General features: G+C 42.6%; 1 protein-coding gene across 1 annotated transcript; it reads left to right on the top strand.

Annotated features, from left to right (window-relative positions):
* The first annotated feature begins 42,798 nt into the window (after positions 1-42,798).
* Dh31 (diuretic hormone class 2) lies at positions 42,799-115,453 on the top strand. Its single transcript, XM_071588272.1, has 4 exons — positions 42,799-43,056; positions 111,752-111,837; positions 114,021-114,137; positions 115,238-115,453. The coding sequence occupies exons 2-4, from the start codon at positions 111,755-111,757 to the stop codon at positions 115,383-115,385; spliced, it is 348 nt and encodes a 115-aa protein (XP_071444373.1). The 5' UTR covers positions 42,799-43,056; positions 111,752-111,754; the 3' UTR covers positions 115,386-115,453.
* The last annotated feature ends 28,726 nt before the right edge of the window (positions 115,454-144,179 follow it).

Raw genomic sequence — 144,179 nt, 5'->3', positions numbered from 1 at the left:
ATTCAGTCCAAATAAGTTGAGATATTAGCTAATTAAAAAGTACATAATTGAGAAATAAAAAAGTATTTAATTATTGAATATCATTGCAGTGTTTATAACAAATTAAGGTCACGTGAAGCGCAGGTATCACTGTCAACTTGATGCCTGTGATTTGAGACAACTTCGAACTCTTTCGGGCGTCTCTTTGTTAAGAATAACTTAAGTAGGGGGAAGGGAGATCAGAGGTCCATTCCTTCCCGTGCCACCGCACTTGAAATTCGGTCAATCAATGCACAAATTATAGACACGAAAGCAACATTTTGTTTTTCCAGTGTTTAACGCATTCCCGGGCACCGTTTCGTTGGGCGAATGGCGAATGCAAGTCGGATTTGGCAATCCAAAAGCAATCGAAGTGGTCTGAAAAGCTTGCACAGTCACAAACGCCTGAATCGAATCGAACGCTGGAGAAGGTGAGACGGAGGGCCCCAATGGGAGGAAGGGAAGGAAACAACTGAAGACACTCTCCATGCGAGTTGCGTGGATGTTTTGTTTGCTCTCGCAATCCAATTCGCGTTCCCATTTTCCGTGCTCCGTTTCACCCCCGCCCCCTCTCCCCCACCAACCCCGTTAATCCATCTACGCGGAAAATTCCCCTCTCCTTCCCATTCTTACGCGCCGTGACAAAGGATCCTCTCGGTCCCAAAACCGAAGTAGTTACTGCTTTTATTTTTTTGTCCAGCAAGCACATTGAAGCCATCTGAAGAAAGTGAGCTAAATTTAAGATTTTTACAAATTGTCGTGGACGCCAAATTGTAACGTTATGTCTCGCTTATTCAATGCATTGCACTTAGAAAAAAAATAAATCCCAACTGTCACGAAACATAAATGTAGAATAATTATTGAGAAATGACAAGTATTACCAACGGTTAGACTTTGAGCTCCAAACAGAACAAATGACAGCATTTTCTTTCCGCACCGCCACTCGACTGAGCGCCTCGTATCTATTGATCGTTGCGGCATATTTTTTTGTCTCCGCGCTCCCTCCGTCTCTGATCGTCGAAGCCGCGCAGAATCTCTTTTGTTCCTACGTAATAAAGATTCGATTCTAATTAATAATGTCATCTCTCCGCTTGATATTTCATGAGGCAATGACAATAATACTATTCATTAAGAGTCGTTAATACTATCCGATGTACGAGGGTAATTTGTTAAGTTAGGTGCGTTTAGTCATAAAAATACATTCGTTAGAAAATGTTTTTATTGAAGTTTTTAGTTTCTTATAAACCTACTTCACTTTTCAACATCATGCCGTAACACACTTCTTAACACTTTTCATAACGCTGCACCATCTTCTTCAATTCCTCAGGATAGAAGTTCGTCGCCTGGATATTGAACCAGTTGACAACGGCGGTCTTGGGTTCCTTGTCGTCTTCAAAACACAGTCCTCTGAACCAATGTTTCAAAAGCTCCTTTTTTCTAATATAACATGTAAAACTCAACTTAAAGATGAGTTGTTTCCCATTATTTCCATACATTAAAATTAGAAGGCATTAGAACTAGACTGTCACAAAGAAAATAATTCAGTATTTTAATCGATAATTTTTTATTAAGGGCATTCTGTTCGTTACATCTAAAGTTAAGTCTCCATACTATTTTGAATAAAGTACGCTTATATGTATACTATATTTTGAAATTATAAATATAATTAGGTTTTTAAAAGCTCACTTTACAAGTGAGATAATTAACACTTGTTTGGTGTCATACGTTTTTGTATGTACGGGGAATTAATCCCAAAAATGAAGTATAAGAACAAAAACAATTGGGATTGGTGGAAAATTGCAGAAAAATAATGTTCGATTTTGCTAATCGCTGGTGATGAAACATAATTCACTGCATTTCATATTTAAAAATATGATCATAATCTCATTTCAATGAGAGGAGCTTCACGATCGTGACTAGATGTCACTCGGCATTGACTTTCACCACCCAGAACTGACCTCGCGTCAGGAGAATCATTCGAAAGCTGAAGAATTCGGATACTCAGCACATTAAATGGAAACTGTAAAACTAAATCCCGCACAGAGATTCGTTCCTAACAAGTGAGCGAGCTACTAAGGCACAGGTGAGAACGTGGGAAGGAATAGGGGTATAATAGCCGTAAGGCTCTCTTTTTCAAAGGGAGTCCACACGAAGAAAGCAAAGGTAAACAAAGGCCGCCCCAGTGTTCCCTTCCTTTTCGCAACTTAAACAAAGGAAGTCTTCGAATGCGAAGGGGGCACTTTTTTCCACTCTCGGTACGAAGCAGGTGCAATCTCGTCAGGCGAGTGAGATGGACGACCTTAGACGGACGACTCTCTCTGCCCTATTGGATCGATGGCCAAGCTGACAATATCGAGGGATTCCGGAAAAGCAAATAGCAATTAAGTGGAACTTTCCTCTAAACCTAACTTAAAAACTCAAAATCAGTATTAAGAGATAATAATAAAAGTTAATACTAGATAATAATAAAAGAGGACTCATATTTTTGGAACGATAGAGGTACATTCGGGCAAAAAGTGGTTTTCAAAGAACTAAACCTATAAAAACGTTTTTCTCGCTCGCTCTTTTTAGAATGAGAAAATTTTGTTCTGTTTATGTATATGTGTTGTGTGTGGGCAACCCTGGTTAGTTTTGGCATCGAACAACTTTTTCAGTGCCGGGACGATTACCTAACGGCGTATAGTTGCGGGAAACACTAAATCTGCGAATCCAGTTTTATTGCAGTTCTAAACAATGAAGTTTCGCGGTTGAGATGTCAAGTGTTTGAAGGAAGGTGGGTGTGGATTTTATGGCCTTCTGGGTTAATCGTTCCTACCGAATGAAGTTCGTTATTGGTGCAACTGGGGCGATGGACTCATTTCTTCGTAGGAATTCCAGCAAGTGGAAGAAAAGACGCAGCACCGTTCTTAACCAATGTCGTGAGACTTTTGGCAAGAGACTACCTCTTTATAGACAATGATTCTTCAATGTAATCATCGTTTGGTGAGCTGCATTCGTCAGACGAAATGACTTCATCTCCGTCAGTTGTCGGTGATTGAATAAAGAAAGGCATCGATAGTATTTTTCCCAGCAACATACCTAAGCAATCCGTGGGAGTGAATGAGTTCCTATGTGCTAGTATTTCTTCGAAAAAAAATATTCTAATGCCGAATGAAGTGGTCCAAGGCCCGCGGTCCAGGACCCCTGAATTGTCATTAATCGAAAACTTCTACGATTTTTCAAATTTCCAGCTTTCTAAAATCTGGTGCGATTCAATCTATTTACGTTGTTATATTACGTAAATCTTTTCCATAATACAATCGTTGCCCAGGCAACGATTGTATTATGGAAATTATTATCCAGCGGGATCATCCGCTGTTCATGAACGTAGTCGAAAGATAAATTTTCTTTATTTTCCTTTAAGGGTTGAAATACCCAATGGATAATCTCTGTATCATACTTGAGGGCACCAGACAACATGAATATGAATCTATGACGAAGGGAGAACAAGATGGCCCAGGCCAAAAAATGGGAAAGAATGGGAACATTATTATTAAGCACGTGCTCCCCCTATTATTAAGCACGTGCTCTTTGTTAATGAGTTCGCATATTTATCGATGAAACCTTTAATTTTAAGATGATCCTTGTAAGTAGTTAGTATTATAAATATTAGTATTAAGTATTTTAATATTCTTTTAGCATTAATACAGGGTGCGGCAACATAACTTCATTTTTTCAAAGGCAAAAAGCTTTCAAAAAGGAAGTTATGTTACCGCACCCTGTAATATTAATAATTAATTAGTATTAATAGTAAGCTCCTCCTTGGCTTTGTCAACTTTTGGAAATTACGTAAGCAATATGTTGAAATCGAGTTAGGATGAATTCACAGCAAAAATAAATCTTGACAGAAGAGTATAATTTTCGTATTTTAACTTTTATATTTTCTATTCAGTAAAAATAAACGCTATACTTTTAGACTAAAAATGATTCCACATAAAATGCAAATTTAGATCCGAGTAAGCTTTCTGCCAACAGCCTTTCTTATGGGCACTGCATTGGGCAGCAGAATATGAGTTTGCCATTGAAGAAGAAGTAAGTAAAAATTTAAAACATTTTCCATTAAAGCGGGCGACGAAATATATGAAAGGAACATAATTCAAATTTTCTAGACTACTTCATTGCATTACTTCAAATTTTCGTGAATTTATGGAAATAATTCGGAAATTTTGGGTTGTTTAATTTTTAGATACATAATCTCTGAAACAAACTCCTTCCCTCTCCGCCCTCCCTGCAAAATCCTGGGGATTTTATCATTATTTTCAACGGCAACACTATGTTCACCAATCATGCCTTCGCATATTATGCTCTTTCCAAACTCAACCTCCAAATCCAATATCCCACGTCACATCCTCGATTCACAAATCGCAGATCAAATTTTAAGAAATCAATTCTGGATGACGGAAATGTATCGTAATATTACCATAGAAAAAAGTAAGTATCTGGCCGAAGAATAAACGACGAAGAAAATACCTACACGGTGAAAATAAAAAAATATGGCGATACCTAAAAATTTGAGAAACTTCATGAAAGCTTTGCAAAATCTATGACAATAATTGTGCATCGGTAAACTTCCCCATCGGTAAGCTACGGCGATACTCCGCGATTTCGCGAGGTTGAGTGACCAAATAAGTAATAAAAATCATCCTCCCTGGGGTACCCTTCTTCCACATGACCAACCCTCCGGCTGAGTAGCCAACATCAGCGAATACGTGTCGGTTGCCAAGGACATGTCGGATGCCTGGAAGGAATAAACATCCCCGCCCCAAAGTTATTTTTGTTGAATACACCCGATCTGTCATCGCGATCGCTTCAATGCGGTGCAAAGATTTGCGTCAGCCGCCCTCTTTCGGGTTCTCTGCCCATTTGGATTCGCTCGGGTGGGATTTGCACACGCGCACATAACCGATTCCTCTCTGACGCCGAGGGAGAGAAAAATGACGAACGCCTCCCGGATCCCTCTTCCCGATCCCCCCGGGCTTCTCAAAATTCGCACCAGAGGTCAGAGCGGGACGATACGGGGGGCGCCTCTGATCCCCTTATTGAGTGGCTCGGCGCCCGGGGGAGGGGTGACAGGGGGGTGGAGAGGTTCTTGGACCAGGGAAAATCTCTTCCAGTATACGGAGAACTGTGTGCGTATGGCGAGACAGCGGTAATACACGCAGTCCTACGTGCATTCGACCGGAAATCTCAAAGTACGTATCTTGGTGATGGAATTGAGCCTCGGTCCAAGCACCAAAATCACCAGGTTATCGTAAAAAATACCACCGAAAACGAGCTAAAGAGCAAGACAGGGAGTTCTAATTCGTTTGAGGATTGGATTAATTACAAAGAGGATTTTTCATTGGCAAAAGGGGTTTCGCGAGGAGGTCACACGCAAAACGCAGTGCTAAGACCCAATTGGGTTCTAACCTGCCGCCCACCCAGCCTGCGGTGTGGGCCCACGAACAAAGAGTAAGCCTGGCACTGGGACCACACGCGATCTTCCTATTTGTGCAAGTGGGCACAGATATAAATATCTAATATCTAAGGTCAAAGAAATTTTTTTGCACTTGTGATCGGCTCGATTCCGCCTTCCTTAATTCTCATGTGTTCGTCTTTTATACGTGTTCCTATCCCTTTTTCTTATATATATATATATATATATATATACATATATATATATATATATATATATATATATATATATATATATTTCCATTTGAATGAATATATGGCGAGTTTTCGTGTTTGAATGCGTGTGTGTGCATATATATTATATATATGTATGCATATATTATATATATGTATATATATTACATATATGTGTGTATATATGTATTTATATATATATACATATATATATATATATATATATATATATATATATATATATATATATATATATATACACAGGGAAAGGAACTGGCTCCCCTACCCTGATGTGTGAATTTCACACGCTGTTGGGCTCAGCACTGGGTGAGCTCTACCATCATCACCAAACCGACCTTCGGGTTGATTACTTTGTTTATGGTTTATGGTTATACATAAAGAAAAAATAAATATGCATAAAAATGAATTTAAAAAAATATAACCTCAACCAACCATTACCTGCCAACGATTGCAGCATGCAACTCATAACTTGTTACACTCCTCACCTAATTACCACACTCATCTCACAACCTTGCTTCGAGAGGGAATGAATCCTGGCGGAAGGAAAATATTCAGGCGTACTACAGCCGTCTTGGTCTAGGCTTGGGAAATTGAATGGGTTTCCCTCTCCACTCCTCCTTCAATCCCCAAACTCCCCATTCCACCTCACTTCCCTTATCTGCATGACCCTAAACCCCTAACGACTCTTACAAACCCCTAACCAAAACTACACTAGGATGGGATCGAGTTATCCGAGAACTCGAATCACACCGGGCTCAGGACTTCGAAGGAGGGTAGGATTGGGAGGCCGGACGTCCCACGCAGTCCTCACTGCTTCCCAGACGTGAACCCGGAGGCCAGAGGGACACAAAAACCTGCGCGTTGATTTTTTGTCGCCTTCTAAAGAGGGACAAGCATGTGTGCTTCGGCTGGCCATATGGCGGATATTGTACATAACTCATTCTTATTTGTCGATTACACGCTGGGTGAGCACAAACATTTCGTCCATTTATGTAATGAAAAATAATCATTCCCATGGCGACCTCCCATCTCCCCGCCGGTCGGCCGGGAGGAGGGAGGTCGGATGGCGGCCGACCACGCGTCGCCGCCAGACCCGTCACCCCTCGACCATCATCGGAGATTCAACCAATCAAAGTTGTGCCGGGGAAATGAACCAATCAACGAGCCCATAAACGCGGGATGATGTATTTTTCAAGCAAACACCTCCTCGGAGATATCTCTGAATACCTCGCTGGCGAACAACCTCCTTCTTTCCCGTCATTTCTGAGGGGGATTTCACGACACGTACGGATGTACTCGAGGGAGTTACATTAATCTATTTCAGCCGTGGCGTGGCTGTGTGATTTCAATCACCAAAATGGGAATTATCGTGAACTGAGGTCAGCAGCACGCCGACCGACCGACTCGTCGATCGATGGAATGGTGCCGGGGCTGAACACCATCGTACGCAAGCCGCGTGGTTTCACCAACTAAACTAACATGCATAATTCTTCGTACTCCTCCGGGTTTGGCATCTCCGGCGTTATTTTCAAGGTGACAACAGTTTCGCTCACCTCTTGTAGCGTCTTCTGGTCGCAGCGATTTGGAGAAGTATTAATCGAGCGACGAGGCGTCTCGGATGACCAAATAAACATTTAACACTTTAATGAAAATGAAGATGTCAACCGGGTCTAGTCTTCATATACTACTTCGATGTGGGTCGCGGTGGTCCAGGGGGTAGAGTGTTAGACTGCTGACCGGAGGGTCCCAGGTACGATTCCCGAGTGAGGCACTCTGCAGCTCCACCCAAGCTAATGTGATTTTTCGGGTACCATATCTCCCTGGGAAACCATAACCGGCACAGGGAAAGGAACTGGCCCCCCTACCCTGATGTGTGAATTTCACACGCCGTATAGGACTTAGTACTGGGTGAACTCTGGGCACTGGGTACCATCACCTACCAAACCGACCTTCGGATTGATTACTGTGTTTATGGTTTTTTTATATTCCCAAAGCCTTCGTCAGGAGAGGGAATATTCCCATATTCCCGAAGCTAAAAATAGCATTTCTACGTATTTACTGGTGCGCACGCTGGGATTCATTTTAAACGACGCACGTGGGCGCCTCGGGTTCCAGAATAACCGATTTGTCGACTCATGAGCATCTTGCGAATTGAGCCGAGAATATTGACACACTCACTGCCGAAATCTTTCGCGACGCTGACTCGGCAGTTGAGGCCGCCTAGCGCCCCCACGGTTTGAGAGCCGATGCGGCGCACACAATGCAAGCAGGTCAGGTCGGAGAGGGAAGGAGAAGAATTGGTGTGAACGGGAACCTTCTGTCACCTGTCCTCGGATAAACATCGTTATCGCGTTAACGTCTCAGCAATTCCACTTCCTTCCGCCGCGATGATGCTCCCGTGGAGACGGAATTCTTTCTCGCACACGCAGTCCCAGGGGGTCGAAGGGACCACGTTTATCCCCCCAAAGGGGTGAAGGGGCGATGACTCCCACGCGACGAAACGCCCTCGCACGTGGATCTGGGGGTGGGGGGTACGTTTGTGCTGCGTGCATACATTGATAAGTATCGACCAATAACGGCCGCCAGCTCATTTTTTTATCGCCTCTGCGGGAAAGGATTAATCACTCCTTCACGACGGTCGTTGAGTGGACGAGGAGGACTTTAGGGGGGTCGTTTATCCCAAGAAGAGGAGGGGGTGATGGGAGGGTGACGGAATGGAAGTGGAGTCGGCCTGTTTGATCGTCAATGGCGCCTTCGTCCGCCAAGAGCTTTGCCCCCCCCCCCACCCCTCCCGCTTGTGGTGTTGGAAGGGAGGGCTTATATCCAAAGGACGGTCAATGAAAGTCCCCGAATTCGGCACTCCCCATGCTTATACGTGGTCTGTACAATAAATGTGCGAACTGGTGCAATCATGACGCGGACTATAGCCCCGCCCTCTAGCGGCACTAGTTGCCTGAGCCCCAATGAGCCATCTGTCCTTGGCGGATCGTCGAGCTGTGCGTATGGTGCCAGTTATGTCTGTTTCTGTTGTCCTTGTTTTTACTGTTTGTCGAAAATGGAAATTGACGAAATCACGGAGCAATGAATTAACATAAAGTTTTTTGGTGAAGTGCGGAAAAGGTTATCAAGAAATTACTGAAATGTTGACTGCAGCTGTTTGCGGTGATAATGCACTGAAGAAAACATCCGTTTTCAAGTCGATTAAGCATTTGAAAGATGGCTGACAAGATGCAACGGATGGTGCAGGGCGAGGACGATCTTCAACCTCCTGTTTTGACCAAAACATTGATCGTGTGCGGTCCCTTGTCCTTGCCAATCGTCGAAAAACTATCCAAATGATATCTGATGAATTAAATTTAGGAAAATAAATAGTGCACACTATTTTAACCGAACACGATGGATGGATCCTTCACCATGACAATACATCTGCACATTCAGCATTGATTGTTCACCAGTTTCCGGTTAGAAATGCAATCACCATTCTTGATCATCCTCATTATTCGCCAGATATCGCCCCCTGAGGGTTTTTTCTATTGCCAAAATGCAAATACTATATTTGATGTGGGGACATCACTGGGAAGTTGTGGAAGACACAACAAAGCAAGAAACGACGAGAAAACTAAAAAGCCTAACTGCCGGGGAGGACTTCTTAAGGGCGCTTTAAACAGTGGAAAAAAGAAGATGGAATACCTGCATAGCAAACGAATGGAGAGTACTTTGAAGGGGACTAATTTGATGTAGACTAAATTTTTCAAAATTTTTAATGGCCTCAGCTTGCGTATTCATTGGCCAGGGTATTAGAGTAGGGTAGAAGTAGTCCTGGCCGAGCCTAATAGATATAGGCACGCGTCTATGATGTAGAGAGATAACATATCCAAGTAATTTGTAGACCATCGGGAGCAAGCAAAGCCACGTGACACGCATCAACCGAATGCGTCTGGCAGGACAGATGAAATAATCAACCACACTGTCATTTTCAATTTAGATCTATTTGACTGAATCGTGAGCCCTTACGGTAAATACTACGACTGGGGTACAATGTGAGAGCGGAATGACCAATACATCAGAGAAGACGGTGATTTGGCGATGATTAAGAGAAATAAATGCGGAAAGCTACGGAACTCATCATGAAGGTTTTGGACCACTTCGTTTCTCGAGTTTTTTCGGAGGTAGATTCGTAAAACGTTGTTATGATAAACTGGGTAACGTAACCAAAATATTAGAGGAGCTAGGCTGGGAATCACTCTACGGAGCGAAGGTTAAATTACTGGTTGAAGCTCTTGCATAAATTGGAAGGAGGTCTCTTTTAGCAGTGATATTGATAATGTATTATTGCCCCTGTCGTACTACGGTAGGAGAGATCATGCTCATAAAATTAGAGAGATTAAGGGTAGAACGGATAGATTTGAGATGTAATTTTTTCCACGAACGATAGAGGATCATTATAACTTTTCATCGACCGCGGTAGGGACATATTCGGGTCAAAATTAGTCTGGTGTGTATTCACCCCCTGTCACACACCCAGGCGGTGGCTTGCAGGGTATATATATTTATATATATATACATATATATAAATACATAAATAAATAAGTCTTTAAGGCAAGAGGTTGAGCGTAGATCATGGAGGCTTTCGAGGCGCGTACAGAGAAGAATAGAGGAAATAAAATGGACGGCAAGGGAAACAGATATCTGTAAATGGTTCATGGAATGGAGAGTGTTTCTGGGGGATATTAAAATAATGAAGAAAATGGACAAGGGGACGCTGGAGAGATTGGGAGATTATGGGATTTTGGAGGGGTAAAAGCGGGGAGGATGCTGGGATAGCAATGCAGACGGAGAAAGAGAGCAAATATTTTGAGAGGATGGCGGAAAGCATACAGGGCTAAAGGACGAGTTATTGTTATGTTGTAATGTATGTGGTTTCTCTTCTTTTACACCTACGTAGCCAATGTACGGGTCCAAACCTGCGCAGTTTTCATTGCAAAAATCATTGAATTAAAGTTCGACAATCCAAACTTGATAAAAATGACTCGACGGAAAACGACTCAAGTCGAATGAAAAGTTCATCGCCAACGCAGATGCCTATTTGGAGGAATTTCCAAAAGCCTACTCTTTCGACGGTATAAAAAGTTGTAGATACATTGAGGAAATTGTATCAAGCTAAAAGGAGATAATGTTAAAAAATAAAAATATTACTCAAGATTATTGACTTTTCTATTTTCCACCATTAACGCACTGAACGACTCATGTTTGTGCGTGTGTATATGTACATATATGAATAGCATATAATAATAATGTACACACACACACACACACACACACATATATATATATATATATATATATATATATATATATATATATATATATATATTTATACACACAAGGTTTGTATGAAAAGTATCAATAAAAATATTTCCTGATATGTTTGTGAATGCTGAATCCAGACCGTCGGTTAAGTGTGCACATGATCGCTGATCGTACATTGGCAGGTCGCAATAGATGACAATAGATCGCAATAAGATGACAATGTACACCATTATCACTAAAAATTTGGCGATACGAAAGATCTGCGCTAAACTTGTCCTCCCGAAGGTCTTTGGACGGATGACCAATAGAGCCAAGTCGAGTGCTGTTTTCTTGCAATGACCTTCTACAACGCCATCGCGACGATTTCCCAACCCCCCTAAAGTTTTGACTTGGCACCAGCGGGCTATTTTCTCTTCCCAAAAGTGAAATTCTGCCTCAAAGGACACCACCTTAAGTGCCGTCAAAGAAGCTTGCACGTGTACCCTTAAGGATGACCTCCCGGAATCCACCTAACACGGAGCCTTCGAGTCATGGACAAACCGCTATGTCAAATGTGTGTCCACGCTCTCAAAGGATACACTATGAAGAATTTTCAGGCATCGTAACAATATCTGAAATAAATCTATATTTCTGAAACCTTTTCCCATAATTTTTATAAAAACCATGTATATATAAACGCAGTAATCAACCCGAAGGTCGGTTTTGTAGGTGATGGTAGAGTTCACCCAGTACTAAGCCCTATACGACGTGTGAAATTCACACATCAGGGTAGGGGGGACCAGGGAATAAAAATTTCATCTATATAGCGGACCCAGAAAAGAGGTTGGAGGGGTTATTGTGAAAGGAAAGTCTCTTCAAGGTGGCCAATGAAGAGATTTGCGTATAATGGCGCCATCATCGTACCCATCGCTGTACCTTTGGTCTGTAAATAAAAACAATTTTGGAACGAGAATGCGTTTTTGTCAGGATGAAAGTGACAAGATAAAGGAGAAATTCGGTGGAGGTTCGCTGGGGAGTGGGGGGGCGTAAAGAAAGATAATGCCCGAGGGAGGATAACCCTTCTGCATGGGGAATAGAGGTATTGAGAGAAATAACGTCAATGGTGGTCAAAAGTAGGTTTATTTATTTTTTTATTTATATATTAATTAATAAATATCCTGCAAGTCACAGCCAGGGTGTGCGGCAGGGAGTGAATACACACCAGACTAATTAAAACCCGAATATGACCCTACCGCGGTCGAACAATGTTATCATGATTCCCTATCGTTCGTGGAAAAATAACACCTTAAATCTATCTGTTCTACACTTGATCTTTTTAATTTTACTAGCGTGATCTCTCCTAGCGTAGTGCGATAGGAGTGATAATACTTTTCAACATCACTGCTATAGAGACCTCCTTCCAGTTAATGCAAGAGCTTCCATGTATAATTTAACCTTCACTCCGTGAGCCCCAGCCTAGCTGCTCAAATATTTTGGATACGCTACTAAGTTTATCATGACAACGTTTTACAAATCTAGCTCCTCTAAGCGATACAATTTGGCAATCTATCCAACGTCGTGAGGGTCTCATATACTTGAAGTATATACTAAATGAGGCCACACCAACGACAGATAACATACAGATATCATTATCTTTTGATAGCAGGAATCTCACGGGCCATGTAGGGCTCGGAGCAAAGTGAGTGATTCCGCCGAACTCACAAGCCGAACTTCCGGGGTGGTTGGTGGCCTTAAACCCGCAATATGCTTCGCTGCGAGTGGCACGCCCTTCTGCGATGCTAGTCTAGGGCTGGTGGGGAAGGGCGCCCGCGTGTCTGCCGTCACGCTTGCCGGCGAGCGCGCTGGGAAGACCCGAAGAGGCGGCGGCAGTGACGCGCGACAATCGCCTCCGCCGAAAATCTCGTCGGTCGAACTCCGCTCCGCGCCACCGACCACCTGTTGGGTGCCCCTCACCCCGTCCTCAAGGGACCGTGACCTTCTTTCCGCCTGCACAAAGGAAAAACGTCACTTTTATGCCTGATTCACGATTGGCAGCGTCACCTCGAAACGTCCACTGTAGCTTAGATTCACGTTCACGCCTATGGCTCACGATTGATTCGTCGACCGGAACGTGATTCGGAAATCATTGTCCTCCTTTTCCTCAAATATTTGGCATCTTGTACGGGTCAGCGCCTCCCCACGATAGTGGCGCCCCTACAGATAAGTCTGTGTGCTGAACGCGTGGTTGAAGTCTCCCTCGACTCATATTTATTTTTTTTAAAAGTAAGTTAGCATGTAGCTACACATTTAAAATTTTTTTAGTTCTATTTTCGATGGAAAAAATATAATAGGAATTTAATCAATTTATATGTGTGCTTGCTATAACTTTTTGGAAAAAGAGCAATTCCCACCTGAACGCCTACTACATTGGGAACACCGCAATGGAATGTGTAGACTCAATTAAATACTTAGGCGTTACTCTCACTCACGATATCTCCTGTGTGAAACACATACGGGGAATATGAGGACAAGCTAAAACATATTAGGATTTAATAGAAGAGTACTGGGTAAATGCGATGAAAAGGTCATAGAGAAATGTTATCTTTCGCTAGTTAGGACTCATTTTGGAATATGTTACGAGTATAAATGGGATCCTCTCAAGGCTGGATTGATTGCCGAATTGGATCGCTTAGAGGAGCTTGGATGAATTGGATTTGTAAAACTTTGTTGCGATAAACTTAGTAGCGTATCCAAAATATTAAGCTGCTAGGCTGGGAATCACTCACGGAGTGAAGGTTAAATTACAGATTGAATCTCTTGCATAAATTGAATGGAGGTCTATTTAGCAGTGATGTTGAAAATCAAATATTAGCCCCATCGTACCATGGTAGGAGAGATCATGTCAATAAAATTAGAGAGATAGAGTGAAGAACAGATAGATTAAAGATGTCATTTTTTCCATGACCGATAGTGGATCATAATAACCTTTTTCGACCGCGGCAGGGCCATTTTCACGTTAAATTAGTCTCGTATGTATTCACCCCCTGCCACACACCCTAGCGGTGGCTTTCTGGGTATATATAAATAAAAAACATCAAAAATAAATAAAAGAATGCCTTGTTGCCGAAAAGCAATAAATTGGTCACAGTCATTGGCTATGCTTGCTCATTACGTCTGCTTCGTAAGTGGGAAAGCAGATGGAGTAAATCAGTAGGATAAACATCCTTTTTCGCAAAGACAGTAGTTCGCCTTTAAACCTAGGATAGTTTGGAAATCTAAGGTATGAAGATATATAAGAGATGTGTGGCATAGATATACAATGGGTCAACAATGGGTTTGTGCTGAAACTTTCTAAAAGTCTAAGTCTCGCTTGTTCTCTTCCTATTTCATGTGGCTCCCAGACTAATTCACCTGAGAGACCTGTTACACTTATGTTCTTATTATAACAATTTTTAAAGTATCTGGCGGATTTTCTCTGGACTTTATCTAATTCTTTTTTCCAAATTTTCTCCCAAGGATCCCAAATCGTTCTCTTTCATATGACACAGCTATAAGATGGTCTATAATTTTAAAAGAGGGGAGGCAATCAAGGTGGTGTACTGGGTCTTGATTTGAACAAACTTTGCCCCTTCGGATAAGAAGAATTTGTAAATAAAACATTTATATCCGAATTCTGATTTCATCGAGTAAGTGGCCATTTCAATACTCTTAATGGCCAAGGGCAAAGGTTAAATGGGAAGACCCGGAGCAGGGCAATAATTGCCTTGTTTTGCTCTTCGTTTTGAGTCATAGTTTGACAGCAACCTCCCAATGCGAAGACTCCTCAATGATTACAATTGGACAAAAGAATATTTAATTCAATCAAATTCGATGATGGGTGCTCGTATTAATTCCTCAGAAGTCAACTCCTGCGTGAGGAGTAACTCTTGGGTCCCAAGGAGTCGCTGGAACTCAGAGCTGTGCAGAGCGTGACCAACTGAATGATGGCACTGGGATCACTGGCACAGCCGTGCATCCAAAGCTCTTCTTTCATTCCTCACACCAAAAAGCCATGATCCTTAAATATAGATAGGGAAGACATTCAATCCAATTTATAGCTCTCAAGGAGAAAAAGTGATTTGGGCCACAAGTTAGTCGCAATAAAAAGGTTAATGCGATATACTAAGAGGATATGGCGAGGGCGCTATTAAAACTGATGGGGCCACTACCTCGAAGCGATGATCGAGGAGGCCTTTAAGAATCAATCGCCAGTTAAATGTTAAGGCCAATCAGGATAGGGGAGGGGCAAAGGATGCCGGAAAAGCTTGTATATTTTCACTTTTCGTCTTCGTAATGTTTGAATGAACCATGCCCTCCGAATTGCGATGGGGCAATTAGAAGTAGTTGGGGGAGGGGGGGCAAGGAAGGAGGATGAGCTCAACTTCCGAGGAAGAAAGACAAAAGGAGCTTCGAAGATGACTTGAAAGAGAGACTTTGAAGCCTTGAGAACGCCGGAATACCAGAACACGTATAAGGAGGAAAGAAAAGAAGAGGGAGAAATTATTCTACCAAAAAGGATAGCGAAAAAGATAATATATTGCATATAAAAGGACATGTTTAAATCATTACACGATCAAATATAGCATAAAGGTAAACGACGAAGAATAAATGCATACTTCCATACGTTCTCTATTGTAACTAGAATGTTACAACTCAATCCGTTTGTTTAGCAATCTATGTGAAATTAAAGCCTCTTTGATATTACCACAGGTTGATTCCAACTGCTCGTGGCGTGTCAGGCTCAAACTAATGAAACTTCATCGTGAAAATTCGAAAAACCATTGTAGGATTCACAAAAACTACATTATGGCACTGGCAGTTTCGTTGGGTTGCTGACATATTCAGGGTTCAGAAGTTTTCCTCAAATATTCCATTTTCTGACCGCAATAAGTTGTACCACTTGCGCAGAACAAAAGTCAGGGGATCATAGAAAATACACAGAAAACCTCTCGGTGTCTAGCCATACTGATTGTGGGGTTTAGAAGACACCAATTTGTTACTGTAGTTATGTAGAGACTTGCCATAGCGAGTGCTAGACGAGCCAAGAGTGTGTGTGTGTGGGGGGGGGAGAGGTGGCGATTTAGCAAGAGAGAATGGTGGCCGTGACCAGAGGTAATATCACCGTGCCCTTGACCGCGGCGCATGAATAGATTATTCCCCACACCACACGCGAAAAGCAACACGTGGAAGAATAGATGGCCAAGCAATCGGCATTGGGGAGTTCGGGTGATTGAGTGCCGCGGATAGAAGGGGATTCGAAAGAGGATCCCAGCTGCCTTTTCCTCACATCCATTCTCAGCTCTCAAAAAAAGGCAGGAGAGGGTGAATGACGAGAGATATTCCAAGAGCGTCGGAAATATTTGCATAAAAAAGAATAAAGATAAGAAGTAAGCACCAATAGAGAAAATAACATTCACACTCCTTTATACTACATAATCAATTCTTAAGATAATATCATACTTTTACGTTAAATCTCAAAGAAGAGAAGAGAGAGGATGCTCATTGATGCCATCATAAAGAGGAGGGAGGACTGAGTTGGACATGCACTGAGGAGGCATCTGCTAGATGAGGGATGTCTTGGAAGGAATGGAAGAGAAGGAGGTGGAGAGGACATGCGTTCGTGGACACTGGGAAGGGGAGCTGCTGCCTGGATATTGGAAAGAAAGACATGGAATTGGGAAATGTGGCACACCAGTTAGGTCGTGCTCGGCAGAATACTTCTGATAATGATTTTGCTGTCAGGTATACTTTACTAGAATGGAGCATGGAAAATACTTTATTCTTTACCTCTACAATTGATAATTTCAAAGGGTTCGCCAAATTGTAAAGGGTTACTTTATCGTACTCGTAGAAATATCGATTTTTTAAATTTCTCTCCAAATTATAATTTAATTTGATATTATTTTTAAATTAGCATGAATTTAACGAGAGAGAATTTGTATGCATTAATAACATAAAAATATGGTTTTTTCTGATTCAAAATTTTGATTAAAATTATCATGGAAGAATATGCATTTAAACATATATATTTATTTATGTACACACATATACATGTAAGAAAGAGTACATACATTTCATATGATTGAGTACGTATATTTATGGATGCACTTATAGATATTAAGATAGGGATAGGAATACAAAATACATATAGAGAAATAGATGTAAGGAAAAGGGATAGGAACACATACAAAAGACGAACTCAGGAGAGGTGAGGAAGGCGGAATCGAGCATGCAAACCTATACCCACAGAGGCGTATATGTTCATGCATAAACCATTTTAACTTACACGCATGCTAGTACAAGTTACTATTAACCAACAAACACATGCTCGAAATCTTCTTTAATGGACGTCAAATGTCGAGTTTTTGCATTCGGAGAGGATTTTAAACATTATTTTCCTTTCCTCTTACGGCAACTTGCTTTCCGTCCATTAACCCTTTTCAGCAAAATGAATATCTCCCTTTTATAAGTTGTTTTACGTTCATTATACTTAACTCAGCGAATGCCGACATGATCTCGCGTATGCCTCCATCTTCCTTTCTACGAGGGTCATCCGGAAAGTAGTACCCGTTCGTGCCGCATGAAGTGCTGACGACGCGAGTAGCCGCTGGACGAGGTCAGATAGCTTCAGTGGCTTGTCTGCCTTCTCTGAGCCAAGTTGCGTGACGCTAGCATTGCCTGTGTTGTTTCTGTGATTGTTTACAATGTTTAAAAAAATTGAGAACGCCGCCAGTTGTGAAGTGAGGGCAGTGATTAAATTCCTCAATGCAAGAAACGTTCGCTTATGTGATATTCATCGCCAATTAAAGGAGGTGTATGGAGACAATGTAATGGACGAGTCGTCTGTTCGGCGGTGGTGTCGCAACTTCAACATGGGGAGGGGGAACACACACGACGATGAGCGTTCGGGGAGACCGTCTGTCATTACAGACCAACTGGTGAGCTCAGTTGACGAATTCGTGAGGAACGATCGGCGCGTCACAATTGATGACATCTGTGAGCATTTTCCCAATGTTTCTCGAACAATTGTTCATGAAATTGTTAAACACCATCTGCATTATGCAAAAATTTGTGCAAGATGGGTCCCTCGCGTATCTCAATGAGCTGGCGGCGAAGGACTATGCAGCAGGAATACAGAAACTTGTCACACGTTATGACAAATGCCTTAATTTGCTTGGAGATTATGTTGAGAAGTAGTTTAAAGTATCCTCTTTCAAATAAAATTTTTTATGTTTGTTAATATTTACTTTTGTGTCTTTATTTCACGAACGGGTACTACTTTCCGGATGACCCTCGTATTTTGGAAATGATCTATTCCAAGTTCGCAAAAATCATAGAAGACACACAGGGTTCGTCCGGAAAATAAGTGTACTGATTTTTTCCCGCCGCTCCAGGCGCGCCCAGCACCGCTCTGACGGGCTGCGATTGGAGGGGGGTATGTTGGCAAGCGACGCTGAAAAAGGCAGTCGGCTCTGAGCTGTGGTGTAGTGAGGAGCTCTGTTAACGTGAACCTCCACGCTCGACCAACGTCACGGAACGCGATGCCGAAGTTTTTGGAGCAGCGTTATTCCATCAAATTTGCGGTAAAGCTTGGGAAATCGTCTACCGAAACTGTCGGTATGATTAACCAGGCTTACGGGGAGTCAGCCATGTCCAGAAACATGATCTTTCGGTGGCACAAGATGTTCGTGGAGGGCAGAGAAGAGGTCGACGACGAGTCTTCGAGAGGTTCCCGATGATGCCTTCGCGGGAGCGTTCCAGGAATGGGAACGCCGCTGGAACAAGTGTATCGACTCACAAGGGTCCTATTTTGGGGAGTATTATCTTAAGATATGTAAAAGTGTAATACATTTTTTTTCCTGAGCTCAGTACACTTATTTTCCGGACGAACCCTGTATACCTGTATGTATATGACTTCAATTCTAGACTTCCCACCTATTCCTCGTCCCCCACTGAGGCAACCGTTCCCGTAGCCGCAACGAGTATGTCAAATTCTCTCCAGTGAAATATGTGACTCTTAGTTTATGATTTTATATTAATATTATAATAAATTTTTTTCCAGAGCTCAGTACACTTATTTTCCGGACGAACCCTGTAAGTGGGCACAGACTTTACTCAATTATTTATTAAAACTTCTTTTAATGCAGCGAGATTGAGACTACATAGTTCCTTCTTCCACCTAACCCCTAACACAATATTGAAGATCATAATGAAGACCATCCCATGCCTTAGGTGGAGGAAAACCCACCTTGGCGGGAATGGATCCCGCGACCCCTCAGTTGGCAGGCAAGAAGACTACGGAGATGCTAAAAGAAAGAACGATAAATGTGTAGTTATCCAAAAGCAACATACGCTCAGGCACACGGTCTTCGCAGTCAATATGCCATGGGTGCCCTAACAATACCACAACCAGCCATTTTCACACTCGAGTGAAGGAGGTGGATCTACTTTGTTGCGTCACATCACACCGATCTTTCGTATCCTTAAGGGTAGGCTCTTAACTGGGCGCGCTTGCATTGAGGAATGCATATTAACCAGGATGGCTTTGAATTACAAGACATTCACGAGCGAAAGTTGTACACTATTAGTCCGAAGTTTACGTTTTCAAAATTTGCAATCCGGTGACGCATATCGTAATTTACGAGCATAAGCATAAAAAAAATATCTCTCCGTAAATATATATTTAGTTTGTATAGCCTCTTAAATTTAAGATTCAGTTTTCTAGCCTTTGTAACAAATGCTTGGATACGGACTAAATTCAAATTGCAAACTCTGGAAAGAGTGACGGGGCATTTCGAGTTTGTTAAAATATATTTCTGATTTAATCCTTTAGCATCCTGTCACGCACGAAAACCATTTGAATCAGCAGCCAGAGCGTTAGTGTGTTGGACGGGGCTAAAAAGAATGGGAGTGGAAGGTGGGATTCGAGTAATGCAAGGTTTTTTGGCAAAAGGAAGACTTGTTTGTCCCAGACATAACTCGTCAATGTTTGGAGATTAAGAAGAAATGAATGATATTCGCGGTCATTGTACGTACCGGGCATACACTGATACCTAGATTTCCACGGTTCACGCCTCCTTCATGCCGTCTACGCCCTCTAGGTGTGATTGGTGCCATCAATTTTTGCAAGGTCAATAGCGAAAATGTGAAAGTGAGACTATAAAGACTACTGTCCATTGCACGATACGTAGGTTTCAAGGAAACTTGGTGAAACAAGGTATGGAGGACCAAAGCATGCAGACAAGATGGGCACGCTTTTGAACAAAATCACAGTAAGTTATAATGGACCTGTATTTGGGTGTTTTGAGTGTACCATATATCGACAACAAATCATCATCTTTGTTCATTGGGAAATGGCATCCCAGAAAAAGAGACATTTTTGCAACCACTACGTATTTAATAATAAAATTCAATGTGAGACAATTTTAATAATTAGCCATGATTTTGTCTCGCGGGGGGATGTGAAATTGCTACTCTTAAGACAAATAATAAATGTAAACTGAATTCGCCAAATGGCTCCTGAATCTTAAATATTGACGATAATTTTGCGATCGCGTCCATCTTCGAGCGACTGCAGATCTGCACAAGCAAAGAAGCGACGGGCTTTCATTTATTTTTCGATACACACTTCAGGAATTGTACATTCTGATTAGCATTCCCAAAAATTAGAGTTATTGACCATGTTTTTAATGGAAGCGTATCCTTGTTTCAATCAATATCAATATTATTATCTGGTTTTCTTTCTAGTTAGATTTTAAATCGGAGACGCAATGAACCACAGGATTATCCGAGATGCTAAATATTTTGGTTGATTCCTCTCGACAATTTCAGTGTCTGTTTCAAGCTTTGAGCATTTTTGGATCCGCCAAATCTTCTTGAGAAAATCGTAGCCGACGGTACGCACGCAAGGAATAAGGAACTGCACGCACCCCCTTAAGCTATGCCATGATGGTGCGTGAGTTGCACGCGATGATTAGAGCTTAGCTCAAGTTGAACTGACCTATCAAACCTCGTACCTATGGGTTGATTATTGTGGTCTGGTGGAGGTCCATGACAATGATACTTGGTTCACTACTCACAATGAGGCAAGGTAGTGTAGCGGTCAAACGATGGCCAGAGCGCTCGGCGAACCATATGAGGACGATAGCCCAAACAGCCCATATTGAACCCAGCGACCAACCTTTCTTCGAAATTCCGGGTCTAATCTCTTTTTTAATTGCAACAAGGCTGAGAAATATAAAATTTAGAAGTAATTGGTGATTTGACGAATCAATTTCAGAAATTCTATCAGATTCGCGTCCAAACTTATGAAAATAAACCGTATGCCATGTGTGCGCGTCAAGTGATATTGATTATGTTTAGCAGTAAAATGTATTGGTATTAAAAGGTGCCTTGAAAAATCTGATTCTGGTTTTTTTTTGATCTGTGAAATTGTAGAATTTGTTTGATCATTTCACGCTGCCATCTTGAAAATAGAGAATATTTGACAAACGAATCCACGTAGTTTGAAACATTCAAATTTTCTGAGATGAAATAAGTGTCCAAGTCCATCTCCATCCAGGTCAGAAGGTAAATGAGATAGGAAATAGAGGGTAGAAATTATTAAGACTAACGTTCCACAATATTGACGAACGTACTTAGCGATACAAAATAATTTGAAAGGGATCGAGATGGTGCGGGGGCTAACGTACTGGCTTCCCACCCTGAGGGCGCGGGTTCAAATCCCGGCGGTGTTGAATATTTTTCAGAGGTATCTCGATCCCTACTTGAGGGGCTTTGTGGAGGGCACTTTGAGTGAGTACGCCGTCCGTCGGATGGGACGTTAAGCCGCGGACCCCTTGGCGCCTTTCGTAAAGAGTAGGCTAATGCCGACGCCGGGTTTCTCTCCACCCTTCATCCTTTCCTGTCCTTACCCTATGGCGCAAATGACCTTAGCTGTCGGTCGCCTCCCCTCAAAACTACTACTACTGCGAATAGAAAATTCTAATTCGAATGAAGCGCTACTTTGGCCGGAGTTATCCCCAAAATACTTGGTGTAATGCATGCAACAGCATGAGCTCTATCGATGGGATACCATAGCAGTCAAAGTAAAGGGGATTTCTGTGTAGGAAAACTTGATGGCGGAATTTTAAATGTAATGGTTGGAGAACAGCCTGATGGTTATAGAACTACAACCTAACTGCGATTCCGGGCTTACCTGATATTTGCAACCCCCTTCGACGTTCCCATAGAATTGGTGGAGAGAGCCAAATTTCATCATCTTCTGATATGTTTGTCTTATCCTGTCCATCCTCTCTTATCCATGTTGACCCTTTACATGGAGAAATAGATTGGCAAATAGTATTTTTTACTTTTTTTTTGGATTCCTGGGGAATAGGTGGGGTATTGGTAGGAATTGTCTTTGCTCATCGATGAGAATAAATTAGGAATTGAAAACTTGTCCCTGATGGCCGGACCCATGTGGCGTCCTCCTTATTTAAGAGGAATAAACAATGGAAAATGTCACGCGTAAGAGCGACTGAAACATTCTGTGTATTACATATAAGCAAATAGAAAGGTTTGCAAACAAATAAAGAGAAATTCAATTATAATTCCCTAATTGAGTTTTTTCCAACATATAGTTTCAAATCATAGAATCATCAATAGGTTATAAAGGATAAAGATTAATATTTAAGAACATAATGGACCGTATTTGAGTAATAACACCTGAAACTTTTGGAGGAATACCTGAAGAGAGGCCCGGAGGTGGAGCTAAGAAACATGCAGAAAAGGTTTTGTTTGTTTAGCTCTGATAATGCACAATTTGCATTTGCTGTTATGTAAGCCGCATTTCTTATTGATAAATGTATCTATTTAGTCATAAGAACTGATCCAACTTTATTACCAATGTGACATCGTAGAGCTTGCATTCCCTAATGGAGTTATGTATTATGCTGTCGAGAGAATTAAAGTGAAATATTATCTAATTAATTACTTACTTAAATGGAATTTCTTATACCGTTTTGTTATAGCAGGCATCAAAGAGGAGAAAAAGGAGTTGTTCTCATAGTAAGAGGGCAATAAATGCGCCTAGAAAAGAATTCCCAGGTGTCATTTAAGATCCACTTCTATCATTGGACCCGTAATCTTCAAGAAACCCAAAACGGAGGCATTTGGCACACACTTCTGTGCTGCAATACCTATCAATTGAAAACGTTTATGGGTGCTAGCAAAATGAGATGACTCTTAGGAGCCGAGAAATCATAATTTAAGGAAGAAGTAAAATTGAAAAAAAATCAAACGGCGTTTTTTTTCACTGCATGTACTTCTTCCTTTCAATTCCCTTATTACAGGGTGCATTCCGAAAATAATGCAATTAAATTTTCCCAGCCGCTCTTATCAGTTGAAGTTGGATCAAACTATTTAAAACAGGCGGAGGGGACACTAAGCTATCTCACAAAACCGGTATCAGTGCTCTTTAAGCTGTGAACGTGGCAAGACGTCAATTATCGTAAACCTCTGCGAGCCGACCGTGTCACGAAAAAAATGGAATCGACGATCGAGCGGATATTTCAAGTGAACTTTTGAAACGTATTGAAAATAAACCTAAATATCTGGACAACGTTATCACTGGTGATGAAACCTGGGTTTTTGAATACGACCAAGAAAAAAAACGCCAAAACTATGAGTGGCAAAGCCCAAAAAGGCAAGAATGAGCAAATCAAAAATGAGAGCGGAGCTCATTGTCTTCTTCGACAGTAAAGGAGTGGTCCATAAGGAGTTTATTCCTCCAGCATAGACAGTTAAAGCTGTATTCTACGTGGATGTGCTGGAAAGACTCCGAAAAATGGTCATCAGGACGAGAAAGACATCTCAACTACCTGGCAACTCCATCACGACAACCCGCCTTACCACAACGCGCTACGAGTCCGCGAGTTCCTGGCCAAACACAAGGTGCCAACGCTGCCCCACCTCCCCTGAAGTCCTGATGTCACCCCAGCAAACTTCTTTTGTTCCTTTGGATTAAGGCAGCCCTGAAAGGAATCAATTTTGTGTTCATAGAAGAGATCCCATCAGCCGTGACGAAGACCTTGCGAGAGGTCCCCGAAGACGCTTTCCAGGGCGCGCACCGGTCATGGCAGAGTCGGTGGAAAAAATGCGCAGAGGCCCAAGGAGAGTAATTTGAAGAATTTTAAGTGTTTGTGCAAATCTATTCAGTGAAGTAAAAAATAATTGAATTAATTTGGGAACGCACTTTATAGATTTATTTTATTCATTTCAGCAATGAATCATCATGTTCATTTAAATTTACCACTATTTCCACGCTTTTGGAGCCCCATCAGCCAAGGTCACACCATGTCCCAGTTTCTTGCTTACCACACGGCAAGCAGAAGTTACCGGGGAGCGAATGGTGCTCGCCACGTGTGTAGTATTATCCCAATGAACTTAAGACTCTCGAGCATTCGTCAAGTTTTTGCAGACCGTGCGCCTCGGCACGAGATTAGATTAAACCTCTGCACTTCCGAGATATTTTTGTTTGTCTCTGCAAGGTAATACACACTTGTGAGTGTGGTTAAGACGGCAAGACGGCTGTGTATTCGTTCACCGCCTATTCGCAAGACCTTTTGACGGAGCTTCGAGAGGACAGCTTTCATCGGGAGACTAATATTCCATTCACTCAAAGTCTCCTCAAATTCCAAACTTTGGCCTGGGATGAAGGCTAGGGACGAGGGGAGGGGTGGGGGCGCCACCCACCCTCTCTTACTCCCGCTTTCTCCAACTTTCCGTCGCCTCTTCACTCCTGCCTCTGCTTTCGCATTCTCTCCATCAATCCCGTTCGACACTCTCGAAAACTTTGATTGGCAGAACGAAAGAGAAATGCGTACGTAAGCAAACACAGAAACACGTGCTATCACGTGATAATTACATTTCCATATATTTTGACGGAGGGCGGCGGCGGAGAAAAGTTCGAGGCTTCCAGCACGCAAACATTCCGCTCGTTGATGATAAAGAATAATATTCCATTTCTCTCTCCACGGGTTATCTAAAAGGTCGTGGTTATTATACTAATGTGGATTGTTATAATTAACCTGAGAGACTTCGTTTTCAAATGAGGATTGAGCTCATCATTGAAAAACTTTTTTGTCCTTTTGTTAGATGCCGAATTCAATCTGACGAAAAGAAACCTAAAAAAACCTCAGATTAGATTAGGGTACTTCAAAATATGGAGGGGTGGAAAATTTAGACAATTGGCTTAAGTCAGTGGCTTAACTCACCAACTTGAAAGGATTGGATGAGTTTGTGGATTTAGAAAGCTAATTAGCAACTTTGAGTGAAATTATGTTAATTCCTTATTCTCACAACTGTACTATGTTACATACCTATATTATACACTCAGCGTAGGATAGTGGATGCAATATATGTATGTATATATACGAGGGTGGTCTGAAAAGTTTCCGACCTCAAATATTTCCGAAAATTTCAGGAGGTTCCTGTTGGCGTTTTTAAAAGCTATAGGCATCAAGTAAACAGGCATAACCTCAAAATGGCCGAGATGTTACTTACAAGGGTGGAGTAAAACCGAAAAGCCGCTATTATCGAAATTGTTCGCGTTGGGCGTTCGCCCAGTGAAATAGTTCGATTCTTCTGGTACCTCAGATCAATTGTTAACGAATTATGGCGAAGTATAATGCTTGGGAGAAGTCTGGGGAAGGAGGAATCATGAATGAATAGGACCATACATAGAGGACGAACACAGGAGAAGTGGGGAAGGCGATATCAGGCAAATCACGACCGTAAAAATATTTCCTTAACCGCGTGTATATAAATATAAATATATATATATATATATATATATATATATATATATATATATATATATATATATATATATATATATATATATATATATATATAATTTGAACGAAGGAGTGAGATGCCGCTTTCCTACAAAAATACAGAGAAACACATACCAATGATACTCACATGTATTCCAAATTTTCGGTGTCCAAATCACTTTCCTCTGGTGAAAGAAGAAACACCTCCTTCTTTCCTCAGAGGGATTGTTCACTTACCCCAGAAGCAAATAATAGCAAACCCAAGAAACGAGCTGACATGGGATGGAAAATATTTGACAGACGTCGGGTACATAATGGCGAAAGGTAATAAAGAAGCTTCCATGAAATTGAATCAACTGGTATCTCAAAGAAGAGGCGCAAGAAAGCCATTTTAGAGCGAACGGCCTTGCTGGCCAGAGACGTGGATCAATCGGAAAGCAGAATGCCCGCCAGAAAAGCTGTGGGAGCCAAATGAGGAGTGCTTTACGGAAAGGAGGATTTGGATGGATTCTGCACATCGTGAGACTCAAGTGGTTTGTAATTTTGATCGTCGAAAATATCTGTTAATAGTAAATTATGAGTTTCGTAAAATATTAAAAGAATAAAAGTGTGAGGCTGTCAAAGAACTTCATGCTTTCATTATTCTTTCGTTGTTCTGACATGAATACATTGAGGCTTGACACGAATAACTTGAGGCTTCACTTGATATAAATAAATATCAAAATGTTAGATAATGACGGATAGAGAAAGCGTTGCAGAAGATAAATCGTAAATTTCATAAGGTACTTGGAGCCAATGAATTCGCTTTATAACTAAGGCACGCAAACTAAAATTGATTTTAGTCATTCAATGCCAAATATTTTGATACATGAAGGGTATTAGTAAGTGGCTGAAGTGTATTACCAATAGTGCTACAATTGGGTTCATTTTCTCATTGAGGAAGATCTTACGTCAGGTAATAATTAATCAAGCGGATTTTTTATGAATATACTCGTATTTGTAAACGTGGAGGAAATTTTCATTAATAACGAGAGATAAGAAATAACATTAGTTTTTTTAGGACTAATTTGGAAATTATGAATAATAAGTACCCAACATTTAAGCTAATTCAAATGTTGAAAGTCTGTTAGGCTAATAGCAGTCAGTGGCTGACGTGTCTTTCACCGAAAAAACCACTCCCACTTACTATGACCCAATCAACTCCAGGACAGAATTATATTTCAAAATTTGAAAAAATGAAATTTATTATTTAAAAGTTGAAAAATACATGTATTTTACTCTGAATTACAATTTAACATGATGATACCAATTTAATGCAGCGTAAATAAGAATAAAGTCTCATAAAAATAATATTTCAGCTCTTATGCCTTAAATTTCTACAATGAATGGTATTTTTCTGAATGCCATAATGGTATGCTACCACTATTTTCTTGTTATGTATTCATATATGCATTTTATGGCTCTTAATAGAAGAAAGAAATTGCAATTGCAATGCAACCCTCAAACAGAAGTAAACTCATTTTTAACGACAGTTAAAAAATGACTCATTTCTGAACTGTTTGAGTAATTATAAAGTTGATAACCAATATAATTTTATTTTACGTCAGAGTGTAATAATTGACTGCCTCGCGCCATTGTGGGAAAATTTCGTCAACATCCACTCACAACCAGTGTTGAGTTTGAGTCACGTACTTTTCCGGTAATTTTAATTTTATGATGTAAATCCTTAATATTCCATCAGGGGTATTAAAACACTTTGCACGCTCAAAAATATAAATATTTGCCCAAATTCCACTTTTATCAGCTATCGCATTGCTTAGAGGAAGGCATAAGATACCAATGGCTGCTTAGTTCAATAAAATGTGAGAATATTTCTTAGGAAAAATTTTTAAAATAGGAACATAAGAATTCCCATTCCTATTGGGAAAACATAAAAGTCAGTATTCATTAAAAAAGAAGACTAGGTGCTTGTAATGTTTCCTTACCATTTTTATGATATCATTGGTTCATCTCTTTCATACATGCATTATGTTTTAATTAACTTTCTACTATAAACCTCAAATGCCCTCACCTAAATATAGCATAGCATTTAACTTCATAAAGTTACCCTTGTTCTTTTGATTCCCGTGTCTTATGAGCTTACATTTCATTCCAAGAATATTTAAACAGTGTATCCGAAAGGTGGCACAATTTAATTCATTTGCCAGACGAGTTGGAAAAGCGAATTCAACGGTCGCAGCAGTCCTTCTAGGAGACACCTGGCCTCTGGCCCCATTAAGTATCTATTAATTTGAAAAAAAATCCAAAATCAGTCAAGTTATACTATGAATTGGATTACAAACAAACCAAATGTAATAAAAAATCAAATGAATAATTAATGAAATACCAAGCCTGTCGACTGTCCAACTCCCACGGGATGCAATCGTCTTTTGTCTTTATCGTCGCTGCCGCAAACCGGATGCATGAAAACGTCGCCTCAGCCGCGTTCAAGTTCATCCTAAATCGCTCGAATCGAGGGAGTAGGCCAAAGGGTGAAGGGTGTCCAAACTCGTTAGGCAGTAAGAGGGCTCAAAGCTAGGCAACTAGTATATCGACCCATGGATTTAGGATATAAAGAGTGTTACATACTTTCGGAAATTACCCTAAAAAATATTCACATCAATGTGATAAGTAAATTAACTGTGTCACGTGGGAGAAATTAACTGTGGGCACGTGAATACAGAAAGTGGTCAAGCTAGTGATGAGTTACATGGGGATACTTGGCCGTAAGAATACTTCCTAGAACTCGGAAAGTAATTGCAAAAGGTATTGATCCGAATGCCATACAATGTTGATTTGATAATGTTATGCTCGCCAAAAAAAGAATAAACCCACTGGAAGAGTTCAGTAAATAAATGTGTGTTCACTTACGCCAGGCAACTTATGAAAAACAAATTCCAAAGAAACTGCGGGAGATGCCGCAACAGTAACTTTTAACGGAGTCATCCGCTAATGTGCATTTCAATGCAACAATTTCAGAGCGTAAAAATCATTCGCCTTGACTGGGACTCGAACCCAGATCCTTCAATATCCGGTCGAGTGCTTTAGCCACTTAAGCTACCGAGGCGTCCTCTTAAACTCTGAAATTTTGGGGCTTTTAAAGGAACTAGATGTTATGACGAAATACCGTACATACAATGTCACATGCATTCGTAGTCGTGCGCGAGGCGCCACTGTCCACGAGTAGTGTCCACGGTAGTTCCTTTAAAAGCCCCAAAATTTCAGAGTTTAAGAGGACGCCTCGGTAGCTTAAGTGGCTTAAGCCCTCGACCGGATATTGAGGGATCTGGGTTCGAGTCCCAGTCAAGGCGAATGATTTTTACGCTCTGAAATTGTTGCATTGTTATGAAAAACACTTTCAGTGTGTTGCTTCGTTTCTTAGCGTCGTTTCGTGGGCTCAGAGGCTTTTTTTAATCTGCCGTTCGATCACTCGTATCCACGCTGCTCGTTTGATTAATCCTTTTCCCGACTACACGCCACTTGAGACATTCCTGCATTATTAAATAACTCACGCGCCGTTTTATCATATGTATGCCCGCGTCCTCTAAGAGGTTATATCGGTTACCGTTCTTCATTCATCTCCCGCATGAAAATGTGCAACGTGCTGGAAAACGAGGACAGGAGCCGCCAAAATGGCGTCTACCAACAGCATCCGGAGTCGTTAAAGCCACCGGAAGGTGCATTAATGAATAATTCCGCGCCCCAGCGCGGTCCGACGGGAGTTAGGTCCGCGGCAGTTCGTTAGGTGGCAGTGAGTTCCTTTCTCCCACAGCCTCCTCTCGATCCTGGAGTGGTGGGCCTCCCTCCTTCCGCCCCCCACCCACTAATGTGGGCCGCCGTAGCAGCGGAGGGCCGCCAAGCGCGCCTTCGTCCGTCTACACCCGTTTACGAATGCGAAAGCACATCAACCAGGAAACAAACACAAGTGGGAAATTCACTTTTCTCCCTCCCACCCTTCGTTTCCGGTTGAAATTCGTATTACTGCACCTCTTCCTTGTAAGCTCTGGTCAACAAGAAGACGGCGAGCATACGAAGTCGGCTTATCCACTTTTCCAGCATTCAATGATAGTCATGGTTTTAACCATTATAGAAATGTGTCAGAAAAATTGCCAGAAGTCCTTGGTAAAAAATGAAGCGAGGAGAACCTAATCGTAATCCCCGATGAGAGGGAAGTGACTGGAGAGGGAGAGGGGGGGGGGGGTCCGTGGAATCGAAAGCCGTGCGTACTTCCGCGATGATGGCTAAAGGCGGATTTCCCCACCAAAGTACCGGTGTCTATGCCTGATACAGTACCGCAAATGACATTAGGGGAGGCATTAAAAAGGTGAAATGAATTAAATTATACCACCTTTCGGATACACAGTTTAAATCCAAATATACACGTCCAAATATAAAAAAACTACACAGAACACAAAGTCTATCTTAAAATAATTAATGACATGAATCAATGACCGAAAAACTACCAAAGAGTAAAATACTCGCACAAGCATATGATATAAGATAAAAAGACTAAAACTATTTACATTTAAAACTATCTGGACTAATAAATTAAACTAAAATTTAAAACAGAAGTAATTTATAAGGAGTACACATAATTCGATAAAAGAAAATAAATATGCAAATAGTCCCAAAAAATTGCCCATGTTAAAGAAATTTAAATCCAAACTACCAAATGAATTGCAGAGTGAACTCAAAATTTTGCAAACACAATATTTAGCAGAAGATTCTTCAATGTTAACTATCACAATATTTATATTCGTGCGTCATCCGTTAATTCATTATTATTAGCTAGATACGAGTGGAAGCGTACTACTACCGCGTAGGCCGTACACACTCAAGTTTTTTTATCAAAAGGTACCTTAAATTTAGATACCTAAACGCATGCACCCTAATTTCTAACCAGCTTAGATGCAGCTTTAATATACCTATTAACTCCCGTCTAAGTTATGGCCGCGTGCCCACGACCACAAGGAAGGCAAACACTTCCCGCTCCGGGGAGGGTGGCGAGACCTTCTTCTGCTTCTGGTGAGGCAAGAACGCGCGCCAATCAACGCACGGACCTCCAGAACATCTACTCGCTAAAAGAACGAAAATTAAAATCGTTTGAACTTAAAGCTGTAATACTATACGTTGATACACGGCCATATTATTTCTCCTGATTCCCTCGGTAAGTGTAACTTCAAATACGACATTTGTCCAGAAGGTGACCTCCGTTATGCTATAAAAATAGACTGGAGCAGATATAGAAAGTTTATATCTTTCATCTCAAAACTTCATGTTTCTGCTATCCTATTGATATTTTCCAACGGTTTTAATAATCCATGTCATATCTCTGAACTAATTTACAAATACATTCAGCATTAACTTCTGCCGCCTGAGAGATCGCAGCCGACCTATGATGACGGCATCTTGGGAGTTCCTCTTCCAGACGAGCACAAAAAATGTGCTGTAGCCTAACTTTTCAGTCGTGTTTCCATGCAACAGAGTCACAGAAATCTGTGGAAAACTTCCTAAAGATTCCATATGTCGTAATATACCGATTTTCGCGAACTTTTCGTCAATTTACAGGTGCAGTTCATTGTTCACCACATTTCATCATTTGTTGATTTCTGCCATTATCGTAGACATTTACGTTCGCTCTTAAACGAACGGCAACACTGACCCACAACACTGTCCTAATCATCACAACAATCGTACAGAGCACAAATTTCCCGATGATGAATGTCGGCAGCGTTGAAATTTTTATATCAGTAAAAATCCTATCATTAAACGGACTTAACATTTAGCGGAAATTTCAATTGTATTGTTCAGTTTCACTAGCTATAGTAAACAATAGACAAGCGGCACGACGTTTCAGCCACCGTAGCTTGTTGTGTACTCACCTACTGTGTGCGTGCGTCAATACAGCGACCATTCCGCTCCCTCCACTAATTCTCACGCTGACAGCAAGAAAACGGAGTTTACTTTACGTACAGCCTTCGTAACTCTAGCACTCCTTGTATTACAATGGATTTTTAAAGGCAAACCGGCTCCGCAGAAGGCGAAGACGGTCAAGTCGGCCGGTAAGGTTAAGCCCAGGGTCTTTTGGGATGCTCGCGGAATCATCTGCATTGATTACTTGAAAAAGGGAACAACGATAACAGGAGAGTCATTATTGAAACGGCTGAGCAAAGAAATCAAGGAAAAGCGCCCTCATCACATCATCCACCGTATTCAGCACATTTGGCCCCCAGCGACTATTTCTTATTTCCAGAATTGAAGAAATGGCTTGGCGGCAGAAGGTTTACGTCCGACGAGGAAGTAATCGATCAAACATATGCCTATTTTGCGGAGCTTCCAAAATCCTACTTATTTGATGGGTCAAAAAAATTGGTAAAAGGCTTAGACAAATGTATGGAGTTGAAAAAAAAGTTACCCACAAAATTGGTTTTTTCTACTTTTTTCTAAGGACTTATTGTAGTACCTTCATATAATTACTTTCTCCGACAAATATATCCTCCCGCTCCCTGCTTTTACTGTCCAAAGTATGTGGTTCCGTGGCTTTCTCATTCTAAACACCTAATTATCTGGTCACCACAAAAAACTTCATAGCAAAAACTGTAGTCAAGAAGAAATTGGCAATCTGAAAAAAATATCTGGTCGCCGATAAAAATTCACGTAAGCGTGACAAGCCAGTAATATGGGGGCACAAATGCAAATATTACAGTCGCACTCAACCCTGGAGAAAATTCATTTCACTCAAAATGGTTTACAGGAGTACATCACATGGATATCATGACATTAATGTTAACCGGGGAACCATTTTTACTATAAGACGCATTATTCGAGGTAATTATTTCTAAGAGAAACTGACCTCCTTGCTTGATTAAAAGATTTAAAGTTTCAATCTACTCATTAATAATTTTGTAAATTATGACAAGATCTAGTTTGTATAAAAGTCACCTTCATTCTACTTTCTTACAATATTAAATATTTTCTGAAACACTGGAATAAGTAGGGAACGAGGCTGGGGAACTCAGGGGATGCCTAGAAATTGAAAATAACAGCGACAAGAGTTTAATATTACAACATTTACGCCCAACAAAGAGTCAGACTTGTGCTGAAGGTGACGTAAATATTTTTATTAGTCTCCTCACGGATGTATTGATTCTGACTGAAAAATTATTATTCTGCTTAATTGGTTACGTTTTATCTTAAATTTCAGTCTAAATGGAAATTTTACTGACAATGTGGATTAAATAAATATTTTAAGACCCTCATGCTGTCCTCAAGCTAAAAGAAAAATGAAGACTTCGGGAAAATCGATCGGAATATAGAGTGGAGGGATGGGTTCGATGGTAGTTGATTCGACAACGAACACTTCCGAAGGGTATTTGTGTGGAATGGGGGAAGAAAGAGGAACAAAGGATAGAGTTGAAGAAGCACGAAAGAAGTGAGGAGAGCCAAGATGTTCAAAGAATATAGATTCTTAGAGGGAATGGCAAATGATTCAAGGGAGGCATCGAAACACCCCGATGGGGATGGGAATGGCTCGGGTTGTGACCCCTCTTCTTCCAGGCTTCCAATCCAGCAGACAGATTACGAAATGAGGGCCGGTCCAGGCAACGCGCCTAGGACAAAGGTCAAGGCGAGGATCTTGCGATATCCCCATGGGACATTATTTTGCAAAATGGCTTCTGTCCGAGTGTGCACTCCGAGCGCCATGCGATCGGGTCACTCTCAAGGCCTTGAAAGAGCTCTGTGATTTGCACATAATTTATTTTTGTTGACTCACTCAACAACATTGAATGTCCATAGCATAATTCACATATCATTCAATCTTGATCCACAAGTAACACTCATCACGCTAATTTTTTAGAAATAAGTTTGGGTAAGATTTTGAGAAGTAAAAATAAAAAAAATTCCGTCATCGTAAAATTTGGATGCAATTGAAGTGTGCATTAACTCTTGAAATACTCTCACATATGTCGCATGTAGTTGTAATCCACATGCCGGATATTAAAGGAACAATAGCGGAAGAAACAATACAGTTGCATCTGCCTTTGAGCAAAAACATTTCATGTGCTTTCCTGAAAAGTGCGAATCGTTCCACCAAGCGAACTGAAGATTACTCGAAAGGAGATTGTTTGATTTTTTTCCAGGCTATCGGCATTGCAAAACTAATATCCGAGGTTTTCTCACTTTACATTATTTTCACATTTTTACCGCTCGAAATTAAAATAAATTTACTATACCACAGCATTCTATTCGATATTGATGCAGTAGCATATTATCACTAATTATAATAATATGGGTACGGGGTTGGTAGGGTGACTACTGGCTTCCCACCGAGAGGGTCCGAGTTCGAATCTTGGACGCGGCAGATATTTATCTGTGGTTTCCCGATCCCTACTTGCTTGGTGCTTTATAAAGGACGCTTTGAGTGTGTACGCCGCCCATCGGATGGGACGTTCAGCAGTGGACCCCTTGGCGCCTTTCCTTAAGAGTAGGCTAACGCCAATGCCGGGTTTTTCTCCACCCTTTATCCTTTCCTATCCATCCCTAATGGCGCAAATGACCTCAGCTTCCGGCCGCATCTCCTAAAAACTACAATCACTACTATTTATAATAATATTTTTACTTTAGTGATGACCTTTCCGGTGAGCAAATGTTAATCCCTGCCACAACAATAAGTCACTCTGATTGTCAAAAAGAGTAATCAAGAGATTGCGGAACGAAAGCTTATTTAACATGTCGGACCAAATGGGACTCGCAACCCTTTGTTGAATGAACTTTTACGACCCACCAGGCACCCAAAGGTTATTCCTTGAAATATGATACTGCAAAGGGAGCACTTGGTGACACAAAACCCAGTAGATATCAGTAGTGATTGTGCCTTCCTTGATAGCTTGATTAGTAGAGCCTATTTGTGACATATCTAAATAAACATTTCCAATACCAATTAATAATCACAACGATAGCACTTCAAAGGGGAAGAATGCTTTATCAATGTTGTATGACACATTCTCTCCTAAAAATGGAAGCATTTTAAAAATGCAGAATAGAGACGATGAGAGGCGTTATGTCAAGGCGGTTGACTAAACAGCAGAAATTATTCGAAAACAATTGTGATTTCCAACGGAATTAACTTCAACTAAATGGCGCGCATTTTTCACTCCAATATTATGCCGAAGGAATTGTCGAAGAATGGTGCAGTGACTGCTGACCGTTAAGAGGATCTTTGAGGTGGCTGATCTCTTGAGTCGTATCCCGTTCCCTACTTGAGGTTCTTCGTGGATAGCTCCTTAAGTTATTACGTCGTCCGTCGGATTGGACGTAAAACTGTGTGATCCCTTGGTGCCTTTCATCATTAAGAGTTGGTTAATTCCGGCGCCGGGTTCCTCTTCAAATTTATTCCTCCATTTCCGAACGTTATATTTCTGAAAAAACTAACCACCAATACACCATGTCACAAAATACCTCAACTCTCGGTCGCCCCCCCTAATCAATAAAAGTCAAATAATACATGTGTCAAATCAGAAACCAATCGACGTTTCCCTCTATTACTGTCACACATCGACTTAAACTTTCTATATATTTCTTTTTTATTACTTTTAAAGTATATTTGGTAACAATTATTTGCAATGAATTTCCCGAAGTAAAATTATTCACATTGTCGATGTATTTTTAACATTTTTTATATTTTCTAAACTCAGTGTTTTTAATGCACTGCTGAATTTGCTGTTTTTTTAACAGTAAAAAGGTATAAATTAAAAGTAAATTTATTTTGGAAGAATCTAAAAATTCAAAGAGTTGCATTTTCGGAAGATTTTAGCGGTTACACGGCTACAACCCATGGGCAACCCATTCGCAACCTAAATGCTGGCTCAGTATACAATCATGTAACATATAATACCGTAAAAATACTGAAGATGTGAACAGTAACGAAGCTGGACTCTAAATAATGATATTTTGTGGATACGGAGGGCATCCAGGCGAGATACAATTTATTTTGGAATGCGCGTGAAATGTTCCAGGAATTTATTTCACTTAAACCTACATTATCTTCAAGTAATAACGTAATGTAAATAACACCAAATCTAATACTAATCAAATAAGTCTAATAAACGTTAGAAGTATCGAAAAAATGCTTAAAACTGGAGCGAGTTTTCTTTCCTGAGAGAATTCTATAATTTTGGGATTTTATCACAAATCAATTAAGAGCCGATTGGAGGTAAATAACGAAGATGTAAATTATGAATTCTATATTGCCTAAAACGTATTAAGGTCTAATCGTCTCTCTAATGTACTAAGGTCATTCATCGTATTGTAATATTTCTTCTCTTACACACAGCATTTACGATGGGGTGGATATTCCCAATGAATTAGTTGCACACGAACATTAGGTATCAGGAGTATTAAAAATTTTAACTTCAATAGTTCAAATGCAAGTTTGTATTTTAAATACCGACAACCCTTCGTAAATATATCATCAACCCTTTTTGAATAAAATGACGAAGCGTAGAGAAGATTTAAGATGGAAAGAGATCCATATAATATAGATAAGAGAAAGAGCAAAACCAAGCTTTTAGGGAAAAAATGACCGCATTTTAAAATAAAAATAAGAACGCAAAAAACAAATAAGAAAAAATGCTCTTTTCTAAACAGAACTATTGTTGAATGGATCCAGCTGCCTGGAAGTTTGTTTGAGCCCTTTCCATCCAATTTTAGGAACTTTAAGAATAAGTGGAAAGCAGCCACTGGGTGATAAAATTCATTGATCAGTGATTATTATACTATTACACTATTTTACTTATTAATAAATTGTTTGTATATGATGGTCGCGGAGTGGTAAGTTGTATTGCAAAAGTGAATGATGAGTGATAACGGTTCGTCATTTTGGACGTCATATGAAATTGAAGAGTACGTGATTATGGACGGAGTGCGGCGATGGACGGAGCGTTGTATGTAATCGTATGGTGTGAACCTAACCCCATTGTGTGATGGTAAAGGTGCGGTTGGTAATCTTTAAGTGTCATTGTACATATATAAGAGCATCTTGTATCATAGTTCTTCTTGTGCATGTATGTATGTACGTGCATTGTTAGGGTGACCAGACTTGAGCGTTCCCAACAGGACAATTGCCTAATTGAAACAAGATTTATATAATAATAAATGAATACATTTCACGACCATGGTTTCGATGCTACGCATCATCATCTCCTGATCGTGAAATATTAAAATATTTTGGTTGCTATGTTGTTTCTTTTTACCCTCATAATGAAGGAATTCCACAAAGGTTAAACCTCAAACTGTTATATTTATTACGCTATGATTTTTTGGCCAAAATCAACAGGTGATGTCCCTTACAATATGGTCGCGCTCTAAAGTCCGAAGTCATATTCCAGCTCTGCGCATGCCATTTTGTATTTAACGTAATTGATAGTTGGTAGTAAAGACAATGGAGGAAGAAAGTCTCGGGCTCAGGGGTGCATTTATGAATCTGAGATGAGAAAGTGGTACGCATGAGTAAGTAGCAGTGTGCATTGAGGAGGAAATTAGTGGAGTAGAGAAAAATTCGATTGGTCACACATCTCCGTGGTGCTCATCGCTCGCATCGATTGCGGTGCAGCTGGAGCGAGCGGCGTTGTCGCCGCAAATGAGCGCGTGGGCGCGCACCGCCATCACCAGCACCACCCCCTCGCGCGTCATCGCCGCCGTCCTCCGGGGACCAGCCGCCCACCCACCGCTGCCCCCGGGGGTGGCGGTAATGAGGAATGGAAGGGGGCGGGGCATACAACTTCCACCACGAAAGAACATTTTCCATTGGGCATGAGACCCGACCAATGGGAGCGGGGACCGTGACGCGGATGACGCACCCTTCACTTGTCTCTCTCGCGCGCGCGCATGGCGACCCCCGGCACGGCGATGACGAAAGAGGACGCCTCCCCCCCCCCCCCATCCTCCCCCGAACACCCCATGCCGCCGCCAGTGAGGCCTCTTCGGTGAGACATTCAGGAGGGGTTTGGGGGAGAGCTAATTCCTAATTGGGAGGAGTGCTCTGGTGCTTTATCGGTGCACGATGATGATACCAAACCTCTTGGCTTGATCAAAGGAAGAGGCAAAACTGAAAGAGATCAGCCAATCAGAATGTGTACAATTATTAAATAAATTTTCAAAGCTGCATACTAGATCTAAATACTTTCAATGGCGGCGCAGAGAAATTGGGAAAACAATGTGGTATTACAGGGTTGAGAGTTTATCCTATGAATTCGATTTTTTTCAATTTCCCAATGATGTACTCGTAATTCTTAATCTTCTCCTGTATTTTAAAAAAGACTAAAATGTAAATATATTTTTAATACATGATTTTGGGTAGTTACATGATTTGCTGACTATTATTTTATCATACTCTATTTTTATACATAATATGATATTATATATATATCATATATATATATATATATATATATATATATATATATATATATTTATGTATTGAAATTAATTGAACGCGATACTCAAAAATTCATTGAGACATGAAACATATTTTGGGTTGTTAAAAGTTTCTCAGAAAAAAATACTAAACCATTTTGATTTTATCTTTACTAATCATATGTTTATAATTGGATATGTTAATTTATGTTCCAGAATTTTAAATTTAATAAAAAATTAATTTTTAGATAAGATTAAAATGTTCATTATAAAAAAATAATTCATTGCTTTGAACAGACTTTAATGCTTTTTAGACTGGCAAAAAAGTTAGGAAAGTATTTATGGAAGATAAAAAGTTTTGGCAGCGGAAAGTGTCAAAATTTGAGAAATTACTATCAGTTGCGGGAAATAGATCACTATTACTCTAAATGTGACTAATGAAGTCGAAGTAAAATAACAGAAATCGGAGAGATTTGAAATCAAAGAAATATATAAAAGATATTTGATAATTAAGCATAGTAATTTAAATTATTAATTCGTCGAAGTGGTTTTAACAGTCATAAATTGCCCAAGTTGTGAAATAAAATGGAAATATTGTTCCGTTTTAAAATGACGCTTCAAGTAACGACCGCTGTTCTTTGAATGCTCCTACTTCGTAAATCAAGTTTCGGTCGTTAAAATACTAGCAACTCTATGACCTTCCCCATCATTCTCCATTCATAGCAGTTCCAAATAATTATTCGTGGTCAAAGTCGCCTTACTTTCTCTCATTTCTCTGCAATGGGAGTAAATTAATGGTTAAATGGCTATTCTTTTTTGATATTTTTCTCAACTTGGTCTAGTTATTCTCCTGATGGTGCAACATTTTAGCTTTTTCTCCTTTTTGCAGGATTTTCGAGAGTCTCTTCAAGCTGATTTTCGCCTTTTAAATGCGGTTGGTCAATTTTTTTCATGGGTGACTGCAGCTATTAAATTTTCGCAGGTATAGTACCTGTCATGCCATCTACAAACGTAGTATGATAATCCCTTCCACTCCGCGTCGTCGGTATAGCGAGGGGGTCACAAAGACTTGCTTGCGCGAGTCATAATTTTCACCAGTATCTTGGAATTTGGTTTCACCCAGCATTATGCATTGGGCATTCAACAGGTTGCCTCCAACTCCCCCATCTGTCGTCCGAATGATTAAACAATCCGTATTCTGGATGCATATGCGTCAGTCACATTTTTGTCCCACGCTGTTATCGATATTTCAAATCCTTACATTCTTTTCTAAGTCCTTCGGCAGCTTCCGCTATCTTTACTATCTTTGATCGATCCAATGAGACTTCAAACCCTTTCACATAAGCTCTCCTAAGAATACATGGTTTTTTGTAAAAAGTATCGGGAAAATTTTCGGAAAAGTATGTTTACAGGGTCCGCACAATAAATATCGGGACTGGTTCCAGAAATCAAATTTTATTGCTGTCATCATTACAATTACTAAATAATCTTCAAAATACATTCCCCCTGCATCGATGCACTTAGTTCGACGCGTCTGCCACCCGTCAAAAGCCCGCTGCGAGTCGGTTTCCGGAATACTGTTGAGAGCCTTTGTCGTCGCCGCTTGAACCGGCTCGATGGAGTCGAACTGATATCCTTTGAGTTAGCATTTGAGGTAATAACGTTTTCGAGAAAATCTTCTTCTTCCTAGACGCAGTCCAAACTTTCTTGCGAAATTTCCACCCGCGACAGTTTCTGTTCCTCGCTCAAGATTTTCGGCACCAGCTTCGCGCACACTCTCCTCATCACAAGATCTTCTGTTGCAATGGTGTGGACGATTGCGACTGAAAGGCCGGTCTCCTCACTGATAAAGGTGAGGGTTAAACGCCTGTCAGAGTCCAAAACATTTTCCACTTTGGCCACCTGAGCATCGGTTCGAGCGATCGTCGGGCGTCCGACGCGGTGCTCGTCTTCGACGAGTTCCCGGCCTAGCTTAAACATTTTGTGCTACTCAAAAACTCTTGTATTTCAATGTATTTGCCCTGTATTTCAGATATTGCTGCAATGAGCCTCAAAATCTTTCGAAGTATATCCCTTAAGCGTGGACACACTTTTGCTAGGGGCTTTTACTTGATTTGAAAGCTCCCTGGTGGGCGGATTCCAGAAGGTCTTCAAGGGCACGCGTAAAAGCTTTGACTGCACTTTGTGGTATCAACCGTGGTTGTGTCATTTGTGGGAGGATTTCCCTTTTGGGAATAGAAAATAGTCTGCTAGTTCCAATTTGGGACTGCAACGAGATGGTTGGGGAATCGTCGCGATAACGTCTTTGAAGGTCTTTGCAAGCAGACCCTCGACTCCGTCCGTTTAGACCTCTGAGGCGCGATTAGTCCATATCTTTAGTATCGCCAAATTTTCAATGATGTAAATAGCGTGTGCAGTGTCATCTCATCAATGTCAATACGATATCTGCGATAATGCGCAGACCTAACCGTCGGTACGAATGCAGCACTTCACACACATGCCAGGAAAAATTGTTACCGATGCTTTTTATACAAACCTTGTATTTTCTAATTAGTTTTCCCTTCTGTGTCCGAACTGCTTTTCTTCATCTCCTTGACTGCGCTGACGGATTTCCCTATCGATTTGTCATCGGCCTCCTCACCCTTCCTTATCAACCTCTCGCTCTTGTCTCCATTGCGTCTTACTTGAGGGAGGAGCCCGGAGACAACGGAGACTTTGAGGGAGACGGGAACGTGGTGTACTTGCCCTCGACCACTTCCGCCAACAGTGCTGACTCCAAAACCCACATCCTGCAATCTCGTTCATAATTGCGGCAGTTGATATTGGACCCACTTTCTTGCCCAGCATACTTTACGCTGAAGTCTGTTACCGATTACCAGACGTGCAACTCAGTTTGATTCGAGGAGCTATTGTCCCCTTTGAGGAATATAAGGAAACAGTATTTCGAGCGCGGAAACATTCAAAGTTTGCATAAAAAGCATTGGTAAAAAGTTTTCCTGATGTTTACGGTTAAGTCTGTCCATGATCGCAGATCGTCTTTGCACTGATAAGATGACAGTGCACATACCATTTTTAGAGGAAATATGGCGATGCGAAATATCCGCGTTCCACTGACCAGGGAGCCTTCGAATCGTGGAAAGGCTGCTGGCAAAAATGTGTCGGCGCTCAAGGAATGTACTTTGAAGAATTCTGAGGCATTTGAGGAGCAAATTCTGAAACAAATCTACAGGGTTCGTCCGGAAAATAAGTGTACTGAGCTCAGGAAAAAAAATTTATTACACTTTTACATATCTTAAGCTAATATTCCTCAAAATAGGACCCTTGTGAGTCGATACACTTGTTCCAGCGGCGTTCCCATTCCTGGAACGCTCCCGCGAAGGCATCATCGGGAACCTCTCGAAGACTCGTCGTCGACCTCTTCTCTGCCCTCCACGAACATCTTGTGCCACCGAAAGATCATGTTTCTGGACATGGCTGACTCCCCGTAAGCCTGGTTAATCATACCGACAGTTTCGGTAGACGATTTCCCAAGCTTTACCGCACATTTGATGGAATAACGCTGCTTCGGCATCGCGTTCCGTGACGTGGGTCGAGTGTGGAGGTTCACGTTAACAGAGCTCCTCACTACACCACAGCTCAGAGCCGACTGCCTTTTTCAGCGTCGCTTGCCAACATACCCCCCTCCAATCGCAGCCCGTCAGAGCGGTGCTGGGCGCGCCTGGAGCGGCGCGCCCAGCCCAGGAGTCAGTACACTTATTTTCCGGACGATCCCTGTATTTCCCCGAAACTTTTCCCGATACTTTTTATATGAAGCATGAATTGGACACCAGCTGGCGATGGAATTCATCGACATCTGGTGGCTGCAGGCCCGCGCCGAAACCCCTGCTCCCCACGGGGTCCCATCGTCCTACAATTGATACGCGACGTCGGGATGCGAGCAAGTTTGAAGCCTGCTCATTCGTGCCCTGACCTACATTCGTGCACCAACCTTTCACAAAATAATGCAGAGGTTTTAATGTTCAATTTCAGTGCTCTGTAGACTGCAGGTCGAAGCTAGGAGCGGTGTGGGTGGGGGCTGGTGGAGCTGCCGTCCTCCGCCCACCGCTCGTCACACCTACCCCAGCCGCCCCCCGCGTGGCGCCCAATGTAACCAGAGGACTTCGTTCTGATCATCCCCCTCCCAATCACACACCTCCCCACCAACTCCCAAGGGGTCCCGCCCTCCCCCTAGGGACCATCACCCTTACACCCACCCCCTACCGCCCACGGCCGCACCGGGAGAAGCGTGGAAGGGGGCGCTGCGCCCCACAGCACCTCCTGGCCGCACGCACCCACTCCGCGACTCCCGCCGCCGCACGCCCCCCTCTCCTCACGGCACGCACACGCCCAACCAACGCCTCCGTCAACCCCCCCACCCACCCCACCCCTCCCCGGCAGCGGCGGCGCTATAAAAGGAGGCGCCGTGGCCCGGCGTCCCGTCACACTGCAACAGGTCGCCGCCTCATCTCCAGCTCCCCTCTCTCTCTCTCTCCTCTCGCCGGCGAGCACTCCCTCCGAGCGGAGGACAAGAGGAAGCGGCAACGCGTCACTCGACAGACCAGCACCCCAAGCCTCCCTCTCTCTCCATCCTCCCCAGCCGCCTCCGCCGCCCTCTCCCGTCTCTCTGCCACCTCCACACCGCCTGACCGCCCCCTTCCAATTGGCCGACCGACACCCAGGAGACGGCAACCGCACACCACCACTCCTATTCACTGTGAGTACTCCTTCCTTACATCTAATTCACATTTGCTCTCTTTTCCTCTTTATATTTATTGTGTCCGAGCCATGATAGAGCAATTGCATATGTACATGTATATCGAGAGCGCGGTAAATCGACGAATAGCGGGCCGGGTCAGAGGCGTGAATGAAAGCGAATGCGATGCCCAAAAGCTCACGACTTATTTCCTTTTCATTTGGATTCGACTCGCAGGCTCCTTCCATCTCGAAGGCTCTTCTCGCGTCAGAGCACGAGGTACGACCTCGCTTCAATTTGCGTCGCTTCGGCGTTCGATTCATTCTGAGATAAAAGGAGCCGTCGAGTGTGAAACCTCAAAAAGGTCGCAAAAACAAGAGGAGAAACAGTTTTCCTTGCCTATCAGCGAATGACTTTGATAGAGAGTAACGGCCGCGGGACATCTTACGCTTCTTTGAATATGTCAAGGAGAAATAGCTTTCATCGTAATCAGCGTAGAAGCGGTAACATACAACTAAGATGTAATAAAAAGATAAATGGCCTGTTTTATCTGGAAAAGTAAAGTTATGGGAGTTAACCTTAACGCTAGGTAATTTGCAGTAAAATTCAAACTGCGAAAAATATTATTTTAGGGTCAGATTAGGCAAAGCAATTCTAATATTAAGGGATACGTTGACTCTTTAAGAGAAGGCGATCGAAATGTTAGCCGCTTTGCGATTCCGGAAAAACAGTTAAAGTTTTTCTCGTCAACACCTGTGTTTATTATTAAAGTACTAATTGAAGTAAACTAAAACAACCTACCACTGTGGAATCATCTGGCAAAACACACGGATGGTCAGCTAGATTTATTAATGGACTTATAATATTATTCAATTGAAATTGGAGGAAATCGAGGCAAAATTATTAGCGCCCTTGAGGAAGGCTGAGGAGTTTTTGTACTCTTGGAACTGAATTTAGACCGTGCGAATCTTTTAACCGAGGGGTAAATATTTGTAAAACATGGTCCCAGGGAAGAATTTAACCATTTTTTATGTCCTGATTGCTGGGAGCGGTGACTCAGAGCGAGAACAGCGTGAGCGTAGTTTTGAACTTGATCGTAATCTCGGGGCACTTCCGTCTTCAAAAGCCCCGCATACCACGGAAGAGAGAGACAATCAATGAGAAATACTTGGAGCCTGGGATAATCTGCAACAATTTAAGACGGTGCTATAAGTATGTGAGCAAGCCATCTGAGGAAACGGTTAAATGGTAGAAAACGGCTAAACCTGGAAACTTAAGAATATACAGAAAAAATAGACCAAAATTGAGATGGGCTTATCTGTACGCGTTATTATTTTGTTAACAAATTATTTAGATTCAGATGCATGCTAAGAAATCAAGAAAGAAGTAATTTTCTACCAAATGTATTTATTTTCTAGAAAGAGAAATGCAAGGGATAGCTTTCATGCGTCTGCGTTCGTACAATCACAGTAAATTCAGTCTAAAAGTCTGAGGGAAACGAATTTCGACGGTAAAATCAACCATTGGCTTGACGTTTGAAAGTAAAATGTACTCTTGTGTTTGTGGGGAAATTTTGCAAATTTTTATGTAAGTTTTTGCTATCCTTTAGAAGGGATTCAATACGAAGGAATACTCATTTTGCTTCAAATTTATCCTGTTTTGTGTTAAAGAATTAGTTCATAATTTAAAGGCCTTTGGGTGAGCGTATGTACGAGAGAGTGGCTCCATCAGCGGTTTCAGGAGTAGTATTAAATGTATGCATCCAATGGCAGTGCGGTCAACTGCTGCAGATCCAGGAAAAAAGAGCGGAGGTCGAATAAAGGAATCAGAATCAGTTGCCCTCACTGATGCTGGTTTTCGGATGTTCTGGTGTGTCCATGGAATTTGGTCTGGTGGAAACTAGATTGAAGAGAAGGTGGATGAACAATTACGATGTTAGAAACGAAAAAAGATTGAGAAATAACTGCTTACTCATGTTAACTTTCACATCTCTATCGCCTTTCAAGGTTCGCGAGCGTTAATTGTGTCCTCCTCTACGTCCTATCAAACTCTATGTTTTATGATTTGGATTTATGATTTCACAATGTCTATCCACGGACGGTTTCGTATCTGTTTGCCGCGAGTGGCCCATCCGCCAATTTTGAAGTTCCTGGCGTTAAAGTCTCCACCTCAGCAATTGTGATTCAGGGCAGCAAACGGCCTTCTATGGAAACTCCTATAAATAGGAGAGTAGAGTTTAGAGGAAAAAATATGTGCCGTTTGATACACGCTATTATTTGTGTGTTATAAAGCCATTCGTATTGGTTATTTAAACAAGAGCAAATAACATTGACGCAAAATACTTGAAGTTGTACATGTATATCATCCGATTAAATTACAAAACACGATAGACACTCGGAGATTCACATAGGTACGACTAATTTCAAATGGAATGAGTGCGATTTAATTACTTGAAATAAATGGCGATATACATGGAATCCCGTAATGTGACTTAAAATGCGTTCAGTTTGAGGCTTGGTATCTAAATGCTGTGTGCACCGCGAAACGCACAGCTCTTCGTTATCACGGTGCATTCGGCGGCGCATTTGTTTCTTGAGCTCTGAAGGAGGGAAAATTTCTCAATTTGGTGTGAAATATCCTATTTAAGGAAGGCATTTTGCAAGTGGTTTGCTCCAGAACCCGATTTTTCTCCGACTTTACTGCCTTTTAGACTATCACAGTTAACAAGGATGTGGCAGGAGTTATTCTATTTCACAAATCCCGAGGATCTTATACAAATATTCAGAAAATACTGCGAAAGAAAACAGAATTTGAGAATGACAGCGTCCGTATAAACACTTAATTTCTACTCGGGATGATGGAAATTCAATATTTCTGCAATCAGATATTAGAACCCCAGGAAGAAGGAAGGAAGGAAATCGATAAAATTTCGCGTGAAAATAGGATAAAAGAGTTGGTTATGGGTAGCTTTAAATCGATTACTTGCGCAAAAATAAAGCTAAAATTTGACGACAGATTCGAGCACATTGTAATAATTTTACCAGCACGTAAAAATGACACATTTCACTGCGGGGGTAGCTAAGAATGTAAAGGATAATTATCTTAAATTGAAAATTGTATTAAAAAATCATCGGTGATATTTCGTGTTATGAATTAGACTAATAGTTTTAAGCTATTAGGCTTTCGTTTTCAATCAGTGTACAATTACGAAGCCTTTGAATCAATCATGATGGACTGAGCCGTTAAAAGAATATGAAGGAGCGTGTATTTGCCTAGGTGTCAAAAAGAAACTTCGTGGTTTGTGTAAAAAGTATTGTGGTAAGTTCCGCAAAAAATAGATTCATTCCATACATACATTGTAATAATGCGTCATAATTCTACATCCCTTGAGCGTGGAGACACTTTTGCCCTTGCGCCTTTTCCACGACTCGAAGGTTCCCTGGTAGGCAGATTCCGGAAGGTCCTTAAGGGTACGCGTGCAAGCTTCTTTGACGTCACTTAGGGCCCCATGGTGTTGGTGTCTTTTGAGGGAGGATTTCATTTCTGGGAATAGGAAATAGACTACTGGTGCTAAGTGCAGAAGTTCTTCGTAAGCAGACACTTGAATCTGCTCTTGGTCGTCCGTCCAAAGACCTTCGAGAAGAGTTAAGCGCAGATATTTCGCATTTCCAATTTTTCAGTGATACTGAAGGGTATTGCTATCTTATCAATGCCAATATGATATCTAAGATCTAACGCATACTTAATTACATTCTATGCAGAATTCAGCTCCTCACGCACGTGTCAGGGAAAAACTCTTACCGATAATGTTCATATAAATCTTGTAAGCGTACTCATATTTCAACTAAGCCATCGTGCCACAAAACGATCACACTACGAAGCACAAAAAGTAACAAGAAATAAGAATCAGAAATTGATAAGAAAGAAATGAATTTATTGAAATTATATACGCGTAACTTTCTCTGGAAAACTTAAGACAATCTCTTGCGTATCTACGATTCTCAAATGGGAATATGACACTACAAATGAATTCGACAAATCTGTTTTACAATATTTTTTTAGCGAAAGTGAAATCCAGAATTCTTTCAACTGGTTAACGAGCGAGAGCACGTCAAATGGGTACTCAAAAAGTTCATTATATGAGAAAAATATTCTCCATAATTAAAAATATCCCATTCTCTTATGAATGCCAAATCACGAAAAGCATTTATCAGTATATCAAAGCAGGAAGCAGGTTTCACGGCATTTCACGTTTAGTAAGCCGCGAATGATCACGCAGTCCGTCAGGAATAATCTCGCTCCTCTTCGTGCAATACCAGAGGTTGAAATTAATTTGAATGTCGGCATTTTCGGCGTGATTTTTCATGTTTGTCCGTCTGGTGATTTACCACCAGGAATACCAGGGAGCACTCGAAATCATTGAAGTCGATGCGGAAGCAGTTACAATGTACTGTAAGAGGGGCATTGCATTCTCGCGGTGCATCCTGGAACTAAATCATCCGTGGTGAGTGGATCAGAAGTATGGTTGGTGGGGGGGGGGGGTTTCCTCCCTCTCGGTGCAAAGTATCGGGTCAATCGATTCCCCTGACCCCTGGAGAGCGGTGATTAGGAAAAGTGTGTCTTTTTCCCCCGCTCCAAGTCCGTCTCCCGCGCGCACAGCCTCAGGACAGCCTCTCGGTCAAAAGTCAAAATATTATCGCACGGCAACAAAAATCTCATCATTTTGATTTACAAACAATTTATGATTAAGTTTTAGCCCAATTTATATGCTTAACATTTTATCACCCAAAATCCAAGACTTTAAATAAACCAGAACTTAGTAGGAAATCACAAAAAGCAGGTGTAAAAGAGATTTAAACTTGCTCTATCCTTGAACAAATACGTGGACACCTCACGGTATGGTACAAGATTGGCCAACTACCTTTCATTGAATTTCTTAGTATTGGTCCACTACCCTTCGTTTTACTGTATTCAACCAAAAAATAAAGTTAACTCAGATGGGAGAAATTAAAGCTCACCTCAGACCAAGACTTGAAATGCACGCATTTGGGGGTAAGGTTCCTGAGACACTTGTAATTTCCTGCAACGTTCTCCTACTACCGGATTGATTTTGGATAGGATCGTCAAAGGGTCTGGGGCCCAGGAGGTAAATATTATAACATATTTAATAAGTCGTCCGGCCAATGTCGCGAGTGGGAAACCTCAGCCACGAGTTCACAAAACGCATATAAACTCGACGCGTTCCTGATAGTAACCACGAGATCTTCATCACACATTCATTTTCTCATGATTAAATCTGATGGCCACTTTTATCTTGAAAACGTTTACAGTATAACAAAAAGCTATTCAGAAAATCAAATACCACTTTATCTCACTCGGCTATTTTTATGTAAATAAAGAATTTTACGAGAGAGAAATTCGTCTATTCACACGTTTTTTCTCTTTAATTTATGTTTTTAACTTTTCTTTCCTCTTTAATTTAACGAGTAGCAACAAAGCTAGACAAAAAAATTACTCCTTTTACTCAGAATTAAATTATTTTGTTGTTTATTCAATTTTACTCTGAAATACGTATCATTTTTTCTGTATCGATGTAAACTGTTAAATGTAATGAAGACTTTAAGACAATGCGGAATGTGCTCGTGTGTTCGATTTCGAGTCAAATTGAATACGCGGAAATAGTCAAATATCCCAAACCTGACCTCCGAGATGGAGATTGCAGCTGACTCTAGCCTATGAGTAGTAGTGCGGGAACGTTTTGTCAAAGGCAAGAGCAAGAAATGTACAAATATTCCAAAAGCATATGATGAATTCGAGACCGCTAGGGAAGATGAGGGGTACCGAGCGATTAATTCTTACACTCTCCGTTGATAAGAAGCGGCGCTCAATCAAATGAAGCAGATGGATTTCATTCATTTGACGGGGAAATAAAAACGCAAAAGAAACAATGTGGCCGGTCCACGGCGATTTTCGGACTCCCTGCCTCTCTTCTGACGTCACGAGTGAGAGGGGCGACCGATGGGGGGGAGGGGGGGTTTCCCGATGATCATGAGAGGGAACGAGATTTCTTAGATCCGCTGATCTGTCAGACATGACCTCAGCGCTGCGTTGCGAATAGCGAATGACTCCCTTCCGCGAAATTTATAGGAAAAAAATTGAAATTTACAGCAAATGAAAATTCAGACCTATAGGGGTTGAAGATTATTGAAAATGTTAGTGATGTGTTGCATGCCGGGTACCAACATCTAGCAGGCAAATGGCAGTGTGGTATGCGGTACGAGAAGGGCCTCTTAAAGTAAAAGGCAGAATAAAAGGTTTTAGGGAATTTGAGGTGAAAAAAGACTGAATTTCCAAAAAAAAATATGTCACATGGATTCAAAGATCAAATTGGAGGGAATTTTGGGTTCTGATGGTTTTTCAGATTCCGCTGATATTTCACCCCTTCGAGCGATAGCACAAGGTACAGTCGCATGATGCTCTGCTACATTTGTGGCAACGAACAGTTGTCCTGACGATTAATGGGGTGAAATTCATCTTCGACAACACGAGATATATGAACAAGATGAGAAAGCAGAAAGTCATAATAAGATCTGGTGCTTTCACGGCGTATTTGCTTGATGAAGTTATCTCGGGTCTTCCACCGGGTCAGGGGTTCCATGCTGGCCGAAGTTTCGATGCCCGACTCATGCATTGTCCACAGGGTAGATGAGGGATCTACCCTGAGGACGATGCACGAATCGAGAATCGAAACGTCGGCCAATATGGAACCCCTGACCCGGTGGAAGACCCGAGAAAACTTCATCAAGCAGAAAGTCATAGTTTGTTATAAAGGCACAGCAAGGGAGAATTCAGGGCACCGGTGAAAGAAGAGTGCATTTACTCAAGAGTATTACAAAGTATATTTAGTATGCTCCTTCTGCCTCTTCATCTGCCAATAGAAGGACAAGAAATATATGGGAAGAATGAGAGCTTCAATCCAAGCTAAGTGGTTGCAATAAACCTACAGGTATCTTCACTATATCCTTGATGTGGGGCTATCCTACTTTCATGATATTCTCCTTTGTAAATTCAGGCATTAAGAAAACCAAAATTATTTTCTAGGCTTGGAAACTGACCCGAAAAGATTGAAAATATAAAGATTTCTTTCGATGGAAACTTTTAGAGACCACTGGCACCCTTCAACTGAACGAAGTTCATTGAGAAGTTTATTATGTCCTCTATTTCATTATCTATTTCTTACCTTCTCTGCAAATTTAGTTTATATTAGTTATAGCGTCTCATGCGTACTGCTTTTGGTAGGTAGTTCCGCGGAGAAAATTTAATAACCTCCAACTTCAATTGCTTCCCATTGATAGTTCTATAGTTAGATGACCCACTTCACCGGGCCAGTTCATGAACCCATGAACTTATCCCGAAACAAATTGGTGATGGCGGAAACGATCCGATATTAATGTTTACTTCGCGATCGACGTTTCAGCTTGGGGATCTCTCGACGCAAGGACATATATGAAACTGAAGACACGTGGGCGCTCATGCATTCAGACAAGGAGGAGATGGGACCCAGGGGAGGGAGGGGGAGGAGATAAACCACGGGGTTGTGATCAAATCATTAATTAACGCGATGAAATTATTAATCACAGCTCTGAGTATGAAATGTATCTCTCTCTGGGTGCTGGGTCCGGAAACAAGACATAAAGAGATGAAACTCGAGCGTCTTATGCGCCACAGCGGGGATCTTTCGTGACTCTTTACGTGGAGTTCGAAGAAACTAGCTCGTAAGTAGTTTAGTCTAGTAAGTGACTTTGGGCACTCGAAACTGCTCCCAATCTGTATTAATGACCATCGCTCCGTCTCACGGGACTGCGTAGCGGAAAGGCCAGGCGGAGTGAATCACGGCGCGATCCGACCGTCGCCTTTGAAACTTCCAAGGCGCCCGGACTTCATTCCGCCCACGCCTTTCATCCCAAATGCGCCGACGTAAAGCGTCAAAACTTGATGCTCCGCCTGGTGGGACATCAGCCCAAAAGGTTTGCGGGCGCCAATATCACGGACTTTGTGAATGCATATTTGCTGGCGAGTCGATCCGGACTCCATTTCATCATCCCAACACGCCTGAGGATTCTGCGGCCGAAAGAGCAATACGCACGCCTCTCGTGGCAGACGAATGAACGACCGTACTTCGATGAGTCCTTTAAATTTTCAATTCAAGTCCACATACGCGAGTGACCGATTGACATGTGGCTTCAAACTCGAGTAAGAGAGCTGGAGGTCTGTGTTTAATGAATCGACACAAGCTAAGGTCTCTGATATTTCGAAAAAATAATTCGCCGCGCTTTCCGTGAAATGTCGATTATAAAGAAGGCAATAAGATCATTAAAACGGTGACCAACATTGCATGTGTGCTATTACAGCCTCCAGTTACGTCCTCTCTCTCGTTTAAGCTCTTTGGGAAAGTAAATAATTCTATCGGAGAATTATTAAACACATAAGATCATAGGTTGAATATTAAAAAGCTAACTTCGTGCAGTGTAAGCATTAAATCTATATAGGTTTTAATTTTCACTTCAGCTCTTCTAGCTACACTCTGGTTTCAGAAAAAAAAGACAACTATGCCTATAGTAAAAAGATATTATACATATCCGGATTCGGAAATGTTGTAACGCAGAATGACCACCGTTAACTAAATATAGTATGCGATTTAGTAATTAGAAGGCGTAGTTTAAATGTTGGAAGGGCGAAAGAAATATTTGCCGAAGAGCAAATTTATTTGCGTCACTATAGTAACATGAACACCCGACACACAGTACAGTGGTGTTATGGAATGGATTCAACTGAAAATACAGCAGACCTGCAAGGGTGCTACGAATTACCCTTCCTTAACTTTAGAAAAAGGGGAAGTTCAAAGTATAAAAATATTCAAGAGGCTAGGACGCATCGATTATTCATTTACGTATTAATTGGCACCTTGAAAGATAGTGAAAAAATTTCCAGATTCTCACAGCTACTCTCCTATTCATTACATACTTACTTTCAAATGTTTCATACATATCCATTTATCTATATGGTTTCCGCCATAAAAAAACACTTTTAGCTGTCGAATACGAAGATATTCGGATGTCTAAGAACCGGAGGAGAAGGCCCAAATTGAAAAGAAAAGTTAAAACTACGTTTTAGTCGTATGCACTGCCCAGTAATCCACGCATTAACTTTTATTCTCCTCTGATACGAAATGAAAGGCGTAAATTCTACTTCTGATTCCACAGGTTGAAGGTCAATCTCTTTGAATTAAAACGATTGGAGGCTCTTCTGCTACAAAATGAGGACATGTGCATATAAATGTTCTCTAAGGAACAGACACAAGACGCTGACGTCTCCAATCGTCGTCGCCAGATCGGGTCATCAATCCGCTCAAATTGGTTTGAGCACCAACAAGCAGCCCTCCAATCCATATCATGTCTCTCCATTATTCCTTCCCAGTTACTCACGCTCCCATTTTCCATCATTTATTGCCGTGGTTCATCCTTGGACTTTCTCCTTATCTCTCCCTTTCTTTCTAATTCCTCCCATTATTACTTTCAACAAAACTAACGAGCCTCGTGATACGCGTTCGATTAGTTTCTCACCTCTCCTCGTGCGTCTTCCCAGAGTGTACTCCTTCTTCCAAGGACTCCTTCACTTGCATTTTTACTGTGTACGTTTGTTTAATTTTTATAATTATATTGTAGCACCGCGTGTCCATAGACTCCAATATTATTCACTAAACTCCTATCGGCAAATGCCCCAAAGCAGTAAAAAGGTAGACTCCACTTGAAAGTTGTAATAAATAGCTCGGAAGTCTACCGCCTAATGTCTATGGAGGCACTAATAACTATTTATGGGGGTTTATGCCGATTAAGAGTCTACTTCGCGATTCCCTTCCTTTTTCGACGGTTAGAAGGATGTTTTGATTTTCTTAAGATACCAAAGACACATCAGGGAAGTGCCATAATATTATTTACCGACAAAAATAATTGCTGACATAACCTTAAACTATAAATTTGAAAGTGCCATGTTCTACACGAAGCGTCACCGGGAAAGGAGTAATTCAATAAACTATATAATTAATCAAAATTTACATTTAAATTAATGTACAAACGCATTGCAATTTTGCATATCCATTAAATCCAACAATAAGTACAACACACACCACATCCACAGATTTCCCCATCGAACTGAGCCAAATCGTTCTCACCAAAAATGCTTTCCAATTCAACGACAAAATATATATACAAATAAAAGGCACTGCAATGGGCACGCGTATGGCTCCTGCATACGCCAATCTTTTTATGGGTAAACTAGAACATGACTTTCTGCAACGAAAAACCCTCAAACCACTCTTCTGGGCCCGCCATATCGATGATATTTTCCTCCTTTGGCCCCACGGACGCGAAACTTTATCCTCTTTTATTTCCTCTCTCAACTCCTCCTCCTCAGTATCTTTCACTTCTTCTATATCAGACTCGAATATCGCTTTCCTAGATATCGACATTCACCTCCAAAACAATACGTTTTACACCTCAGTCCACATTAAACCAACTAATAAGCAACAGTATCTTCATTTCGACAGCTGCAATCCACCTCACACAAAGCGCTCCATCACATTCTCACTCTCAGTCCGTGGCTTCCGTCTCTACAACAACACCCCCTCCCAACAGATATACTTGGACCAGATACATGACTCTCTCAGAAAATGTGGATACCCTGAAAAACTACTTAACAGTAAAATCCTCGAACCGTGAACCCAATACTCTACCCTCCCCAAACCAAACCGCCCAAAAGGCCCCAATCTTATCACCACTTTCTTACCCGGAACACACACAATTAAACATTTAATTCGTGACCTCTTCCCAATTATTAACAACACTCAGTCCACATCACTTTTATTCCCACATTGTCCCTCTATTTCCTTTAAACGCCCGTCGAACTTGCGAGACATCTTCAAGTCCACAAAACCAACTGCGAGCACCCCCGTCTCTCCCCCACCCCTATCCGCACCATGCAACCGCCCACGCTGCAAATGCTGTCACCTTCTAAGACCCTCCCCCTCACTCAGTACCAACTCCCAAGCGGTCGCAACCTGTACCTCAAAAATATTATATATCGCCTTTCCTGTAACTTCTGCCCTGCCTTCTACGTAGACGAATGCACGACCAGACTTTCCCTCCGCATGAATAACCACCGATATTCCACCAAATCTCCCACCTTCCTTAATTATCCCATCCCTAATCATACTGCTTCCCACAATCAATCTTTTGATGACTGCTTCTACGTTTCGGTGATTGAAATCCTTCCCAAATCTGCCAGTATAATAGAGGTGAGAACCTGCGAGATGGCGCATATTTGGGTGGCCCAGTCATTTAAACCGCCCGGGCTGAACCAAGCCCACTGAATGCATCATATGGCTGCCTACATATCCCCTCCCACGCCCTTGTTCATTTCCTATTGGTCCCTTACCTCTCCTTCCCCCACCTCTCCCCCGCACATGTCCTCTCCGCTCTTCCCAGAGAACGCCATTCTGAAGACGACGGCCGAGCCGTCGTAACGTCAAAACAACATACTATATTACGAGTGTCTTTTCTTTTTGTCTCTATGTCTAAAAATCTACATCTGTGTTAAAAAAAAAATTATATATATATATATATGTGTGTTTTATCTATATATGCGTGCGTGCGTGTGCGTGTGGGGGGTCGCGGTAGTCCAGGGGTAGAGCGTTGGACTGCTGACCGGAGGGTCCCGGGTTCGATTACCGGGCAAGGCACTTGCAGCTTCACCCAAGCTATGTGATTTTTCTGGTACCAGATCTTCCTGGGAAACCATAACCGGCACAGAGAAAGGAACTGGCCCCCCCTTCCCTGATGTGTGAATTTCACACGCCGTATAGGGCTTAATACTGGGTGAACTCTACTACTCCCCTATCAAACCGACTTTGGGGTTGATTACTGTGTTTATGATTTTTATGGTTTATATATATATATATATATATATATATATATATATATATATATATATATATATATATATATATATACACAAATATTTAAAAAACAGATTTAGATTTTTAGAATATAGAAACACAAAGAAAGGACACTCACAATTTGTTATTTGACGTTTCGACAGCACGGCTGTCGTCTTCAGAATCAGATTCTGAAGAATTGTTTCTATATTCTAAAAATCTAAATCTGTTTTTTAAATATTCGTGCGTCGCCGAAGAGCGTTCCATTTCGAAGATACTATATATATATATATATATATATATATATATATATATATATATATATGTATATATATGTGTGTGTGTGTGTGTGTGTTTATGGCATAAAGGAGGTCAAAGGGCCATATTACAATACGAATTACTCTAATGAGTGAACTGATTGAAGAAAAAAATGCGAACATAAAGCTGGGTCGGCATATAAGTTTTCTAATTGAATAAAAATATAACTGTGACCAGAGTAGATTGTAGGTTGAGTTTCATTCAATGCGACGAAGTGAATTTCTCGTGGGATTCGGTGAACTCTATGGCCTCTCAAACGCTCAAAATCCCCTCCCCTCCCACTCGCACAATGATTGCACGTAAGACCCTAGAAGCCCGCCTCGCATTCAATTTTTAATTAAACCCCAATATCAAGAGAGAGAGAGAGAGATTCCCGGTGGCTTCCGATAGTTCCGCTGGCGTCGGTAGTGTCTTCTCCTGTGCGGTCCCTAATTGCCTTCTTAAATGCAAATTGCCGGCCCTCAAGTGAGGGGTTGTGCCCGTTACCCTTGCCCCCTCCTACCCTACGGAGACGCGAGGGTCGCGGAGGGGGGGAGAAGGAGCGCCAGTAACGAGGAAATAATCCGGCCGCCCGCGCTTCGACGAGGGCGCACGGTGGTGACCTCTGCGGGGGCACACGGGAAACGTAAACCACGCACCTCCATTCCCGACGGCAATCCCTGCCATCGGCTGATGTCGAACCCTCTCCTTCCCCCTGCCATCCCTCCCTCCCGGTGGTCCCTCCCCTCCCCCACGACAGAAGACCTCAAAAAATGTCCCTTAAAAAATAAAAAAAATCTTTCCTCCCGTCGCCCTTCCACGGATCTCTCCACTCTATCGGCCTATTAGTTTACCCGACATCGTGTTACGCTGACCCCCAACCCCACCCTTCAGGCACTTCTAATCCTCTTCTTTCTACCTTCCTCCGAGCCTTGAGAAAGAGAAATCACGCCTAAGGCGCGCACCACGCCCGTCGGCTACCCTCCTTACGCCCGCTTCTCTCTCTCTCCGGTGGCGCCCCGGGGATTCTGGTTCCCGGGGTGCAGAACTTAGCCCGCGTTTATAAGCGTTCCCTTGATCAGATCCACTCGAGAGTTGTCTCCGAGGGCGGAGCACTAAGGAGGCATTAACGAAGATCATAACGGGCACGTTATGCTCGGCGCACGTAAATTCTCTCTCCCCATCCCACGACACGGATCCGACAAATCCGTCGCGTATTGCGCGCGCCGTACTTATTTACCCAATCTATCCGAATCGCTGTTTTATGGCACGTGCACGTGGGTCGCAATTTCATTAAAACAAATCACGTAGTCAAGTCGTTTCGCCGCTTTCGGGGGCCGCGCAAGAAAAAGTGGAAGGGGGAGAGGCGGAGGGAAAAGGTATCGAGGAGATTATCAGTTTATTTTTTTTTTAAAAAGAACACGTCGTATGTCATTATCCTTCCCGCGCCATCATCTCGCATAGCCACTGCCCCCCCCCCCTTTGCAGACGAGAAGGGGGACGCTACCCCCCCCCTTGACTTAAAAGACACCCCCCCACTGGATTAGACGCGGTCGTTCCACCCCCCTTTCGAACAAATCCAAATCCAATCGAGACCCTTATGCACACCCACGTCTGGTCTGCTCTCACTCTCCCTGGTTGGGTGGGGGAACCGACCACTCTTTACCAGAACCACCCAGTTTCTCCGCCAATCCTTCAACGCACGCACGCACACGCTCGCTCGACGGGTCACGGTGCAAGGAGACTCCAATAGGCACCCGCCAGAGCCCAATCCGCAGATTGATTGCATGGGATCACCTCTCCACGTCCGCACGGCTACACAGTTCTTCTCTTCGACCACCCCGTCAACGTCTTGCTCTCCACATCCGACCCTCAACTCCCGATTATTATTCCCAAGGCTCTTCCCGTGCCCACTCGCCCTCCCGCCCCGGAGAGGCGGCCCGCGGTGCGCCCCGCGTCACGCCGCCTCCTTTGTGTCCTTGTCACCCTTCTTCCTATCACCACTCGCCTTTGGACGTCTTCCTCAGTTCTCCCTCTCCTCAGCCGATCTAACAATGTCCACCGCAGGGAAGATTTCTACAGCCACCTTACACGAGGTTTGCACACAAAGTGTAGGCAACAAATTTTTCCTGATGTTTTCGCCTTCCTTCCTTTTCAAGTTCTGTCCCCTGTCGCATGGAAAGGCATCGGGAAATTCAAATCGACAAAATGGGGATGCCCCAGCATCGTCGGGATTGTATCTCGTACAAACCAACTGTTTGACCGGAAAAGAGATGAGAGAGCGTCGCACTAACGGTACGAGCATCATCGCGGATGGAGACTCGATTAAGGCACGGTGAATCTAATCATCAACATATGACGCGCAATGATACACACATGATTTGCATAAAAAGTATCGGGAAACGTTTCGGAATAATATATATATATATATATACTTCAGCTATTGCCATAATGCCTCAAAATTCTTCAAAGTAGTACACCCCTTGAGCGTCGACACACTTTAGCCCTTGCGGCTTGTCCACAACTCGAAGGTTCCCTAGTTGGCGGATTTTGGAACGCCCTTAAAGCGTGCGAACTTCTTTGACGTCACTTAGGGTCCCATTGTGTTGCCCTATTATGGAGGATTTCACTTTTGCGAATAGTAAATAGCCTGCTGGTGCCAAGTCGGGACTGTAAGGGGGTTGGGGAATCGTCACGATACCGTCTTCGAAGGTCTTTGCAATCAGACTCTGCTCTTGGTCGTCCGTCAAGACCTTCTAGACGAGTTTAGCGCAAATTTTTCGCATCGCCAAAAATTTCAGCGATGTAAATGGTGTTCACGCCATCATCTCATCAATTCAAATACACGAACTGCAATCGTGCGCACACTTAACAACCGACGGTCTGAATCCAGCACTTCGCGCAGACTCCAGGAAAAAATTGTTACCGATACTTGCTATACAAACCTCTCTAACACTAACTCCATGCCACTTGCCTTCGGGCCATTTACGGGGCCATGCGTTGAAATATGGGTCCATTTTGGCACCTCGAAAAACAAGTAAATACTAGGGTTTATGTCGAAAATTATCACGGATTAATTGTCACCGATGCCGATGACGTCACGTATTAATTTCATCTTCTCTTTTAAGAATTCCAAGCGAGGAAACTAGCGCCCGCCACGTCACTGTGGGTCAAGGTCGATTAAGTTCACTCATCCCCCTCTCCATGCTACGGACGTAATTACACCGCACAAGCTCCAACATCCCTCCCGCGCGCCTCTGAGGTGGCTCGCAGGTCCATGCGGATGTAAAATCGTGCCCGGAGATGTAAAAATAGATCGACGAAGGTTTGGATGGCAATCTGACCCGAAGTACGGCACTAAATTGTGTGCCACCTTCCCTCGCACACTTCACCCCCCCCCTCCCGGCTACTCACGGCCTTTGTTTCCGCCCACAACAATTCAAGATCCCCGGAGGGGCGGGGGTGGTGGGGGGAGGCTAAATGTCCGCTCGGAGGGATTCACAATGCAGACCACGGGGGCGCAGGGTGGAATGGGGATCCGATGGGGCGTCGCTGTCGGCGGGGGCGAGGCGCGGGCACGCGGACAAAGGACCGGGGGCGGCACACGGCGGCCCTGCCTTCGCACGAGTATCCATGTAGTCCGACGGTCGTTTCGGCGGCGGGACAATGGCAGGGCCGCAAAGGAGGGTCGCCGCCGCGTATTTCCACGGCGCCGCCGTTCGAGGAAATTAAAGCAAAGTCGATCCACGGCGTTCGATCCGATGATCAAAGACGACGGCATTTCCAAAATGTGAACACGGTCAAAAAAAATAATTCGGTGGCGCTGCTATCCTACGTAAATCACGGCGATGCACTGGAACTATGAGGGCACCTCGAATTAAAAACTCTATATACATATATATACACAACCATATGGTTATATATATTCTCAGGGTAAATTACATATCCTCGATAGCTCAAGTGGTTAAGAGCATCCGCCCGGCAAGTGGAAAGATCCGGTGTTCGAGTCCCGGTTGAGGAAATATTTTTACTCTTGTGATCCGTTCGATTCCGCCTTCCCCACCTCTATTGTGTTCGTCCTTTATATGTGTTCCTATCCCTTTTCCTTATATCTGTTTCTGTATATATGAGTATTTATTCGCCGTTTGGCGGGATTTCGTGTTTGAATGTGTATATATATATATATATATATACATACACCCCGGACTACAACCTTGACGTGGTGGAAGGGCTTGTGCGTTCCGGTGACCCCTAGAGCTGTGCTGGCGGGAGTATTAATAATTGCTCCTGGTAGGGACACCCATGCAAGATAGGTCGAAGGTTAGGAGTCAGATAAAAGGAAGTCCAAGCAGCGTCTATTCCTCTGTGAGGCGGCTGCAATGGCGTCTGACCCCAGTGGGGCGGCCAGTAAGTGATGGTGTCACGTTAAAAACACTATTGAGGAAGGCAACGGGAAACCACCTCAATTATCATTCCCTAGAAAAATATGATGGACAATAGAGATATTTTGAGTCCTGGCAACCACGGGGCTCGGCCCAATCGGCCGTGTGTCGTGCCCGGCAGCGGGGGAGGCAAGGCTTCCGCGGTCGTCATCCCACGAAACCCTTGCAAGGGAAAACCAGCAGCAGCAGGACAGAAGACGCAGGAGAAGAAGACCAAATTAGTTAGAATAGGAACGTGGAATGTTAGGGCAATGATGAGGACAGGGAAACTGAAGAATATTAAGCGAGAGATGGAAAGGGGAAGTATAGATATTCCAGGTCAATGCGAGGTGAGATGGAAGGATAGCGGGGATTACTGGAGTGATAATTTTAGAATAATATGCAGCGGCGGGGACGAGAGCCAACGAGGGGCTGCCATAGTATTAAATACAGAGGTAGGAAGAAGCGTACTCAACATAGAACAGGAAACGGATAGAATATTACTAGTAGAGATAAAAGCAGAACCGATGAACTTGGTTATTATTCAGGTATACATGCCACCGAGCAACCAAAAGGAAGAAGAGGTCGAGAGGATATACGATCAGTTAGAGGACATAATCGGGTGTGTTCCTGCAGGGAAACATTTGATAGTGATGGGGGATTGGAATGCGACGGTAGGCGAAGGAAGAGATGGTGATGAGGTGGGGGACTACGGTTTAGGCACGAGGAATGACCGCGGGGAGAAAGCAGTTGAGTTCTACCGGAGAAGGGGCTAATTATCACCAACACTTGGTTTAGACACCACAAAAGACGCAGGTATACATGGAAAATGCCAGGTGACTCAGAAAGGTATCAGCTAGATTATATCCTGGTTATACGCAGTTTAAGAACATTGTGATAAATTCGTACAGCTTCCCGGGAGCGGATGCGGACTCTGACCACAATTTAGTTGTTATGAAATGTAGCGTCCGTTTCAAAAAGATAAGGCAGGGGCGGCGAGTTAGAAAATGGAATGTAGAAGCATTAAATGGCTTGAAAAGGAAGGAATACAAACAGGCGGTAGAGGAAATCATGGAGGATGGTAAAGAGCTAAGTACTATCGAAGAAAAATGGGAATGTATCAAGAAAGGGTTGTCTAAAGCCGCAAGAGACACTATTGGAACCGTTAACGCGAAAAGGACTGGGAAACCATGGATCACGGATGAGTTGATTATAAAGATGGATGAGAGGAGAAACTGGAAGAATGTAAATACAGAGATAGGCAAAATGAAGTAGCAAGAGTTTAAATAAATTGAGTCGGGCAACAAATAAAGCAAAAGAAGCATGGTGGAAGACGCAGTGTGAGGATGTGGAAAGTTTGCAGAGGAAGGGTGAAATTGGTGCGCTGTACAGCAAAGTTAAATCTTTATCGGGAAGTAAGAAAGGAAGATCTATGGTAACAGTTAGAGATATGGCGGGTATGATAATAGCTGGCGCAGTAAAGATTCAAGAGAGATGGAAGGAACATATAGAAAGGGCATTAAGGGAGTTGAAACTAAATAAGGCCGTGGTGGTGGATAACATTCCTGCGGAACTACTGAAATTTTGAGGAAAATGTGGGAGGAAGGGGCTATATGGGCTGAGTCGTAGTATTTATGAGGAGGGAATCTGGCCAGAAGACTTTGTGAGATCAGCTTTAGTTCCTATTCCGAAAAAGGTAAAGTCTACATCATGTGAGGACTACAGGACAATAAGTTTGATATCCCACGCAGCTAAAGTTGTTCTAAGGATCATAAACAAAAGGATAGAGAGTAAGGCAAATGATTACTTAGGGGATGACCAGTTTGGGTACAGGAAGGGGACAGGTACGCGTGATGCCATTGCAGTAATGATATTATTAATCGAGAGGAATATAGAATACAACCAGGAGGTATTTGCCTGTTTCGTAGATTTTGAAAAAGCGTTTGATAGAGTGAATTGGGAAAAACTAATGAGTATATTGCAAAAAATAGGAATAGATTTGAGGGATGGGAGGCTAAACCGTAACCTGTACATGTCTCAGACTGCTCAGGTGCGAGTGGGGAACGGGGAGTCTGGATGTGTTAAGAAGAGGTGTTAGGCAGGGTTGCCCATTATCTCCGTGGCTGTTCAAACTGTATGTAAGAGAAATGATTAAAGAGGCATGGGAAGAACTGGAGGTAGGAATGAAAGTGGGCGGGGAATTCGTGAAATCAGTTAGGCTCGCTGATGACCAAGCTTTGGTTTGTCAGTCAGCTAAGGGGCTGCAAGCATTGCTGAGTGAATTGGTAATTCAGCGCGACAGGTATAAGATGAGAATCAATATTAATAAAACAAAGGTTATGCGATTTTCTAGAAAGAAAAAGGCTAAGCTAAACGTTAAAATAGGAGGGCAAAAACTAGAGCTGGTAGAACAGTTTACGTATCTTGGAAGTGTTTTGGACCAACACGGTCGAAGTAGTAGGGACGTAAGGAGAAGAATTGCGCTAGGCAAAGAGGCTTTCACAAGGAGGAGGGAGTTGATGACGGGGACGTTGAGTAAGGATATTAAGAAAAGACTCGTAAAAACCCTGATATGGAGCGTAGCTATCTATGTACGGTGCGGAAACGTGGTCGTTGAAGCAGGAGGATAGACGTAAACTGGAGGCTTTTGAAATGTGGGTGCGGAGAAGAATGGAGAAGGTGAAATGGATCGAGAAGAAAACAAATTAGGAAGTACTTGGTATGGTGGTTGAAGAGAGGGGTTTGTTGGGAGAAATTCTATGGAGGTAGGAAAATTGGATGAAGGGGGTATTGACCGGCAGTGGGATGTTGAAGACTGTGATAGAGGGGAGAATGTTTGGCAAACGAGGAAAGGGAAGGAGCAGGATAGGGATGTTGGACGGGATGAAGGTAGGAAGAAAGTACTCAGAGATGAAGAGGGACCTGATGTAGATGTTTCGCTAGGAGTCACAAAATATTTCATTTAGTAGCTGTGTCCATGTAAAACCTACCTTAACCGGTAGATTACCTAATAATAATAATAATAATAATAATGATATATATATGTATATATATATATATATGTGTGTGTGTGTGTGTGTGAGGTCGAACCTCTTTTTGAATTCCTCATCACAATTTATTACTCACACGACTTTGGTTTCGGCACATGTCACCTTCACGTGAAACGAACAATGCATATAACTTTTGCCCAAAGATAATAATATGCTGAGTTTAGGCGGGGAAAGCATTAAATATACGTAGAAATGTGAATAACTCGGAGAATGGAGGGAGAATTACAATGAGAAAAAGATGAGATGAGTATATGGATCGATGAGATGATCTTGGCCCAATAAGCTCACCTTTAATGGCCACAATAACGATGCGATTTTATGTGACGGCGATTTGCCCGAAAGCTTTGCATTCAGGCAAATGCGTGACCTCTAAAAAGACATGATTGGCCAAGTGGTTGGAATAAGTGGAGGGAAAAAATCAGAGAAAGACACTGGGAGCTTGAAGATCAGAAGAATTGTCCCTTGGAAGGCGAGGGAATCCATAACTATACAATCGGATGGAAAAGGTCTGAGACGCCATCAGGAAAAGAAGGTCTAATGTTTTCCACAAATATGCCGGAAGAGCACGCGGAGAAAAATACAATGTTGAAATAATTGAGGAAACCAAGCCACGCTATTTTGAAGGGGATGAATGCTACAAGGAGTTTGCAAGGAGTGCAGGGAAGCAGAGGTGTGCGGCTGGGAATGATGCAAATTCAGAATTGAGGCTCATCAAAGGTCACCGAGATCGGGCGTAATCCACAAGCCAGGGGCAGGGGAGGGCACAGAGGGCGATAGAGTGAAGGAATTCCGGTGGAAGATCAAGGTTGGAAAATGCAGATTCGAATTAAAGAGGTCCGAATTCGGGCGGAACGAAAGAAATGTACCGACAGAGGATGTGTGAATAATAAATTATGAACCAAATGTGACGACGAGTTTGATTTGTTCCTTTCACTCAGTTATTAGCAGTTTCGCTAGCTGGGCCCTCAGGGCAGCTTCGAGACCTCAACGGCATGCCGTCTTTTCGCAATCAACTTCCCTCTCCATGAAGTCCATATGAAAAGTTGAAAACGATTCCGCGAATCACTTCCACACGAGTATTTATATTATAAGGATTATTACTGGAATGAATATAATTAACAAATTGAGTAGTTTTAGGCGTGGTGTTGTGGAATTTGAACATGATAAAGAACCGATAGTAACAATTTACCTCTAGATCAATCTATTTTCTAGCGGAAAATTGTCACAATCTGTTCTTTATTAATATAATTAGAATCGACACTTTAAACATAAAACCTACCCTTGCTGATTATTGAAATGGAAAATCACGGATTTTAACTTCACTAAAAAAATTGCATCGACATGGCATATTAACTATAATTAACTCCTACGCAAATCATTGGGAAATTTTCGTTACCAGAGAATGTTTTTTGATTACTAGAAAAAACGATGTTGTACACGAAAACTCTCCACGTCGTTCTCTTATCGGGAATCGCACAAATTTTCCTTTCAAGCACTTCCCGTGGGCTACCCCTATTCTCTCCTATGTCCTCGGCGTTTCTCTGGCCTCGCGTACCCTTTGATCCCCTGGGGCATGCCTACGTTGTCCCCCGATACAGCCCCAGAGACTCTTTGTTTTGCATCTTCAACCACTGCTCTCCCCCGGACTGCTAAAAGCAAGTTTCAACTTCATCCGACAATTTGCGGAGCAGTGCACTTTAATGTGGTGACATTTTTGCTGCTTTGGATAGCCATTCCTTTTGGGATTAACTGCTAAGGCCACCCACAAACTTAATATCGTGCGATTTAAAATCTCCTCGTTTATCTAATCATCTTCCACGATATAATCCACCACTATTGGCGTAAAAAATATTTAACGTCGAAAGAAATGCACTTGCCACAGGAGATTCATGGATACCGGTTATACGTCGTCTCATTCGTTATTAATTTGCTCAAAAACATTTCTTTCTACTTTTCTTCAGAGTAAAACTGTGGCTGCTACGGTCGCAAAAGTGAAGAATGACAGGCGAAAGAAAACGAAGACATGGTCACGTTCTGGGTCTTTCCACGTCCGAAGTAATGAACTTACATCTTTCCTGGTCCAAATACTCTTCGAGAGAGCAACAGCAGACTGCAAATTGCGTTTAAAATTAATTTTATCTAAACCATTAATTTTTAAATAGCCAGAAAGCAATATTTAAGTTTCCGGCGTTGAGAAAAAAGTATTACTCTCGAAAATTGGTAAGCATATGTCATTGGAAAATCATAATAGTCTTTCCTTGCCTTGAAATGAGTCCCATTTTCCCTTCCCGACTTGAAATAAACCAAAAAGAAGGAAACTACCCTTCTGCGCGGCAATGCACATGGATCCCTTTGTCATCGTTACTCGTCGGGCGCACTTCCAGCCCCAAAGCCAACCTCGGACGAAATCGGACGAAATCAAAAGAGTTGAACTATGAATGTGTCTCGCCCCGCCTTCCTTAACAGTCGAGCTGAGCAGCACACGGATGCCGAAGCTTCAAGTGTGGACTAGGCAGATGCTCCTCGAAGGAAACTTCAATTTAACGCCCTGTAAGCAGAGAAAACCGGACGGAGGAGACGTAATTAACGGCGGGTTGTGCCTTCGGTAATCTCACGGGAACGACACCCGAAAAAGCGCTGTGTTCAAATCAATGTAAAAATGTCTCCGTCAGCGAAGCAGGGTGAGCTATAAAGAGAGTTTCAGTTCTTGAATTATGAATAAACATCGATTCCTCCATGATGCATTCGGCCCGCCGCCGGCGCCCCCTCAAGAGGAAGAGAAGTGTGGTGGGAGGGGGCGACTCTGCAAACCCCTGGGATTCCCCCGCGAAGAACATCATAGGTATCCCTCTTTGAGAGAACGCACTCCGCCATCGTATTTTAGCTCACTTGTATGAGAGGGGCGTCCGTGCCCACGCCACCGTCCCCTTTCCACTCCTCCCCCGCCATTCCACAACCCCGTTCCCTTCAACCCCCCTCCTATACTTTTCGTCGTGTCTCGGCCGCTTTATTCTTCTCCGGCACGTACACTTAAAGCCACCTGCTCGAATTCAAACATTTTCTTTTTATGCATTACCCATAATTCGACGTTAAATAAAGGTCCCTCATTCAGAAAAGTATCTCCTTCCATCCACTACCGGCAGCGTGATGCCTCGAGGAACAATGGAAATTGAAGGCCAAAGTCTTAAAGGGGAAGTTTAAAAGCCAAGTTTACTTTCTTTTGGCAGGAAAATATTTTATTTTAAATTACAGTAGTTGCCTGGAAAGTTTTCTCGACTTCTGCGATCTTCGTCTGCAACATTAAACGGCTCCAAATTATTGTTTGAAGGAAGAATATACGCCCGAAGGAAACTTGGTATACAGGGTTCGTCCGGAAAATAAGTGTACTGACTCCTGGGCTGGGCGCGCCGCTCCAGGCGCGCCCAGCACCGCTCTGACGGGCTGCGATTGGAGGGGGGTATGTTGGCAAGCGACGCTGAAAAAGGCAGTCGGCTCTGAGCTGTGGTGTAGTGAGGAGCTCTGTTAACGCGAACCTCCACGCTCGACCCACGTCACGGAACGCGATGCCGAAGTTTTTGGAGCAGCGTTATTCCATCAAATTTGCGGTAAAGCTTGGGAAATCGTCTACCGAAACTGTCGGTATGATTAACCAGGCTTACGGGGAGTCAGCCATGTCCAGAAACATGATCTTTCGGTGGCACAAGATGTTCGTGGAGGGCAGAGAAGAGGTCGACGACGAGTCTTCGAGAGGTTCCCGATGATGCCTTCGCGGGAGCGTTCCAGGAATGGGAACGCCGCTGGAACAAGTGTATCGACTCACAAGGGTCCTATTTTGGGGAGTATTATCTTAAGATATGTAAAAGTGTAATACATTTTTTTTCCTGAGCTCAGTACACTTATTTTCCGGACGAACCCTGTATACCTGTATGTATATGACTTCAATTCTAGACTTCCCACCTATTCCTCGTCCCCCACTGAGGCAACCGTTCCCGTAGCCGCAACGAGTATGTCAAATTCTCTCCAGTGAAACATGTGACTCTTAGTTTATGATTTTATATTAATATTTCCATTAATATCATAGTGGTTTTCCATAGGAAATCCCAGCGGCAATTCTTAAGAGGCTTACCGGGATCCCAGGGGCCAACCAGGGCCGAGCGGCAAGCCGACAAGACAAGATGCTCCGCTTATAATTATCACGTGAATTTTTAAAATGAATTTTCGTTTGCATTGCTAAGAAAATAAAAATAAATTAGGTCTAAATAAAAAATGAAAATGAATATATTAATGACTAATGGCAATATTATGAACCGACAACATCTTGGATTTCCATCGTGGTGGAAAGCATTCAGCCTTCCTCGCCGTATCCGTGGGAATCAAGAGTGTTCTTTTCGCCCGCGAGCGGCATGTCCAAATCGTCGCCGGCATACGCAGTTCCTCCTCCATGGACAATGGAGGCTGTTCGCCAGGATCTCTTCGTTTTCCATCGATACCTTTAGCAGAAATTTGAAGCAATGATTCATGACGTGCGTCGTAGCCGACGTAGAAATCGCCGTCGGTTCCTCAGGCTGGATCCGCCGCACAAACAAGGACCTTCCACATGCCGCTCATGTCGAGGACACACTGAAATTATTTCGATCTACTCTTCAAATTGAAACCTGAAAGAAATCGTATCACGCATTTCCCCTTTGCGTGTCTGGTGGCCCTTAAGTGTGATGCTAAACGTAAAAAGCAGGGGGTCATGTCGTTCGTTATACCCCGCCCAAAAGATTCAGAAAGTGATGAAGCCTGGGAATATTTCAGCTCAGCGCCATTATTCCGGTGAGTGCCCGCCACGGCTTCCGAGGGGCGCCGCTGGACCCCTGCGAGGGTGTCCAGCGACGGGGGGGGGGTTCGGAGGGTGAGAGATCGGAGGGGAGGGAGCAGATTGAAACAAAGGAAGCGAGGAGGAGAGGGTGCAGGGTGGGGGATGCTCCTCCCTCCCCCACCTATGCCCTCCCCTCTCGCTGTGGAGGGGGGCGGGTCGAGCGGGGGGGGGGAGGTTGGCATTCGGACGCGCGACCTCGTTAAGGGAAACACGGGCCCGCGTCCCTCCGCGAGGGGGAGGCGGAAGGGTAGCGGGGGTTAAGGAGGCCATAAAATCGGAGGACGGCGAAGGGGGAGGGAGGGCGAGAAGTTTCCTGCGGGTGTTGGAGAGTGGGCGGGGGGACGACGACGAAATGACACGACACAGCCCTCCCGATAGGCCCTCCTCTTGTTCATGGGCACGTGCCAGAGATTTCAAGGCTATTGAGGCTTCCTGATTCGTAATTAATCGGCAAGAGTTCGTTTGCCGAGGAATGCGTCTTACTCCCGAATCCGTGGCTGCTCCTCGATTGCCTGAGCGAGGGAAGTGAAGCAAGGGCTGGTCGCTGGTCGATCCGGAGGTGTCCTCGAGGGCGGACGGCTCCGCGGGAAGGCCGCCTCAGTGCCGAGACATCGATTGCTGGAGGGCATTGCATGGACATATGAGGGGTAATCTACGAAGGACCCATGGCCCCAAAGACAAACTCGGTTCCTCATTTTTCTCGGCACACCTACCTGCAATTCGCCGGAAGGGCACGTAGCAACCAATTTGGGGCTATGAAGACATCTTGGGTGAAGTTTGCGATGATTCTCAGACGTCAGGTAACGAAAATTTCGCTTATTAACTGAGACGGAGAGGTGAAAACGCGCTTCATCGCTAGACCACAGCGCCCTCTGCGTCGTCACCACACTATCATTGTTCTTAAAGAACGTTTCTACGACAATGCCCCGATGCTCGCCAGACCACTGCATGGTCATTCCTAAAAATGGCGTTGTTTCTCCCTGGTAACGCCACTACTCCCCACCGCTAATTTACCTACGCGCTCTTCAATGATTTTCTTTTTAAATTAGGGAGTCCATTCTGCTTCACCCAGGTCATATATATATATGTATGTATATATATATATATATATATATATATATATATATATATATATATATATATATATATATATATATATATATATATATGTATATATATACTCATTTACATATAAATAGATATAAGGAAAAGGGATAGGAACATATACAAAGGACGAACACAGGAGAGGTGGGGAAGGCAGTAGTAGTAGTAGTTTTGAGGGGAGGCGACCGACAGCTAAGGTCATTTGCGCCATAGGGGATGGATAGGAAAGGATGAAGGGTGGAGAGAAACCCGGCGTCGGCATTAGCCTACTCTTTACGAAAGGCGCCAAGGGGTCCACAGTTTAACGTCCCATCCGACCGACGGCGTACTCACTCAAAGTGCCCTCCACAAAGCACCTCAAGTAGGGATCGAGATACCTCTGAAAAATATTCAACACCGCCGGGATTTGAACCCGCGCCCTCAGGGTGGGAAGCCAGTACGTTAGCCCCCGCACCATCTCGATCCCCTTGGGGAAGGCGGAATCAGGCAAATCACAAGGGTAATATATACTGTATATAAACACACACGCACATATAATTTAATCAAGGTAATTATGATATGATAATGCTCTGGGTAATATACCGCTTATGGTTCCGTTATCACTACAAATGATTATTTTTAATTCTTCCAAGGGCGACTGTGATACTTTTCACTTCCAATACCAGCACGTATTTCCAAATTCGTCGTTCCACCTTTATTTGACTTTTCATTCTTTATTCAGAAGCTTTTATTTTCTTTGTTTTCCTCCGCTCTCTGCCTACCCCATCGATGTCATCATTTTGATCATCTGCTCCCCGAAAGCGCGTGTCCCCTCACGGCGTGCGCTGCTTCACGAATCTATTGCCCTCCTCTACTTCCTATACGCACTTCTCCCCTCCGAACTTCGATCGTGCATTAGACTTTCATTAGCCGCCCCTAGCAGCAGCTTATGAGTTTCCTCTATGCTCTTTTAGTCTCTTTTTTACTCCAGTAATAACCATATTTATGCTCCTACGTGCAAATTTTTTTCTTCAAAAGTATCCCAGATGTAAGCTCACTCGACCCGTAGGAAACAAATTACTAACATAAAGGCTAGCGCAATAAATTCACCTTTGGACACGTGTTGAATGCGATAAAAGATGGGGAAGCCGTGAACCAGCTTGCAGTGCTTTAGGACCTATGCGGGCCTAACAAATGCTTCTCCTTACATGTAACAGGGGAAATCTTATCGGTGAAGTTTGCATAACTTTCGCGAATAAAAACCATACGTCAAAGAAGCCCTCATTCTGTGAAGGCGAAAGAGATGAAAGTGCTGTTCATTTTAGAAATTTTCTCGATTTAGGTCACTGCAATTCGATTGAAAATATAGTTGTGGTCACAAAAGACATTACCAAAGTTGTGCTTGATCACGATTTAATACCTGGCGACAACAAAATCCTTAATTATTTTCCGTAAAACATTTGCTTGCGGCAAAAGAGCTAAATAAACACGTTTTGGCATTAGTTCAATAGTTTCAGCCTCAACTTTGTGGAAGTTCATTTTAATAAATGAAAAAGAAACACTTTGTTCCAATCCACCACTTTATTACAGGTACGACTAGTTTCGACGCTACGGCGTCATCCTCAGGTACGATTATATATATATATATATATATATATATATATATATATATATATATATATATATATATATATATAAAACTTAAGTGAAACTCTCACGGATGTGAATAATAATGTACATGAAGTTTGCACAAGTGGACAAAGACAAAAACACACAAAAAAGAACAGAAACTCACTATTTTTCGAATTTTCGGTGGAACAAGCCACCTTTCTCAAAGAAGAGAAGGAAGGAGTTCCTTCCTTATATATAATTACATGTATTTTCCTCATTCAGGGGAAATATGTGGTACCCAAATATTGAGAAAGCAAAGTTGTGTCCTTATTGTTTTCGTTCTGTGATATTGTCTGTATATATTTTTATATTCTAATTATATACATATGTACCCCCGCCCCCCCACACACACACATATATCGATGATGTAGAAGCACTCACGCTTGCAATACAACACTTGACCGGCAAAGTAGAACACACAAATAAACATATAAAACACGGAGAAGGACACTAGGATTTAATACAGTTTGAGCTTTAGGCCTTCTTCACGTCAGACTGGAAGGTTACGGGTGGAGGAAATGCGAGGGCTGTGGCGGGGACAAGCGCGGGGCGTACTGGGAAGGGGGGGAGGAAAGTGGTATGATTTAGCCGTGGCGGTTCGGATCGGGAAAAGGAAAATGAAACAATCTGAATGCCCATACGTATGTACGGATTCGCGAGTTCTCACCCCTCTTATTGGTGGCTGAGTCTGGTAGGGATTCTAGGATGGCGAGGGAGAAACCTTGGCCGAAGGAAAGGTTGTGGAAATTTGCGTGTGAAGGGATGGGAAGAGAAGAAAAGGATGCAGAATATCGGTGAATGTTTATGCGGATGGACAAGGGGGTAATGCATTTGCCAATGTGGAGTGATGAGCAATGAATGCATGTCAAAGGATAGATTGCGTTTTTGGAGAGGAAATTAGGGTGGGAGCGAGGTGGGGAGAGGATGAGGGGAGCAGAACTGATGAGGGGGCATGTTTCGAATTGGGGGCGGTTGCAAGTTGGGGAAAGATGAGGACATTTGTTGAGGGGGGACACCAAAGGGTTGGTCGATCTCAGAATTTTTCTGAGATTAGTGGGTGAGTACTTTTAGTTTATGTTAGGAAGTCTGATACAGGTATTGAGTCAGTGGAATCTAGGGAAATAGATGGTGAATAGGCTGAGACCAGCATAAGATATAGGGTTGTTTTCCTGTGGTGTGTAAGGTCGCGTGGTACAGTGGGTTTTTTGTATGAGCTTTTCTGGGTAACTGCGTTTGTAAAGTGCACTATGGAGATTGTAAAGGTTGAGGGAGGTTGTGAAATCCGATGTCGGCGGATTGAGAGAGAATTGAAATTCGAGACTTTGGTAGGGGTTGACTGGCAGCTGTTAATATGTAAAGTCTTGCTGGAGTTATGCACATTTTCTGTGCACAGCTGAGGGGAATTGGTGGCCGCAGAGTGAAATGTTAGTGCCAGGAAAGGTGATGGTGGAGTCAGTGATAGGAAGTGAATTGGACAACAAAATAAGTCTTAAGGGTGGATGAGAATGCCAACTACAGTATATGGCGGAGCCAGAGAAGAGGTTGGAGAGTTTGTTGCGAAAGAAAGGTATCTTTAAGGTGACCTACGAAGAGAGTGGCGTATTATCTACATCTACATCAATACCCTGCGAGCCACCAAAAAGGTGTGTGGCAGGGGGTGCAGCACCAGGAGGATCGGGTAAGGGATGAGGGGGTTAGGGTTTTTCAAATGGAAGGGGAAAGGTGGGGGGAACCTGCAAAAAAATTTATAAATATACTAGTGTAACCATGCGCAGTCGCTACCTTGTAGGTTAATACTTATTATGTCGGGCTGACTCATGGGAGATTTCGATTACAAGCATTCTGGTCTCTTATTGTTATTGGAAAAAATGGCCATTTGAACCTGTCAGTCTTGCAGTCTATCTCTCTAACCTTATATTCGCGATCCCTACGCCCATAATACATTGGCATTCCAATTATGTTCTTGATGTCATCGGAAAAGGACCCATCTTGAAATGTTTTTAATAAGTTTAATCTATATTGTAAACGCTACTGTGTACGGGAATCCCAGCCTAAATTTTGTAGCAAAGTAGTTACGCTACCGCGTTGGTCATAACAATTTTTGACAAATCTAGCCCCCTTCCGCTGAACTCGATCCAATTCCGAAATCAAATTTATCTCTTGAGGATCCCATTTATAGGCAGGCATCCCAGGCAGGTGGGGCCTGACTAGGGCAAGAAAACATCGTTCCTTCACTTTTTCGTCACAGTTACCCAGCACTCCTCTTTTTACAAATACCAATTTTTTATTAGCACGACCGCATATTTCTCGTTTGTGCTTTCCTCAGGACAGATCGTGAGTAATTGTTACACCCAAGTATTTAAAGGAATCTACTAATTATAATGCTACCCTCGTCCCCTTCGCCTTTAGTTATTAGGTTAAAAACTTCTTCGGAAAGAAATTGTATTTTTTGGATGACAAAAGTGGCTAGGTCGAGGGAAAATTCGGTCGAAGGACGCTGGGGTGAGGGGCGCAGATAGAGATAGTGCTGGAGGGAGGATAAACCTTCCTCATGGGGAATAGAGGTGCAGAGGGAAGTCTGGACAATAAGTAAGGTGGAGGTAGTGGGGGGGAGGAATAGAGACAATTTAAACGGTAGAAAAACAACTCCATATCTGACGCCGGACTCAGCCTTCTCAGGGAACTCTTCCCTATTTCGAACGAAAATGATGCAACCACCTCTCTCCTGCCTTCAATACGTAGGTGTAAACTTCCTCGGTATAGGGCTTTGATTTCTGGCGACCCAAAACTGGGCGCGACGGTGTTCGCGAAGGAAATAGTGGCCGCCCCCGCCTTTTTGCTCCTGTTCCGTGACGCCGAGGACACTGGTGGTCGCAGGGGAAGAGCCATCGCCCCTTTGTCCTCTGGGGAGGTCCCTCGCGGGGAGGGGGGTCCACGCGGCACCACCGTAGAGGGGGGTTGGGGGCGCCTACGCCACGAGCCCTTGAGGCACCGGGAGGGGGGAAGAGGGGACGTTAACAACCAATCAATTGCCGCGAGGAATATGAGGGGGGAAGGGGCGCGGCGTGGGCGGTCGGTGGTGCCGGAATGATCCCGATTGTGGCGGCGATCGCGTCCCCCGCCCCTCCGGAAGATTGTGGGGGTGGGATGAGGGGACAAACAAGAGAGCGATGGAAAGGTGGGGGGGGATCACCCTCCTCCTCTTTACGCGTTCCACCCGCCCCTTTTCTTCGCCTCTCTCCCCGGAGGGAAGACGATGCGGATGGGTGCGAGGATCAGGGGTTCTCGTGCGTGCGTGCGGGGTGAGTCCGGGGGTGGCCCCTGATCTCGTAAAAAGTGTCTGTTAGCGGCGGGAGGGGCCGGTCGAGGGCGCCAAGTGGGCAGTTAAGAGTGGAGGACGACGTGGAGAGGCGCCACGGGGGGATGACGGGGGGTGGAAGCCTCATGAAAATCACATGATCCCTCCGCCCACGGTCGACCCCTTGGCCATTCGGGGGGAGAGAACCCTTCGCGTTATGGACATATCAATATCAATTATATCAATAATGTTTCTCGTCCTTGGAGAATTTTGATCACTCTCTTGCGATGGGTTCATTTTTGGCGCCATTTATTGCCACATTAAATACGCTCCTCCTTAATTCGGGCAATCTATCTTCTTTGATTTGCTGTACGACCAATCTTTCCGGTAGGGAGAAAATTCACAACCCTCACGATTCCAACCAACAAATTGATTCCACATTAATTCTACGGATAGTTAAAGGAAAGAGTATTATGAGCCATACGATGTGGGTTATAATTTAGACATAAATATATTGGATGCGTAAATAGCATTTCGTCAATCATCGATCAATTGGAAGAGATTAGTGTTTCTTTACTTCTCTTTCGATATTGGGAATATGACCATTATTTTCCGATGCAGAGTGGGTTAGTTGGGCGGTGGCATATTACGCAGAGAACTTTAACGGGTATAGCTACACTAGTCTCTTCTGCAATTTCTTCCCATCTCCGATTTTCGCCACATATCCAGAGTGTGTGCTCTATCCGCTCCTATGGAAATGACGCCTTTTCCCGGGCAAACAGCAATGAGATGGGAGTCATGTGATACATACACATAGGCAATAAAACGCGGCTCCAAAGCCCACAATCAGGCCATAGCGTGGGCCATGTGTGCTCATTCTTTTTCTTGGACACCCTTAGTGTAGCATACTATTTTTAGCCTGAATTTAAGACATTTTTATCATAAAATATGCACTAGGTACCGCCAAATGAAAATGTGAACTGGTTTCAATCAAACAGTTAAATGAGTTGGTTTGACGCATGCAACAGTCCGTGCTATGAGAAGCGTGGCGAAGAATCAAATTTAGTTTGGTCTCTTACTCACAGCAACTTCTACGCGATTCAGTGACTAATGCCAATTTTTCCAGTCTCCACTTGCCCGTGCCTTGGACATCCAGAGGACATTCCTACATTGAGCCTTCTCACGATTTTTGACGCAGGAGACTCTAGTGTGTGTGGAACTTAAGAGGCCTGGGATATCACGAGGGAAATTTCGACGAAGGAAGGGCCGCCGCTCGAAGGAAGAGTCATCTTAAGATAAACGAAATGTGTGCAATTAAGAGAATAAGAGTGAATTCCAGCGCAGCAATTTCAAATTGTAAAAAAACAATCACCTTTACCGGGATACGAACTCGGATCCCTATACTTTCGATCGATTCCTTTAGCCAATTAAGCTATCGTAGCGCCCTCTTAAACTCTGAAGTTTTGGGGGCATTTAAAGGAACAAGATGTTGTGACGAAATGCGGTACATACAATGTCACAGGCATTCGTAGTCGTGTGTGGGATGCGCGCCACAGTCCACGAGGTCAAAGAGCCAACTTTTCAACACTTAGGCTGATGCTTTGACCTTAGAAAAATTCCAAAGAAACTGCGGGAGATGCCGTGACAGAAGCATTTAACGGAACCATTTATATGAGAAATATATTAAGGCCCTGTCAAGAAGAAGGATTTTTACACTCTGAAAACGTTGCATTGCAATGCGCATTTAGTGGATGGCTGCGTTAAAAGTTACTGTCGCCGCATCTCACGCGGTCTCTTGCAAGAGTGAACTCCTTAAGCACGGCGAGGACACACAGGTGTCCGTGCCACAACTAATTTCCTTGGGCAGTGAACGTCCGCCACATTGCCATCAAATAAGATTTCATTGAATTCGACCAATGATGTGACAGTAATTATTGCTTGCTAATTATTTGAGTTTCAATTCTTTCTTGCACGCGCCAGGGGAAGGGGGGGGGGTGGTTTGTTTCTGGCGCGCGCACTTGGGCCGTCGAAAGGAGTAGTGTGACCCAAACCGGTCATGCTGGAATCATCATCCAAGGGTTTTTGGCTCTACAATGTCCGACTTCAACACGGCGACGATGAAAATTTCACAGCTCAGTTTCCAATAAAGTGATACAGGTTACTGATTTAACTGCATTGCTTTCTGACTAATTTCAACCTTTAAAGCTCTTTGCACTGGCACAATGGCCATCTCTATTCGTTCACTACATGCGAAGGATTGATGGCGGCGAAATTTTTCTAATGCAATGATTAAACACGTCAAAAAATTGCGTATTCTTACGAATACTACACGGGACGCTATAATGCAAATAGCCTTTTCCCCAAGGTATAGCTGAACAAGGCTAAAGTATTGATATACTTATAGAATAGTAATAATGGCTGCAAAAGTGGTCCGAAGACTGAGGTAATATAGCAAAGAAAATTTCACGAAAGGAAATACCCTCCAGGATAGCAGAATCGGACGGGATTGAAGGTCTTGAAGATGCGATGATTTATCGCTTCTTCAGAAGATTATAATTTGGTATGGAACCCAAAGAAGATTAATGGTATTGGAAATGCTTGCCTGGTTCTTTAGATTATGATGAAATTAAAAATGAACAAAAAGAAATGATATCTCATTTGAACAATTTCGGTCAACGCCAGGTTGCTAATTCTCAAACATCTAGTTTCAAAACGGAAATGAAGAAGAGAGATTCTATAATTATCCACTTAAATGACTGGCTATATGGTTATTCCATTAGTTGACATCTTTCATAGATTGCCACTCCATGGCTAGACATACCCATACATACGTGTACACATCTAGTTTGTATCTTAATCTATATTGTAGTTAATTAAGTTTAGCTAACAATGAAGAGAATTGCAAATCAAGCTTATGAACTGGGCGAAAGTCACTGCTGAGTTTTTTTAAATTAAAATTGTATCTTTGAAGCTGGAAATATGAACTTTCACCAATGGAAAATCGACAAGCCAAGCAAATACATTTACCTAGGATGCAAAAGAAGCTCCAGCTTCTTCGATATTAAGGATTCAAAGTATACGCACACTAACAATTGGTCAACGTACGTTCAAGGCGCGCGACGCGGTGCCTCGTTGGGAACTGCCGCACGGGCGCTCCGCATTTCGCGATATTTAAGCAGTTTTTCCAATGGAAATTCAGCCACAGGGCCCTTAAAGGGACGATATCAAATATCATAAAAGTGAAATAACCTTTTCAACGTGGGGATTTCGGAAAATTACATTGCTATTTTGACTATCTAAAACGTCGTGAAAAGGGCCAGGGAATTTTCGCCAGATATAGTCTAGGAATCTCCACGGCATGTGTTAAATGTTGCAGCATTCATGCCCCCCGTGAGTGTGTAAGTTGAAGTCTAATAGGGGAGAGAAGCTGAGGGCAAAGTGAAGGAGTGCAAAGGTCCCCGCGGGAGAACGGCGGCCTCTATTAACTGCATCGCTAACCTTCAACCTTTCCCCATCCAGAATGGACATTGTCACCAGACTTTATATAAACACGGTGTTATGGGGTTCTCTGCAGCGGTGACGGTGGGGCGTTAGCCCGCCGCGGGGCCCTCGCGCCATGAGGGCCCCGCGGCAGGCTAACACCCCACCGCCAAACCTCCGGCTCCTCTTTCCTCCCTCCCACACTCCTCTGGCTGCACACTCATTTGCCACTCATACTTGTGATTTTTTTATTTGCCTTCCGTTACGCTTTCGGAAATTTTAAAATTAACACCTCTCTCACTTCAGAGCAAACAAAGACAGAGTTTTCAAACAAAGAAAGACTTCGTCGCAGTGTCGATGCAGAGCACAATTCTCCCGTGTCGTCAGTTTGGAAAACATTAAATCGTCACTCTAGCTGGGCGGAAGGTCTTGTAAATATAAGGACCCCTAATTTAAAAAAAATCGAAACCCCAATGATTTACAAGATTAGAAATCTTTTACACCGTTTAATGATAATTAACCGTTTTCGTCCAAGTGCTTTTCATTACGAAGGAATAATTTAACGATGTGTGATTGGGAATCAACCAGGACGAAAAGGTAGGAGTGCCAGTAGATAGAAGGAAAAATTATGGGTGAGTATAGGGAGACGACAATGTTAGAAGACAAATGGGAACAGGGCAAGAACGGGATACCGAAAGCCTCAATGGAAAAGTTACTGAGTTAACCAGAAAATAATCGAAAAATATGGAACGAATATACAAATAATATATATGTTGAAGATATTAGTCGAACACATTAAGACACAAAGAATGTATCACGTAAATGAGGATAGCTTAGGACCAGACATACTTAATTGCGAGATAGAAATGAAACTAACAGAGATTGAAATCAGATAAGGCTGTTGGGATAGATAACAGCCCTGCAGAATTACTTAAAGGTTTAGAAATACGTTGGAGGAAGAGATTTTATGGGTTAACTCGTTGCTTTTACGATGGAGGAATTTGACCGAAAGAGTTCGTCACTTTCCGTCCAAAAAAAGGGAAGGGGTAATGTGAGGACAATAGAAAAATAAGTTTGATTTAATCTGTGAAAAAAGTGATACTAATATATAAAAACCAGTTAGGTTTGCAGTTGATAAATTGCCAGTCAGTCAAGATTTTAAAAGTCATTGCTAAATCCATTAGAAAATCAATTTGATAGGTATGGGATGCGAATCAATGTAAGCAAAATAAATTTAGTAGCATACGGTTTTTGATAAAGAAGAAAGCCAAGTCAAAGTTAAAATAGGAAGGCAAGAACTGGAGCGGGTGGAACAATTTGCATATTTTGAAGGTTTTTTGACCAATATAACCAGAGTATCACAGATATAAGAAGGAGAATTGCGTTTTGCAAAGAAGCTCGCACAAGGAGGGAATTGATGGCAGGTTGGCTGGCTAGGGACGTTAGAAAAAGGTTCGTTTAAGTTTTGAAATGGCGCGTGGTTTTATACGGCGCGGAAAAATAGCCATCGATAAATAGAATACGACAGGCACAGATTGGGGACTTATGAAATTTGGGTGTGGAGAAGGAGGGTGACGGTAAAATAAACGGACAGGAAAAAAAACGAGGAAGTGCTAGGGATTGTGGCGGAGGTGAGGGGGTTTTTGGGAGAACTCTGAAAGAGGCGGGCAAAAATGAATTCAGGGCATTTTGATTGATAATGAAATGCTGACAACCGTGGTAGAGGGGAGGACATTAGGCAAACTAGGAAGGGGCAGGAATAGGACAGGGGTGTTGTATGGAAGGAAGTATATGAAATTGAAAAAGGGTCAATTGCAGTGAGGGGTGTCCGGTCTTGTCTTATCTATTATCTGTACTATTTAATATCTATGTTCCATTTCTTGTGAATGCCACGCCCACATGAGTTGAGGGTTATGTCTCAATGGTTTGCGAAAAAAACGTACAGTTCGGAGCCTGAGTTTTTTAAGTAGCGGAAGAGGTTCGAACCCCTCCCCCTCCAATGGAACGTCCTCTCTGCTCGTTTCCCGTAAGATCCTAAGCGCTCGTTTCCATCTCCGTCTCAAAATTGTGGAGAAATCTTTGGAATAAGAATCAATAACAGCTTTGTTACCCCGTGTTCACCTCAATGAAATCCACTCCTGTGATCCCGTCGCAAAAATTCCTGGAGACCGCTTTTGTCGGAGCCACACTCGGCCGGAGGCATTCCGCGGGAGAATCTGCATCGCTCCGGCCTTGACCCTTGAGGAGAGTGGGGCGGGCGAGCGGCCGGGGGGCACACAAGGGGGAGGGGATCACCCCGGAGGAGGGGTGATGGGCCGTCCGGGGGATCTGAGAACCCTCTTAACGGAGGGCGGACGGAGTCCCAGGCTGCCATGTTGACGTGAATAAAATATGACGATGACGTGCTTCAGAGTGAATAAAGATGTAGTAATTCAGGTGTTTTTCCCTTCAACCCGATGTCTTAGCTGCAACTGATGACAGTCAAATTTGCTTTAGCGCACTCAGTTAGGCCTGGTAGCAATAGCACGCCTTATATTAATAAGTAAGAGTTACGAATACGTTGAAGTCAACAAGCATTATCGAGCAATCATCAATAAATTAGACAAAGTGAGTTAACAGCGAGAGGATGACAACACTTAAAAGTGAACAGAAGTAGAAAAATATAAAAAAGGCATCGACCAACCTGTTCTTCAAGAGTCCATGTCCCACAACTTGTAAGTTTGTATGCTTTCAACCTGAATGCACGACTCATGATGAATAGACTGCAGAAAGCAATCATGGAAATAAAACTATGCTCCTCAAAAACCTCCATTTGAAAGCATTGCACTTGATCTTATTTGCATCTCACATTTAGTTCGAAGAATCGAAACACAAATCCGGTGCGGAAAGAAAAAAAATGCAGATTTGTTTAATTCCACTTAATGTTTTAATCTTACGACCAGCATTTAAAGCAAAGTGCCAGTGCCATTGAATGTATTGAAACCCTGGTCTTAAGATTTAAAACATTAAGTGGAATTTAACAAATCTGCATTTTTTTCTTTCCGCAATGGATAAGTTTCACAAAGTCAAGCCGGAAACTGCGAATTTCATTCCTCAATCCAATCGATGAAGAGTGGAGAAGAGCGCACAATTCCTTCGGACACGAGCGGAGGTTCGAAGCGCTCTCGTTCGCACGCTTCATCTCCGCGTCCTCGTTCGGGCGTGACCGTTGCCCTCGCCTCAGGACTCGCGATGGACGTCCCTCCCGGGGATCGATCGCTCGCTCGCGGGAGAGCATTGAGGTGAGGGACACATTGAGGGAAAATTGGGGGGAAGGTTTAATAAGGGGGGCTTACCTTTCCGGGAGATTCCTGCGCCTTTGCAGGTGCGTTGAATGAGACAATAAAAGCTCTCGTACTAGTCACTATTATTTGAAAGTGGGGATGTTTGAAAGTGTGTGTATAGAAAATGCCGTTCCTGAAACACAACATCTTGTTTATTTGGAATGCTATATTTATTGACATTGTTGCCATGGATGTAAGTGAGAGCATTTGTGACCGAGTAAAATTAATGGTTTAAACAATGGAAAAACAGCTTTAATTCTACAATTTAAATAAAGAAACCGAATTTTTGGGTAGTTTTTGAAATTTTATTTCACATTCGTCACATTTAAATATGTGCGTAAAGAAAAGGTCATTCATGAAACACACCATTTTGTTTATTCATAATTTATATTTGTTGACATTGTTTCCATGGATATATGACTGGAAAATATGCAACTGAGTACAATAATGGTTTCATTAATGAAAAAATAACTTTAATTTCACAATTCAAAACTGCAAACCGAATATTTGGGCAGATTATATAAGTTTCGGGGCCCTTTGCATTCCGTGGATATTGCTCCTCACTTAATGTAGCTCTGGTGTCCGAAAAACCCTATCCCGGGGCAAGTCGAACAGGAGGTTCCACTTTTAGAAACTTAATTGGTATGCATTGATAAATATCTATGTATGCCTACCACCAAATGACGACAATGGACGGCGGTTTGCATGACCCGCGGCACCCCTCGTGTATTCCGATCGCTGTTCAAAGCCAATAAGATAACCCCATCTCTTCATCAGCTGAAGTTATACGCTGACGACACCTTATCTCTTACTTTTCTTTCGCTCAATTTCACGTGCAAGGTTTGCATAAAAAGCATCGGGAAAATTTTCGGAAAAATAGATTTATTTCAGATTTTGCTCGTTAAATGCCTCAAAATTCTTCAAAGTACATCCCTTTAGCGTCGGCACATTTCTGCCCTTGCGGCTTTTCCACGGCTCGAAGGTAGCGTCCATTGCCTAGGTGTCAAAAGGAAACATCATGGTTTGTATAAAAAGTATTGTGATAAGTTCCGCAAAAAATAGATTCATTCCATACATTGTAATAATGAGTCATAATTCTACATCCCTTGAGCGTGGAGACACTTTTGCCCTTGCGCCTTTCCCACGACTCGAAGGTTCCCTGGTAGGCGGATTCCGGAAGGTCCTTAAGGGTACGCGTGCAAGCTTCTTTGACGTCACTTAGGTCCCCGTGGTGATGGTGTCCTTTGAGGGAGGATTTCATTTTTGGGAATGGGAATAATAGTCTCCTGGTGCCAACTCGGGAGTGTAAGGGGGTTGGGGAATCGTCGCGATGCATTTGCAGAAGGTCTTCGCAAGCAGACACACGACACTGTTCTCTTGTTCGTCCGTCCAAAAACCTTCGGGAGGACGAGTTTAGCGCAGATCTTTCTAGTGCCAGTGAAAATGGTGTGTGCACTGCCATCTCATTGCCAATATACGATCTGCGTTCATGCGCACACTTAACCGACGGTCTGAATTCAGTACTTAACGCAAACATGACAGGAAAAATTGTTAGCGATAGTATTTTGTACAAACGTTTTATATAGGAAACTTGCCTTAACATGTGACGGTAGCCCCGAGACCCTTGATTATTTTACTTCATTTATCGCGTACGCAAACACGAATTACAATAAGGTTATGTAAAAAATACGCCAACTTGCAAATCGATCGGTAAAGAAATGGCGAATGATGACCGGTTTGACCTGTCTCCAGCTTTATTTTGACTTCTCTAAGAAATGCTTCGGGCTTGACGAATTCCGAAAGGTTCCAAACATTCCGCAAAAACATTCTACAGCTGTTCTTTATTGAATAAATGAAATGACTCCAATAGACGTTAACAGTTTACCTTTCAAAACAAAGCACAAATGAAGTTATTTGGCTAACGCCACAAGTCAAAGGACGAGGTAAGGGTAAAAAATGAAAGGGATGATTAGAGATGATAATTTTTTACCCTTTACATCGTCCTCTGACTACTGGCGTTAGCCAACTAACATCATTTGTGCTTTGTTATGAAAGGTAAACTGTTAACGTCTATTGGAGTCATTTCATTTATTCCATATATTGCTAGCCGTAAGATGTCAATTCAATCAATATATCTGTTCTTAAGCCTTCGAGTCTCCTCTTTCAGAATCCCTCTCCCATCATTTTTGCACTGACTCCTCAACATGATATCAACGGTGCGTCAAGTGTGAACTTTCTCAATTTTAATGCATGTCCTCTTTCGGGTCATTCGCTGTGCCCACCAATAGATGCTGCCCCCTTGCATCAACAGCAGCGGTGAGCAGATTGCGGGATGGTAGGCGGTACAAGCGGCAGCACACAACACTATCCCCTGTTTGCTCAAGTGCTCCAGCCGGAATAAATTACTTCCCAGCCCCTCCCATCCTCTCTTTAAGACGCCCGAGGAATCAAATCGATGACTTCTATTCCCTCCATTCGGAAATCAAACTAACTTCCATCTCACTCCTGACTCCTCGACGCGTTCCCCTTCACTCCCTCTCTCTCCCTGAATACATGCGTAAGATTGGATCGGGAGATAACGTTCACCACGAATAGTACTCCCACTCGCCACTCGTAAATGCCGATTAAATTGTTTCACATTCTCCTCTCCGCCCTCACCCCCTAATTCTTCTGACCCGTGATGGGATTTCGATCCAAGAACCCGTGGAGAGGATTGTCCCACTCAAAGAATTGTCTCTTGGTTTATGTTTTTTTATTTTTTTAAATCATGTCGGCTCAACATTTGATTGAGCCAACTCGTTCAATTGCCAAGGGAGTTGTTTTAAAGTGTTTCGTGCCAACTCAATCTCCTCCATTGCCGCGTTCTCTCCACTTCGGGGGTGGATCTCACCAACGTAAAGGATACTACCTGGCTAAGCACCGGCTCACAAATCCGTTATTGCAATTGCCGAAATTCATGAATTAAAGTTTGAATTGCTACCGCATACACCCTATTCGCCAGATTTAGCCCCCTCGGATTATTTTCCGTTCGCAAACTTGAAAAAATGTCTCTCGGATGGTCAAAGATTATCCAACCATGAAGAAGCGATGTCGGCAGTCAATGGCTATTTTGAGGAACAAGGGAGTTCTTATTATAAAAAAGGATATCGAAACTATCGAACACCGCTGGGAAAAGTGTATTCAGCTGAAAGGAGATCATGTTGAAAAATAAATAAATTTTTTTCCCAAGTTTTGTGCTTTCTTTGTTGGGTCGAGTACTTCTGGGATTTCCCTCATCTCTATGTCGTATTAAATTATAAATCCCTTTTTTCAGCTTAGGCTTATCTATACTAGATCTTTACGGAAGTAACACAAAACTATTTCGAGCGTTAAAAACTGGCTATAATTTCGCAAGCTCCTCAGCAAATGGGAAATCCTTTATTTCGTGCATTTTTAACGGAGGCCCACCCCTCCCCCCCTCTCTATGGGGTGCGTCCGGCCGGGGAAGCGGAAGAGGACGGAGGGCACCGAGGGGAAGTTATTTGATACCTTACTGTAGGAACAACGGAAAAAGAAGGAGGGATTGGTGGTTTGCTGGCCTTAAATAATATCTAAACACGGGAACTCCACCAGAGACATTGAATAAATACCCCCGGTGGCGGCGGGGTAACATCCTCGTTTGCCATTCCAAAGGTCGCGGGTTGGATTCCCGACTGGCTGGGTTTTCTTACACAGGGCTTGGGGTTTTGTAAATGTTATCATTGATAAAACGAGGTCTGTCCAATAAATACGCGAACTGAGGCCATAAAAAATTTATTTTGCAAAATTTAGTCTACATCGATCCTCTCCCCTTCAAAGTATTCTCCATTCGTTGCTGTGCACTTATCCCATCTTCTTTTCCACTGTTTGAAGCACCCTTGGAAGTCCTCCCCGGCAGTTAGGCTTTTTAGTTTTCTCGTGGTTTCTTGCTTTATTGTGTCCACATCCTTTAACAGTTTTCCGACGATCGATAGGGACAAGGGACCGCACACGATCAATGTTGTCGTCAATGCAGGTGGTTGAAGGTTATCCCGGCCTTGGCGTCTTGTCGGCCATCTTTAAAACGCTTAATGCACTTGTAAAAGGATGTTTTCTTCAGAGCATTATCACCGTAAAAAGCTGTCGACATTTCAGTTATTTCTTGATAACTTTCACCGCACTTCACCGAAATACTTTATATTTATTCGTTGATTAGTTGATTTCTTCAATTTCCATTTTCGACAAACAGTAAAAACAAGGACAACAGAAACTAACATAACTGGCACCATACGCACAGCTCGACGATCCGCCAAGCACAGAATCATTCATTGGGTCTAAGGCAACTAGCGCCGCCAGTGGGTGGGGCTATGGTCCGAGTCATGGCCGCCAGATTGCACCAGTTCGGTTATTTATTGGATAGACCACGCACAGGGACTTCACTACAATGACCAAAGGCATGGCATGTACGCGCCAGAAACCTTGAACAAATTAATTCCAATTAAGGATAAAAATAAAAGTTGAATGATTAGGATGAAATTAGAGATTATCAGCGCCTATGTGACGCATGCCTGTCGTTGCAGCGTACACTGATGCAGGGAGACTGGGCCAAAGTTTCAAATGCTGGAAGATTTATAGGAAGTAGGGTGCAGCAAATTAATCATCAAATTATTTTTTGGCAGTAAATATGTAGTTGCTAAATGATAAATAACGTAACTGAGCTCGCCCAAGCACACATCAGCATAAAATGACTCATTACGTTGCCTTATTTCATAATTTAGGAAAGTTCGAGGCAGAGAGCAAAAATATGCACGTTACATCGTATGTAGTCTTGACTCCACTAATTGTGACACTGACGAGTGAAGGAGATGAAGCGGTGGAAATGTTTCTCCCAGCCCTCCGAGGAGAGCAAACAGTGGTCAGCCAGCTTTGGCGTGACCAATGCGACGCCCCGTGTATTGTGGCTGCTTGTTTCTTAGCTGAGCCTTCGTGGAAACCTGCCAAAATGCCTGCCACTAAATTTCCGGATTGTCGACCACAAAGCATTAAATACGACCTGGAACTCTGGCCATTCTCGAGGAAGTACGGCGGAAGGGGGCGATGGGGGGTTTAGACCCCTGCTTCCCCCCTTCGTACGTCCTCCCCCGAAGGGGCGCAGGCGTCGCCCGGCAGGAAGCAAGCGTCCCCTCTTTAGGCCTTCCTCCATTCCTCGCGTCCCCCTCCTCCGCACCGTAAATACGTTTATCTTATTCTGCAATTCTGGATTGATTAATTACCTCTGCTCACTTATGAATAAACCTCATCCAATTCCTGTCACATTGATTGCAAAAATGCACACGTCCGCAATTGCAATCTCTTGGATGGCTGGTTGATTAAAGCTTGTTCCTCCGCAAATTTATCATTCTCGATGAGTTTCTCATCAACTTTCATTCCATTCTCCAGCCATACCATGCCACATGTTCCATTTCCAAGCATTGAGATGCACGGGATAATGAGCAACGTTGTCTTACACACTGTCTATCACTAATCATATTCATATTTACACCTGTATGTACAGTTGGAGACATGTTCAGGTTTCGGATAAGTCGCCTATACGATATATCTCCAGTCAACGAGATATTTGTATCTTCAACAGAACTTCGATTAATTGTTCTCAATATAGGTCGAACGCCATCTCAGACATCTACAAAGCATACGAATACATCGTGGCTGTGCTAAATATTCTTTTCCACTGATAGCCTTACTACCAAGGCATCGTGTATACCTCTTCCCTTCCTGAAACCAAACCGATCTTCGAAAGTCTCATTTGTTCTCTTCTCCGTCCTCTTGCTGAAGATCATTAGTACTACTTTGCTGCGTGTAAAATCAAACTTATTGTCCGACAGTCGTCATACTATACTACCGCTGCTTTTCCCTCTTTTGAAATTATATCCATACTGATCTAACGAAGTCCTATGGCCGGATATCTTCCCTCCCGAATGAGCCCATATTAACTCTTTCTTCAACTGTTTGCTAAACTCTCGAGTGGTTCTCCAGGGATACTTTCTATCTCCAGAGACTCATTTGATTTCATTTTATTTCCTTCTATTCTTCATTCGCGTAAATTTAACTTTTTGCGTCATGGGTTCTAAATTTCAACCTGTATCAACATCTGCTCACGGGATAATATTTGTTTCGTCACGTCGTTTCTTAATCTATGACGTGACATAATATCTCCCTGAATCACGGTGCTTTCCCAAAGTACTTATGCATACTGTGTTTAAACTAGATAATAGGGCATATCTCCTTCAAAAGTCTATCATATTCTCTCCGCGGCCATTCCTTTCCCACTCTCTGACGTACGCCCCTGCCTCACCCTCCTTGGTCTCAATTTTGCCCTAATAAAGAACTCTATCTAGCTTCTTTCCTTCACCCATCACCGCATTTCAGTCCCCCTTCACAGTAACGTGTTTCCTTCCTGCTATATTCGCAATCTAGTCATCACACTAGTTACTTCTTCCTCCCCATGACTACTTGTGGTAAGTAGCCAACTTTACGTGGTCACGATGACCAAAAGGTGAAAGAAAAGGTGAACATGAAAGTATCATTGATGCTATGTCAAATATCTGAAGAAAGTAGGTCTTTATTAAAAAAAAATTTTTTTTTCATAGATCAGCATCAATAGAGGAGAAATAGAAAGTGCGCTCTTACGACGCAATAAAATTATCAAATAGCGAAAATATTTGTCAATTTTTTTGCTCCGTAAATTAGAGCCAAAAATGTTTTGAAGTCTTGAAAGTCTTCAAGCATGAGGAGCATACAAAAAACCCGAGTTTGGTAAGTGAGGATTAAACACCAAAATATTTTATGTGAGTGGCTGCAATATTCATCAAAATAGACTCTATTTTACTACACATAGTTCCGTAGATCTCCTACGCTCCGTAGATTAGTTCATCAACTAATCTACGGAGCGCAGGAAAGTAATTCTAAAATAATCATAATATCGCCGTTCCCATTGACAAAATCACATTTAAGACCCTGGTGCCAGTAAAAGGAAATCGCATATAAATTTTGCATTGCATTTGCAGACTTTTGCATCGCTTGTGGAGCCCTAATAGTCGTAAATAAAAAATTCTAAGTTATTTTGGCTAAAATTAAAATCCACTAACGGAAATACATTTTGTACGTTCCTAGACAAGTATTGATGCGTTAATATTCCCATAATTATTATTAAAATACTTTGATTTTCGATTGTGTTTGGCCACTTTGTCCTCGGACTCAATTTCACTACGATGGAATAGCACTAGTTTGCGGCTAATTTAATGAGTGGGTTTAGTCCCAACTACCCCCTCAAACGTTAGATACAATATGCTCACAATGCCTATCTTTCGATGAATTCCGGTTGGCTTAGGAAAGGATTGCCCTTGGAAATCAAATCCATATTCTCCAGCGTATCAAATTAAGTAGAGTCATTTCATGGGGCTAACCGAACGAGTCCGCGTGTCTAAAGCAATTTCCTCTTTACCCTAAGTACGAGCTAAATTTCAATTGCAGAGTGAATATTTCCCAGAACTACATCCAATGTGTGAAAGAAATCAAACGACTCTCGCCTAAAATGAAAAACTACCAGAAATTGTAGAGTGCCGATCTGAGAGTATTAACAGGTACTGCAAATAGCTGTAACTAGTCCCAACTTCTTGGGAATGTTTTTAATCTCACGGGTCAGAATCGCACCTTAAAAAGTGGACAGGAAGACGAGAGGAAGAGTATAGGACATGAAGGGAGCAATGCGGATGCAAGGCGAGAAGCGAGGTCAGGGGTCATTCTGGCTTCGGGCACCAGAACCAGGGTGGAAGGGCGAATCCTAGATTGAGCGAATCGCTATTATTTATCGGCCACAAACAACCGCTGCACGAGTCGTTGCCCACGCCCCCACACCCCCCCAGCCCCTTTGAACTCGGGGGCACCCCAGCCGGCTAAATCTACACATCGAGTGAGGACAGGCCCACGATTTATTTCCCCTTGGAATCACCTCGGGAGCGATTTACTCACACTGCTATGTACGCGACACTCTGTACCTCGACAGCCAGTTTATAAGACGACCAAAGTAATTTTTTATTGTTGTTTTTATTTTATATTATATTTACAACGGGTCATACAAAAATGCATTCAACGCCAATAAAAGTGAGGCAAAATTGAATCTCCTGGGGATATTACCCTTACAATTTTATCCCCGATGCTATTAACGAATCTGATTCACGGATGCTTGTGACTCAGTACCGCATGTAGCGTGTGTTTTCGTTCAATAAATCGCGTGATTATTTGCAACAGACAGATGGATTGAAAATTCCATAAATTGGCATTGAATGGATTAGCTTACCATACATTTCATCTGGTATCATTTGCGCACGCATTTGGATGTGGAATCCTACGTCAAGGCAAGGTGGAGCCGTTCCTTTTTGAAACCGCGGAATGGCCGCCCTGGGATGATCCCAAATCTCTTCTGAAAATCCTTCATGAAATGCAGTGAAGGGAAAAAGGCGTTACCATTCCACTCATTTCATCCGTGAGGGATATACATGGAATCCCCGAAAAACCATTAATAATATCTTGAAAGCAAACAGCGGGCGGATTAGCGGCCCGCGCGAACAAGGCCGACGTCGCGTCGCCGTCCCGAGGGACTTGGCTCTTCAAATCCCGACCCATTACGCCTCCCTTTGGTCTCCTCCTGTCCACACTTCCACACCACCCCCTCTTCGCGCCCGCTCTACTCGGCATCACTTACACCTTATTCAAGTGTAAATAAACGAATGGCTCACATGAGTCTTAGCCCGCCTCACCCTAAGTTTTTTATTAATCTTTTCGACCCACGATATCGCAGCTAGAACTGAAGCGGTCTTATTAATGGCCACGGTGGATTTTCCACGATTAGTTACATTACGAGCAAATTGCCTAATCCCTTTCTCTTTTTAAAAGGGAGCTGCATCGTTAAAAGGCGTTAAGATCCAGGTGTTAATGATGTTATTCTTACATCAAACTAATGAACAAAGACAAAAAATATATGGTTAAAAAAAATGCCCACGGAATCCAGGAAAGCCTCACTTATGCACGTTATATCTATGTATCGGCGAATATAAGTATAAGTAGGGTTATATCTATGTATCTATGTATCGGCGAATATAAGTATAAGTAGGGTTATATCTATGTATCTATTTATCGGCGAATATAAGTATAAGTAGGGTTATATCTATGTATCTATTTATCGGCGAATATAAGTATAAGTAGGGTTATATCTATGTATCTATTTATCGGCGAATATAAGTATATGTAGGGTTATATCTATGTATCTATTTATCGGCGAATATAAGTATAAGTAGGGTTATATCTATGTATCTATTTATCGGCGAATATAAGTATAAGTAGGGTTATATCTATGTATCTATGTATCGGCGAATATAAGTATAAGTAGGGTTATATCTATGTATCTATTTATCGGCGAATATAAGTATAAGTAGGGTTATATCTATGTATCTATGTATCGGCGAATATAAGTATAAGTAGGGTTATATCTATGTATCTATTTATCGGCGAATATAAGTATAAGTAGGGTTATATCTATGTATCTATGTATCGGCGAATATAAGTATAAGTAGGGTTATATCTATGTATCTATTTATCGGCGAATTTAAGTTCGAATGCAACCACTTTACTCCCTACGAAATACGGTGGCGAATGGAAACAGCGAAATGCAAGCTGATTGCCTTCCAAATTAAGGATTTCGGAACGATTATAAAGTGCGTCTGCGCGATGCTGACCATTCTCAGCCGATCGAAGGTTGCGCATTAACATTTCAAGTATAATCAAAAGAATGAAGAACATCCTAATCCTTATTTCATTGAGCTTCAATAAATATATGGCTGCGTAGGTTTTCACGGCGGTGGTTTGAAGGATTCTGCATTATCGGGTTTCAACGCGTCGTTATTTGATGCTGACAACAGTTTCGCCGAAGTTGCATTCGTCGTCTTCAAAGTCGAAAATGAGGGACTCGGATTTTTGCCACCCTTATATGGGTGGTCCCGTCTAGTGGCTGCTCGCTGATTGGTCCGTTTCCGGAGAACTCTCTTCAACGCGTTGTGGAGATGGTAGCCGTCATCTCTGCTAATGTTATCCGGGTTTTTGGCGATCTCAATTGCTTCTCTAATTAAACCGAATCTAAAACCTAAAAAATCCGAGTCCCTCATCCTCGACCTGAAGACGCCGAATACAACTTCGGCGAAACTGTTGTCAGAATCAAACAACGACGCGGTGAAACCCGAGAATGTAAAATCCTTCAGGTTTAATGAATATTCATTTAAAAACCGCGTGCGAATCGAGAATTAGTGAAGGGCAAAAAGATTCAGCTTAAAACTTACTACGTTCATATTCTTTGGCTGAGGTACCAACTCTTTGCAGATAATGCCTTTTGGGTCGAAAGAGACGATTATCAATCTACTTATTTTTGGGACACACCCTCTACCCACACCTTCACACTTAAGTAGTGAATTCCACTATCTAGTATGCCTCATCTTTAAAACATTCTATTAAAGGTGAGCTTTTTTAAAACTTTTTTCGTTTGAAGATATTTAACAAACATGTGAAATGCCAATAATTCGATGTCCATACTCCTCGAAATAATATTCTTTCTTGTATTTTATAAGTCGCTATGGCCATAGGAATATGAAAGATTTCGACCCAGGTTTTTATTAGGCCGCCATTTATGGGTTGGATTTTTTTGTATGCATGAGATTCCGAAATTAATGACTGGTCTGCTGTATCTCTCCGACGCCCTCGACAACGCATTTCGCAGGCGCGTCCCTCTAAAAGGGATCCTCTTTTCTAAAAAAGCTAATCTATCATCAGAATCCTTTTCGCATTCCAGAAAACTGAAGTTACCACTTTTCCGGCAGACTGCATTGCATTTACTTTCTTTGGTGGTGGCGAATCAACATGTTTCCAATGCTTTGAATGATGTTTTGTCTCTGGGGTATACGTAGAGGACCCAAGTTGGTCACAAACTGATGCAGAAAGTCTTGTTGTTTGCTCTTAATATGGGTCAAACATTATTCGGAAATGTCATTGCTGATACGTTTGTGATCCTGCATGAAGAGTTGTGACACTCATCTAGCAGATAATTTTCTCATATCCAATACCACGGTTAAAATGTGATAAGCCCTTTCAAATGATATCCTTACAGCTTCAGCGATTTCTCGCCCTTTCAGTCGACGATCCTCCACGACCATTTTAATATACATTTGCAATACTATCTGGGGTAGTGGCTCATTTTGGCCGACCACTGCACGGACCATTATCTAAGCTGTCCCGATCAAACTTAAACTCGTTTTTCCTCTAAGCAACAGTTGAATATGAAGCAGCAGAGTCCCCTTTCAGAGTGTTCTGAAAGTCGGCATGGATTTCCTTTGCTTTCATACATTTATTTACGAAGTATTTAATCACTGCTTGAGTCTCAATTTTTTCCGTCTTCACAAATCACTAGACGGGAACAAAAACAGTGAGGCGTCCGCGCCAAAGATCTCTTCCCCGAGCACTGACGCGTTACGTGCTCACTCATAAAGGATTACCTATTACTACGCAGGAAACTCTTTGCGCCAGCGCTGACATCTGGTGATGAATCCGAGAACCTTTCTAACTACCCTTTTACACAACTGGAGTCCCTACGTAAAAAAATAAGTAGACGTTGGGGGATTCATACTCGTTTTTTGAGGAAAAAAGAAAAATAATTATCTCCAACACTCCCCAAAGATTGCAAGATGCATTTCTCTAAAAATGATTGAAGAGAAAGTATGCCACAACTGTACTTTTGCAATTCCCAATTATTTGATATACTGCTGAAATCTGAAATATCCTTGATTATTTCCACGTTCGGAGGACTCTCATTTCCTCTCGTTTGAAGTATTTTTTTCACATTAAATACTACGTAACACCGTCGGGCCATCGCAACGACCAGTGACAGAGCATGTCCGGACACCAGCACTAAAATTACAGAAATGGAAGTTTGCAAAAGATACCTTATCGGACATTTAATGCTGACGGGGCACCCATCCGCCCGTTCCCTACTTCCCGTAGTTTCCCTAATTTCGTCAATGCTTGTATGACCTGCCGAGGTGTGGTGTAAGGAACGCTTGGACTGTTAATTCAATGCCGCAAGCACAGCATCTTAGCGTAGCGATTTAAATGTGTCTCTAGGTGCTCTTACTGCGGATTTATTATAGCAATTGTTAACTCTCCTGGAGCCGATTTCCACCCAACGGTCGATCAAAATCGAGAATTGTAAATACGCATTTATTTTCCGAAGTACATCCACACCGCTCGTGGTATGTACAATACGACGTAAATCTAGTCAACAGAGGATTAAAGAATGCCCATTTTCGCCTTTCCCTATATTATTTTCCTCCCGTAAGCGTCAAATTCTGCCAGCGCTGATGGCGGAGTACATATGGTACAACATTTAGCAAAAACTCAGCGGCAGGGTTATGGGGGGGAAAGAGCTATTTGGTAGGCGAGGAGTAAAGTTTCCGTAAGCCAGGATGGGAGTGAACGGAAGGGTGTTTTGCTTGGAGCTATGGATCCACGGGAGAAACTATATACACCAGCAAAGCCGAGAGCAAATAAGAAATTCGAAAGCGTGAAACCGCAGATAGTCGATAAGAAAAGAGGGTGGGGGAAATGAGCCGAGAGCAAAAAACAGCCGTTAGGCGCCACCTCGAGTCGATTTTCCGAAGCGGAATTCACAGAAAAATTAAATAAAAAAATTCCCGAGGGTTTTTTGCGAAAGCGCGTCTGCCACTAGCACAGCTGCTGATCCTTTTCCGCTCTCATTCGAAGTAACCTCGCTAATACCATTACAGTGAAACACACTAACAAGCCGTCGTCTGTTAAATAAACCCACAATTAACACTACATGGTTTGTATAAAAAGAATCGGGAAAAGTTTCGGAAAAATGAATTGATTTAATAAATTGTTTAAACGCCTGATAATTCTTCAAAGTTCATCCCTTGGGCACCCACACACTTTTGCCAGAGGTTTTTATACGACTCGAAGGTTCCCTGGTTGGCGGATTCCGGAAGGTCTTTAAGGGCACGCGTGCAAGCTTCTTTGCACAAAATTACAAAAGGTCAAACTCTGGTCACTGCTCTCGAGGAATTCACACGGTTGTAGCCGCCATCGTGAAGGTAGACGCATCCAGAGCACTCTCTGGAATAGTGAAGATTTCATTTAATGCCACGCAGTCAAGTTGATGACCGGAAAAATTACACTTGAGACGCGTTTATACGCTTTGGGTTTCGCACTAACCATCGCGAAATCGATATTAACTCTCGCGAAAATCAATGCAAATTGTCCCAATCATTCCTACAGTCGCAAGATTTATTCGCATGTGACTCATGGCTGCTCTTCAATGGAAATAATCGCCTTCGCAAAAAGCGTATATCATTATCATTAAGAAGACGCAGGCAAACGGAAGAGGCTAACGGCTGGCGGCTGACGTAACGACTGATTCAAACCAACGAAGCCTCTATGAAATAAACAGTATGGACACATTAAGCTAGCAACGCAATATAAAATTAAGTAGTTCATGTAGCTATAAATTATATATGACCACTATTTACTGAACATTCGTCGTAATTAATTACTTTGACTGTGTTTATCTAAGCGCGTTGATACATCGCAAGGGAGATAACATTTTCAAATCTAATGGGAGCCAGGGCTTATGTAACGCTTTTAAATTCTGTCATGCGTTTTAACTCTCGCGTATCATTAATATTGTTGAGAGAGTTTTTCAATTAAAAAAATATTTACTGTTGTGAGCAATGTCAGTTTATTTATATGTTTGCGTGAATGGCGTATTTGTTTGCTAATAGACACAAATGAGAATTTGAATGTGTGTAGTTGAAATAAAGCGCGATTTGTCCTAAAATGGTCGTCTGCGAGCTTCGGGATTATTCGTGGTGAGGGGAGGGAAGCGTTCTCGGCAGAGTAGTTATGGCAGTCCGAGCATCTTTTTGAGCTTTTGTCACATTATACGGGATCCAACGCGAACAAATATTTTTCACAGCTAAATGCTCATGCAATATCTTATTGATGCTCGTCATACTAATACCCAAGGATGCCTCAATCTCACGATAAGTCACATGGTCATCTTTCTTTACTAGTTCTTGCACAGAGTCAATGTTTTCTGGCACAACAACTGATTTCGGACGACCTTCACGACTTTCGTCGCTGAGTGAACGGCGGCCATGATGGAATTCGTTGTACCAGCGTTTCACAGTGGTAATAGATGGGGCTTCATCGCCAACAGTGGAAGTAAGTTGATCGATGCACTCCTGTCTTGAAATCCTCGTCGAAAGTCGTAAAAAATCATCGTTAGAAAGAGTTTATGAGTTAACTCCATTTTTTCGCTGGGACAAAATTTTCGAGTCACTGTAAACAACACAAGTTATGTTCAAAGGACAAAATGTTCTGAAGAAAGTCAGCGTTAAAATGGGCCAAACTTTCAGATGAAAACGTCAGATGGCGCCCATAGCACGTAATGTTTTCAAGGTTCAAAATATAGATAGCGACCCTCGCAGTAGTTATTAGGGTAGGATATTTGCTGAAGGCGCGGGGAGAGGTCGGTAGTTGTAGCGAGGTAATGAGCGAGAAAAATAAGCCCAATAAGTGCGGGAATATTTATGGAAAGAAACGTAGCAACGTTGCTGTTTAAAACTATCAGAAGATTAATGTAATGCTATTATCATTAACGTGAAAATGTTGAAATAATTTTTTTGATAAAATATTGCATATCACAAAAAGATAAAATGGCAGTACTTAATTGATGAACAAATCTGGCCGATGCATTACACACGCCAACATTTGCATAGTTCGTGACAATCCGCTGAATCCCCGTTTTCCATTCATTCTCTTCCCTATCAGCTACTTTGAACACTTATCAGTGCATGCTGTTGGCCAAAGAGGTGCTATGGTCGCCGTTTTTCATACATGAATCAGCGGAACATTAATACAAATTAGACAAAATAATTTTAAAAAATATTTTGTATGGTATCTCGATTCTGTTTCACTCAAATTCATTCATATTCAGGAAAACAGATACGATTACATTAATATGTAGCAAAATATTACCAAGCTACTATCGGCAGTTAGTACGAGGGCGGTTCAATAAGTACCCTTGTTTGACGACACAGGGCATTCCTGAGGGAAGTTTATGTTATCATCGTGTGCTGCCATCTATTAAACGACGGCGAAACAAGTTTCAGACTGATTTAGAGGTTAGTTTGGATTTGGCAGCCATTCGAGTAAGACGTGATTCATGATTTTCGCTAAGATGGAAAAATAGCAGTATCGTTCGGTAATTCGCTTTTTGTTTTTGGATGGGAGGAAATACGAGGAGATAAAAGCAAAGTTGGATGCTGTTTATGGGGACACTTAGTCATCTATGACCACAGTTAGATATTGGTTCAACGAATTTAAACGTGGGCGAACATCTGTTTTTGATGAGGAGCGACCAGGACGCCCGGCAGACGTGGTTACCGAGGAAATCATTCAAGAAGTCCACGCCATGATTCTCGCTGATCGACGAACGAAAGTGCGCGAAGTAGTAGCAGAGGCCGTGGGTGTGTCGAGTGGAACGGCAATTAATATTTTACATGATAAGTGGGCGATGAAAAAATTGTCGACCCGATGGGTGTCGCGATTGCTCACGGTGGACAACAAGCTGATCCGGCTGTCAACTTCGAATCAGTCTTTGCAGCAATTTAAGCGAGATCCGAAGGTGTTTTTGCTTCGAGTTATCACTGTTGATAAAACCTGGATTCATCATTACACCCCAGAAACTAAGCAATAATGAAAACAATTGATTTCTCCCGGTGAATCTTCTCCAAAGAAGGTGAAGATGGTGCCATCGGCCGGAAAGGTCAAGGCGACGGTTTTTTGGGATGCAAATGGCGTAATTCTCATGGATTTTTTAGAAAAAGGAAGAACAATCACTGGGAAATACTACACTGAGTTATTGGACCGCTTTGACAAAATTGAAGGAGACACGGCCGCATTTGGCGAAAAAGAAGGTGCTGTTTCACCACGATAACGCACCAGCACATTCATCCGGGATTGTCGCCGCCAAATACGAACATTGTATGAACTACATTATGAATTCCTGCCGCACCCCCCTGTATTCACCCAATTTGGCTCCGAGCGACTTTTTCTTATTCCCTATCATGAAGAAATGGCTCGCGGGAAAAAAATTGAGCTCGAACGAGGAAGTTATCGCCGAGACAGAGGCGTATTTTGGAGAGTTCGACAAATCCTATTTTTTGGAGGGGTTAAAAAAATGGCGGGAACGTAGAGAGAAGTGTATCTTTCCAAAAGGGGACTATGTTGAAAAATAAAAAACGTGTTTTTGGAAAAACGGTTTCTTTATTTCTAACTTATTCAACCACCCTCGTAAAAATTAGAATAGCAAAGAGATGATTCAATTCCGTAATTTTAACCGGCCACGCCTTAGGACATGTATCGGCCGGCTAAGGTGACGCGCATTTTTTTTTTAACTGATAACGATAGACAGAAATTCATACGGAAAACTGACGACAAACTGATTATTTTGCTTCTTTCTCGATAGAGGGTGTTTCTGGCCTGAAAGTGGTAAGTCGAGAAGAATAAATACATCCAAAATAAAAAAAAGCATCGAGATATCACGTGATAATTTAGCGAGGGGAATCGGCTTAAGATCGATCGCCATCTCTGAGTCTGTCAGGGACAGAGGGGGACACGAAGAACGTGTTGTTCAAACAATTCTGCAGACGGACGTCTGAAGTGCAGTTATTCAGTGCACATCCAAATACAAGCATGATTTTCGATCGCCATGACGTTGGTTTACACAACGTAGCAGTAGTTTCTGAATTATTTGTCACACCGTGAGGACGATTGAATAAAATTAATAACCGCACGAAAATGTTATATATATATATATATATATATATATATATATATATATATATATATATATATATATATATATATATAACATTTTCGTGCGGTTATACATATATATATATACATATATATATAGTATTTATATGAATGTATGTATGTGTATATAAACCATAAATTCTGTAATCAACCCGAAGGTCGGTTTGGTAGGTGATGGCAGAGTTCCCCAGAATTAAGCACGACGGCGTGTGAAATTCACACATCAGGGTAGGAGGGCCAGTTCCTTTCCCTGTGCCGGCTATGGTTTCCCAGGAAGATCTGGTACCCGTAAAATCACACAGCTTGGGTGGAGCGGCGGGTGCCTAGAGTGGCTTGCCCGGGAATCGAACCCGGGCCCTTCCGGTCAGCAGTCAAACGCGCTACCCCCTGAACTACCACGAATGGTATTCTGGGCCAAGAAGATGGTAACGATGAAGGACGTGTGGCCGAGGATTGTGACGTGTGGCTGGGCCCTCCATCGCGCCGTGTTACAAAATCGAAAAACACGAGGAGGTACGCTCTTTCCGTTCAGACTACTTGGAGCAAATTAGCGACCGGCTGCGTTGGAAGGGCAGCCCCCACAACAATTTCCGACCGGTTTTACCACGCTTCTATTGATAGTCGCGTCACAATATATATGTATATATAGCTCAGTTCTTTCCTTCTCTTCCTTGAGAAAGGTGGCTTGGAGCAACGAAAATTCGAAAACTAGTGAGTTTCAATTTTATTTTGTGCGTTTCTGTATTTTTGTCTTTGTCCACTAGTGCTGACTTCATATACATTATTATTCACATCCGTGAGACTTTCACGTAACCGTTATATATATATATATATATATATATATATATATATATATACATACATACATATATATATATATACATACATACATATATATATGTATATGTATATACATATATATTTATTTATTTATAATAGCTCGTGCCTGTGCAGTTTTAAGTGAAATGCTTGTATACACTCAGTTACTACGCAAACAGATAGACATCCTCAATGATAGAATCTCTTCTCTATGTCACTGTGTGGAAAGAACTTTTTCTTAACTACCGCTTATACCAAAATACTTTAAAAATGTACCTCCAGGAGGGTTAATGCTACGAAAATTTGGAATTATATTACCACTCGCGTCTTACTTAGTGTAGAATACGTCTCTTCGGCAGATGATCGGATGTTCGAGAAGTACGCAGCACAGGAATTCATCGTATCGCGCCATTGAAAATGAAAAAATTAAAAATAAAATCTCTTTTCATTCTGCTCGCTTTTCCAAAGGGACGACGAGGCGGCATTTATTTTCTTAATCGTTACGATTGAGCGGTGTTGCTTCCTCCGATGGCCGCTCGAGTCGCCCCTCTCCGCTATTCCAACATCGAAACTCGTTTCCCACGGATTCATTCCATTTAATCCGATTTCTAGAAACTTACGCGTGTGTTTGATGGAAACTCGGATTTATTAAATGCTTTGGATTCGGGGGACGGGCCTGCGCATTACAACAACGGATCCCCCCCCCGGGGCCTGTGAGGTGTGGCGATTGGGCACGCTTGCAAGGTAATCCAAGACATATGAATTTGGGGTCGATTGGAAAAATTATTCATAGATTTGAGTTGATAGTGACCATCATGATCCGTTAAATGTCCCAAGATGATCTGAATTACTGCGTGGTATTATGATGTGAAATCCTTGAAACATGGAGGCATTTTCATCAGTAAAACGAAGATTGAAAATATAAAATATGGGCAATATCTACGTAGTTTTGCTCTCAAGTTAATTATTCAATCTCTTACAGATTATCGGCAAGTTTGAAAATTACAACCTGGGCTCACTAAAATATTTATGCACGGCCATCGAGATATCACTAAATCGAAGCACACTACTAATCAAAAGTTTTCTTATTAACAGTCGGAAGCTTAGGCCAGTTGAATCAGTCTGCTTCCCCGAAATGTGACCCCTAGAATCGCAGAGGTCCTTTAGATTCAGCTCCATGAAAGTGGAGTTCCTTTCTTGCTGGAGGAATGTTGGAAACTCACGGTCTCTCTTCGATATTCTGACGACGCCCGACTCTTTTACATGCATTTTTTAAAAAGATTTTTTTCTACAATAGATGAAGGAGAAGGGCTATATCAGTCGTGGGATAAAAACTAAAATGGAGTGAAGTCACAGATTCTCAACCTGATGTGCGACGGAGATTCCTGTAATCATGAAATAAATTGGCCCAGAGGATCAAACTGGTTAACGAAATCCCAGAAAGTGTACCGCAGGCATATTTTCAAAACACTCTTAACCAATTTAACCAAATATAGATCTGGTTTCGTTTTCGTAAACACACATTATAGTTCTCTTGTTCATTTATGAAACTATTTGAGAGGATGGGGGAGACTTGACATGAATTGTAATTTAAATTTTTGTACGCTGAGATCAAACATTTGTCCTCAGTCGGAAGCATAAAGCGAGGCTTAAAATATCAACCAAACGGGTACTTGGCCCTAAAGGATCAACATTAATATTGTTGATGATTTCTTTGTTAATGGTGGAATTAGTGTAATCACTAGTTCTCACTCAACCGCTAACGTTCATATGTATACGAGGATATTCAAGGCGGCCTCCGTCGGCAGCAGACGACGAAAGTTTTTACAGAGCAGTTGAAAAAATAGAAGAAAGGAATGTGGCGGTGGTCAGGATCGATTCAGAAAAATATTTTTAAAGGTGATAAGATGCTCTTGCAAAAATGAAACAGACCCAAAAATTTATTCACAAGTGCATAAAATATTGTCAAAAATGTTGTTAGCTCCAAACTCTACAGAGGTTCATCACTTTATAAAAAATTTTTTTAATAATGAGTTTATGCTTTATAAATGATTTTTTAATACTCTATTCTGCTGTCACACTTTTTCAATCATAAGTAGGTAAATATATATTGTAGATTATCTTTGTAAGATATGAGAATCTTTTAAATATAACCGTTGTCTGTCTTGAAACCAAGAAACTACGAATTCGCATAAATGTGCTTTAATACATTCATATCTTCTTCACTTATCGAAACATCTACTTTTTAAATTGTTCCAGAAATGAGGAATTCGCTAATTTCATCAGAGCAGTTTCGGAAATTTTAAAGAGTTTGTACAGTTTCAAAAGTGCCGTCTATTTCAATACATTACTAACATAAGTTCGCAGCCTCTGCTCCATGGCAAGCGAGGTGTCAAAACACTTCGCCTCCTTCATCAAAGACGGAAGCAAGAGTAGAGCTAGGGTTGTTTCCATATTTTTATAACTCCAAGAACTCCATAATCCGAATATTCTCCTGTTAGAATTAAAAATCCGAAGTCAGTAATTAAGCCAAAAATTTAAATATTTTCACCTAAACCTAAAATTTAAACGTTCAATTGCGAACACCCTCTAAGTCTCGAAAAAGTTACATTCCCAAGGTTCTCCTTGTGAGCATATGATTTCTCAAAGGGAGTCGATTTCTTAGCAAAATTCACTTCCTTAATCTCTTCATTGAGGTTTTTAGGCTTTCATGGTGAATATTTTTCGTGCTGAGTGGAAGAAATCACCCAACATTCCTGAATAAATATTTTTTTTTAGAATTAAGGAGTTCTAAAATTCTCCTGCACGTGGAATTGCTGCTGTAGCACTTATTGCACACTAACATAGTCCATTCAATTCTTTAGAATTCGCCGATTCTCTCTTTACGTATCACTCGCCAAAGGTCTCTTAAGATCGGATCCGCCCTTCCGGAATGTAGTCAAACGAGTCGCACTTGTTCAGTGGCGGAACTTGAGAGGCGAATTGTCTGCAAAACAACATTATTCGGAGGACACTGGATGCTGGGTGTTGATAGTGATGGGGTGAAGCTAACTTAAAATAGGCCCAGGGCACGTGCATAAGGGTTCCAGGAGCAACTAAGAGAAAAATTCCGTTGAGAGATCACGAAGAAAGTCCGTCTCTATGATACAAAGTCACGGCCTGGCCGAAGACTCTTTTAATCCAATTTTGCACCAAATTATGTACCTTCATTTCCCAATGAACCAGGTTTGTATAAAAAGTTTCAGGAACAGTTTCGGAAAAATAGATTTATTTCATATATTGCTTCAATGCTTGACAATTCGTCAACGTACATCCCTTGAGCATCCAAACACTTTTTCCAGTGACTTCCTCATGACTAGAGGGCTCCCTAGTAGGCAGATTCCGGAAGGTCTGCGCATTGCGACGTACAGTCACGCCAGGTACAGTCATTGTTCCCGATGCCTTTTTCCATATCATGTATACTCCGAAGGGTGGCAATGGAGTTAGCAGCTGACTGGATGGTATCGGGCCTAAGGATCAGTTGATACTCGTCGATCCCTGCGACGTGACCGTATCGAGAACCGCGACTCACGTCGTTCTCATTTCCCCGTTTCCAAACATTAAGTTTGAGGTCGCGCTCACACTCAATGCCTCTCACCACGGAGCGCTTCCATATTTGCGTGAGTCTTGACCTCCAAACAAATGAGTTGGGACGAGGGGATAAGGGACTAATGAAGCAGGGAATCACGTGGGAGAGGAGAGGAGAGGAGGGTGAGGTGAGGGAGCATATGGACACCCCAAGTCATCACGTGACCAAGTTGAGCATACAAAAACCTCGGGGGAGGGAAAATATGTGGACACATTTATAGTTTTTTTTTCCAATTCCCTTGTCAGCCATAGGTCGGGTCGGACGGCGACGATATATTTATTTTCAACTAACAGGGCGGATACTGGAGAAATCAATGCAGTCCTCCTTCTCGTTGTCTCTGGTTCGGTGGGCGAACGTTTCGAGGGTGTCCCGCCACTGGATCCAAACAGTGACCTCTCTTCTCGACGTTTAACAATGGCAGACCATGATGTCCTGATCACCCATCCCTAACAACCGATCCCTCGCCCCCATTCAACCGCTCGTCTCCATCTATGACACCTCGATCATTTTGCTTGGGTAACGCAAAAGTTATTCGACTCGTGTTTTTCACTGGAGTTTTAACCACCTTCCCCAGATGTTGATCAAGCAAATGTGAGCACACATTATTTTTATTTTCAGCTATCAATGATTACCATTTACTGAGCAAACATTATCCTTTGCCCGCTCGAAATCGCCGATTGGACACGAAGACGAAGCCAATGTTAATTAATGGCGTTTTTTTTAAAGAATGTAGACTTTCAATTAATAACATTTCCGAGGACGCATTTGACAGTTAATTATAGCTAAAGCGGAGTTATTGATTAAACACCCGGCAGGTCGAGAGAGGCTTCTTTTGTTTTTTTTATAAATAAATGAGAAAGGGGGAAGGAAAACAAGAGACTGTTTCGTTGCGCTCCCGTGCGAATCGCCCGAGGGGATCCGAATAATCTTGAATGGGAAAATACTTTCGCATCACTTGCTTCCTTTTTTTTCATATCTCGGCGCAGGATTATATCCCACGTGGAGAGAGAAGATTTATCGTTTTTTTTCTGTAATTCGCTTTTTCTTTCTCTCCAGGGAAAGATGAGATGTAAAGAAGAGAGTCACCGTAGCACGTACACCTGCTCGCGACGAGTCGCCCCCTATTCATTTGGGATCAGAGAATCAAAAGATATAATTTCCTATTTGGGGGGGAGAGTGGGGGGGGGGAGGACGAATAAAGAACGGCAGCCAATGTATACTCTCTTGTTTTCCAACAAAAGGGACAAAAATCTCATTGAAATCAACGGCAGGCAAACGTACGTTAATCAGCGCTCGTGCGCCTAATTTTATTTAACTTTATTCCCGAAGAGGTATTATTAATATTTTGAAACTTTGGTCATCCCTCGCGAATACATCCATGATGTGCAAGGATATTAGTTTCAGGTTTCCATTAAAATTAAGCAAAATGTTTCCTCCTTGTTTGAGGATCATTTCGACTTCCACTTTCCGAGGGTTGAGGAGAGTAGAGGTTTCGAATGGAAGCAATCCCCTGGATATCATGAATACCTCTCGCTTATTCTGTACGCATTCACGCTATTCAATCAATAATAATATTCTAACAACTCTACGAGTCGCCATAATACTATAGTCAATCTGTGATATTATGGACAGGCATATTAATTTACTTTATCGCAGTGAAATGCTTAATGAATTAATTCCAAATACATCATTCATGAAATTAAAATAAAACAAGGTTTCTCTTATGACTTAATTCCGCCTTACAAATAAAGTGAAGGAAGTTCGTGAAATTCTTACTGAGGGTGAAATTGCTCTAACATTGTTCGGAGAAAAAAAACAAGTTGTTATAAGAATAAACAAAACTATAATTATTCTCAAAATTATTTACTTTTAACGTTTGAATATTTTGAATGCATAATTTATCATCTCAAATCATTGGTTCCGATCTACTCAGGGTGAAAGTAGCAAAGCATTTTTATTCAAAAAGAGGCATTGAAAGAGGAAAAGAGTTGAAGACGAAACGAGTGGTGCAATATATAGTATGCACAGCGTCCTATATGTGTACACATTTCAATAGATAATACATATATTGCATTTATTGCATTGTTTAACAAACCCGCAGTGCATTGAACCGACGTCAACTGCGTCCATCAAACCGAATAAACCGGGAGGTCGAAAGATACAGTGCGCGAAACATTACAATTCCAAAAAATCACTTTTCTTCGATCTGTACAATTTCCGGAGAAGTATATCCATGCCAGACCAAGCCTATATTGCTTAGTGTGTTTCTACCTTTTTTTACACAAAGAAATTAGAAGCTTACCTTACTCTATAACCGTCTTGGCATGATATGTCCACAAACGAGTTAATATTCAATTTTATTGGGGCAGAGCTGCTGATTGCTTCAAACCCAAGCCCCGCCTCCAAATCACAAATCCCAGCGCTGCACTTCAAGCTGTGCCCAATTTCACCGGGGCAAAGCAAACCATTAACGGGCGCTCCTTTAGACTTGGACGACTACTCGCACTGCCTGACAAAAAGGACGAAATTTCAATAAAAAAACTCGGTCATGTGGTGTTTAATAAAATATATGTGGAATAACTACGTATTTCTTTTCCGAAATGAATAGCTTCCACAAAGTGACGCCTCAAACTATTCTATTCAATGCTCATGTTAAATGCTGATACAATGGAAACCCCAAAAAATAGAATTGACGCCAATAATTACTGATTATTTGTCATTTTCAATGCTCCAAACTGAAACCAATTTTGCACAAAAATCTTCGAGGATGTTACTCAGGTGACATTACATGCATTACATACATTGATCGCATGGAATGTTGTTTGCATTCAGTCGGCACAACGGGACCGTGTGTCCTCGCACTCCTCGAGGCATACAGAAGATAAGGTGCGTCGGAAAAAGCTCGCATTTCATCTAACAGAGAGAAGAAACCAAACTAACGCTTAAGCTTAAATTAAACCAGATAAAACTAAATTTTAAAATGATTATTTAACACTGCTCACTAAATCGTTATCAATAACTCTTGTCCGCGATTTCCAAAGAATTTTAAGTAATCTCTGAATGAACAGGTCGGTTTTTTTCCGTATTAAGTATCATAAATGTTGACATCAATTGTGACCATCTTCGTAAATATCGCCGCAAGAAAAAATGCAGTCCTCTCGATGGCTAGGGTTCGATTCGATTTTTCGAACGATTCCCCAACCCCCTTACAGTCCCGACTTGGCAATAGCTGACTATTTTATATTCCCAAAAGTGAAATTATCCTTCAAGGCGAGCCACCATGGGACCCTAAGTGCCGTCAAAGAAGCCTGCACGCGTACCCGTAAAGGATCTTCCGGAATGCGGCTACTTCTCATACAAATCATTTAATACCGCTGCGAATGACTGCTGTGTATTCATGGAATCGAAACGCATAATGTAGTATGACTGCGTTTATTCTATGCTCTTCACAGTCACTTCAATCTTGAGCACCTATTCTTTTAATGCGAAACCAGGGAGACGTAGCTTTACCTCTAATGTAGAGGGAGATATCTCTGTTAGAATAGAAAAGAAGTATTTTCTGATTTTGTGTCGCCAGAGGAGATGTGCATCAAAATATGGTATTTTTTGAGTAGGTCAGAGAATAAATACTTCAATGTGATCGCGGAAAAAATCGCATCCTTTCAATGAATTGAACATGCTTACTGCAGACTGATGTACCTTAATATGTAAATTCTTAGACAATCCACATCTTAAAATATTCTTTAGCTGGGATCCTGTCTTGAAATAATAACAACGCAAGCAAGTACGTGAGGAAGAATAATCTTTGGCCGTCTATAGAAATGATGCTTAAAAATTGGGTTAAAAAATGATTGAACCACGGGTGTGCCTCTAGAGAGAGCGTCAAGCTTCACCACACAGCTGCACTGCAATACACGACTAGAAATTCCGCGAGATGGCAGTGCGGGGGGGGGGTCTTGATGTTTAAACGCGCTCCCTTCTTTCCCTTCCCCCAGGGAGGCTGGAGTGAAATACATTAGGACGAAGTTTAAACCTTCACTGAGCTCGTGTTTTCCTCTCTGAATTTGTAAGCATAGGGACACTCAATAATTAAGAAAATGGAACATTGGTTCTCGTGATAAAAAATTGAGAAAGCAACTATTCTTCTTGCAAAAGCGATTGATTCTTTAAGAGAAAAAAAAGAGGAGGGCATTAATGGAGAAAGGTCGTAATGGCTGTCGCGGCGCAGGGATGACGCGGGAATCCCCCCGTTTCCTCCCGAGTGCCTCCTTGCCCTTGCTCGCGACGACCTGAGGAGTCGAGCAAAGCTCCGGAAGTTTTCCGGATACCGTGAGCAAATCCTCCTTCGTCTCTGAGGGCAGTGGATAAGGGGGTGGGGGTGAAACAGTGTTGTGCCGCTGGATGAGAAAAGAAGCACTCCCTTTCCCCCTTCCTCGGGAATCCTCTCCGACCCACGTCACCCTGAGAGAGGGCTTTCAGCGACATCAACATTTCACGAGTGAAGTGCGACTCCTTTCCGGCCTGCATGTGTTGACTCTCCATCCATATCTTATTCGGTCCGTAAAAGACGGACGTCCAAGCACACTCACGGACGAATGGGCGGACCTTCGGGTTCACCAGCTGATTGAGAGTTGCGATGCGGACTCAGCGTAATCATCGGCTAACGCCTTGGCACCATGCTCGCACGTGCAAGGTGTGTATAAGAAGTATCGGGAAGTTTTTTGGAAAAACATGATTAGTTCACATAGTATTGCTCTTGCTTAAGTAAACATTCACACCACCGCTACCATTTTTTTGAGAAGATCGTACACTAGCGTTAAGAGCAATATGAATTATACCACAGGGATGCACTGAAGATACTCAAAGGCCACATTCATGGTTTGTATAAAAAGTATCGGGAATTTTTATGGAAAAATATATTTATTTCAGATATTGTTACAGAATGCCTCAACATTCTTCAAAATAGTACATTCCTTGAGCGTCGATACACTTTAGCCCTTGCGGCTTTTCCGCGGCTCTAAGGCTCCCTGGTAGGCGGATCCCGGAAGGTCCTTAAGGGTACGCCTGCAAGTTTCTTTCACGGCACTTAGGGTCCCATAGCGGGATCCTTTGAGGGAGGATTTCCATTTTGGGAGTAAGAAATAGGCTGCTGGTGCCAAGTCGCGACTGTTAAGGGGTTGGGGAATCGTTGTGATGCCATGGCAGAAGGCCTTCGCAAGAAGGCACTCGACTTTGCTCTTTTGGCCGTTCGTCCAAAGACCTTCGGGAGGACGAGTTTACGGCAGATCTTTAGCATCGCCATTTTTTCAGTGTCAATGGTGTGTGCACTGCAATCTTATCAATGCCAATATACGATCTGCGATCATGTTCACACTTAATTGACGGTCTGAATTCAGCAATTCACGCGCACACGTCAGGAAAAATTGTTACCGATACTTTTCACACAAACCTCGTAAAATAATACAGACTGGAGCTGGCATCAAGTTATCTAAAAAGTTTGGTTAATTATATCCATAGTAACTTTGTGGAATTGCTTCATATCAAAATGAAATACACTATGTTATCCCACAGAAGAGCTTTATTGTACGACCCGGGTTTCGTCGAAGATCGACATCATCAGGTACAGAATAGGTACGTTAGGTTACTTAGGTAAGTACCTAGGTGCTTTACCACCTGTGGTGCCTCCCCTCCCCTCACCGTCAACCGCCGTACCTTCCCAAGTTGGACACTCATCTCCACACCCAAACCCTTTCTCCCTCTCATCCCAATCACCTCCTAACGATTTTTGCAAACCTCCCTCTCCCCCTCCAGCCCCCCCTCTCCCAGTTTGAAAAATGTATTTAAACCTAGACTGGGAATATTCTGTACCTGATGATGTCGATCTTCGACGAAACCCGGGTCGTACAATAAAGCTCTTCTGTGGGATAACATAGTGTATTTCATTTTGATATATCTAAAAAGTGTTTATTATGTCGTAATACTCTTAAATTAATATCCAATCTGAGATACTATAGCTTAAGTTGGATTCCATTTCCAACTGCCATGGCGTGATACATAGAAACATATGTTTATGAAAAGAAATATTATTTCATGCTTAATACGTAGGTAGTGAACGGAAAGAGGTGGCTACTGATTCGCGAAGTTCGGCTGGGGCCGCATTAAGCTGCTGGCACTTGGCGCATCGCTCCTCTTCGGGGACTTTGATTCAGAAGTCGGGGCTCCGATTGCGTCCGCCAACCGGATAGGGATTGATTGCCTCGTGGGTTGAAATCCTCGGCAGCTATGTGCCCGAAAGATTGAATTTTCTCACATCCTCTCTTTACGATAGAATTTTCTTTCCCAATCCAAAAGTCTTTCGTGATGATTTGTTCAAGTCACCAAATTCATAATTTTCTTTAGTCGACCGATGTAACTTTATAATAAGTTATGCCCCAAACCGTTAAGGTAAACTGAATCATTTTTGATGATTGACCTGGTTCTGGATAACCAGAGAGAAGTGTCATGAAACCGGTCTCTCCTCTCCCTCAACCGCCAAATCCTTCCCCCAAGGGAGAGAGATGATGTTGACCGGCCGAGCAGCACTCCCCTCGCGGCATTCTCAGCCGGGGGTGATCGCATTTCGGACGCTTCCCATCAAGAGGTGTCCAATCGAAGCACTCTTAATTGGGTCAGCGGGGCAGAGTGCCAAAAGTGTCGCCGGGTCGTGAATGAACCACCGAGGCAATCTAAGCAGTAAAAATCTACGGGCAAAATATTTTTCAGCATGACATCAAAAGAGAGATTAAGAGAGAGTGAAATAAGATATTTTGAACAATCTCGTTCGTAGTTTAAAAGGAATTGAATTTTGAAATTTTTTTAGTCACAGTAATACTTTAAAACTTGATCATAATTATCCCAAGATAATGTTTGATTTAATTATCCCCTGAGTACGAGAATTATTTGAATAGTCAATCTTGACACCAGCATTAAAAACTTTGGGAAGTGGGTTTTAATAAAAATTTTTAAGGCGTAATGAACTCATATTATGGTTACTTTATTTATTCTTGAATTTAGATGGATTCAGTTCATTTGATATAGTTCACGCAAAAATTGGTTAAACGTCTTAATTTGTCAGTTTACATGTCTTTTACGGACGCATTCATAGAGTAATTAGTGTATAAGTGCAGATTATTGGCATAAAAGTGATGATTGCAGTCATGTATCCATTTTGAATTGTCAAGAGCATGCGTAGAGAACAGCTGCAGAACTAAGAAGGACCGTTGAGGGACTCAATGCAGCAGAGAGGAAAATCTGAGCCGTTTCTTATTAAGAGTTATTCTGCTGGTGCAAGTCCTTCGAGGTAGGGGTCAACCCGTGAAAAGGCTTCTGAAAAAATCCAGTTTGAGTAAACGGCGCTGGAGAATATCATGATTTGCTCATTCGTATGCTTTAGTGACGCCAAAGAGAACAATAATATTCATCATTCTTCTTTTCATCAATTGACCAATGGATGATTAATGGGGATCTTGATTAATTCAGACTGTTTATGCAGAATGCCCTCTTTAGATCCCTGATTGGATGAATTAATCATTTGTCGGGAACGCAGTTATTTCCCGAGTGATAGGCAATACATTTCATTTCCTCTGATAAGGTACAGAGAATAGAGATTGGGCGAAATTGAGAAAAGTCAGTAGGATTAGACATTTTTTAATAGGTGAAAGTAAGTCAAATATCTGGTTATGTGGAATAATATAGTGGAGTACTCGTGGCATCGACTATCATTCATATGACAAATGACAGTAGTAACTAAATGACTGTACTAATGTATTTACTTCAGAATAAATCATCATGTTGCTAAACTAACGCTACAAATATTTTAACCATTGCTCGAAATTTCAATCATCTTGATGATCGTAGGAACTCGCGGTTTGTCGAAGGAACGTAGTCAACACGGGCGCACTTGCAAGCGCTGGCGATTGCATAATCAACGGGGGCGCTGTGCCGAGAGGGAAGTTCACCCCAAACATTGGATCACCTGACAAGTGTGCAAAATATTTTCCCAAGTCTTTCGAAGGATTGGCCGGGGGGAAGGTGTTCTCTATTGGGGGTACGAGCGGACCCGCGGGTGTTCCACGGGGTTCTGACATCTCGACGGCTGGTTCTGCTATCGAAAAAATATGAACTCTCGCCGCCTTGAGGGCTTTTGATATCGACCCAATTACTCTCATCGCGCACCTCAAAGGGCGTTGTAGCATTGGCGCCCACTCCCCGACGACCCAATCATCCCAATCGAAATCGCGCCCTCAATTGCATATCAGCGAATGATTAGCCAAATTATTTTTTCCTGACATTGCTACGCGGTGTCACTCAGGCGAATCTACTTTCTCGCAGTGATTTCTTGCAGGCTTAGAACCTGAATTCCCTTATTACGATTTTTTTATTCAATTAGGATGAAAGGCCATATAAAATACATGATTTGCAGAATTCGCACAAACTTTTCAGTAAGAAGTATCTCTGAATAAATTTCGGGTTTTTATCGCCCGCAATGCAAAATATTTCAATATTATCTATGGCCTCGCTTGTAAAGTTTTTTAAAAATAAAATTAAGAAATTTTAATAAAACTCGACGCTGTTTGATTATAATCAGTGAAAAATTCACGTTTTTGAAAAAAAAAGCTCGGATTACATTCCATTGGGTATTCATTGGAAGTACAGGGTCTGTCGCAAAAATAAGTAGAATTATTAATTGCCACCAATTGTTATATGGCCGGAGTGGGGTGATTTGTGGTGAGAAAGGTAATGGGAGATATTGGCAAAGCACCGCGACCCACGTCAGCCAACTGTGGGCATTTAAAGGTTGTGGATTGCTGCTAGACTGGACCTCTGTTCGAGGGTCACGTCACGAATTCACGATGCCACTTTACATGGAGCTATGATATGCGATGAAATATTCCATCAAGCTCGGGAAATTGAGTTCGGAGGACATGAAAATGGTTAAGGATGCTTAAAGAGATGGAGAAATGTCCAAAGTGATGGTTTTCTGCTTCCGCACAGGATCTTCAGGGAAGGTTTGGGTAGGTTGATGATGAGGAATGCCCTCGACACATCCATCAACAACACAGTATGATGTGCAAACATTAAGACACATCCTTAATTCTGATTAATCTCCAAGTGCCAGGATGTTAACAGAAGAGTGCAATATTCAGAAAACCATTGCGTTCTTATAGAAGATTTAGCCAAGGTGAGAAAGGTGCGCCAAGATGGTCCCCCAAGGTTCTATCGGAAGACTGCTTGTGTGTGACAATCTTGCCTTGAACCTATTGGACCACGGTGAAAGTTACCCGAATTTTTTGGAATCGGTGGTTTTTCCGGTGACGAGCCATGAAACTTTGATGACGACCCAACCTCTCTGAGTACCATTTTGGACCACTGGATTATGCCAAAGAGGCCATGACGAGGTGCCCGAACGAGGGTCCTGTTGATTCCTAACAGGAAGCGTACCACAACAGGCGGAGGCACTGGTATCGGAGGGTCGATTCGTAAAGGTGCTCTTATGATGATTTTTCGCAATTTGTAATTTGATCTGTAATAAAGGTTTGACCGCCAGATTTATTCTACGTATATTTGGGACAGCCTTGTACGTATTAGTGGTCGTTTAGGTTGCTTCAATGTTCAAAGTTATTTTTTTACCTCACTGGTGGATTCCCAACTCATCTTTTGAGCATAATGTGTGTGTAATACAAAGCAATGCCCTGAGAGAAGTTCGCATTGTTCTCCCACGGCGTGTCTCTGATGGATTGTCTCCTTTATTCCTTCCCCCAGGCAATGAAAGGGTCATCGCTCATCTTCCTCTCCGTCACCCTCGCCATCCTCGTCTCCAGCTGCCAGGGTTCAAGTCCCATGTCAAGGTGAGTTGAAAAACATTCCTTGTTTATTCCGTTCTCACGGACAAAAGCAATTGTGCCATTAAAATAATGTGCGGCCTCCTTGAAATGCAAATGAAAATAACGATTCTCGTGTAAAATTACAATACTACGAGGGTAGGCTGAAAAGTAATGCACACATGCTTGTAGAGTGTGAACAAAAACGAAAAGCAAGATCGGTACACTAGAGTACATTAAAGTACCATTCTTAGGTTTCAAAATCATACGTATATTTATTTTTCAACATAGTTACCGTTAATGCTAACACATTTCTCCCAACGTGTAACAACAAGTTTTTTCATTCCGTCACTGCAAAACTCTTCCGACTTTTCTCGAATCCAGGACTTGACAGCTGTCTTCACCTCATCATCCGAGGAGTAATAATTACCCATGAAGTGTCTCTTGAGTTGAAGAAATAAAATAAAAATCGCAAGGCGCATGATCGGGTGGGAACAAGGAGGGTGTGGAATCTGTTCAGATTTCAGGTTTCGCAGAGCCTCTCCAGTTGCGCGCGAAGTGTGTGGACGAGCGTTGCCATGTTGCGAGATTATTGACGCCAGACTGATTTAAACACGACAAACTCGATCTAAATGATTTGCGATTCGCTGGTCATTTTGAATTAAATCTTCGAAGGGATTGGGATGTTTATCGTCTGTGGCAGTGATCGGACGTCCGCCGCGTGTTTCATCAACATTTATGGCTTTTCCAGGCTCGCAACCACTAAATTATACTACCCATCGATTTACAGTAGACCTATCAACAGCATCGTCACCATAAACAGCCTTCAAACGACGATGAATCTCAGTAGGAGTCACTTTTTAAGTCACGCTGTTTAACTCACGTTGACATAGCACTAGAACACGTCGCCATACTTCCGCTTCTCAAAAATACATTGGATGAATGTAACGACCTCAAACCTGCGCACGCGTGTTGAAGGGGAATGCTTCTTCCACATGTTACCTGGAGTGCTTCTGAAGATCATTTTGTTTATTGTCTACAAGCACGTGTGCATTAGGTTTCAGCCTACCCTCGTGCAATCACGAGTTCAAAGAACACATTTCACTGGGCAAATGAACGACATGACAATTTTTCCTCCCCCTCTGCCCCGAGATTTTGGAAGTGAGGGGACACCTGTTGCATATGGTGTTGTGTTAACCTTAAATGGCGTGTGGGCTGCCATGAGGCGGCAGGAATGCATTTTAAAAAAAGCCCTCTCTCCGGTGAAGAAGTGCCCATTTCTCGGTTTGGATTGCATTTTGCATTCTGGTTTCAAACAAAGAGGGCACTACTTATTGGCAATGAAACGCGGTAAGATCTCCTCCCACATTAGGTCCGAGTATGGCCTATACATTCATTCGCTGGGAATTCAAATAATTCCCCATGCCGGTTCATTTCGATGTGGGAGCTTTAAGTTTGCCTTTTGCTTTCACGTGCAATGCATTTAAATTGATTGGCATGGCATTTACATTTACGCAGGCCACTTTACAATTTACATATTAATATGTGTCTCATTCCAAAATGGCGGCAGTTTATTTCACCCTTAGAATTCCTTTAATCTTTCATTTATTTGAATCCGCAGCCTCCTGAGTCACAGAACCACATGAGAATTCCAATTATCGCATGAAAATAGAATAAAGAGAATAGCGAGTAATAGTATTAATTTCTGACACAGTTCCTGATTTATTAATGTAATTCCTTAACTCCTCAATTTTTTTCTTTCCCGTATATCTAGAATTCAAGAATACATTAATTTCTGTTCATATACCTTCTTTGATTCTGTTTTTTTTCCTGCCTACTAGTTTCATCACACGCAATTTTATCTGTAAATCTTCTATCAAATAAAATCATTTTGTAGGATTACCGAAATTTGAAAAAAAATGATTTCTAGTATTTATAATAAATTTTTTGTCTAGTTTCTTTGTCTATGAGTAAAAATTTTATCAACAGTTCACCTAATGTTTCATATTGAGTATCTTATGGGTTTAAGGCAAAGATATCAGTTTCAATAGTTCGCGAAATATTTTCATCACGGGAATTTTTCGCAATACCCTCCCTTGCCACTACTACGAGCCATTATTGCAATCCCTCCCCATTTCCTCCGTGGTGTAGTTGTGAACGGAAGAATTTAGATGGATTATATTTTCTGACGCCCTTCGTTTTCTTTGCAGTCAGCGGCTGGGAGGGTTGCGGGGATACGTGGATTTGGACGACCCCGACCCCGAATACGTTCTGGAGCTGCTCGCCCGCATTGGACAGTCCGTGATCAGGAGCCAGGAGCAGACAGAGTCAGTGGTCCCCTTATCACCTTCAGCGTCGAACACGCTCTAAACATGAGTCTCAAGGTTGCAGTCGAAAAAAAATCGAACCAATAATTGTACTCGAACTAAGCATGTCCAAACAATATGGTATCACAAGAGGATATCATCATCGCGTATTTGTATTTCCTTCTAGAAAACTTAAAATTAATCGCCTTTAATGAGTCCGTACCACGTTTTTAAACGCGTGATTAAATAGCTACAGTTGAAAGAAATGACTAAGGAAACTGGCAACGTGGGTTGCTTGGTTCATCACCCCTGGTTTCTCCATAGATCTTTGCCAATTCTTAATTAATTCACGATGGCTTACTTCAAGTTGCCCTCTCAGGTTAATCGTAATTTAAACACAATATATGTTGAAATTACTCAAGCGAAACATAAAAATAATTCTTGTCTGTTAATTAAAAAAAATAAGAGATGAACATGTCATTTCCATTAAGGACTATGTCTATGGTAGTATGGTAAGGAGAGAAAGATCAGACTTTGGAACGTGGATTGCTGAACTGTTGCCAGTTCCGGTCTTGCTCTCCAGATCTGATTCACCCGAACCGATAAAGATAAAACGAGGGAACAAATTGAGAAGCTTCAGGCGTGATGTGGTGGAAGTCGAACATAATGAATAACTGATCAAAGCACTTTTCCATTTGATAACCATCAGGTCTGATGATGATGTAATACATCGAAACCCGGTCGTAAAATAAAAAAATATTATCAAGTGGAAAAGTGCTTCGATCAAATATTATCAAGTGGAAAAGTGCTTCGATCAAATATTATCAAGTGGAAAAGTGCTTCGATCAGTTATTCATTAAACAAGCCACCAATTCTCATCCAGGTTCTAAATACTGTAAATTTAATTTCTTTAAGAGAGAAAAGGAGAGAACAAAATATTTCGCGTCTTTGGCGTTGAAACTAAGGACGGAAATGTCGCCACAATCTTATCACTACTACGCGTGACGTAAGTGTTGGTCATTCGAATACCACCGGCGCTAAGTTTCGATGCTCGTGAACCATTGTTTTGTTGACTATGTACTGTTGTCGATCGTGTCCCCTCTTACCTCTCTCGCCCACAGCGCCAAGCGCGGCGGGACGCTGGACCTGGGCATGGGGCGGGGTTTCTCGGGCGCCCAGGCGGCCAAGCACCTGATGGGCCTGGCGGCCGCCAACTACGCCGGCGGCCCCGGCCGGAGGCGCCGCGAAGCCGCTCTCCTGGACGAATAGAAGCAGAGGACGGATGGGCAGAGGAGCGGCATTCGATCGCGGCCGGCGGCACCACCCGAGGAGGAGGAGGAGGAAGAGGAGTGGGGAAGGAGGGAGGGAGGGAGGGGTGTGTAGGAGGAGGAGGTGGGCTCGGACGCTCACCGACCGGCCCGTCGAATAAGCACCGATTACTGAAAGTAAAAAAAAAATAAATTATAATAAAACTTAAATGTTCAAATGTGCGTTACACATATTTATTTGTGTGCAAATCGAAATTGAAAAAATGTTGAGTTATGAAATGTAGAAACTGTGCATGTAATTAAAAATTTATAAATAATTTGAAAACTCAATAAAATATTTTGAAAATTCAGCAAAAATAATAACTTTTACAAATTAAAACATTTTCTGAGAGTTGTTATTCTCATCCTTAATGGTAAGCGTCGCGATGGCGCTCTCACGAAGAGTATTTTCAACCATGGACCGTTTGAATAATAACAGGAATTCTCAAGGCATCAGAAGTGCTTATTGAGGTAATTAGTTTTGCCATCAGCATAAATCTATATCATTACTGTGAAGATTTAATAAGATACATTGAAGGCTTCGATACAATCTTCAACTTCGGTGGGAGAGCTGACGAGGAAAACATACGAAGGTGAGGGCACGCATGCACACTACAGGGTTCGTCCGGAAAATAAACGTACTGACTCCTGGGCTGGGCGCGCCGTTCAAGGCGCGCCCAGCACCGCTCTGACGGGCTGCGATTGGAGGGGGGTATGTTGGCAAGCGACGCTGAAAAAGGCAGTCGGCTTTGAGCTGTGGTGTAGTGAGTCAGCCATGTCCAGAAACATGATCTTTCGGTGGCACAAGATGTTCGTGGAGGGCAGAGAAGACGTCGACGACGAGTCTTCGAGAGGTTCCCGATGATGCCTTCGCGGGAGCGTTCCAGGAATGGGAACGCCGCTGGAACAAGTGTATCGACTCACAAGGGTCCTATTTTGAGGAATATTAGCTTAAGATATGTAAAAGTGTAATAAATTTTTTTTCCTGAGCTCAGTACACTTATTTTCCGGACGAACCCTGTATGTGCACGGGCCAGAGAGATCTACATCTACATAATACCCCACAAGCCGCCGCAAGGGCGTGTGGCGGGGGGGGGGGGTGTGAGATAATACGAGGTCTATCCCAAAAGTAGTCGGATTGAGTCGATTAAAAAAATGCATTGCCAGAATTGATAAATTCACTTAGAAGTCTTCTAAGTAGCAGCCTTGTACGTCCACACACCGCTGCCAGCGGGTTTTCCACGCCTCGTACGCTTACTGGATTGCGGCTCCCGAAATACATCTAAGCTCCCTCGTCACGGCCTGTTGTAGTGTTTCCATCGAGCCGTGGTGACGACCTTTCAGCACGGGTTTGAGAGGGCGGGGGAAGAGATATAAGCCTGGTGGAAATTTGGATCCCCATACACGTGGCCGAGAAGCTCTTGGCAGATCCGCGTGCGAGTTTCCTTTTGCTATTTATCCGAGAGCACTCGCGGCACGAACATCTAAAACACCTTTCTCATTCCTATGTTTTCGGTTCACAAGTCAATGCAAATCACTTTTAGGGATGCCGAGTGCATCAGAAACAATGCGAAAACCTAATCTATCCGCGTGCGAGTTTTCTTTGGTTCGTCCGATAGCACTCGCGGCACGAACATCTAATACACCTTTCTCATTCCTATGTTTTCGGTTCACAAGTCAATGTAAATCACTTTTAGGGATGCCGAGTGCATCAGAAGCTATTCCAACACCTAATCTGCCATTCATGTCCAAAAAAACCTTCACTCTTGTAAGATATCAGTCACCTTTTGAGGTCGAAGGGCGTCCTGATGAACGTTCGGCGTATTCAACATCTTCTCTACCCTCCCAAAACAACGTGTGGCAATCAAAAACACCCGATCTGCCCATGGCGTTATCACCATAAATAGCCTTGAGAATGCTGCATGAGTCTCTTTCCCAGTTTTGCCCGGTTTCACGCAAAATTTGATGGCGTAGCGCTGTTCCAATACCCGATTCCTGACGGAGCTCGAGGGAACGACATAGAGGTTTCGCCAGCGAACGATCCGCACTCCTCAAAGGCTGGGAGCCAAATGCCACTGGCCTCCACCCTTTCCTGAGACTCCCTCCCCCCCTCGAACCCAGCCAGATAAACCGCCACCCGTCCGTCCATCTGGGAAAAAATAGTTGATGCTACTTTTGGGATAGATCTTGTACTTGGCTGCCAGGTGGAAAGACTCGAATATTTAAGGGCTGTTTTTACGTAATCTCGGAGAGAACGTGACGCTGGTGCCCCCAAGCGGGTGGCTGTTCATCGGGATGCTGGCGGTCGAGAGAGGAGATCTCTCCGCCAACAAATCCCTACACTCAACACCCCAGCACCTACAGCGGCCATTAATTCAAGTAAAGTTTTTATATATGCACCTTAAATCATTTAACTATTATGATTTAACATTACAAAACTTTGAGGATGCAGTGGAATTAATAAAAATATTTGGTAACCGTAATAAATTTTAGCAGCAGACAAAAAGTGTCGAATTCTAAACGATGAAATGATCTGGGTGGTTACAGATCAGTGTTTAACGCAGTCTAGTCGATTTGATCGAACCGGCGGTGCGTCGGTTCCCGTTGAATTTTGTCGAATTCCTAATCCCCTTTGGCTGCTCCCCCGTTCAAATCCCCCGAACGGTTTCCATGTGCCAATCTAGTGAACATATGCAACGGACGATGTTATTGGTTGATTTCCACCGATTGTGTGAATTCTTGTTTAACAGCCGAAGGACTAAGTCTGGATCAAAGCCATCGATATTAACAATTAAATATGAATTCTCTGAAATAAGCAACCCTTTCGTGAATAATTAAAGACAGAAAGCATTACAAACTGCAATCTGGGATCGTTATTATCGTTTGAGAACCCATCACAAAAATACAGGGCGACACTGATGCGGTAAAGTGGTGCACGAGGGTCACATGGCAGCATGTTTTTTTAAATATTTAATGAAATTCCATTGCAGTGTGTGTGGCGTTTATTTTCAATTGGTATGCATCAGTTTTGACCCCATCGTGTCACTCCAAAGCAAAAGGAGACGGTTTCTTGTAATTGGGTAGTAGTAGTTTTGAGGGGAGGCGACCGACAGCTAAGGTCATTTGCGTCATAGGGGATGGACAGGAGAGGATGAAGGGTGGAGAGAAACCCTGCGTCGACATTAGCCTACTCTTTACGAAAGGCGCCAAGGGGTCCGCAGTTTAACGTCCCATCCGACGGACGGCGTACTCACTCAAAGTGCCCTCCACAAGACACCTCAAGTAGGGATCGAGATACCTTAGAAAAATATTCAACACCGCCGGGATATGAACCCGCGCCCTCAGGGTGGGAAGCCAGTACGTTAACCCCCGCACCATCTCGATCCCCTTCTTGTAATTGGCAGAGACAAGACCACAGTTTGGAAATTTCAGAGTACTTAACTCCAAAATGTGTTATGAGTTAAAGTCTGCGAGTAAGTTCCAAAAAATTGCGAGAGATGCCGCAACAGTAACGTTTTAACGGAGTCATCCGCTAATATGCATTTCAATGCAAAAATTTCAGTGTAAAAATCATTCGCCTTGACTGGGATCCCGGTCAAGGCGAATGATTTTTACACCCTGAAATTGTTGCATTGAAATGTACACTTTGCGGATGACTCCGTTAAAAGTTAATGTTGCGGTATCTCCCGTAGTTTCTTTGGCATCTGTCAAAGGTATAAACAACAGCCTAAGTGTTTAAAAGTTTGCTTTAACCCTTGTGAACTGTGGTGTGGCGTGCACGATTACGAATGACATTGTATGCACGGTATTTCGTCACAACATCTTGTTCCTTAAAAACCCCCAAAATTTCAGAGTTTAAGAGGATGCCTCGATAGCTTAACTGGCTAAAGCACTCTACCGGACACCGAGGGATACGGGTTCGAATCCCAGTCAAGGCGAATGATTTTCACATTCTGAAATTGTTGCATTCTACGAGTAAGTTTTAAATAACATCAGGTAAGTGGGAAAACCACGCTCATTGAAGAACATTTTTGAATTGGTGGAAGGGCTTGAGCGTTCCGATGACCCCTAATGTTGTGCTGGAAGAGTAATGATATTTCCTCCTCGAAGGGTCACCCATGCCAGATAGTTCGATGGGTAGGAGCCAGACGAAATGTTGTTGAAAAGGTGTCTGTTCCTCAGTGGCGCGGCTGCAAAGGCGCCTGACCCTAGCGGGACGGCCATTTGGGATAAGAGGTCACGCTGAAAACACGATTAAGGAAGGCAATGGGAAAATCATTTTTTATCCCAAGAAAATATAGTGGACCCACCTACGAAAATAAAACGAAGTTATCAACACGAAGGTCGGTTTCTCAGGGAGATATGGTAACCTACAAATCACTCGACTGGGGTTAATATGATGGTGCACAGGAATCGAACCCAGGTGCACTGGTCAGTATCCCAACGATCCACCCATTAGACTGCCATGTCCCCTAATTGCGAGAAAGGGCTCTTGTCGAATGCAGTGCCAGCCCACTGGGCCCGGCAGCGGGAGAGGCAAGAGAAGTCGTCATTCCATCAAAACCATGCTAAGTGGGGCAGTAGACAGAAGCAGAGGAGAAGATAACAGAATCAGTCCAGCACTCCGAATGTTCGTCAGGATAATGCTGAGGAGAGGAAAATGAGAAAATGTGTGTCGGAAAAATTGAAAGAGGAAAACTAAGGATTTTAGGACTGCGAAAATTTGAGAAAATTATCTGCTAGATGGATGCCGCAGTGGCTCTTGGCGCAGGATCACAAAAGCATCAGAATGAAAATTTCCAAACACATAAAGTGTGACTTCAAAATACAGGAGAAAAGACAGGGTAGAGGAATAAGAAAATGGAATGTAGACGCATTAACCGGAAAGAAGAGTAATGGTTACTAGGAGATATATTTATGAGTGAAAACAGGGAGACGGATACAAAATATAACATATCAAAAAAGGGATATCTAATGCCTCGAACAAAACTATAGCAAAGGGATAGGAAAACCAAGGGCTAAAGGAAGGATAGCTGATTGGGAAGAGAGATGACGGAAAGAAATGGAAGTATGTAAAGATAAAACTAGGGAGGAGGAAGTACAAAGAGAGGAAGGGAAGTACAAGGTATAAATAATCAACAAAGAACGGTAATTAATAGGCCGAAAGAAACGTATGGAAAGATGCAGACCAAGTATATGGCGATTTCACAAAAAGTGGAGTCCATGTAATACATGTATGTGGTAAATAAAGTATGCCAGCAAGTTTAAATATAGAAAGAGAATTTGACGTTGACATGGATAGTTGAAGCCAAGACGTACTTAATTTCGAGATGTAAAGGATATTAAGGGAATTTAAATCGAATAAGGGTGTGGTGATAGACTCATCTCCGCGGAGCTATTTGATGCTTAAGGAAAACATGAATTGGAGAGTTTTTATGGTTTAATTTGTTGGATTTTATGAGGGAGGTTTTTGACATTAAGGTCGCTTCAAATGGTTATTATTCCCCATCCCAAAAATTTCTGGAATCGCAATCGTATGTAAGACCTATAGAACAATAGAAGTTTCATTTCGTGCGCAGTGAAATTAGTAATTAGGTTGACAGCAATGAATGGCGGAATGAACAGGAGGGCAAATGATGACTAACCAGTTTGGTTTCAGGAAGGGGATATACCACACTTGAGCGAAACTCTCTCCTTCGAAATTATTAAGTAACCCAATGAAATGCTATTATTGTTGGAGACGCGTATTATAAAAACCAAAGTTACAAAGCCACAAAAACTTCTAGTGTGACTATGTAACTCTTGTCAGTTCAAGTTTCCTATCAATTGAAATCTTATTGCCATGGTAGTGATGAGGACACTTATTTAAAGAAAAATAGAGCACTCCACGGGGTGTCTATGCTAGTTTCATAGGTTAAGAAAATATATAAATACGAGGAGATATCCGTTTATAACTAGAATAATAGTCTAATCTTATTTATTTATTTATTTATTTATTCAGTATTAGTCCGAAAACAACACATTTTGGCCTTTACATCGAACTATTAACAACGATAACAATGGTCGCATTTACAAACACCCAAGCCCTAGATGGAGGGAAACTCATCCAGGCGGGAATCAAACCCGCGACCCTTGGAATGGCAGACGAGGACGTTACCCCGCCGACACCGGGGTCGGCAAAATGAATAATCAATAGAAATCAATCAATAATCAGTAGAATTAATACAAGTATTACTTAGCATAGGAGTAGATAGGAGGGATAGGGGACTTATCGGCAACATGTGAATGTCTCACATTGCACAGGTGCGAGTGGGGATGGGGAGTTTGGATAGATATACAGTATTAGGAGGAGGGGTAAAGCAGGGTGGTGATAGTATCTTCCGTAATTTAGGCGTCAAGGAAATGATAAATAAGGCACGGGAGGAATTGGAGGTAGGAATGAAAGTCGGCGGGAAAATCACAAAATCACTTACATTTGTAGATCATCAAGCTTCAGTTTGTCAGTGGTTGTGATGATTGCCAAGGGCATTAGAAAACAATTGGGCAGGCATGGGATTAGAATCAATGCGAACGAAACAACTGTTTGGAGTTTTGCGAGAGAGAGGAATGATAGGATAAACGTTAACAGCCAGGAGGGCAAATATTAGAACAAGCATGACAGAGTAAAGAAATTTAAAGGGAAAAACCTTGAGGAGTTCACCTACCTCGGCGGTGTTTTGCATCGAAATGGTCAAAGTACGAGTAGTAGGGGGTTACATGAGGAGAAGGGTTGCGTTAGGTAACGAAGCTCTCTCAAAGAGCAGAGAATCTTTTACGAGTATGGATGTTAAGAAGAGGCTCGATAAAACTTTGATATGAAGCGTGGTTTTGTGCGACGCGGAGACATCGCCTTAATATGGAGTATTGAGCTAATTACTCATTATGGTGAGAAGTTCTGAATATTTTATTGCATATATATATAAATATTATATATATATATATATATATATATATATATATATATATATATATATATATATATATATATATATATATATATATATATATTTATACCTTAGGAAGTAATCCCAATTTTCTAAAGAAAATATTTTCGAATCTTAAATCTTACTACATCGTTTTAAGTTCAACAAATAATTTAGGAAACTAACATAATATGATTTTCTTGACAGGGATGTGACAAGTTAATGATCGAGAGCACTCCTGCAAAGTGGGTTGCAGCGAGACGGGAACAGCGTGCATAACATTCACGCTGAGATGAGATCAAAAATTAATTTTCTTAAAGTTGAATACTGGGTAGCTGCCTTATTAAATGAAGTAAGCGAAAATAAGACGTGATGTTTTGAAACTGTGTTTAAATTCCGTGAAATTCAGCTATATACGAAATTCATACTACCTACTCGCAATTGTATAAATGATGAAAACGGCTGGATGCGTAAAACCGATCGCATTAACATGCATCCTGGGAGAATTTAGATCTCTTGACCATGCCAAAGAACTTCCGCTCACCTTGGAAGTCCTCGTGGGAGACTCTCCAAGTCTCGAGGAGGCCTTTGGCAATGCCCTCTTTTCAAAGGAACTGCCTCCCGAGCCCGCGTTTGCCGGGAGGTTTAGGAGTTGGACATCAAGACTGAGGAGGGCTAATGTACCAGAAATGGATAAACCCCGCCCGAGTGTGATTTGGTAACATTCCCCGATGAACCATTAATTAACATCCAAGAAAAAAAGCAAACGCCAGCCTCGAGTTTCCGTTGAAAATGAACACAAAAAACTGGAAGAAAACCAAATCTCATATCAAATCCGTCGCATGCGATAATCCCATCAAACGAGCGTGAAATTTAAGGAAATGTATCATTGGCAGTCTCCCGCATCAACGGTGGCGGAGGTCGTGTCCCCTGGCCCCTCCTGACCCCCAGAGGGGCGGGACGAAAGGCACTCCCTTCTTTGAGGGTGCCTCCTGGACACGCGCCCACCCACTGACCGGGGGCCGCGAACAGAGGCGGCGGGCCCCGGAATTCCCGGACCCGCTCCCTTTTTCGACATAGGGTGTAATGATAAAGCCGTCGCCATTTGAGTTCTCCGCTCAGGGCCGGCTTCGCCACGGCCGCCTGCCTGCCCCCTACCAACTCCACTCCCGCCCTACGGCAGGGGTCACACACGGGGAATCGGCAGTCCTTTCCGGGATAAGGAATGACTTCGGCGACTCAACTGAACTCGGTCGAAGACAGGAAATGATTGGTGCATCCCTGAAATAGGTGCGACTCACATGGATGTTTATTCAGTCTGGAAATCACCCAAATTCATGCCATCAATATTCCTGAAATTGACTCGCTTGACTTGCATTCAAACACTAATTGCTGTGCAACACTTTTATCTCGTTCATGCACGAGATATGTTCAATAAATACGCGAACTGAGGCCATAAAACCTGTATTTTGCAAAATTTAGTCTACATCGATTCTGCCCCTTCTCCAAAGTGCTCTCCATTCGTTGCTAGTATACACTCATTCCGTCTTCTTCTTTTCATACTGTTTATAAAGCACCTTTAGAAGTCCTCCTTGGCAGTTAGGCTTTTTAGTTTTCTCGTCGTTTCTTGCTCTATTGTGTCTTCCACATCTCCCCAGTGATATGTCCCCTCATCACATTTTTGCAATTTGGGAACAGGAAAAAGCCACAGGGGGCGAGATCTGCGGAATAAGGAGGATGATCAAGAATCAAGGTGATTAAATTTATTGTCATAAAATGGCGAACAATCAATGCTGAATGCGCAGGTTCGTGGTCATGGTGAAGGATCCATCCATCGCCTTGAGTCAAATTTGTTTACTTTTTCTACTTCAGGAAGAAAGTAATGATGAACGACACCTTTGACATCAAAGGAAACCAGGACTTTGATTTTCGATCGGTTTTTTTTTAATTTTTGGTTAGATTTAATCCACTTTAAATCGGATGTTTTTTTCAGAGCATTATCACCGTAAACAGCTGCAGTCAATATTTCAGTAATTTCTTGACAATTCTTACCGCACTTCATGCAAAAACTTGATGCTGATTCGTTGATTTCTTCAATTTCCGTTTTCGACAAACAGTAAAAACAAGGACAACAGAAACTAACATAACTGGCACCATACGCGCACAGCTCGACGATCCGCTAAGCAGAGACGGCTCATTGGGTCTCAGGCAACTAGGGCCGCTATAATGGGCGTGGCTATAGTATGCGTCATGGCCGCCAGATTGCACCAGTTCGCGTTTTTATTGGATAGACCTCGTATTGTTGGTCAGGTCAGGTGGCAGCGTCATTCTTTCCATTGTCTTTCCTGACCACGACTGTTTCAACGATGTTGTAGCAATGGATGAGCCATCTCGGCTCCTCTCATTATGGTCGCGCCTGATATTAAGCAAATTCGAAGATTTCTGAACAGTACAGACTCAACCATGGCCGAAAATAAAAGCGTGCCTCTTCATTCACCGGACATGTCTGAGGTCGCAGGGGGCAAACCTCCTCCTGTTGCGTGCGGCGGTCAAACATGGACAAAGGAAAAAAACTCCAGGAAATGTGCTCGTGGACGCAAAATATCCATTCCTTTGGTTTTATAGATTTTTTAGTATTTATAAAAACGTAATGGCATATACATGACATGAAATCAACTTCCCCATTTCCCAACCGTTACATACTTAAAAAAAATGTCTTCGCCACGGTTATTCGAAGCAGAAATTAGGACTGAGAGAAAGGATAAGAAATATTCCCTCCTTCAAGGTTAAAATTCCAAGGTCATTAACGGGCGACACTCGATCCTGATAGATGTACAATCAATGGCGTGGTTGAGGTCAAGATGGGGAATTTGTCAGCACAATGGATGTAGGATTGCACTTGCTTGAGTTGGCATCGTGTTGCACCGTTATAAAGTCTTGTTTAAAGAACATGAAGATCGCTACGGTCTCTGGCTTCATAGATTTTTGCTGACAAATTTCACAGTCGTCGGCTTATAGCAGCAGGCTCTTGACTTCTGAAGAAACAACGAGGGATACCTTGCCCTCCCCAAACATGTTGTGCCGGCCGAAAACCATTTCTCGGGAAATTACTTCATCTCCCGAACCCGATTTCCCGAGTTTAGCACAACATTTTGTCGTTTGAACGTTGCTCCATGGAACGTGGCATCGTGAATTCGTGACGCGACCCTCGAATAGGGGTCCAGTCTAAAAGCGATCTGTACACTGGAGCGGCCCGCTGACAACTGACGCGTTTTGCGTTGTTTTCCCAAGATTTACCATGGCCTTTCCCGCTTCCAATCGCTCCCCTCCATCCGTCCACGTCGGCTCTAAGAAATCATTCTACTTCCTTTTAGGAATGGACCCTCTATGAAAGAATAGGTGGTGATTGAGGAGTAGAAATGTTCAGATAAATTCAGGATGAAAGACTGCTCAATTGATGGGACGCGTGCGTTCCGAAAGGAAGCGAAGCTGATTGGTGGAGAGCAGGAGGCGCGAAATTATTGGACCGGTTAAGATTAATCCTTTCGAAATGGAAGACGAGTGGAAGGCAATGAAGTGGGACGGTAAATTTGTGAAGTCATTTCTCGGAACAGTTTTATAAAAACGATTGACGATTTTCCACCGCGAAGGAAAAGTGCCCTGGGGAAAGGCAGCGAGATTTCAACGGTCGGCTTTATGGTGAGAAACGGTAGGGAGCCGGAGTTTCCCACGACCAGAGGGGGTCGAGGATCGGTTGGTTGGTGGGGACATACGAGAAAGGTAATCATGTGTCCTTTCGAAGATCCGTATTTGTAATTTTATGCGATTAGAATAAGGAGCGAACGCGGGTAAGGGGGAAATTGGTCAACATACTCGTACATTCTGAGAAGAATTTGAGAAATATAAAGGGTGCGTTCCAAAGGTAATGCATTGAAATTCCCGCGCCACTCCTATTGGTTGGAGTGGGATCGAACCACTTGGAGTAGATGGAGAGGGGGACGCTAAAATCTGCCGCGAAACCGGTCTCAGTGCTCTCCAAGCTGTGTAAGTGGTAGGACGTCAGTTGTTATGAACTTTGGCACGCCGACCGTGTCACGAAAGACCAACCGAGAGGAAATTCCAAGTGAACTTTTGCAACGGTTTGAAAATGAACCTGATTATTTGGACGACGTCATCACCAGTGATAAAACCTGGGTATTTGAATACGTCACAGAAACAAAACGCCAAAGCTCTGAGTGGCACACCGACCAGTCCCCCAAGCCCAAGAGAGGCAGAAACGATCAAATCAAAAGCGAAAGCAATGCTCATTGTCTTTTTCGACAGTAGTAAATGAGTGGTCAATATGGAGTTTTTTCCTCAAGGACAGACAGTTAACGCTATCTACTAAGTGAATGGCTGGAAAGACTCCGAAATATGGTAATCAGGACGAGAAAAGACATCTCCGTGAACTGGCAACTCCATCACGACAACATGTCTTTCCACTACACGCTAAGAGTCCGCGAGTTCCTGGCCAAACACCAGGTGCCAACGCTGTCCCACCCCCTCTATAGTCCTGACGTCTAGCAGACTTCTTTTTCTTCCCTCGGATTAAGACAACCCTGAAAGGAACCCGTTTTTCGTCCATAGGAGAGATCCAATCAGCCGTGACGAAGACTTCGCTAGAGGTCCCCGAAGGCGCATTCCCGGGCACGCACCGGTCATGGCAGAGTCGCTGGAAATAATGTGTAAAAGCCCAAGGACAGTACTTTGAAGAGTTATAAGTGTTTGTGCAAATCTATTCAGTAAATTACTTCAAAAAAAAAGAACTTCATTACTTTTGGAACACACCCTGTAAATCTATTTTATCGCTCCGCTCCGCTACTAGTATAATGGGTGTGTTGGGTACCACAATGCCAATATTAGGATAAGAAACTTCTTCAGTGATCCAGTGACGATTAGAAAGAGCAATTCAAAGAAGACAAGATTGGGCCGTGAGTGCCGGATTAAGGACAGTCTGTGATGACGACTTATAATCGATCCAGAGCAAAGATTTGGTCCAGAGGCAAAAGAGGATGGGGAAAATATTGGATGGGGATGTTGGACGAAATGAAGGGTAGAATGAAGTATGAGGAGTGTAAGAGGGACCTATTGCAGTGTCGGACGTGCAGTGAGGACGTGTTATATATATATATATATATATATATATATATATATATATATATAATGTATGACACTTAGCACTAGTGGTCACAGACAGAAACACACAAAAAAGAGACTCACTATTTTTCGAATTTTCGATGGTCGTGGCCAGCTTTATCAAGGAAGAGAGGGACAGAACTGAAGGGAATACGAGGGTTTCGGGATAGGGAGAACATGCCTCCGAACACAACTCTCCCTTTGATAAATGCTATAGTGTATCCATCTTAGCATCCCACCCACCCTTTGATCCTCCACTGAAACCCAAAACATTAGAGCAATCCTTCATCTGGCTCTTGGAGTCCTGGAATTGGCGTGGAATCAGTATTAGGCATTAATTACCCTGCTCCAAACATATTTTCATCCCCCCTCCACCCCCATCACCTTTTACATTTTCCCCACCCTTCTAACGCTGCCCCTCCAAACCCTTCCCTTCCGAATTCTCTACCCACCTTCCCCTTCCATCCATCTCTCCAGCCCTCGTATTCCCTTCAGTTCTGTCCCTCTCTTCCTTGATAAAGGTGGTCACGACCACCGAAAATTCGAAAAATAGTGAGTCTTTTTTTGTGTGTTTCTGTGTTTTCGTCTGTGTCCACTAGTGCTGAGTGTTATACATTATTATTTATCACGTCCGTGAGACTTTCAAAAAGTGTTATATATATATATATATATATATATATGTATATATATATATGTATATATATATATATATATGTATATATATATATATATATATATATATATATATATATATGCGCATGTAGATACGTGTGGTAACTATTTAAGTGGGCTGGAAGTGCTACGCTGGTAATGTGCAACAGGTCATTAATTCGAAAATAGCGAGTACCTACTATCCAATGTAAGTCGAGATCCAATCTTTCCATTTACTTGGCTGAATGGCAAACTAAAATTTGATTATCCGAAAATCTAATTAGAGTTATGATTAAACCCTGTCTTCTGCAAGAACTCTATTGCTTTCTGCCCGCGGTGATTCCTAATTCCTAAACTGTAGTTCCCTATGTCGACCTTTTACATCTCAAGGAAATGTTTGTTCTGCATCTATTTCGTCCGCTAGTTGAGTTGCACTTTTTATTCAAATAATCCATCCAGCTTTAGAGATTCAAATTTTGTTTATTCGTTTCCAAGAACCTCACTTACGTAAGTTAAAATTGCGATTTTGTAAAATGTTACCAACGGCATCAACTTTGCACAAAATGTCGTGCTACGCAAAAGAGAAAGAAATATATTTTCATTCAATTGAATTTAAAATTAATGCCTTGGCCTGAAATCTAATACCCATATATTTCTTCGCATCGTTTGAACTTTCTTTTAGAATAAAATATATTTAATTATATATTTGCACAATTGCTTTGATTTTTTTAACCATTTGGTAGTTGTTTTAAAGTAAATTGTTTTCATTATATAACAAAAAATTCTATCGTTTCCTAGAAAAAATTTAATAATATTCCTACTTGAACAGTACTTAAAGCAATTATCTGTTTCAAACGAAACCTTTATACTTTCATTGACGATTAAGTCACGACCCTTAGCTAAACGGAGAACATATGCGTCGAACTCTCGACTTTGTTTCCATCTTCTTTTGTTGATTCTCATAGTAAGTACTTCCCTTTCATAGTGATTGCGTTTTTCAAGCCCTGATCACAAAGACTTCCTATTTCTAAATTTAGTCTGTTAGGACAATTTAACACAAAATCATACCAACCATGCTGTTGTTGTGTCGAATGATTTTCTCCTTTAATGCATCAAACTTTGGAAAATTTTCTACTGGTTTAAAAAAGTACCGTGGTTGTTATCATTTTGACCATATTAATTGATCTCGTGTATCGTATAAAGCTGAAGTTTGTTCGTAAAAACTTGACTTTATGAATCATGCATTCAATTATTTCGGCACTTTGGCGCGCTCCCTTTTTCATTTCGCAGCCTATACAACAACTAGCGCCGGCCCTGAAGTTTGTTGGATCAAATATCAATGTTTCAAGGTATCAGGATCATACAAAATGTTAGTTTTGCGCATATCTCTAGTTGCTCCATATAGCATGACAAAAATTTTCTTAAGGTCATTTAGCTTATTAGACATTCAGTCGTGTTCATTCCGCCTAATTTAAAATGATAATTTATACTCTGAGCACCTTGAGCAACGTTTTGGTGACATCGAGCAGCTTCCTCGCCCAGCAAATGTGAAGCGAAACACCAAACAGCGACTGTTTTTTTATGAATTCCAGACATACGCAGAGGAATCGGAATGGAAAGTTATGCTATGAATGAATGCCGTCAGAGCGTAAATAAAGCTGTGATAAGTTTTGCATTTAAGTCTTACTTTATTATTCTTTCTTTTTCTTTCCTTGTATCATGATTTCGTTTTTCGTTAAAAATATGTGTTCCATCCTCTACCCTAAAATCAGAAGAAACCAGGTGCGAAATTCTCACCGTTCGGTGCTGATTAATTTCCTGAATACATAAAACCATCAGCATAACAAAGTAGGTATTAATTCAAATAAAGAGGGCAGTTATGTTCATTGAACATAATTGAAAATTGCCATTTATATCTCAGACTAAAGAGAACCAGCAAACATAAGTGTTTTAAAATTTAGCGCCGTAATGACACCAAGATAGTTATTCGGTGTCACTCCAGATGGGAGAAGCACCGCGGTCCAGCTATTGACTTCTTCTTCCTTTTGCACAGAAGACTTGTCCGGTCAATTATTGCCTTGGAAAAGCAAGTTTAATAATATCCAAATATAATAATTTAACCGTTGGTATTCATGATTACAGAATTTCATCATTTTATCACAAATACGCCCGTTGTAGAAGAATCCACAAAGCATGTACAATACCGCCCATCAGATGGAGACACGGACGAGTGTTCAGCATTTGCCATCTATCGGCCAAGTTCAAAACTATGTCCGGGGAAGAAATTTCCGCGTCTGCCGTGGAGGCACGCCTTTGATGGGCGCGGGGGGTGGCGTTAGCGGGAAGGAGGGGTTAAGGGGGTGGGTGGGAGGGGTAGGGATATGTTTGTAGCGGGTGAGGTGAGATGGATCCAGCCAGCGCTTTCCTTGGAAAGATGAATTGTGAACGAGAATTTCGTTGCGATTTAATCGAATAGAAAGCGTCACGATTACACACCCTAATGGAATTGAATGATTAATAAATTCCCCTTCTAAAAAGTTCCTTACTCCATCTCGTCGAGAGCAAAGGCTTTTGGGAAAATAAGGAGAGGGTGCCAGAAGGCGACGACCTTAAAAAACAAAAGGTATTGACAGACGAGGTCACTTAAAAGGCTAGGAGGGAGACCGAGGAAGATGTGTTCCAAGGAGAGCGTCTGGTAGGGGAGGGCGATCCCTCTCCTCCTCTTCCCCCCCTACAACCCTCCCCCACCCCCTCCCCCCCTCTTGACCGACACGGCGGGGGCACCTCGAACCAAGGGGCCCGCGAGTAAAACCTCTCTCTCTCTCCGACCAAATAGAAATCCTTAAAATTAACCTTAAAAAAGTATGAAATGCAGCATTCACAGCGCAAGAAGCAATCCCTTTACCTTCATGCAATGCAATCCCCGTGAACCCAATTACCTCAATGCAACAATAGACACGATAAATTTTTTGGCGCGAAAACTGTCGAAATCGAGTTAGAAAAATATCAGGAACATTCTACAGGTAATACGAGTTTCTGTCCATGTATACTGCGTATTCTTCCAGCACTTTCCTTGCAGAGGTATGTCCCCACACCCTCACGACTCATATCCACCCACCCTCGCGTCCACACCAAGGGTCACCGACTCACCAGTTGATTTAGTCGGATGAGGGATATATTCTCAGCTTATGGCCGATATTTAATCGACCCGCAGATCTAACACCCTAGACTAAGCTAACGTTCTCGTCCCCGAATCGGACTCTAAAGACGGCATTCGATCTCAGTCAAACATCAGCCAGCAATTAAATCTCACCGAAGGGGTCGAGAAATAATAAACATTAATGTTCAACTGCTGCAGGGATTCGCGAGGATGTCGTTCTTAGGAGTTATTTTGGACATCGGTGACGCGCCTTGCCCCTTGCCGTTCCTGCGAAACAGCGCGTCTCCTACCAAGTGACTCAGCCGAGGAGAACTGAGCCGACCGACCCTTGCCTCGGCCTGATTTAGACCGGAGGAAATTAATAATTGAGCAGCGGAGATTGAAGAGGGTTCATTTAGTCAAGAAAGCTACGAAAAGAGTTTCTTGCGCGCACAAATATAACACTAATGCCCCTCGCAGCCACTCGAGTCATTTGTCCCCGGCAACATCACTTTCCAAACGGAGAGAAATCAGTTCACTCCGATCACTGACTGTGCTGAACAAGGCTCTGCACAAAAATATTAAGTGGAACCGATTTTCCGAACGGCTGCTATGTCCACTGGTCATTCCCACGACCACTCGGCATCAGCAGTGACCCGCTAGTCGCGCAATCCTGAGAAATGAAGCCAGGGAAAGAACATTTTAGTTGCGAAACTCCTTCTCGGAACGCTTCGTCGCAAGAACACTCCATCTGCGTGAAGCGTTCGTTATCGCTTGCTCTGCAGAGCACTTCAAACCTAACGCTCGACGGAAAATGGAACATGGAGGCATCGTTGTGCCTCCTTCGTTCAGCACGTGGACGATGGCGCGAACAACGCCAGTCCTCGGGCGCCTCCATTGTTATTCATTTGTTTATTGTGGCGAGGGGGATTGTAGGGGCTGCCAACCCACGCGTTTGTGTTCGGGGCCGAGAAAAGTGACCTTTGGCGCGGCGGGCATCGGTGGCAAAATATCACCTGGGGGAGCAGGGCGATAGGGGTCCACGGGCACACAAGAGCCGCCGTTCGGGAGAGGGAAGGGGGCGAAGGGACCTCGAACATCTGGACGGGAGGGGGGAAGTGCGTGGGGGGGGTGGGGGTGGACGGTGAATGGTGTGGGACGTGAGGACGGGGGGGAGGGCGGCGGGGTCGGGAGGGGAGGGGGCGTGCGTGCGTGTGGCGACCGACGGCGACGGGCTGTTTGCCAAACACAGCAAGTGGAAGAGACAGCAGCGCAGGAGAGCGCGTGGTGGTTCCGGGTGTCAATGGTGCCGACGGGACAAGGGCACCAGCGCATCGCGAGGGAATGCGTCAGAACCTCATTCTCCGGGAAATGTCTGAATTTTTTCAAAGAATAAGACAAATAAAACCTTCATCCACGAGCAATGCCTCATTTCTCAACACTGTGACGCAACGGACCAAGTGATCTTTCCCGGATAAGGATATGATAGAATTAATTTGGGCGGATAAGGAAATTAATTTAAGTGTCCGACATGTGCAAACAAACAAACACTTCGCATTTTTATAAACACTGGGTCCAGATGAGCATTGAAATATTAGGCATATTTATGTGGGAAAAATGGAACAGAAGTAGGTGGAAATAAAATTTCAAAATGTTCCTTCCAGCGCTCATTGACAAGAGAAGTGTGTAAGATACTGCCGATAAAAAGGGTTAAGGGCCGCTGTCTGCGTTTAAGCATTGAGAAAAGTCGAGAGTCCTCGGGAGGGAAGAACACGGAGGTCCACGACAGTCAACTTCCGGATCCAGCGGCGACGCCGGACAAGGAATCGAATCTCCCAACATTTGACATTTTGAACGTTAGCGACCATAACGCGAGGCATTGCATGTCTAGCCAGGCGGAGGGAAGCCGGCCGGCCGGCCCTTTCGCGCACACCTCTGGCCGGACTGCCCCCCCCCCCCTTGACCATTTATCGGCACTTCCGCTGGGATAAGATAACTTGGAACGCGAGTGAGTCGGACTCCACTTCTGAGGAGTCCTGAAAGCAGAATCTTCCCTCAAGCGTGGACTGTCCTGTTGAACGCGGCCCAGAGCGGGGCGGAAACGCTGGTTGAAGCACAAAGGCGGCGGATTTGGGAGGGGGGATATGTGGGGAAGATCAGAGGAGAGGATAATGTAACAAACGCCGTTTCAACGTGGAACCTTAAGAGCCGAGTCTCTCACATACAACAATAACGTATGACGCAAAATCAAGGAAGAGACTTGCCGCGGATTGATGGGAGTACCATTCCCCTTTACCCGTAGTATCAGCGGTCACTCTGGTACATTCCTCGTCACCCAACCAATCGCGAGCAACCACCTCAGGTTGAGGGAGCTGGGATACATTTCAATTTATGAACAAGATGACAAGTAATTCCACGCAGAGTTACTTACCGTGCACTTGAGAAAATGATATGTCCACGTCCTAAATTTATATTTTGACTAGGCTTGTTGTACAGTTACACCAATCGTTTGAGCAAAGTTTTTTAGGCACGGCAGGCCATATTGTAATCTGTATCTTATCCATTCACGATCTCCAAACATATCTTAATGAGAAGGAATCGCTTGCGGGAAAAAACCGATTTTAGGATCGGTAGAAATTTAATCGACAAAAGACATCGTCGGCTTCGTCTGCGGTCAACGTGACTTTTGAGATACGCGGCTCAAAGGTCAATGTGGGACAGAGCGTCCGTAAACTTGCCTCTTCCCTTTGGACATCGCAGTACGTCCAGAGAGGACAAGAGTTCAAGAGTCACCTTGATTTAAGACACGAATCGACTTCCACTAAATTTCGAAAGTATTGCATCTTCATTACTAGATTACTACATGTTGTGAATGAATTTGTAAACAAGAATTTTATTCCTCTATTTCCTTGTACTATTTAAGGCTGATTGACTTTTTCTCTATGATACGCGTGGAAGTAACATTTCCCTCAACACACATGCGCAGATTTGAGGTCGTTACTTTCATCCAGTTTTTTTTGAGAAGCGGAAGTATGGAGACGTGTTCTAGTGCCATATCAACGCGAGTTAAACAGCGTGCTATTGCCGGATTTTTAACTGCTGAAAAAGTTGCTCCTACTGAGAGTCATCGCCGTTTGAAGGCTGTTTATGGTGACGATGCTGTTGATAGGTTTACTGTAAATCGATGGGTAGTAAAATTTCGTGGTTGTGAGCCTGGAAAGTCCATAATTGTTGATGAAACACGCAGCGGGCGTCCGTTCACTGCCACAGACGATAAACATCGTCAACTCGTCGAAGATTTGATTCAAAATGACCGGCGAATCACTCAAAAACGTATCCCAAACCATATTGGTCGAGTTTGTCGTGTTTAAAGCAGCCTGGCGCCAATATTTTCGCAACATGACAACGCTCGTGCACACACCTCGCGCCGCGCAACTGGAGAGGCTCTGCGAAAACTGAAATTATAACCGATTCCACACCCTCCTTATTCCCACCCGATCTTGCGCCTTGCGATTTTCATTTATTTCCTCAACTCAAGAGACAGCTCAAGGGTAATCATTACACCTCGGACGATGAGGTGAAGGCAGCTCTCAAGTCCTGGATTCGAGAAAAGTCGGAAGAGTTTTCCAGTGACGGAATGAAAAAACTTGTTACATTTTGGGAGAAATGTGTCAGCATTAACGGTGACTATGTTGAAAAATAAATGTATGATTTTGAAACTTAGGAATCGAATTTTAATGTACAATTTGCTCCATCTTGCCATTTGTTTTTTTTTGTTTGTCGTCTACAAGCACATGTGTGCATTACTTTTCAGCCTACCCTCGTTATATGCATTCCGTCCCAAACGATTATTCATGGACATATTTATTTATTTACACAATTACGTTGCAATTAGGCAAATTTCCTGGTGGCAACGGTCAGGTTAGGTCAAAGAAAACTCTACAACGAAAATTACATACGAACACATAAAAACAGAAGAGATGAAATATTTTTACATGATGACACTTTCACATCACATACAAACAAACTTCCACATCACATACAATATGCCGTCCACGTCACATACAAACAATATTTTCATGACTACAATGAAGTTTATTACCCAGTGGCTGCTTTACATTTCAACTTAAAACTTCTAAAATGGAATGGATGTTGAAGGGAATATGTAAAGCCATCGGAAACCTATTTTTTCCGCAAACGTGGAACTGTATGGCCAAAACCTATGTGTTTACTTCTAACATATTGGGGTTAAAAATGTTTTACGGCCCATATTAACCATGGCTTACGCCAAGAGCCCATTAAAGCACTCGAGGGTCGCATAGATGAGCAGTTGCCTGAGTTTTACCCAAGCAAATGCGCCGGTTGGGTACGGCGTGCCGAGTTGACAGAGTCCGTTAACGAATGTTTCGCGAGGAGGAGTCATGTCCGTACGGCGATTGGTGGCGCCTCCCATCGCCACATCCGTCTCTCATTAGCTTTACGTCCTGATCAATTAAAGATAAAATACAAAACATGATCCTCGAGCTCATCCCCTATTCAGTTCCACATTTTAGCACAAATATTATGATTCAAGTTTTGATTCTTCTATGGCCACGTCAATCATCACGACATCTTCATTAAATTCCCGAAGTTTAGGAATCCTTCCCAAACCTTGAGTAATCAAGAATGAAATTTTCCCAGACAGCCAACCTTCCTTTGCATTCAAGTAGTTCCCCCCTCCCCCCACCGCGTGAATCACAAGTAATTGTATTAAATTCCATGCGACAACTTTAAGATGAGGAAAAGATTTTGCATTTAGTTGAAGAGAATGGATTTTCTGACACCATTCCGATTATTCCCTTCGTAAGAGCATCACACACTATTAGTAATCGTAATAGTATAATAATAATCGTAAATTGCTTGCTGACCTATGGCTGAGGGGTGGCGCCAACGTCGACCCTGGCGCACCTCCTACCCCTCTCGCCTCCATTCACTCGCGCCGGGTTTCCATCTCTGTCCCTCCACCTCAGTTCTCCTGTATTCCACGCCCTCCCCACTCGTCGCCCCAGAACGCCCGGGGCGAGCGCGCCACTTCCCGGCTTCCCGTGCTCCGCATCACCGTTGGAACCGCCACCGCTCACCACCGATGGCAAATCCGATCCAATCGCTGCCCTTGCGGAAAGCGCGACCCGGCCATCCCAAAAAAAAAACCTCATAGTTTAGCACCGGCATAGTCGCTTGACAACCGGATAAAAAATATTCATCAAAAACGCAAGTTAAATATTACTTTTCCACAAATGCTGAAACTTGTGGAAGAGTATTACGGTGCGTATGTTTTAATGTGAATATTCTAAACGTCTACGGAGTGAAGCCTGAATCAGTTTGAATGAAAAAGAATTACGAGTACTCGTAATTCTACATTTCAATCTCCCGTGGTTTAATTTTCCTTGTCGAAAAAATCCCAAACCACTTTTCTACAAAAATAAGCGTTGTTATTTCTTAAATCCATTATTCTCTCTGTAGCTCATTACTGCGATATTAATTATTTCATATTAACATTTAAACAAAACAGCTACAAAATATAAATCCACTGGATAAAAAGGAATTGCCATTGCGCATGATCGAACCGCGTATCTTCGGCTCAGCTGTGATCTGATACCCACTCGCCCTCGGTACACACGTCGCGGGAGTGTTGCGTGCTTGCTGGAGTACACGGGGTGCATTTATTCAGTCCTCTTATCTCGATGAGGAAACGTCTTATCCCCAGCCTCAGGACTACAGGGCGCGTTCCAAAAGTAATGCAATTAAAGTAAATTAAATGCAACGAAGCTAGGCTGCAACTTAAGGGGAAGAAAAAGTAGACCCTCGATATAAATAAGATCAAAACCAAGGGAAGCAGGGAAGATGATTTCCAAGAAAGCCCAGGAAAAGACACACGAGAACTGTTGGCAAAGTTCAGCAATTTGGGCAGCAAGAATTTATCAGCCGCGGGAGAAGAAATATGGATATATATATATATATATATATATATATATATATATATATATATATATATATATATATATATATATATATATATTTTAAGGTAATCTACCGGTTAAGGTAGGTTTTTGGATGGACACAACTACCAAACAAATATTTTATTACTCCTAACAAAACACAAAATCCATCATCCTACTCTATATCAGGTCCCTCTTCATCTCTGAGTACTTTCTTCCTCCCTTCATCCCGTCCAACATCCCTATCCTGTTCCTTCCCTTTCCTCTTTTGCCCAACATTCTACCCTCTATCACAGTCTTCAACATCCCACTGCCGGTCAATACCCCCTTCATCCACTTTTCCTTCCTCCACAGGATTTCTCCCAACAAACCCCTCTCTTCTCCCACCATACCAAGTACTTCCTCATTTGTTTTCTTCTCTGTCCATTTCACCTTCTCCATTCTTCTCCACACCCACATTTCAAAAGCCTCCAATCTACGTCTATCCTCCTGCTTCAATGACCACGTTTCCGCACCGTACATAGCTACATATATATATATATATATATATATATATATATATATATATATATATATATATATATATATATATATATATATATGCTTTCGTAGACGTAACACGGAAGTGCCGAATAGTACTATACCACACAATATAGAAACACAAAAAAAAAGAAGAACACTCACACGTATTTTTCTTGATATTTCGACGGAAACAATCCGTCTTCATCTGAAGATATAGAAGTAATCATATATAAGATATATATATATATATATATATATATATATATATATATATATATATATATATTCGTACTAGTGAGCAGAATAGGGATGTCCAAGGGGGGGTCTCTCTTACAGGCAAACAGTGATGGCTTAAGCATAGACGTAAGTCAGCGATTAATTACAACTTACATGTGGAGTGTACTGAGACTTGGACGACATGAGCAGTGGAGAAGTGAAGGTACTGGAGGCTTTGGAAAGAAATATCGAAGAGAGATGATGGGAAGACCATAAACAGAGCAATGTGCTTCAGGTAGTCAAAAGCCGAGTGCCTAAGCCGGTTAAGCTATCGATGCGTCCCCCTCTTACACCCCGGAATTTTAAAGAGGACGCCTGATAGCTTAACCGGCTTAAGCGCTCGGCCGAACACCGAGGCATCGGGGATCGAACCCCGGTCAAGGCGAATGATTATGACCCTGTGAAATTGTTGCATTGTAGTAATGAACATTTATCGGATGACTCCGTTAAAAGTTACTGTCGCAGCATCTGCCGCAGTTGCTTGGAATTTGATAACCCCACGTTGATGAGAGCATTCAAAACTCGTCGCCACATACTAGAACTACTTGTGGGGTTGGAGTATGTGTCAAATATATTTATTATGAGAAAAAAATCGACAAGACACGAGCATTTCTTTGGAAACAATTGGGACTCTCTCTTGAATGAGGTCACGGAATGATGATAAGAGACCGAACGCCAAACTCTCTCATGTCCGCACTCACTGTGCCTGCCTCCCATTGCTGACCCTGGAAAAAACGCGCCGATTGCTGGAGCATTGAGTCGCAACCGGACGCCGTTGCACACACTACGGCCAAGGCATGAGCACCACGCGCGTAAAAGGGGCAGTGGTGCTCATGCACTTTCACGTGCACAGCAATAAATGCACGGAAGACGGCAAGTGATGCGTCTCGCAAAACTATTTTCATTAGTCGATAAAGCATTGAATGTTTAGCAGTCAGGTATTTAATTGAATGATGAGTATTTCAGGGCGAACGCGATATCCGATTTGTTGTCGCGATATCCAATCCAGTTGTCCAATCCTTTCATCAGTTCCAACTTCTAAATAGTCACTCTAGAGCGAATGTTTCTTTATTTTCACCCAAAATCTGCGTATCCAGCAAAACTAGGTTCCGGCCCCACTAGGACTGCTTTCTCTTAAGATCTGAATGTGTGGGTGAGAGAGAGAGAGAGAGGGACGTATTTTTGTAGGAAGGCTCTGACATGTGGGCTCAAATAGTTGCCGTGCGATCACGCGTCAGGGAACGGGAAAGAGAAATGAATAAACATCAACAGGTCGAAAGGGGATGGAAGAAGGAAGGCCGAACTGTAGGTTAACAGGCATCCAGACACCTCCGCGCAGTCCCCCTTTGCCGCCGGCACTCCGATGGCAACTACACACGTGCAATGGCCACCAATGGGTTAAAGATCGAATGCTCCATTGCTCAACGCCGCAGCACTCAATTTAAAAATATCGCACTCCAATCTGTCCGAAAACAGTGTGACCTCCGAGTTCCATCGGTAATTACGAAATAGAGCGAAAATACTGCTAGCTTTGTTATCTCAACCTGGCGCGGATCTGTCCCGAGATAGAAAGGCACGCAGTGTTTTCTTCAAACTGTCAAGAACGTTAAGCGGCCGGCTCAAAAGAGACCGAGATGACATGATCGGTCGGAATGAATCAACAGAAAACACGTAATAATTGCGGAATTATAAGTCAAATGTATATAAAGTTAGCACTGGCGAACGAAATCAAAAACACAGAGAGACACAGAAAAAGGAAAAGAAAGTCACATGGTTTTCGAATTTTCGGTGGTCAAGCCACTTTTCTCAAGGAAGAGAAGGTTTCAGAGCTCCATCCTTCTCCTCCCTCAGAAAAAAGGCTTGACGACCAAAAATCGAAGACGTGTGAGTTTATTTCCTTCTTTTGTGTCTCTCTGTTTTTGATCGCAAGTACTAACTTGAGATAAATCATTATTATTCACACCCGTGAGACTTTCTGTTTAATTTTTTACACACACACACACACGCACAGAGTGAGGTAGAAGCAAGTAAAATGAGTAAAATAAGGAAGAGACGAGCAACAAATAGAACAAAAGAAGCGTGGTGGAATATTCAGTGCGAGGATATGGAAAGTTTACAAGAAAGGGTGAAATTGGTGCGCTATTCAAGAAGGCTAAAACACTTTTGGAATGTTAGAAGGGAACATCGTCGCAAGCATCGAAGATAAGTCAGGAAAAATGTTAGTTGAACCAGGAAAGATCCAAGAGCTATAAATGTATATATATATATATATATATATATATATATATATATAATACCTGTATGAGTCTTACATGAAGAAGGCCTCGGAGAAGGCAGAAAGCTTAAACAATTTACCGTGTGAGTGTCCTTTTAAATGTTGCCATTTTATTTGTGTTCTATTGTGCCGTCCCATTATATATATATATATATATATATATATATATATATATATATATATATAACTCTAACACAATATCACAAATAAACTAATACGTTTCTGGCCACCGATGGGCTAACAACTGAATACTAATAAGCAAACCACAAAATCCGACCGCCTCCCGCTAGAGGTAGCTCGCTCTAATGAAACACATCGGGGGCGAAGACTGAGGCCGAGAGATGTGGATGAGCAATTAAGGCACTCCGCTTGAGGGAAAGGCGGAATGGTTTCCCTTCCCTGACCCCACCACCACTTGAATCGACCCTAACACCCTGACCCTGACTGATGCCCGTACTGATCCCAATGGCTAGTGACCTCGACGCAAAGAGGGCATGGATCCTGTGTCCTGCCTTCGCCTCCTCGCGTCATCTCTTTGCCCCTCGGCGCAGGGATGGATGTCTTTGGCTGCGGACGTCCAGGGTCACTGCACAAGTTTGATCCCAGGATTCTGAGGGTATTCTGTTGATAACCGCCGCGGCCCCACTCCAAAGGGCGCCGTTTGATTGGAAGTAGCCAGTGGCCCTTCGTTTGTAACATATGATGCTTTATGCCTACACTCATAGTAGTAGTATTTAGGGGAGGCGACCGATAGCTGAAGTCATTTGCGTCATTTGGGATGGACAGGAAAGGATGAAGGGTGGAGAGAAACCCGAAAAGCGCCTAGGGGTCCGCAGCTTGACGTGCCATCCGACGGACGGCGTACTGACTCAAAGTGTCCTCCACAAAGCACCTCAAGTAGGGATCGAGATACCGCTGAAAAATATTCAACACCGGCGGGATTTGAACCCGCGCCCTCAGGGTGGGAAGCCAGTACGTTAACCACCGCACCATCTCGATTCCCACTTACACTCATGAAACTACCCGTCGATCGATAGAATGGGCATTCAAGTTGAAAGAACCCTTTATTATTTTGAAGTACGTGCCACGACAATCTGTTGTGGCCACTATGCAATTACTAGGGCACTAAAATACTTACTTTCCTGGTCCCAACCGCAAAGTATGAGTCCAACTTTTTGGAGATTGGTAATATTTTGTATTTCCATTGGAATTGCCCAGGAAGTTATTAAATATTTACTCTGTTCTATGAGCTTTAAAAAAAAAGCACTGTATCATATTTCTTCATTTATTGCAAATCTCTCTCAGACAAAAGCAGACGGCAACCAGAGTTTATTCGATTTCAAAATGTATCAAGCTCCATTTCCGAGTCATGTAAACAATTCGAGATTAAGTTACGTTGCCATGTGAATGATTTTTCGCGAAAATAGCGTTCCTTTGTAATATTCCGATTTTTAATTATAATATTTTACCAGAAACTAGTATTGCTAATGAAAAATAGAAAAAAAGTTTAGAAACGAATATCTTTCAAGCAATTCATTTGTTAATAAATGGATGAGAAATTGGTGGTATATCTCAAAAGTTCATGCCAATCTCTAGGCTATTACGGTGGAGATTCACTTGATCTGAAAATGACACATTTTGATAAGAGATATTCTCGCTTTGCATTGTACATGTGCGATTGGGTTGAGAGCTAAGATTGCAGATGATTACAGCCACGAAATAAGGTGAGTCGATCAATCGCGATTATCAAATGCTTGTTGAACTCCTTCATCTAGCGTTATCTTCCCCCGATACAATCCAAGAACACACTTTTTCTATCTTCTCCATTGCGTTTTATCGGTTACAAAACATTTTTTATTCTCCGTCCTTAGAGCGCTCCGAAATCATAATCAGTCCAAGTACGCAATCAATTAAACGCGCGGTTTTCCCCAAGGCCACTTCTATTCCCCCGCTAGCTACAACCTCGAATACGGACTTATTCTATTTTCGTCCAGGAAATCTTCCGGATCTCAAGTATACCCCTCTAAATTTGAATTCTAAGTATAACTTAAGCAAGAAGAGGCGAACAAAAGACGGAGATTTTAATAAATTTGACTTTAATTTCTTCGGTCAGAACATGTCGACGTGATGGGCAAAACATTAGCAAGTGGTGATTATTTTGCACGCTGTTCGACCTGATTAAACTCCAACCGAAGCCCACGAAGTTTACCACACTGTGACTGAAATAATAACTATACCGTGTGTGGAAAATCACAAACTATTTTCCATGGATTTTTCGTCTTACAGGCAAAAAATTGAATTTCCAACAGAAATGAAATGCAGTGAGTCATTTAATTACTGTGATTACGTCATCTTAATAAAGGAAAAAAATACGCGATGCCGATAGCAACCCGGAAATATCCTTCCCACAGGCCATGAGTCAAACGGCGAACTGTCGAATGCCTTCCGCATACGTAAATGATTGGACATCGTTCCTATCGCGCTCCGTAATTATCCAGCTACGAAATTATAAAAGCGTTCATAGAAAACACCGCTCTACAAATAATACCAAGATTAACCTACCAACTGTAAGATGACCAATCGCCTCATATTCAAAGCAAGAACAATTACTTTCTTTTACCCACTCAATTATCGTGGCAATAAGATAAGAACCCTAAGGTCACCGGTGTACAGAGAGTACTCCGCAGAGGGCATGCTATCCGTAGTGTTTTGAAACTCAAGGTTATATGTGCCTGCAAGAGAAGAATCCTGGCATAGACCAATGAGACGCCAAGATAGAACTCCACGGAGGAAAATTACTTATATCCTTGACCGATCGACGTCGTCACTAAGGATTAACTTTCAATTTACGACGCTAGGCTAAAAACTAATGCACACATGCTTGTATACCACAAACAAAATGACCTCAGAAGTACTCCTGGTGACATGTGGAAGTAACATTCTCCTAAAAATGCATGCGTAGGTATGAAGTCGTTACATTCATCCAGTGTATTTCGAGAAGCGGAATTATGGAGACGTGTTTTAGTGCCATGTCAACGCGAGTTAAACAGCGTACTGTTTTCGAATTTTTAGCAGCTGGAAAAGTGACTCCTGCTGAGAGTCATCCTTGTTTAAAGGCAGTTTATGGTGACGATGCTGTTGATAGGTCTACCCTAAATCAATGGGTAGTGAAATTTCGTGGTTGCGAGCCTGGAAAAGCCATAATTGCCGATGAAACTTCTTTTGACTGTCTTTTGGGATGCTCACCGAGTTTGTGTGACTGATTTGCTGGATCTAGGGGCTACGGTTAATTCTTCTCAGTACATACAGGCTCTAAAACACCTCCGACGTCGAGTTTGTTGTGTTAAATGCAGCCTGGCGCCAATTATCTTGTAACACGACAACGCTCGTCCGCACAACTCCCGCGCAACTGTAGGGGCTCTACGAAACCTGAAATTTGAACCGATTCCACACACCCTCCTCTTCCCCCGGTCTTACGCCTTGCAATTTTTAATTTTTTCCTCAGCTCAACAGACACCTCGAGGGTAATCATTACACCTCGGACTGTGAGGTGAAGGCGGATTCGAGACAATCGGAAGAGTTTTTCAGTGACGAAATGAAAAAAACTTGTTACACACTGAGAGAAATGTGTTACCCTTCACCGTGACTATGTTGAAAAATAAATATATATGATTTTGAAACTTGAGAATTGTACTTTTTGCCCGATTTTGCTATTTGTTTTAGTACGCGCTCCAGAAGCATGTGAGCATTGCTTTTCAGCCTACCCTCGTAGCATTAA

Source organism: Hetaerina americana, unplaced genomic scaffold, assembly GCF_022747635.1.
Source record: "Hetaerina americana unplaced genomic scaffold, ioHetAmer1.1.p SCAF_3, whole genome shotgun sequence".
In the NCBI taxonomy this organism is placed as follows: domain Eukaryota; kingdom Metazoa; phylum Arthropoda; class Insecta; order Odonata; family Calopterygidae; genus Hetaerina; species Hetaerina americana.
The sequence above is the reverse complement of the archived record's forward strand: the minus strand, read 5'-3'. Positions and strand labels throughout refer to the sequence as shown.

Coding starts and splice junctions, on each gene's coding strand:
- Dh31 (XM_071588272.1), top strand. CDS start 111,755: ATGAAAGGGTCATCGCTCATCTTCCTCTCCGTCACCCTCGCCATCCTC. Junction 111,838..114,020: donor GGTTCAAGTCCCATGTCAAG/GTGAGTTGAAAA, acceptor TTTTCTTTGCAG/TCAGCGGCTGGGAGGGTTGC. Junction 114,138..115,237: donor AGGAGCCAGGAGCAGACAGA/GTCAGTGGTCCC, acceptor TCTCGCCCACAG/CGCCAAGCGCGGCGGGACGC.